The sequence below is a fragment of the Stenella coeruleoalba genome, assembly GCF_951394435.1.
Source record: "Stenella coeruleoalba genome assembly, chromosome: 13".
Taxonomy (NCBI): Eukaryota; Metazoa; Chordata; class Mammalia; order Artiodactyla; family Delphinidae; genus Stenella; species Stenella coeruleoalba.
In genome coordinates this window covers 2366996-2472505 of record NC_137159.1, presented here as the reverse complement: position 1 = coordinate 2472505, position 105510 = coordinate 2366996, and the positions used below count along the sequence as shown (strand labels likewise).

Sequence of the window (105510 nt, the reverse complement as noted above, 5' to 3'; positions counted from 1 at the left end):
TCTATAACACGGGCCACATAATCCCTGCCCCCCGACCCCCTCTATGACAGTGTCCACCTAATCTCTGCTCCCCTGATCCCCTCTATGACAGGGTCCACGTCCTCCTTGCCCCATTGACCCTCTCTGTGACAAGGTCCACCTGCACCCTGCCCCCCTGACCACATCTATGACAGGATCGACCTCCTCCCTGCCCCCATGACCCCTGTATGACAGGTTCACCTCCTCAATGCCCCCCGATCCGCTCCATGATTATCCGCTCCAGTCCAACTCCTCCCAGCCACCATGGCCCCCTCTATGACAGGGTCCAAATAATCCTTGCCCCCCTGACCCCTCTATGACACGGTCCACCTCCTCCCTGCACCCCAGACCCTCTCTATGACAGGTTACACCTCCTCCCTGCCCGCCCTCATCCCCTCTATAACACGGGCCACATAATCCCTGCCCCCCGACCCCCTCTATGACAGTGTCCACCTCCTCCCTACCTCCGTGACCCCCTCTATGACAGGGTACACCTCCTCCCTGGCCCTCTCAACCCCTCTATGATACGATACACATACTCCCTGCCCCACTGAACCCCTCTATGACAGAGTACACCTCCTCCCTGCTCCCCTGACCCAATATATGAAAGGGTCCACCTCCTCCCTGCCCACTTGAACCCCTCTATGAAAGGGTACACATAATCTCTGCCCACCTGACCCCCTCTAGACAGGGTCCACCACCTCCCTGCCCCACTGACCTGCTCTATGACAGGGTCCACCTCCTCCCTGCCCCCCTGACACCCGCTATGACAGGGACAACCTCCTCCCTGCCCCCCTGAACCCCTCTGACAGGGTCCACCTCCTCCCTGCCCTCCTAACCACCTCTATGACAGGATCCACCTTCTCCCTGCCACCCTGACCCCCCTCTATGACAAGGTCCACCTCCTCCCTGCCACCCTGATCCCCTCTATGACAGGGTACACCTCCTCCGTGCCCCCCGGACGCCATCTATGACAGGGTCCACCTCCTCCCTGCCCCCCTGACCCAATCTATGAAAGGGTCCACCTCCTCCCTGCCCACTTGAACCCCTCTATGATAGGGTGCACATAATCTCAGCCCCCCTGATGCCCTCTAAGACAGGGTCCATCACCTCCCTGCCCCACTGACCCCCTCTATGACAGGGTACACCTCCTCCGTGCCCCCCGGACGCCATCTATGACAGGGTCAACCTCCTCCCTGCCCTCCTGACCCAATCTATGAAAGGGTCCACCTCGTCCCTGCCCACTTGAACCCCTCTATGATAGGGTGCACATAATCTCTGCCCCCCTGACCCCCTCTAAGACAGGGTCCATCACCTCCCTGCCCCACTGACCCCCTGTATGACAGGGTTCACCTCCTCCCTGCCCACCTCATTCCCCCTATGACAGGGTCCACCTCCTCCCTGCCCTCCTAACCACGTCTATGACAGGGTCCACCTCCTCCCTGCCTCCCTGATCCCCTCTATGACAGGGTCCACCTCCTCCGTGTCCCCCAGACGCCCCCATGACAGCATCCACCTCCTACCTGCCACCCTGATTCTCTCTGTTAGAGGGTCCACCTAATCCATGCCCCCCTGACCCCCTCTATTATACGGTCCACCTGCTCCCTGAACCCCTCTGTGACAGGGTCCTCCTCCTCCCTGCCACCCTGACCCACTTTGTGAAAGGGTCCACGTCTTCCCTGCCCCCCTGACTCCCTCTATGATAGGGTCAGCCTCCTCCCTTCCACCCATGACCCTCTATGACAAAGTCCAACTAATCCCTGCCCCCCTGATCCCTTCTATGACAGGGTCCAACTCTTCCCTCTCCCCTGACCCCGTCCATGACACGGTCCACGTCCTCCCTGCTCCCCTGACCCTCTCTATGACAGGGCCCACGTAATCTCTGCACCCCGATCCCCTCTGTGACAGGGTTCACCTCCTCCCTGCCCTCCTAACCACATCTATGACAGGGTACACCTCCTCCCTGCCCCCCTGAACACCTCAATAACACGGTCCACATAATTCCTGCCCGCCTGAACCCGTCTATGACAGGATCCACTTCCTCCCCGCCCCCCTGACCCCCTCTATGACAGAGTCCACCTCCTCCCTGACCGCCTCTATGATAGGGTCCACCTCCTCCCTGCCCCCTGCCCCCCTCTATTACACAATCCACATATTCCCTGCCCCTCTGAACCCATCTATGACAGAGTCCACCTCCTCCCTGCCCCCATGAACCCCTATATAACATGGTCCACCTCCTCCCTGTCCCCCAGACTCCCTTTATGAAAGGGTCCACCTCTTCCCTGCTCCCCTTAACCCTTCTATGACAGTCCACATAATCCCTGCCCCCCTGAACCCCTCTATGAGAGGTTCCAGCTCCTCCCTGTCCCCTGAACCGCTCTGACATGGTACACCACCTCCCTGCCCCCCTGACCCCATCTATGACAGGGTCCACCTAATCTCTGCCACCCTGACCCCCTCTATGACAGGGTCCACCTCCTCCCTGCCCCACTGACACCCACTATGACAGGGTCCACCTCCTCCCTACCCCCGAGAGCCCCTCTATGACAGCGTCCACCTAATCTCTGCCACCCTAACCCCCTCTATGACTGGGTCCACCTCCTTCCTGCCCCCCCTGAACACTCTGACACGGTCCACTTCCTCCCTGCCCCCCTGACCCCCTCTATAACAGGGTCCACCTCCTCCCCGCTCACCTAACCCCCTCGATGACAGGGTCCACCTACTCGCTGCCCCCCGATCCCCTCTATGACAGGGTCCACCTCATCCCTGCCCCCCGATCCCCTCTATGACAGGGTCCACCTCATCCCTGTCCTCCTGACCCCACTATGACAGGGTCTACTTCCTCCCTGCCCCCCTAAACACCTCTATGACAAGATCCAATTCCTCCCTCGCCCCCTGATCCCCTCTATGACAGGGTCCACCTCCTCCCTGCCCCAAAAACGTGTCTATGACAGAGTCCACCTCCTCCCTGACCCCTCTATGACACGGTCCACATAATCCCTGAACCCCTCTATGACTGGGTCCGCCTCCTCCCTCCCCCCCCGACCCCCTCTATGACAGGGTCCACCTCCTCCCTGCCCCCCTGACACCCGCTATGATAGGGACAACCTCCTCCCTGCCCCCGTGACCCCCTTTATGACAGGGTCCACCTCCTCCCTGCCACCCTGATCCCCTCTATGACAGGGTCCACCTCCTCCGTGCCCCCCAGACACCATCTATGACAGCATCCACCTCCTCTCTACCACCCTGATTCCTTCTATGAGAGGGTCCACCTGCTCCCTGCCACCCGGAACCCCTCTAGGACAGGGTCCACCTCATTCCTGCTCCCCTGACCCCCTCTCTGACATGGTCCACTTCCTCCCTGCCCCGCTGAGCCCCTCTATGACAGGGTCCACCTCCTCCCTGCCCCCCTGAACCCCTCTATGACAGGGTTCACTACCTGTCTGTCCCCCTGACGCCCTCTATGACAGGGTCCACCTCCTACCTGCCCCCCTGAAGCCCTCTATGACAGAGTCCACCACCTCCCTGCCCCGCTAATCCCCTCTATGACAGGGTCCACCTAATCTCTGCCTCCCTGCCCCCCTGACACCCGCTATGACAGGGTCCACCTCCTCCGTGCCCCCCGGACGCCATCTATGACAGCATCCACCACCTCTCTGCCACCCTGATTCCTTCTATGAAAGGGTCCACCTGCTCCCTGCCCCCCTGAACCCCTCTGTGACAGGGTCCGCCTCCTCCCTGCTCCCTGACCCCGTCTCTGACATGGTCCACTTCCTCCGTGCCCCCCTGACCCCCTGTTTGACAGGGTCCACGTCCTCCCTGACCACCTGAACCCCTCTATGACATAGTCCACCTCCTCCCTGCCCCCCGTGACCCCTCTGACAGGGTCCACCTTCCTGCCTCCCCTGAACCCCTCTATTACAGGGTCTGCCTCCTCTCTGCCACCCTGACCCTCTCTGTGACAGGGTCCACCTCCTCCCTGCCCCCCTGACCGCCTCTATGACAGGGTCCACCTCCTCCCTGCTCCTCTGAACCCCTATATGACATGGTCCACCTCCTCCCTGCCCCCTAACTCCCTCTATGACAGGGTCCACCTCCTCCCTGCCCCCAAGAACGCCTCTGTGACAGGGTCCAGCTACTCCCGGCTCCCCTGAACCCCTCCATGACAGGGTCCACCTTATCTCTGCCTCCCTGCCCCCGTCTATGACAGGGTCCACCTCCTTCCTGCCCCCAAAAACGCGTCTATGACAGGGTCCAACTCCTCCCTGCCCCCTTGACCCACTCTAAGACAGGGTACACCTCCTCCCTGCCCCTCTGAACCCCTATATGACATGGTCCACCTCCTCCCTGCCCCCTAACTCCCTCTATGACAGCATCCACCTCCTCTCTGCCACTCTGATTCCCTCTATTAGAGGGTCCACCTAATCTCTGCCTCCCTGACCCCCTCTATGACAGGGTCCACCTCGTCCGTGCCCCCCAGACGGCCCCTATGACAGCATCCACCTCCTCTCTGCCACCCTGATTCCCTCTATTAGAGGGTCCACCTAATCCATGCCCCCCTGATCCTCTCTATGACAGGGTCGACCTCCTCCCTGTCCCCCTGAACCCCTCTATGAAACGGTCCACATAATCTCTGCCCCCCCTGCCCCCCTCTACGACAGGGTCCACCACCTCCCTGCCCCAATGACACCCTCTATGACGGAGTTCACCTCCTCCCTGCCCAACTGATTCCCCCTATGACAGGGTCTACCTCCTCCCTGCCCCCCTGAACCCGATTATGATAGGGTGTACCTCCTCCCTGTACCCCTGACCCCTCTATGACAGGGTCCACCTCATCCCTGCCCCCCTGAACCCCTCTATGACAGGGTCGACCTCCTCCCTGCCCCCCTGAACCCCTCTATGACTTGGTCCACCACATCCCTGCAACCTGACCCTCTCTATGGCCGAGTCCACCTAATCGCTGCACGCCGATCCCCTCTATGACAGGGTCCATGTCCTCCCTCCTCTCTTGAACCCCTCTATGACAGGGTCCACCTCCTCCCTCCCCCCCTGATTCCCTCTATAACAGGGTTCAACTCCTCCCTGCCACGCTGACGCTCTCTATGACAGGGTCCACCTTATCTCTGCCTACCTGACTCCCTCTATGACAGCGTCCACCTCCTCCCAGCCACCCTGATCCCCTGTATGACAGGGTCCACCTCTTCCCTGGCCCCCTGACCCCCTCTATGACAGGGTACACCTGCGCCCTGCCCCTGAACCCCTCAATGTTATGGTCCACATAATCCCTGCCCCCCTGTACCCCTCTATGACAGGATCCACTTCCTCCCTGCCCCCTGAACCCCTCTATGACAGGGTACACCTCCTCCCTTACCCCATCTATGACAGGGTTCACCTCCTGCATGCCCCCTGACCCCCTCTATGATACGATCCACATACTCCCTGCCCCTCTGAACCCCTCTGACTGGGTCCACCCCCTCCCTGCCCCCCTGAACCCCTCTATGACAGGGTACACCACCTGTCTGTCCCCCTGACGCCCTCTATGACAGGGTCCACCTCCTACCTGCCCCCCTGAAGCCCTCTATGACAGAGTCCACCACCTCCCTGCCCCGCTAATCCCCTCTATGACAGGGTCCACCTCATCCCTGCCCCCTGATCCCCTCTATGACAGGGTCCACCTCATCCCTGTCCTCCTGACCCCACTATGACAGGGTCTACTTCCTCCCTGCCCCCCTAAACACCTCTGACAAGATCCAATTTCTCCCTCGCCCCCTGATCCCCTCTATGACAGGGTTCACCTCCTCCCTGCCCCCAAGAACGTGTCTATGACAGAGTCCACCTCCTCCCTGACCCCTCTATGACACGGTCCACGTAATCCCTGAACCCCTCTATGACTGGGTCCACCTCCTCCCTCCCCCCCCCCGACCCCCTCTATGACAGGGTCCACCTCCTCCCTGCCCCCCTGACACCCGCTATGATAGGGACAACCTCCTCCCTGCCCCCGTGACCCCCTTTATGACAGGGTCCACCTCCTCCCTGCCACCCTGAACCCCTCTATGACAGGGTCCACCTCCTCCGTGCCCCCCAGACACCATCTATGACAGCATCCACCTCCTCTCTACCACCCTGATTCCTTCTATGAGAGGGTCCACCTAATCTCTGCCACCCGGAACCCCTCTATGACAGGGTCCACCTCCTCCCTGCCCCCCTGATCCCCTCTATGAGGGTCCACCTTATCTGTGCCTCCCTGCCCTTGTCTATGACAGGGTCCAACTCCTCCCTGACCCCTTGACCCACTCTAAGACAGGGTCCACCTAATCCCTGCCCCCAAGAACGCCTCTGTGACAGGGTCCGCCTCCTCCCTGCTCCCCGACCCCATCTCTGACATGGTCCACTTCCTCCCTGACCCTGACCCCCTGTTTGACAGGGTCCACGTCCTCCCTGACCACCTGAACCCCTCTATGACGCAGTCCACCTCCTCCCTGCCCCCCTGAATCCCTGTATGACAGGGTACTCTACCTCCCTGCCCCCATGACCCCCTCTATGACAGGGTCCACCTCCTTCCCCCCGATTCCCTCTATTAGAGGGTCCACCTAATCCATGCCCCCTTCACCCCCTCTATGACAGGGTCCACTACCTCCCTGCCACCCTGACCCCCAGTATGACAGGGTACACCTCCTCCCTGGCCCCCCTGACCCCCACTATGACAGGGTCCACCTCCTCCATGCGACCCTGACCCCCTCTATGTCAGGGTCCACCTCCTCCCAGCCCCCCGATCCCCTCCATGACAGGGTCCACCTCCCACCTGACCCCCTCTAAGACAGGGTCCACCTACTCCCTGCCCCCCTACCACCCCCCTTGACAGGGTTGCCTGCTCCCTGCCCCCCTGTCCCCCTCTATGACAGTGTCCACCTAATTCCTGCCTCCCGGAACTGCTCTATGACAGGGTCCACCTTTTCCCTGCCACCCTGACCCACTATATGACAGGGTCCACCTCCTCCCTGCCTCCCTGACACCCTTTATGTCAGGGTCCACCTAATCCCTGCCCCCCTGATCCACTCTATGACGGGGTCCTACTCCTCCCTGCCCCCCTGACCTCCTCTATGACATGGTCCACCTCCTCCCTGCCCCCCGAGCCCCATTATGACAGGGTCCACCTTCTCTGTCCCCTGACCCCCTCTGTGACAGGGTCCATCTCCTCCCTGCCACCCTGAATCCCTCTATCACAGAGTCTACCTAATCCATGTCCCCCTGACTCCCTCTGTGACAGGGCCCCCCTCTTCCCCCCCCCCCCGCCCCCCTGTCAGGACTCACTTCTCCTCCAGTGTTTGCCTCATGGGCCTGCAGTTTCAGGAACCTGTAGTGCGCCTGGAAATAGCAAACTACTGTTTTCTCCCGACACTGCACTGACGGCCAGGTGCCTTCTGTTAGGAGCTCCCCATGGCCAGGTGAATACATGTGCTCCCATTAGGTGGAATATTCTCCTAGCTTGGTCAGAGGCCCTGAGCCAAGTGCTTTCCCAATCACACCACCTGGTCCTCCAACCATCCCCTTTAAGTTGAGAAATACTGTCTTCCTCGACGGATCAGAATTACTTTCCAGGATTTGAAACCAACCATTTTCATATAAAGCTTCAATATGGGAATGAAATTCCCATTGGGAGAAAATGCTGACCAAGAGGTTCATTAATTTTTATTGGAGTGTATTTGCTTTGCAATATTGTTTTCTGATGTACAGCAAAGTGAGCCAGCTATACATATACATGTATCTCCTCTTTTTTGGATTTCCTTCCTATTTTGGTCACCACAGAGCACTGAGTTCCCTCAAGAACTTTAACTCTTAAATTGGGCATGGGCAGGTGGCATGGTCCAGACACTGCTCTCCTTCCTTCTCCTCTTTTTTTAAAAATTGAAGTCTAGGGGCTTCCCTGGTGGCACAGTGGTTGAGAGTCCGCCTGCCGATGCAGGGGACACGGGTTCGTGCCCCGGTCCGGGAAGATCCCACATGCCGCGGAGCGGCTGGGCCCGTGAGCCATGGCTGCTGAGCCTGCGCATCCGGAGCCTGTGCTCCGCGGCGGGAGAGGCCACGGCAGTGAGAGGCCCGCGTACCGCAAAAAAATATAGAAAAAAAAATAAGTTGAAGTCTAGTTGAGTTATAATGTGTTACTTTCAGGTGTACAGCAAAGTGATTCAGTTATACACATATATCTCTATCCTTTTTCAGATTCTTTTCCCTTATAGTTTATTGCAGAATGTTGAGTATAGCTCCCTGGGCTATACAGTAGGTCCTTGTTAGTTATGTATTTTAATATAGTAGTGTGTACCTGTTACCACTAATTTATCGCTCCCCATCCTTTCAACTTTTCGTAACCATAAATGTGTTTTCTGTGTCTGTGAGTCTGTTTGTTTTTGTAAATAAGTTCCTTTGTATCATGTTTTCAGATTCCACGTGTAAGTGATATCATGGTATTTGTCTTTCTCTGTCTGACTTCACTTAGTATGATCATCTCCAGGTCCATCCATGTTGCTGCAAATGGCATCATTTCACTCTTTTTTATGGATGAGTAGTATTCCATTGTATATATGTACCACATCCTCTTTATTCATTCATCTGATAGACGTTTAGGTTGTTTCCACGTCTTGGCTGTTGTAAACAGAGCTGCAGTGGACACTGAGGTGTGTGTATCTTTATGAATTAGAGTTTTTATCTTTTCCAGATTTATGCCCAGGAGTGGGATTGCTGGGTCACATGGTAGTTCTATTTTTAGTTTTCTGAGGAACCTCCATACTGTTCTCCATAGTGGCTGTACCAATTTACATTCCCACCAACAGTGCAAGAGGGTTCCCTTTTCTCCACACCCTCTCCAGCATTTATTGTCTGTAGACTTTTTTGTGTGTGTGTGATATGTGGGCCTCTAACTGTTGTGGCCTCTCCTGTTGCGGAGCATAAGCTCCGGACGAGCAGGCCCAGCGGCCATGGCTCACAGGCCCAGCCGCTCCGCGGCACGTGGGATCCTCCCGGACCGGGGCACGAACCCTTGTCCCCTGCATCGGCAGGCGGACTCTCAACCACTGCGCCACCAGGGAAGCCCCCTGTCTGTAGACTTTTTGATGATGGCCATTCTGACTGCTGTGGGGTGATACCTCATTGCAGTTTTGATTTGCGTTTCTCTAATGATGAGTGATGTTGAGCATTTTTTCATGTGCCTGTTGGATATCCTTTGGCTTCTTTGGAGAAATGTCTATTTAGAACTTCTGCCCATTTTTTAATTGGGTTGTTTATTATTATTTTTGCAATTGAGCTGTATGAGCTCTTGATTTATCAATATTTTGGAAATTAATCCGTTGTTGGTTACATCATTTGCAAATGATGATATTTGCAAATATTTCTCACATTCTGTAGGTTGTTTTTTTTTTGTTCATGGTTTCCTTTGCTGTGCAAAAGCTTTTAAGTTTAATTAGGTCCCATTTGTTTGTTTTTGTTTTCATTACTCTAGCAGGTGGATCCAAAAAGATACCCTGCTCTTTATGTCCTCTATAAAGTATTCAGTCTTACATTTAGGTCTTTAATCTATTTTGAGTTTATTTTTGTATATGCTGTTAGAGAATGTTGTAATTTCATTCGTTTACATGTAGCTGTCCAGTTTTCCCAGCACTATTTATTGAAGCAGCTGTCTTTTCTCCATTGTATGCTCTTGCCTCCTTTGTCATAGATTAGGTGACCATATGTGTGTGGGTTTATCTCTGGGCTTTCTATCCTGTTCCATTGATCTGTATTTCTGTTTTTGTGCCAGTACCATACTGTCTTGATTACTGTAGCTTGGTAGTATAGTCTGAAGTCAGGGAGCCTGATTCCTCCAGCTCCGTTTTTCTTAAGATTGCTTTGGCTATTCAGGGTCTTTTGTGTCTCCATACAAGCTAAACATTTTTTGTTCTAGTTCTGTGAAAAATGCCATTGGTAATTTGATAGAGACTGCACTGAATCTGTAGATTTCCTTGGACAGTATAGTCATTTTGACAATACTGACAATGTTGACTCTTCCAATCCAAGAACATAGTATATCTTTCCATCTGTTTATGTCGTCTTTGATTTCTTTCATCAGCATCTCACAGTTTTCGGAGTACAGGTCTATTTCCTCCTTAGGTAGGTTTATTCCTAGGTATTTCATTCACTTGGATGCCATGGTAAGTGGGATTGTTTCCTTAATTTCTCCTTCTGATCTTCTGTTTTAAGTGTATAGAAATGCAACAGATTTCTGTGTATTAATTTTGTATCTGCAACTTTACTGAATTCATTGATGAACTCTAGTAGTTTTCTGGTTGCATCTTTAGGATTTTCTATGTGTAGTATCATGTCATCTGCAAACAGTGACAGATTTACTTCTTTTCCAATTTGGATTCCCTTTCTTTCTTTTTCTTCTCTGATTGCCGTGGCTAGGACTTCCAAAACTATGTTGAGAAAAAGTGGTGAGAGTGGACGTTCTTGTCTTGTTCCTGATCTTAGAGGAAATGCTTTCAGCTTTTCACTGTTGACTGTGATGTTTGCTGTGGGTTTGTCATATATGGCCTTTATGATGTTGAGGTAGGTTCCCTCTAAGCCCACTTTCTGGAGCGTTGTTATCATCAATGGGTGTTGAAACTTGTCAAAAGCTTTTTCTGCATCTATTGAAATGATCATATGGTTTTTATTCTTCAGTTTGTTGTGGTGTATCATCCTGAGTTGTGGATAGTGAAAAATCCTGCAGCCTTGGGATAAATCCCACTTGATCATGATGTATGATCCTTTTAATGTGTTGTTGGATTCCGTTTGCTAGTATTTTGTTGAGTATTTCTGCATCTATGTTCATCAGTGATATTCATCTGTAATTTTCTCTTTTTGTGGTATCTTTGTCTGGTTTTGGTATCAGGGTGATGGTGGCGTCATAGAATGAGTTTGAGAGTGTTCCTTCATCTGCAATCTTTGGAAGAGTTTCTGAAGGATACATGTTAGCTCTTCTCTAAATGTCCGATAGAATTTGGCTGTGAAGCCATCTGGGCATGGACTTTTGTTTGGGGTTTTTTAATCAGTTTCAATTTCAGTACTTGTGATTGGTCTGTTCATATTTTCTATTTCTTCCTGATTCAGTCTTCAGAGATTGTACCTAAGAATTTGTCCATTTCTTCTAGGTTGTCCATTTTATTGGCACATAGTTGCCTGTAGTAGTCTCTTATGATCCTTTGTATTTCTGTGGTGTCCATTGTAACTTCTCCCTTTTCATGTCTAATTTTATTGATTTGAGCCCTCTCCCTCTTTTTCTTGATGAGCCTGGCTAAAGGTTTATCAATTTTATCTTCTCAAAGAACCAGCTTTTTAGTTTCATTCATCTTTTCTGTTGTTTTCTTAGTCTCTGTGTCATTTATTTCTAGTCCGATCTTTATGATTTCTTTCCTTCTACTAACGTTAGGTTTTGTTTGTTCTTCTTTCTCTAGGTGCTTTAGGTGTAAGGTTAGGTTGTTTAAGATTTTTCCTCTTTCCTGAGGTAAGGCTGTATTGCTATAAACTTCCCTCTTAGAACCGCGTTTGCTGTGTCTCAGGTTTTGGATCACTGTGTTTTCATTGTCATTTGTCTCCAGGTATTTCTTGATTTCCTCTTTGATTTCTGCAGTGATCCATTGGTAGTTTAGTAATATATTGTTTAGCCTCCATGTGTTTGTGTTCTTTAGTTTTTTTCTTGTAGTAGATTTCTAATGTCATAGCGTTGTGGTCGGAAAAGATGCTTGATATGATTTCAATTTTCTTAAATTTACTGAGGCTCGCTTTGTGGCCCAGCATGTGATCAATCCTGGAGAATGTTCTGTGCGCACTTGAGAAGAAAGTGTGTTCTGCTTTCAGATGGAAGTTCTGTAAACATCAGTTAAGTACATCTGGTCTAATGTGTCATTTAAGGCCTATGTTTCCTTATTTTCTGTCTGGATGATCTGCCCATTGATGAAAGGGGGTGTTAAAGTCCCCCACTGTCATTGTGTTACTGTCAGTTTCTCCTTTTATGGCTGTTGGCATTTGCCTTATATATTAAGGTGCTCCTGTGCTGTGTGCATATATATTGACAGTTGTTACGTCGTCGTCTTGGATTGATCCCTTGATCATTATGTAGTGTCCTTCCTTGTCTCTGGTAACATTCTTTGTTTTAAAGTCTATTTTATCTGATATGAGTATTGCTCCTCCACCTTTCTTTTGATTTCCATTTGCATGGAATGCCTTTTTCCATCCCCTCACTCTCAGTCTGTATGTGTCCCTAGATCTGAAGTGGGTCTCTTGTAGGCAGCATATATACGGTCTTGTTTTTGTATCCATTTAGCCAATCTATTTCTTTTGGTTGAAGCATTTAATCTGTTTACTTTTAAGGTGATAATCAATATATATGTTCTTAGTGCCATTTTGTTAATTGTTGTGGCTTTGTTTTTGGAGGTGTTTTTTCTTCCCTTCCTCTTTTGTTCTCTTGTGATTTGATGACAAACTTTAGTGCTGTGTTTGGATTTCTTTTTCTTTTTTTGAGTGTATCTATTATAGATTTTAGGTTTGCAGTTACCATGAGGTTTTGATATAGCGGTCTGTAGATAAACAGGGTTATTTTAAGTTGCTGGTCTTTCAATTTCAGCTGTATTTCCAGTATCCTGTATTTGTGGTCTCCTCTTGTCACGACTGCTAGTTTTGATATATTTGTGTGTGGATGATTTCCTACCTGTACTGTATGTTTGCCTTTACCAGTGAACTTTTCCATTCATAGTTTTCTTGTTTCTAGCTGTGTCCTTTTCTTTTATGCCTAGAGAACTTCCTTCAGCATTTGTTGCAAAGCTGGTCTGGTGGTCCTGAATTCTCTTAGCTTTGGCTTGTCTGTAAATCTTTCGATTTCTCTGTTTAATCTGAATGAGAGCCTTGCTGGTAGAGTATTCTTGGTTTAGGTTCTTCCCTTTCATCACTTTAAATGTATCATGCCACTCCTTTCTGGTATGCAGCGTTTCTGCTGAGAAATCAGCTGATAACTGATAATCTTATAGGAATTCCCTTGTATGTTACTTGTTGCTTTTACCTTGTTGCTTTTAATATTTTTACTTTTGTCTTTAATTTTTGTCAATTTGATGACTATGTGTCTCAACGTGTTTTCCTCCTTGGGCTTATCCTGCCTGGGACTCTCTGCGCTTCCTGGACTTGGATGACTGTTTCCTTTCCCATGTTAGAGAATTTTTCAGCTATTATCACTTCAAATATTTTCTCAGGTCCTCTCTCTCTTCTCCTGGGACCCCTAAATGCAAATGTTGGTACATTTAATGTTGTCCCAGAGGTGTCTTAAACTGTCCTCTTTTTCATTCTTTTTTCTTTATTCTGTTCTGCAGCACTGATTTCCACCATTCTGTCTTCCAGCTCACTTATCCATTCTTCTGCCTCAGTTATTTGCTATTGATTCCTTCTAGTGTATTTTTCATTTCAGTTATTGTACTGTTCGTCTGTTTTTTAGTTCTTCTAGGTCTTTGCCATACATTTCTTGTATCTTCTCCATCTGTGCCTCCAGTCTTTTTCCAAGATCTTGCATCATCTTTACTGTCATTTCTTTGACTTCTTTTTCAGGTAGATGGCCTGCTTCATCTAGTTGTTCTTCTGGGGTTTTAGCTTGTTCCTTCAGCTGGGACATATTTCTCTGCCATCTCATTTTGTCTAATTTTCTGTGATGGTGGTTTCTGTTCTGCAGGCTGTAGGGTTGTAGTTCTTGCTTCTGCTGTCTGCCCCATGGTGGAGGAGTTTGTCTAAGGCTTCTGCAGGCTTCCTGGTACCTCCATTTGTATTTAATGTATTATGTTAAGGCTTAAATGTGCCATTTTACTTTTTGTTTTCCGCTTGTCTTTTGTTCTATTTTTTCCTCCCTTCACGCAGTTTAAATTAGAGTTCTTTTGTTAGCGTTCTATTTGGGCATCTGTACAGACTTTTAGTGGATGCTCCAGGCACTGCAGTCTGCACACGCGTAACTTCTCAAAATCTACTGGTGACAAGTTTTACCAGTTTGGAAACGTTACTTTCTTTTACCCTCCCATATCTATAATATAGTTATTTTATTTCACTTATATGCATTGGAAACCATAAAACTTATATAATTTTTGCTTCAACCATCAAATATCATTTAGAAAACTTTGAGAGGAGAAAGAAAACCCATTATATTTACCCATATTTTTGCTCTTTCCTTGTTCGTTCTTCCTTTCTGATGTCCCAAGTTTCCATATTTTAGTGTTTCCTTTTTGTTTAGAGAATTTTACTTTAGCCATACTTCTAAGGTAGGTCTCCTGGTGAAAACTTTCAATTTTACTTCATATGAGAATGTCTTGATTTCCCCCCCCCCACCTTTTTTTTTTTTTTTGCGGTATGTGGGCCTCTCGCTGTTGTGGCCTCTCCCGTTGCGGAGCAGAGGCTCTGGACGCGCAGGCTCAGCGGCCATGGCTCACGGGCCCAGCTGCTTTGCAGCATGTGGGATCTTCCTGGACCGGGGCACGAACCCGTGTCCCCTGCATCAGCAGGTGGACCCTCAATCACTGTGCCACCAGGGAAGCCCTCCCCTCCATTTCTGAAGGGTATTCATGGGATATAGAATTCTGGATTGACAGTTCTTTCAGCCCATGAAAAATGTGCCACGTACTTCTGGGGCCCTGTTTCTGAGGAACTTGCTGCCATTCTGATTGTTTTGAACCTGGAGGTAATGTGTCATTTCCCTCTGGCTACTTTTGAGATTCTTTGCTTACGGCTTTAGTTTTGACTATTACGACTTGGTGTGGATTTCTTTGGTTTTATCTCATTTGGGGTTCACTCAGCATTTTGAATCGGAACCTTTATGCTGCTTTGCCAAATTCAGGAAACTGTCAGCCCTTTTCCTAGGAATATTTTTTTCAGCTCCCCCCTCTCGTTCCATGAGTATATTTTATGAAAACCGTGGGGAAGAAAGTCAAAGGAATGAATTTCAGAGGAACTCTAGATATTCCTATATTCTAGATATAGCAAGTAACGAGGTAGGAGAATTCTGGAGCCTGGGGCTTTGGGGCTCCCCCTACCCACACTGCACAGCTGAGCTCCACCAAACTCCCTCCATGCCTCGCTCTTTCCTCAGTGCCTGGATGTCACCGTTAGTGGTTCCCAAACAAGTTTCCGTTCACCCCCTCTCAGTAAATGGTGTCACTTAGTTCAGGCCCAAATAATGACAACTAACTATAAGAAGGCATCCTGAGTCCTCTCCTTCTCACACCATGCCCACTCTAGCATTGACCTTCAGTTCCAGAATCTTAGCACAACAAATAAAATAAAACCACAGCTTCCTTGGTCTGACCCCAGAAATTGATTGATTGGAAAAACATGTCCAATTAAAAAAATAGATATCCCTAGGAGATTTGGAAGGACAGACAGGCAAGCCTAGTTTGCCCTGGTTCGTATGGAAACGAGCACAGCGCCCCTGCTCGATGCTTTCATCCCCTTGGTGTCCTTGCAGCATTTGTCGCTACGCCCTGGGGCCAACTGACTGGGAAGTGTGTAGCCTTAACTTCCTGCGTGCTCTTCCGTTTGTTATAAAAGCAATTTAAAAACCCCACCGGGGGCTCCCCTGGTGGCGCAGCGGTTGAGGGTCCGCCTGCCGATGCAGGGGACACGGGTTCGTGCCCCGGTCCGGGCCCGTGAGCCGTGGTTGCTGAGCCTGCACGTCCGGAGCCTGTGCTCCATAACGGGAGAGGCCCGCGTACCGCAAAAAAACCCCCAAAACCCTACCAGTAAGCCCTACCACTAAACCTTGAAAGAATTCTTAGTGAAAATGAAAGCTCTCAGTTTCTACTCCACAGGTCACTAATGACACTTCCTTTTCTCCATCTGCTCCGAGCTTCCAGGGAAGGACACACAATGATTCTACCCTGGGTGAGACCTGAAAATCTCTCCCCACTGCAGTGAACACCGTTTGCACAGATTCAGCCCCAGCAGCACAGAAATGTTTCCACTATCCACTCATCAAGTTACATATATACCAACCTCGACAGTTAACAGACATTTCTTTAAAATTCTCTAATATTTTTCTTAGCCATCCGATGATGTACCATGCAAAGCAGAAAGCCAACCTTTAAAACTGAGAGTTTCAATATTTTATTAAAATAGCATATTTAACCACTGTTAACCAAGAATATGTTAGCTTCCCACCCCCACCAGGTGCAGCACAACACAGTAGTGATTGATTTCAAATATCCTGCATTGTGATAACCAACAGAAACATTTCAAAGTCAAGTCTGCAACTAAAAACTAGACCTTGGAAAAATCCTGAATTAGAAGAAACATAAAGCCCTCAAACAGAATTTTATCTGCCCGAGAATTAATGCGGTGCGCCCCCCACCTACCTGACAACACTGCTGGGCTGCTTTTTCTCCTCTGTGCATAGTGTAACGTCTCGTTTATTAGTACCCACTTTATAAATAAATCGGCATTTAATCACCCCATTTAATGTTCCTTTTCAGCTTCACAAAGAAACCAGTAAATAAAACTGTCGATGACAGTCACGACATAGGCTCTCACGGCAAGGTAAAAAATTTGAAAATACGCAGAGATGCATCAATGCTATTTTACATAAAAAGATTTAAAAAGTGCAAGGCAAAATCTGCAGTTCTTTTAGGGGAGTTTTTAGGCACATCCATTTCTTAAAGCAAGCTTCAGAGTGAATTCCAGTTTGTTCTTCATGATACCTGTTTAAGTCTTTCTTTAAAAAAAAGAAAAATACATCTCAAGTGTGAAACAGGGCATCTCCCGTCCCGAAAGGCGAGGTTTTCAGGTATGGCGCGTCCGTCCTTTTTTTATTCTTGCGGGCTTTGGTTTGGGGATGTACTGATTATTCGCCTGGTACTCGAGTTCTTTCCGGAAGTAGTGAATTGCTTTGTTTAACCCTTCCTCCAGCGGGACCTATTTAAAGAGAGAGCGAGAATGAGGGGCGCGGCCGGGTCCCCCGAAGCTGCCTGTGCTGTGCACCCTGACAGGCTGCACTTGAAGGAGCTGCAGCCCCAGAGACCCACACTTTCTCCTGCAGGTTGGGACTCTGTTCCAGTTTGAATCAGTCACAAAAGGCACCCTTAAAATAATGCCCACACGCGCCCTTCCTCTCAGAGGAGGAAGATGCGTGGAAGCATCCGTATCCAATCCACATGCCTGATTCTCTGGGTGACACTTACTCTCTGTACTTTCACCCCTGGGGACCCTCATAATTTAGAGCTGCCCTGCAGCAAACAGGAAACGGAAACCGAATCAGCTGCCCATGTCCTCTCTGCGGACATGACCTCTAGACTGAGACCTGTAGGAAAGGAATGCACCAGCCACGCCCAGCCTCGGGGCGGGGGGAGGAGGAACTGTCTGCCTGGGGGACAGGCAGCCCGAGCCTGGCGAGGCCACCCCACCTAGCCTGATGGACTCCAAGGGCAACAGAAAGGAGGGGAGGCCCACCGTTACCCTTCAGCCTCTCACACTCCCACCCTGCTCCACCTGCGTAGGAACTGGGGTGGATGGGCTCGCCCACATCATGGGCATCGTGGCCGGCCCTGCACAGCCATGACACCCTGGCTGAGTGAACAGAGGCAAGGCAGGGCTACCTGGGGCCAAGCCATTCCCTGTTAACAGAGAACAAGGGCCACAGGCTACAAGCACCATGTGGCCCTGGAGAGAACACTGCTGGGGCCACCCCACGTGGCAGCACCCCCCGGGAACACAGTGCAGGGGTGGAGCCACCCCCCCCCACTTACCACTGGCTCCCACCCCAGCATCAGCTTTGCTTTCTTGATGTCTGGTTTCCTTTTCTGGGGGTCATCCTGGGCTTCAGAGAGAAACTGAATTTCACTCCCGCTGCCTGTGTTGTTGAAAAAAGGTGAGAATCAGGAACCACTGGGATGCGACTCTCCACATACATCGCAGGCAAGGCCCACCATCGCAGGTATACAGGTGCAGATGGAGTGCTGTGTCCTAAGTCACCTCACCCCCCCCAGGAATGTGCTGCTGGCCCACCAGCGCAGGTACACACGGAGGGCTTTGTCCCAAGTCATCTCGCCCCCTCCTACCCCCAGGACCGTGCTGCTGGCCCACCAGCGCAGGTACACAGGTGCAGATGGAGTGCTGTGTCCCAAGTCAGCTCCCCGCCCCCGGGGAATGTGCTGCTGGCCACACAGCACTTGGCAAGGGCAGGACACCAGCCTGCGCCACCCCAAGGGGAAGGAGAGGGCAGGCCCAACGCATGCCATCCCCCTCAGCAGCACAGCCGCGTGCCCACTGCCACTGGGGGGGCTGTGACCCTGATGCCCCGACGAGCCCCCCTCAGGTGTTCATGCCCTGCAGCCAGGCTCCCTTCAGCCCGTCTAACGGGCAGAGTGCCAGGGAGTGACCGTCGGCCAGCTCAGGCTGACACCTTACGAGGCCCTGCCACCTACGCCCTGCCAGAGCCACCCTGCTGGACAAACCTCAAGCAGAAGGACAGAAGCCCGGCTGCTCCAGCTTCCTAGGACCAACAGATCGAAGCCAGCCCAGTAACCACTGGCCAGGCCTGCAGAGGGAGCCCCCAGCCCTGGTCCCAGAATCTGGAGCGAATAAAACAGCTGCCGCCTGAAGCCAGGGGTCTGGGTCGATGTGCTACACAGCCATCCACCCAGGCTCCGCACAAGCTTCCCAACCTCCACGTGAGCACGAGCGCCTGAGGAGTCGCCAAACGCGGATTCTGACCCGGGAGACGCGGGCAGGGTGTGTGACTCTGCATTTCTAACAAGTGCCTGATGGGGATGAAGATGCTGTGGTTTTCATCTCAGCAGGACCATCCCCTGTCCTGGCCGACTGTCCGGGCTGGACAGGGGCAGGAAGGACAACTGCAGGGAATCCAGCCTGCTAGGTGCAGGGTCTAGACAGGCCCCCATCACACTCGCCTGGCCTAGCCAACCCCACTCCAGTCTGGTTGTGTCTGCACACTGATTTCTTGATCAAACCTGGGAAGCAGACACCCCCCCCCCCAACCCGAGCCCCAGGAACCTGACCGTGTGACCAAGGGCACAGCCCGTGGACACTGGCAGCCCACAGCTGGCTGAAGACGCAGACTTCTCAGGGCTTAAGAGCACGCCCTCTCGGGGGCCACGCCCAGTGTCCACACTGCCTGCAACACCCCGTGGCCAGGTTGGCCAGAACTGCACATGGGACCTAAAACTCGCCACCGGATTCCACCAGAATCACACAAGCCCCAGTGTCGCTCTCCCACTCCCTGAAATCCTGTGCTCGGCCCAGCTGGCATCCGGAACCAGACAGTGGTCACCTGGGCAGAACTGCCGGCCCCAATCACGTCTCGAGCACAGAGGTCGGACGTACCATTTCTGCTCCACACAGACCTTGTTACAAGGGTGAACAAAGCTGGGCCCCTCCCCGCACCCCTTCACCTTTCCGTCACTTAGAATCACAAAACGGTGAGGCCCTCCTGATCAAGTTCTGCTTTTCATCCAATTCGATTAGCGTGTCTTAATTACCCACCGTCCAGGCGGGGCGTTATTAACCGACAGGGTAAGCGCGGTCGGTCACACGTAGGAAGGCCTCTGTCCTACTTACCAACGAGGTTTTTAATTAGCTCAGCGAATTCCAGGATCGTATGTTCTTCCGGGTTCCCCTAAGGAAGAAAGGTCTCTGGTTAGAGGTGTAAACGCAACGGCGACTCCACGCCCTCCCGCGCCACATGCGCGCCGTCCCCGACGCCGGGGGGCGGGGGCAGGGTCAGCAGACGCCCGCCTGTGTAGCGGCGCATCAGGGCGCTGCGTCCCCTGGCCCAGGCACGGGACGGTTTCCAGACGCAAGGGTACTGTAGGCTCGGTGTCGCTCTACAGGAAAGCCTGGTTCTGCGAGCTCAACTCTCCCAGGACACTCTTGCCCCTGGGGGCGCCGTGCTCACCCCCTCGGTGATGAAGACGCGTGAGCCTGGACAGGAGTCCCAACAGACGCGAAACGCGCTCGCAGGGGGGCCCTGGGCAGCCGGTGCGAGAGACAGGATGTGGCTCTATGGCGGGCTTACTTTGGGCGCCCCTCCTCCTCTTCCTGCCATGGTACCTTCCAGCAGCCACAGCCCCTCCCCTCCCCGAGCCTGCTCGTCCCGTCCCGTGAGAGCGCACCATGAAGTCTGGCAACCGTATGTCCCACCACTCTTCATCCCCAAGCTCCTGGTTTCGTCTGAGACCAAAGGTAAAAGAGGCAGGAAGGGACCCTAGGCCTAATTATGAGCACCCCGGGGCTACCGGCAGACACGCCCCTGAAACAAGACAGGTTTCTACAGGAGTCAGACACTCCAGCACGGCCCTGTGCAAAGAGGCGAGAACGACGCGGCACTAAAGCGGGGAGTGGCTGCTTGGGGCGACCACTAAGACGCACACTTGGAAGGGCGAGAAGTGAAAACACAGGGTAAGGGCGGTGAAGGCTCAAGATGAAGTGAGGATTCACGAGACACGGCTTATGCTGTTTAACCCCCTGTTCCTTTGAAAATGCATGAAAACAGCGCTGGCTGGGTGCTTGCGGCCGCCGGGACCCATAAATTGGTCAAAGGTCCCACAGGGAGTGACCTCTCCTTTGCTGTTGGTAGGAACTCCCGCCCAACCCAGGAGAAATGAACGTTCCAGAGCGTGCTTCAGACTGCCGGTCATGAAGAAAAGTACAAGGAACGGTTTGCAAGTGAAGTGCTTTCAAGAAATTAGCAGGCACGCCCACACCTGTGAGCTTAGCCCCTCCTAGGGAGGGGAGGTGGCCGAGGAGACCGAGGTGGTGAGAGGGGAGGGGCTCCCCCACTGAGCGGGGCGGGGGGTGGGCTCGGGTCAGCTGCCATCGGCAGAAGTGGGCCGTCTAGAATGACGGGCAGTCTACACTGGACACCTCGCATTTTAAACGGGGTGGAATGAAACCATTCAGGAGACAGTGACCAAAAGGGTCCGAGGGCTCTAGCCCAACCTGATCCCTGGAAGAGCTGGAGAGGAGACTGGGGAAGTCCTGGGGAAGCTGTCACATCACAGGGGAATAGACCAGCTCTGGCGGGGGGGGGGGGGGGGCGGGTGCCCATGGAGAAGGCAGGACAGTGGGCGGGCACACACAGGATGAGGTTTTACCTCTAAACAGAAGGAAAAACGTTCTGCCAGGGAGAACCGGCCGAAGACAGGACAAACTGCTCTGCAGAGAAACACCTCCTCCAGCGCCAAGAGTGAGCGAGGCCGGATCAGAGATCAGGCCGGTTCTGCTCCCTCCCGGGAGTGTCTGCGCTGCAGGAAGTGCGGGAGGAAGCGGCACGAAGGGGGTCTGGGCGCTCGCAGACGTGACAGTGAGGGAAACTGGCTTAGCCACTCCATCTTCTACAGCCCCGGAAAGCAAGCCTTATCGAGCCCAACTGCACATTCAGTGATGGACAAAGGACACCCAGAACGTCACCTCCAGCCACTGAAGGCTTCACGCATTTCTAGACCTGGCCCTTCCGGTGGGTGGAGCGGGGTTAGTTTATCACGTGGCTCAGCCACGTGTCCCAGATCTTCTTTGTGGACTCGTTTTGCTCTATTCCGTGGATCTTCCTCTAGTGTTGGGCAAGCGACACACAGGCACGTGCCCTAAGCGTGCTGCCGGCGAATGAGCCAGGCAGGAAGCCGCCTGCTGGGGAGGGAGGGGGCAGAGGGAGGGACTCACCAGGTTGACGGGGCTGCTGACGTTGCTGTTCATGAGTGCCACGAGGCCGTTCACCAGGTCGCTGGAAGAGAGGGGAGGCTGCTCAGGTGCCCGCCGAGGCCCGCAGGTGCTGAGCATCGGACACAAGCCGGCCACCTCCCGGAAGGAAACCAAAACCCCCACGGGAGACTGGACGTCAAAATAAAACCCTGCACCTAGAGGGCGCAGAGGATGCTCCAGTGTTTGCAGATGGGATGATGTGGCGTCTGGGATCTGCCTTCTGTGGGAGGGTGGAGGCAGATGGCTGAGCAGGAGATAGGGCTGAGTTCCCTACTTTGTATATTTCTGAAGTCCTTCGGCAATTAAAAAATGAAAATAAAGTAGGCACACACCCCAAAAAAGATGGCGTTTATGCAAGTTTCTGAGGAAAGTCCATGTTTAACGGGAACGCAGGTAGTCGGCCCGTATGGAAAAGCAGATGGTTTTTTTAAAAATAAGGTCTCCTGCAATGGAAGAACTCCAGCATGTAAGTCTCCTACTGGCAACTCACAGAGAAAGCCAGGCAGCCCTGAGTGTTGAACCAGCTCCCTGGACCTCCGGCCCCTCACCTCCCCCCAGGAACCCCCGCACCCGGATGGGACGGGCGGCGGCGTCTGGGTGTTGCAGACGGATGGTGAGCGAGTGGGCCGTGAGGGTGACGGTCAAGAGGCAAATTTTCCGCTTACCAAGGTTTGGTTCTTATTTTCAGAAGCGTTAAAGGGTGGTTCTGTCAAAAAAAAGTGACTTCATAAAAATGACACCTGGCTGCTACGCGAGCGTTTTACTAAAAGTCATAAGTCACTTTCACCAGCTGTGTCTCACGAGGCTGTGAGGGTTCTTTCTGCTCCGGGGATGCAAATGCGGCCGCCGCCTGGAACCCTCTTCCCTCCTCCACCATAACCAGCAAGGAGCAGGTTACTGTGCCAAACTTCCAAAAGAAAACCTCAGGTTTTCCTTTCCTTTTCACTGAGAAACAATCTGGGGGTGGGGGTGGGGTTATTTAGCAAACAAATGATTTTCTGGGTTTCTGCTTACAACCAATGGGCATTTTATAGGAACACGCCTGAAGTCCGCTCTGCTCTCACGGATCAAGCACAGATGCAAAGAACCGCTGACTTGAGATGATTCCTCGCTTCTAGAAACTGGCAAAAATCCCTTCATCACTATAGCCGTTAACGACCACATCCCAACACATCCTCTGACAGCACACGTCTCTGCCTATTTGGAAAAGACGTTAAAATGTGCCATTCAGTAGCATCCACAAACATTTTTAATGGGGGGGGGTCCATATTAAGCTGGAAGGTGACGGACACTTATGTAATCATCCTGGGGGGGAGGGGCATGCATCTTTCATGCAAAAAAACTGGCAACTTTTAAGGCCAAAAGTGCACAGATCACATCCATTTAACCTGAAGCTCTTTAAAAGTGTCATTCTGACAAAGTGACTTTTTAAGACAACACAGCATGCCTCCGTGATGGGGTGAGGACGTAACCTGGCCACGAGAGCACCAAGCACGGTTATGCCAGGATGTCAGCACACACGCCACCCAGAGACCGCAACGGTCACCCAGAAACGGTGCAACGCTACCGCAGGGCAACCGTGGATTTTGGAAATGGGTAATTTAGTTCAGTAAGTACAGATCCGAACATTGTGCATTTTTAACTGTGAAGTAAAAGAGCCTCAGTTTCTACAAAATAGCTTGTTTAAAACAGCCCAGCGTTGGCAAGTTAACTCTCTGGGCCAAGCCTCGAACAATGGAGCGCGAAAGCCGGGAAAGCGCCTTCCCTGAGTCTGGTGACGTCGGGGAGCCTCAGCACGTCAGAGCCCACTACCTCGAGATGTGAGACCAGACGGCGCGGCCTCACGGAGAGAGGGTTTGCCCGAAGGGCCCCCAACACCACTTCTAGTGACTCCACTGAGGTCCCTTCCAGGCTGCACCCTGGCACCTGGGTGGGTGACGGGGCGCGTGGACCGTGCAGGCCGGCCAGCGAGGCACGTCCTGTCGGGGATGGAATGCAGCCCGCGCATCACTCGATGCTTAAAGGATTTTAATCACCAGCAAAAAGCAAGCACCTGAGAGGCTACTTTAAATGAATTCTGTATCTGATGCCTTTGAAATAGTAAGAACGGGTTGAAACTGATGCCCCTTTCACTGCACGGTCTCTGGAATACTCCACGAGGTGGTAAGGCTGGAGGAGGCTGGGGGCCTTGATGAGGCCATTGGAGGAGATTCAACGCGACTAAGACGTCAAGACCCCCCCCCCACACCTCGAGAAAGGGCGCACACGGGGGCCGGGTGAGGGCAGGCGGGGTGGACACATGTCACGATGAGAAGATGGTACCCGAGCGCAGGATCCCAGGAGCACGGTCCCCATACAGACACGGGCCGCAATTGCTTCCTTGCAGCGCACGGCTCCCGAGTGAAGCGCTCTGACATGAGAACAGGCCGGCTAGCTCCTGGCTGAATCCCTTCTTAGACTATTTGGGCAACAAAGTGGGCCAGTGACGTGACGGTCCCAGGCTTTTGCCCTGCTGGGCAAGATACTAACCGATGGGGAGAGAAAAACCACTGTTCATTTTAGGACACTTACTCAGCTTTCTTTTGGGCTAAATGTGAAAATCCACAAACACTTGCAGGAAAAAAAAAATCTACAGTGGTTGTGTTTAATTTTTTTTTTTCTTTTAAACCAGGCAAAAATTGGTGTGTTGCTCGGGCCGAGGTGGGGTGGGAGCCCCCCAAGACCTGCCACCACTTCGCCCGACAGCATCCCTGGGGTGGCCGCAGGCCCCAGGGACAGCATTTTCTGATGGACAGGCACTCCAGGGTATTTGTACTGAAAAGTGCAAGTATACGGTCCCAAAACACACAACTAGATTTTCCAATGATTCAGGACACCACAGACCTATGCAGAATTCACCACTGTGCCACGTGGGACGTATTCTGGTAGATGTAACTGCTCATATGATAACTCTTCTCTCAGAACCAAACCGCACTTTAAAACTTGCCACCAACCGAACTGGCCGACGACAGACTAGACTGAGGAGGGCTACCAAGAAATCAGTGAATGTGACCCTGTGAGACCGTTCAACCAAGATCTTAAAATACCTTTATCTACATTTAGTTCGGGCACAAAATTTGTCAGCATTAGGCCACCTGACCTTCTTAATGATGACAACCTTGTCCACCCCAGAAGGCACATCTAAAGGGTCTGATTTCGGCATCTGCAGGTGTGCTGCAAGCCTGAGGCCGTCACCTCACTGGCCTGAACTGGAGGCCCTGGGTGACCCTCGGGGCCGGCAGCTTGGCCGACAAGACACTAGGTGGCAGCAGGAGACCAGCACATCCGACCTCTATTGGCAGAGAACCGGGATGGGGGGCGCCCACGGGATGAGCAGAACTAACCGTCAACCCAGCTGCTTCACCGGAATGAAAACAGCAAAACGAACAAGTGACCCAGATGGGACTGGACGGCCCTCGCCCGCCTGGGGGTCTTACCTGACGTACTGGAAGGCCCTTGTCTGCGACCCGGATCCGTACACCTGCGGGGAGACCACACGGAGGGTCCCGGAACCGCGGACTGCACGGGAGCCTTCAACCACCAGGGGCGTAGCCGGACCTCAGCCCTGACAACCCCAGGGTCCGGCTGCGCCAGGCCCTCCACCAGGCCCGGGGCCTCGCCCAGGGGCACCCCGAGGCGCCTGTGGACAGAGACGCCCCCGGGCACAGTCATGGGCCAAGAGCACGGCGGGAGAGGCCTCTGCAGGCAGGCCCTGAGCCCGAGGCACCAGAGTGTCTGCAGCTCAGGGAGCAGGGTGACCTGGGCCCCGTGCAGGGTCACGGCTCCCGTGTGTTCCCTCCACGCACCGCCCCCTCCCTCCCTCCCTCCCTCCAAGGGCAGCGGGGACGTCTGACTTCAGGGCAGCCCCCCCACCACGCCCACCCGCCACCCACCGTGAGCGGCTCCCCCTGCAGCGCCTGCAGGATGAAGTTGCTGACCACCCGGCCGTCGTTCATGTGCATTCGGGGTCCGAAAGTGTTGAAGATCCTGGCCACGCGCACCTCCACGCCTTCCTGCAACACAGAAGAGGGTGAGCCCGGCGCCCCACAGGTACCTCTGCTCTTCCTTCCAGACACAGGTGCTTTTCCGTCCTGATGAGATGCTCTGTTCTCTGTAATCAAATCTGGAGGCTGCAAGTTACACCAAACTCACGTGAGCCCCGATTCCCACCACCTTGAGGCCCACAGCATGAAACGTGCTGCAGAAACCTGAGAGACAGTTAAACAGTGCAAGGGGTTAATGATGGGTGTACATTTTCCCCCAGTAAATAAATTCTACTTTCTTAACTAGGACCGTGCTATGCATCTCTTTCACATAATATTTTGTATAAATTTATCACTCAACAGAGATGTAAATGTTAGTGAATGTTTAATAGCTGATTTGAAGAAAAACAAGAGAGCACTTTGTCCTGGGAAAGGAGGGGCAGGTGAGGGTTCCGAAAAGGCTGCACTGTACCTACTACATTCCCCAGTCTGTTCTGCTGGAAAACTCATCCGTCAGTGAAAAACCAAAGGCAATCTGGCACCTGACACAGGCTACGTACAGCTAAACAGCCCGGGAAGACGCCAACGTACATTGTTCACAAAAACGGGCGTTCCAGACCTTCCCAGACTTGCCCTCTTGTACTTTTAATGTTTCTATTGTTATTACAATAAACATCTCTTACTTTTGTAATTGGGGAAAGCATATTTTCAAACATGTAGTCAAGGAAAGTATATTTTATTAAACCCCGAAAGCCTTCTGCAAACTATCTTGCTTAATTATCAATTTCACAGACTGCTTTGTCAGTGATAAAAAGTTAAATGTTTCCATCACACTCTGAATCAGTGGACTCTTACAGCAATCCATCACCCATCAGGCAACAGACGCGCATCTCCGGGTGCCAGAGGGCTGGTGGGGTGGGCTGTGAGCCCCAGGGCTCAGTGGCCAGGCCGTGCCGTCGGTCTCTCCTCACCGGGAGAGCGGGAGCGGGCGGGGCTCACGTACAAGTCAGCCTCAGCACAGGCCCGGTGATGACAGCTTAGCTGCTGCCGGGGTCCTGCTAGTCGGTACAGTTCTTTCCTGACTCTACGTACCGGAGCCGGGGCAGGCTGGGAACCTGAGGGACCCGTAGCTGATGGGGCTGATTTAGCACAGAATTTCTCCACTGTAAGTACGGCGAGTGGACGGCCATGGGCTGCGGCATCCCTAGGGCCCCAGCAGGCCTCCCAGTGGCTGGAGCTGCCAGCCGCCTCCGCCCCCAGCGGCCTCATCTAGGCCTCCACGTGTGCCAGCGTGCAGTGGCTGGCAGGTGTGGACCCAGCGCAGTTAGCTTTCAGAAACTGGAGCTGCCACATTTCTGCCAAGCCCCAGCAATGCACCATCAAGCCTTCCCAAGGGCATTCAGACTCCTAGGCCTACGATGTGAGCTGTAATTCCAGGTCCGGGCATAAACCAACCCTGCTCTCTACTGAACTGACCAGGGAGCATTTTAGCGACGGGGGGTGGGGCAGGGACGAGCAGAGATGCTGCTCTCACTAGAAAACAGCTCTCACTAGAAAACAGCTCCCAAGTGTCCGCCTGCATTTACTTGTCAAGATGAGAAAATCCAAAGTGGGTGAAGGTGGCTTTATTCCAAGAGAGGAAAAGCTCAGCACATTCACAGCGGTCAGGCCACGTGCCGGCAGGGCGCTTGGGGGGCTGTGCTTTGCTCCCTCCCCCGCCCCCAGGAACGCTGGGCTCTCCACACGTGAACTGCAGCACAGAGGGACCTGGCTGTGTGACCTGTCCGCCTGGGTCCGGGGCCTCAGGGGACGGGCAGCTCCTCCCGACTATCAGGTGCGCTGACGCGTGCTTCCCAGGAGCCCCAGCTCTCAAACTCGTTCACGCCCTCTCCGCTGTGCCAGGCCTGCCCTGAGGGAGGCGCCCAGGACACGTTCGCCTGCAGGGAGCAGGACACACAGGGCGGGGAGCCCCCAGAGACGGCAGGCCCCCAGGAGAAGGACATGCCATCCCTAAAGGAAGGGGGTCACGCAGCCCCGAAGGCTGAACCACACGATTCCCCCCGGCCTCTCATAAACATACCTTCGTGGGGTCCGCTCCCCGCCTGGGGATGAGACCGAGGCCATTACAACAGGCAGAGCTCAGCTGCTGAGTAAGATGCCCGAAGGTGCGGGAAGTGTCCGTTCACGCTGGGTGGCGGCAGAGGGAGGCCACACAGGTTTGGGGACGGGGGATGCCTGCCTGGTAACTGCCCTCAACGGTCCCGCCAGACCCTTAACATTCAGACCAGAGTGGTCACTAGGCCCAGGCCACGCCCAGGCTCAGCGCACGGCCAGCGGGGAGGGGGCACCAGAAACAGGCCTGCACTGGGGGTTCCAGGCCATGGGCTTGATCAGCCCCTTGGGGTGAACCCCGCTCACTGGACATTTGACGTCCTTCAGCCAGTTGCTGAACACTTTGTTAACTAAGGTATAATACGCATCCCAGGCATTTAATTTTAAGCATTCTGATGCCAGAAAATAAAACAAAACCACACCCTCAAGGCCCTGGACTAGACGGTTTCTGAGTTTCCTGTCTTTCTGCTCTGCGGTCTGTTTTTTTAGGAACGGCGGCCTGGTTCGCAGACCCAGCCCCGTGGGGGAGGCTCAGATGCAGGCGGGGCCGTGAGCTCCGAAGCACACAAGCGCCGCCCGCAGCCTTCTGGACAAGTCTGCACGTTTACAAAACCACCATGTCCAAGGGCACGGACCAGCCCAATGTAACTTCTTCTCTGACAAGTTCAAAGTGTTCCTGAAAGATGCGATGCCCTTTGATCCCGACTGCCAGCTCAATCCACCCCCTGGAAGAAGAGTCCAGGGAGCCCCTCTTTATGTAAGAAACGTGCCCTGCAATGTACCTGCGATAGATTTTCCTGGGAAATCAAATTCTATTTTGAATACATTTTAGGATATTTAATTCACTACAACAAACCCAGAAGAGAATCCTTTAAAATCTTTTATAAAATGTGTCTTCATCCCTGGATTTATCTTGTTTATATTCTCTATCCTTATATATTAGATTTATTCAGAGAAAGATATATCCACATACCATCTACGGTCTTTTCAATAAAATGATGATTTATACTTAAGAGGGGACATGCCTTTATATATTAAAAAAAATTAAATTAACTAAAAATACACCAAAGGCATTCTATTCCACCTGGTTCATCATTTTACTGGCCATTATTTTTTCATTTGCCTCCAGATAGCAAAAACTAACACCCAAAGTTTTGAAGCAGGAGAGCTGGAATACTGAATATCAGTTGCTTTGCTGTTTGAACTCCAAAGATGGTCTGATCTGCCCCAGACCGGGCTGTGCCCACAGGGGCCAGCCCAGCGTGGCAGGAGGGGCTCTGACTCACCCCTGCCGCAGCTAATATAAAATCCCAAGTGAAATAACTGCTCTATTTTTCCCTTCCGTTTATCTCTGAATGGGACCGTGGGTGGTAATATTTTTTCCTTCTTGCTTATCTGTGTTTTCTTATTTTCTATCCTGGCAAAGCAACCTGCAGTACGAGAATCCCGACACCCCTCAACTGTGTGGTGTCTGCCCTGTGGACAGAGAGAGAAGATGCCCATGGCTCCCTCCCCTCAGCACGGCTCGGACAAACGAGGGACAGCAAGCACAGGTACACTGTGTAGACCCAGCCGCAGTCACAGTCTCGGACCACAGCTCTCCCTGGAAGGGAGCACAGCACGTGTAACATGAATAACAAGGCATGCGAGCTTTGAAGCTCACGCTGGGCCTTCTTCAAGGCCACTCAGAACCAGGCGAGACCACAGGGACCTCCACCCAGGACCAGGCGCCCAGCCCTGCTGTCCTGCATCAGCCCACTGGCCTTGCAGCCACCAGAACCAGACAGGACACCGCCAGCCACAGGGCCAGAGGCATGGTCACTCCTGGACCTAAGGGCCAGCCAGCAGGAGTGCATGAGGGACTGTGGGGAGAGCAGGACCCACACCTGCCTCCAAGGCCACAGGGGCAGGCCTTCCACGGTGCATTTCCAGATGCCCGACGGCACTGCTCACCTGGGCAGACGGGATTCGTGGGGCAGGTGTGCTGAGCAGAACCCACAGATTACACAGTGCTGCTGGCCTAGACCCGAGCTTCTCAAAAGGTGCTGAGCCTGTATCCGAAAGCAACCCTCGGACGTGACACTGTGACAGGGAGCAGTCTGTGCACTGTCCCCCGTGAGAAGCCCACTGTCACCCTAACCACCAGGTGACTTTTGCACACAGGTGACATCATCTGCTGGGGTCCCTGGCGGGAAGCCCAGGCAGACGGCCCCCGCAGCAGAGGCCTTCTGCAGCAGGCGACACCCTCCCGACGGCCACAGCCGGCCAGCCGCACACAGGGCTCCTAGAGGATACATTATGGGGAGCACCATCTATGCGTGCCTCTCCCAGACCTGTGTGAGCAGAAATGCCAACGCTGACATTCCCCAGGTGTGGAGGGAGCTGTGATCCTGCGCTCACGAGCTGGACGGCACTTACGGATCCCGGGTCAGCACATACGCAGTGGAACCCACACCCTGGGTCCTGGCATCCAGTCAGTGCTCAATAAATGTTGGCCACGCTGTTACTAAACACCATAGTTATCATGAGCTCATACCTTAGGTAATATGAATACTTACAACATTATTAAGTTATACTGCTCATCACTTAGTAAGAACTGAAAGTTCAATAAAAAATGTCCTACTTGCCCGCCAGCTTTAACTACACAAAAACTCACTAAGAAATACACCCACAGACTGAGAGCAGACAGCCGAGAACCCTACTGATTTCTGTCCCCTCACACACTCGAGTTAGTTTTCTTAGGCACCAACATACACAGAGGCTGTTCTGTGTACCTGGGAGACCATCTCATTCAACTTTTAGGTCAAGATATTCCCGGCTCCAAAATGATATAGTTTGTCTTTTCTAGAACTGATTAAAATAAATGGATACTACAAGCCAACTGCCCAAAGTGGCTTAGAAAACAACCAGTTCTGCTCCTGGCCGAGAGCTAAGGCAGAGAAACCTAAACACCAATACCTACCTCAGCACAGGGTTATTCTGTGGTCGTCATACTGGTATTTCATTAAAAACGTAAGAGAAAAAAGTCTCTGCCAGCTGCCCTCCAAAAAACAAACAAGGCGCTCAGTGCCCCCAGCCCAGCCATGAGCTCTCAGCACTGGGTGCCCAGGCAGGGTCCCCCATCACACAGAACCCGTGGCCAGCTGACCTCCGAGCTGGCCGGCAGGAGGAACCCTCGGCCTGAGAGGGCTGCTCCAGGATATGGACGCTTGCTCGTCTCTGAGTCCCAGAGTGTGGCCACCACGCCTCTGTCAGCAGCCTGTCGTGGAACCACCCCCGTCCACGGTTATTCATTTACACATCCCTCCAAGGGCGTGTCTGTGAGGGTCCCAGAGCCGGTCAAGCACAGTGGATGGCCTGGCTGGGCCCCATCTGGACGTCTGACTGGCCCCTGCACAGCCCTCAGGCAGGCAGGACAGGGCCCTGTGACCGATGGGTCACGTCTCCGGAGCAGACAGTGGGGAGCTCTCAGCTGTCGGCTCCACCTGCCCCAGCGTGGGGGTGAGCGAATCTGTAACCTGGAGAGATCCACAGGCAGGCGCCAAACGGGGGCAACGCCCACCCCCGGGCAGGGCCGGTCACGGCGCTTCATTCCAGCACAGGCCTGTCTACACCGCCAGCCCCGCAGCGGGTTGCATACCTGCTTCATGTAGGCATAGCACATGGTCTCGGCGACGCGCTTGCCTTCGTCGTAGCAGGCTCGGGGTCCTATGGGATTCACGTGGCCCCAGTAATCCTCGGTTTGAGGGTGGACTTCAGGGTCTGCGGGGGGCGGGGTGGGGGGAAACAAGAAGGAAGTGCTGTCAGAGTCTCCCTTTGTTCACGTTCATACACTTTACGAACAGTGGATACTGATGGTGCAAAAGGGAGCTTGTGAAAGACCAAGGTGAACATCTCACCTGGAGAGATACCTATCAGAGGAGCACCTTCAGCGCCCCTCGGTCCACCTCTAGTCTAGCAGGACACGCTATTCTGACCGCTCGTATCAGTGATGACAGTTTTTACAGGAAAAAAAATTAATTAAAAGAGCAAAGTCTCTCGATTTTAAGTCTCCCCCCTCCTGTAAACTGTTCTTAACTTTTAGATTACTATACAGACTAAATTAAACATCTATGTGAAAAGACATACGGTCCAATTTCACGTTTATAAAATATAGAATTTTATAAAGCATGGATTTATTGAAAACATTTTAAGAGCCTCTCTCTGGAACAGAATGGCTTTCACCTATGCTGTCACCAGAACCACCTGACAGCCTCAGTGACACACCTGAGGACCTGGTCGGCCCTGGTCCTCTAAGCAGGAGAATGCAATGCAAAGAGCTCTTTCCCCAGCACGCACTGTATACGTCCCAACGCCTGCTTTTTTGGTGTGTAAATCAGTCACACTTTAAGATGTACCAGAGGAATGGACTATCTAAAGACACCTAGTCACAGATTATTATTTTTAAAAATATTATCTTGACTTTTTTTTTGGCTGCGTTGGGTCTTCGTTGCTGTGCGTGGGCTTTCTCTAGTTGCGGCGAGCGGGGGCTACTCTTCCTTGCAGTGCACGGGCTTCTCATTGCAGTGGCTTCTCTTGTTGCAGAGCACGGGCTCTAGGCACACGGGCTTCAGTAGTTGTGGCACGTGAGCTCAGTAGTTGTGGCTCATGGGCTCTAGAGCACAGGCTCAGTAGTTGTGGCTCACGGGCTTAGTTGCTCTGCAGAGTGTGGGATCTTCCCGGACCAGGGCTGGAACCCCCGTCCCCTGCATTGGCAGGCAGATTCCTAACCACTGCACCACCAGGGAAGTTCCTAGTTGCAAATTCTTTTTTTTTTTTTTTTTTAACACAAGTGCATTTTTGGAATCAATTAATACCTGATTTATCCGGTACAGCAGGAATTTTACACAACTATGCTATAAAATGCATAAATCTTTGCCAAGAAACCTGGATAAGGTTCACCAGCCCCAAGTTACAATTCCTTTCTGCTTATGTCAGAGCTGAAGCTCGTGGGCATGACGGGACGTGAGCCGGGACAGGACAGGACCCAGACTTCTGCAGCTGCCGCTGTGCTTAAAGTTCCCTGAGAAGCAGAACAGCTCAGAGACAAATAGGCCCCGAGAGAAGAAAACCAGTGACGGGACTTCATGTGGATGTGCTGGTGACGCGAGACATCTTCAGGGATTTCTGCCAAGGGCTGGGCAAGCTGGACTCCCAGAGGGAGACCCTGAACGTGGCAAAGGACCAGAAAGAGAAGGGTGGGCACTCCGGGCGGACAAGCCCGAGGTTCACGACACACAAAACCACCTTGCTACGACAGAAGCGAGGGTGCAGAGGGACACCTCGTCTGGACCCTGTGTCCCCTGTTCAGCATCGGGGAGGCCGGCAGACCAGGCACGGAACCCACAGGAGGTGGGTGCCTGCAGACCGGGGCTGGCGGGGCCTCCGTGAGTTACCCCGACGTCACAAGCCCTGAAGACCGCGAGCTGCCGTCAGAGATGCAATGCTGAGTCGGGGGGGGGGGGGCGGGGGGAAAGACGTCAGGGGCCTGGATGGGTGCCGCCAGCGCTCTGAGGCGGCGACAAGGACGCAGCCCCGACAGCGTCGGCACCGATGCTGCTGGGACATGTGACAATGGGCCGCCCAGTGCCACTCGGGGACCCGCTGGGCCTCTGCAGAGGCTGGAAGCAGGGAGCAGGGGGACGGGGAATAAAGGTCCCCCTGCGTGCCCCACTCCCAGAGCCGAGGGGGAGCAGGTGGGAGGGGGTGGTGGGTGCTCTGCCTTCCCACGGGGGTGGCAAAGAGCAGAACTGCATCAGTAGAACTGCTGCCTCTATGGGTTTTTTCCAGCTGGTTCCCTTATTATTATTTTTTATTTTTATTTTTTAAAAGGCATCTCTTCCCACATTGCCTTCTCACTTCCTTTCCGCGACAGTAACGCAAGGAGAAAATCGCATCGCAGTAGCATCTGGCTTCTGCCGCGTCAACTAAGCATTTCTCCAGAACCCTGCGCCCAGCAGGCGGGGCTGAGCTGGAAGCCCCATGAGTGGACACGTGGTCCTCAGCCCTCTCCGGACGCTCACTTTCTCAAGGCCTGTGGAGGGCAAAGCAGGCGCCTGCGTTTTCTGGCTCCACCTACTTAAGACTCTTCCAGAACCCATCCTCCTACAGGTGAGGCAACCGGCACACGTCTCCCCAGCGAGCAGGCTCTGAAGCCGACCCCTGAGCTCCCGGCGGGGTTGGGGGACCCTGCTCTCACTGGAGCAAATGCTCCAGCTAAACTGGCAGAGTCCCCAAGGATCTGACTTCTGGGGCACCTGTGGAGCAGACACTTTTGTGGATTGGTAAGTGGCGGGTGCTCTCGGGCAAAGTGACACGACACCGTCCTCAGGGGGTGGTCCTTCAGCAGGAGAGAAAGGCTCGCCCCAGCCGGAGGAGGGAGCCCCTTGCTGCCATCTGCTGGAGAGCAAGAGCCAGCCGGGCCTTCCTGGAAATGGAGTCCAGACTCACTGGTCCCTTCTGCGCCCGAGATGGGATGCAACCGTCCAGGGCGCCGGAGCGACACCCACTCACCTCCGTACACCTCCGAGGTGGAGGCCAGGAGCAGACGGGCTCCGACTCGCTTTGCCAGCCCTGCAGAGAGACAGGACACCGTCACCTTCGGGGAACAGGGAAAACACGTGTGCACACACTCATTTCTGTAGCCACTTTAAGCATTTTTTAGCGTTAACTGTATCTGATCACCCGTGCACCTTCAGTTACCCACTCTTATTGCATCTACTTTGGAACCAAAATTAAAATAGTAAGGAAAGCACGAACGAACCTCCAGAAGCACAGTATTTAGCTGGACACTTGTAACTATAAGCAGGGCCAAATGCAGAGTCTGGGTTTATTCTAGGTCATGACTTGAGGAGTTTCATAAAGATTCCTTCGCCCGAACGTACCACCCAGTATTTCGTCAGGTAACTCCGCCCCACCCCCGCAGGGAGAAGGCAAGGCCCCTCGAACCTTAGCGCCCCCCTCACTGTCCCCCTCAATGGCCGGCCTCCTGCCCCCACTCCCCACACGCCCCAGGCATCTCCAACTGCCCCCGAGCCCATCTCCTGTCCGGGCACCTCCGCCCCGCACCCTCCCTCCCTCCTTTGAAGTCCAGCTTCCAGAGCATCTTTTCCAGAGCAACTGGCCACATCCTCGTCCTGCTCTGAACCGTTCCCGGGTTCACACCCCTCCATGCAGAACAGACTAGAGCATCGTCACCTGCAGTGCTCAGGTAAGTCCTCCAGATGCTCTCACAGTCCCAACACAGCAGGCCCTGCCCCAGGGAAACCCACTGCCTGCACTCAACCCCCTGCTTCCCAAACAACTCCCCCACGGAGCCTCTGTGCACAGACGCCACAGGGCCGGCCGTGCCACTCGCCGGGCACTGCTCAGGGCAGAGGGCCAACTCGGGCTGTCAGGTGCACCGGAGGGAGAGCTCAGGGCGCACGCCAGCTGTGGGCATCCCGGGGGTGTCGGGGGGCGAGACAGAAGGGTCCCAGCGTGAGTGCATAGGAGCATCTGGCGGGGAGCCCTGAGGATGCACAGCAAGAACAGAGAAGAGTGCTGGTGAAGGTGCAGACGCCACGACGAGCTCGAGGACAACGGCAAAGGGGCTGCAGCTGAAGTGGAATCTGCAGGCTCACGGCACTGCAGGCCCATCTCCCGTGTTCCCACCCCACAGGCGCCGGCCAGACGGACCCCGCCAGACCCACTGCTGCACAGAGACAGTGGGAGTCCCGAAGGATCCGGAGATCTTTTTTTTTTTTTTTAATTAAACTTCCAATGTGAGAAAAGCGTAGATTCAAATGCAGTTGTTACAAGTAATCCAGACAGATGCCCTTCGCCCGGTTTCCCAACGGTAACAATGCGTAAGAGCAGCACATCATCACAGCCAGGATACTGACAGGGATACAGTCACAGAACACCCCTCACCACGAGGCCCCCTCCTGCGGCGAGGCCGGTGTTTGCACTGAAACTGGACAAGGTTTCACCAAGACGCAGCCACGCTCAGGGCCGGCAGGGGGTGACGCCGCAGAGGGAGGGCCCCCCAGGCTCAGAGGACCCGCTCCAAGTGCGGAAGAGCTAGTGACACTGCACCCAGCTCAGAAAACCGAGTCCCACTGGGTCTCCTTCCAGCCTGGCCATTGTCCCCCTGCAGCCTTTGTCCACGTCGCCCCTGGAAGACCCTTCCCCACACCCCCTTCAGTCCTCCAGGCCGCCTTCACTCGTGCTTCCAGCCCCAGCCCGAGCCTCCACCCTGGAGCTCTAAGGGCACTTCAGGGCGCCTGCTCTGGGAACCTGTCCGTCCCCCATGGTCGCCAAGCCCCCGAGTGTAATCCTCATCTGAGCGCCCCCAGTGGACGGGACGGGTGGGAGGCAAGTCGTCTTTCTAAAGAACTCCGTGCACACGAGGCTGTTCCCGCACTGCGGCTGGCTCTGTGGAGGAGGGGCTGGGCGGCTGGAGAGGGGGGGCAGGCGCTTGCAGTGCCAAGAACGGGGCATCTCCACCAGGCGCACCTGTGAGCACAATCGGGCTCTGTCCGTCCGCAGGCCGCCGCCGCCTCTGAATCAGAGGAATCACCCTTCCCTTCCTGCACAGCCCGCTGCCCCGAGGGCTTAGTGTAAGAGACGGAGCTCGCATCCCACCGCCCTTCACGTCTGTCTCCCAGCTTCGCTCCAACTAAAACGCAGCGGAACCTGTCGTAAATGTTCCTTATTAAATCCACTTTTTACTTGATATTTAAACAAGTGGTTCCTCTCTTCCACTTTGCACTTAACCCAAACCCCTGGTTTTCTAAACCTGTGGGAACTGAAGCCCACGTGTACACGGCCCAGACTCTGGGCCTCAGGCCAGCTGTCTGTGGACTTGCACGTGCGGCACCTGGGACGGTGCTCACGCCCTCACCTCCCACTTCCAGGGCGAGTCCTGCGGTCAGTCCAGAGCCAAGAGCTCAGTCTCCACCACCCCATGAGGGGCGCTCTCCCCATCCCCCCGGGGGCAGCACCCGAACTGCGTGGGCTCAGTCCACCCGCCCCATCTCGGATCAGAGCCGCCGAGGCTCACATGCCACGAGTCCCGGGAAGCGCAGGAGGGGAGGGCGGCCGCTCGGGGCCAGGGGATGTCACTACCGCCCCCATGACAAGTTCCGATGGCAAAGCAAGTCACACCGAGGGCCCGGACGGAGACGGGGGGTGGGGGGCGCCGGCCGAAGACCAAGCTCAAACTGGAACACAACAGTCAGTGACCGACGCTGGACCGAGACACCCCGACAGCAGATGCAAGATGAGGGGGCCACAACTCACCCAGCATGTTGAGCGTCCCGATGGTGTTGGTCTTCAGCGTCTTGATGGGGTTGTACATGTAGCTGGGCGGCGAGGCTGGAGACGCCAGGTGGTAGATCTGGTCCACTGTGGGGGCAAAACCACAGCTGTTACGTCCACGGAAAACACTGACCGACTGAACTCCTAAGAATCAGACCGTGTAGTCACGTTTCCTTCTTCTTACAAACTAGTTTATGTGTACGATGGGAAGAACTTTAAACAAAAATAGAAAGTCTCATTAATCTGGAACAGAAACGTGCCGGCCCCTGACGTGGCCTGTTCTCCTCTAATCAGAAACGTGGCCTGTTCTCCTCTAATCAGAAACGGTCTGATTACCAAGCTGATTGCTTTCTGAGACGATCTGTCCCAGATAAAGCACTCAAATCAGAAGGCAGACTGATTCTTCAGACAGAGTTAAGCATGAATATTTAATAAACAACATTTAAAATTTATAAAACAAAGCTAACACGAAGTGCACAAAAGTCTGGGAGAAGAGGGCCTTTTGCTCTGTTTTTATTTGTCCTGCTATTATAAACAACAGACCCAGAGGTGACAGTCAGAGGGTGGTTTTTAAGGCCACGAATGGTGAAATGTTTGGATTCTGCACGACTCCCCTGGTGCACACGTAACCGCTCTAATGTCATCGCCTGCGACCCTCACTCCCCAGGGTCAGGCGACCCCTGCCCCACAGCAGAGGCCGGCACAGCCGTGTCCCCTGGGGGAGCCGTCCCTGCAGACACAGTGTCTGTGATGCCACCCACTGCGCTACAGTCAAGGAAAACCACCCCCGCTGAGGCCAGCCGGGGGACGGGGTCCGAGACACCACTGCCAGTGGGACCCTCCCTCCCACACGGCTCGGCCCCGACATGAGCGCCTGCAGGGACCCTGCCCCTCCACCCTTTGTCCCCTTGCCCCCGCATCCTCTTCCCAGCCAGGACCACTGCTGTCCTTTGAGGTCAGGGCACCTCAGGAGCCAGGTTTCAGAGATGATGGGTGGAACAGGCAAACTTGGAAAAAAAAAAAAAAAGTCCCCATGATGAATTCTGCAGAGACCAGCCCCCGACCAAACACTGCCCAACCTCCCCACATCACACACCCTTGGCCCCCTGAAAGTCTTCTGTCACCCCTGGGGTGGCGTGGGCATCACTGCAGTACCATCCAGGACCCGGGGCTGTTTCCCGACACATCCACCCCAGGGTGAGCAGCGGACGATGCTTTCTCATCCTCAGACTAGGAGAGGCTAGTATTCCAGGCAGGGGGCTTGGTCTCCACTCAACTCACCCCAACGATCACGGTCTTTCAAGCCTTAGGGTGTCTGGGGGACAGAGGACACGTGAGCCACCAGGACCTGGATGGTTCTGTGCACACGGCATCTTTGGGAAGGGGTTCTAGGTGAAGACAGACTCATGGTATAACCTGGTAACTACAGTTTTTCCTACACCAGGACCATACACCACAGGAGGCAAGAATACATGTACAAGGCTGCAGGTCCCGTCTTCTGGGTGTTTACTGACGTGGCTTCTTGCTTTGCTAAGAGCTTTCCAGCAAACTCCTGATGGGATTTTTATTTTTTTAAGTCTTTTTATTTTAAAAACAATACTCTGCAACATCATCTCCAACAAAATCTCAACAGCCTTTTTTTTGCAGAAACAGAAAAAAATTCATCCTAAAATTCATATGGAATCTCAAGAGTCTAAATAATCAAAACAATTTTGAAAAAAAAAGTTGGACTCCCATTTCCTGATTTCAAAACATAGTACAAAGCTACAGTAACAAAACAGTGTGTTACTGGCATCAAGACATAAAGACCAATGGAACAGAATAGACAGCCCACAAACAAACCCTTCTGTGTATGATCACACAATCTCTGACAAGGGTGCTGAACCCACTCAATGGAGAAAGGACAGTCTCTAGCAAATGATGTTAGGAAAACTAGATATCCACATGCAAAAGAATAAGACTGGACCCTTATCTTACACCACACACAAAAATCAACTCAAAATGGATTAAGTACCTAAGTATAAGACCTAAAGTAATAAAACTCCTAGAAGAAAACATAGTGGGAAAGCTGCATGACACTGAATTTGGCAAAGATTTCTTGGATGTGACACCAAAAGCAAAGGCAACAAACGCAAAAACAGACAAATGAGACTACATCAAACTTAACTTTTCTGCCAAGATCAAAGGGCACAATCAACAAAGCAAAAAGGCAACCTATAGAATGGGAGAAAATACTTGCAAATCACACATGTGATAAGCTAATATCCAGAATATATGAAGAACTCCTACAAATGAACAAAAAATAAATAACAAATTTAAAAATGGCAAAGCACTAAACATACAGTTCTCCAAAGATGATATACAAATGGCCAACAAGCGTATGAAAAAATGCTCAATGTCACTTATCAGAAACATGCAAATCAAAACCACAATGGGTATTACCTCACACCCATCAGATGACTACTTCAAAAAAACAAAACAGGAACAGAACGTAACAAACGTTGTTGTCAAGGATGTGGAGAAGTTGGAACGCTTGTACGCTGCCGGTGGGAATGTAAGTGCTGCAGCCACTGTGGAAGACAGTATGACATTTCCTCAAAATGTTAAAAATAGAATTAATATATGATAAGACATTTCGCTTCTGGGTATACAGCCAAAGGAATTAAAAAGCAGAGTCTCAAAGAGATATTTGCACACCCATGTTCACGACAGCATCATTCACGACAGCCAAGACATGGAAGCCGCCCAAGTGTTCACAGGCAGATGGACCAATAAACAACATGAGGTAAATCCAAACAGTGGAATATTATCGTCTTAAAGTGGAAGAAAATTCTGACACGTTACAAGACAGATGAACTTTAAGGACATTACTCCAAGTGAAATAAGCCGGTCACGAGACAAATGCTCTAGGACTCTATTAGGCACACGAGGTCCCTAGAGCCGTCAGGTTCACAGACAGCGAGTACCGACAGTTCGCCGGGGCTGGGGGACGGGCTTACTGTTTGGTGGGTACAGGGTTTCAGTTCTGCAGGATGAAAAAGTTCTGGGGCTCTAGTTCACAACAACGTACTTCACACTGCTGGTTAGTGCACTTAAACATGGTGACGAAGGTAAAAACAGAAAAAGAGGCTTAGGAGCGGTGAAAGCAAACGCAGAAAGGGGATCAGTGCCTTTACCAAAGCGGAGGTGGAGATGAGTAGTTCTGGTGTGTGCATTTGTTCCCCCACTTTCTACCCCCGACCCTGCCAGCCGGTAGAGGATTCTCCTCAGTCCTCACTCTGCAATCAAAGCCTCCCAGGGAAGCTTCTGAATGAAAGGTGCCCGGACCCCTGGCATCCTGCCGCAGACGCTCCAGGCGGGGAGACCCTGGACCTTTACTTACATGTGTATTATTTATGTATTTTGTAAAACCACGTTTTAAAACTACTGGGTTGATTTAAAAACGGAACCCATGCTGTTCAAAGAATAATCTTTTCAAGAAACTAAAAAAACACAAAACCTTTTAAAATGGTTTACAGTCTGTCCATATGGGAATTCATTGAAGGGGTTGATCTAATTAAGAGGAAAATTCTGTGACTGCTTTCTGACCCCCAGAAGTTTTTCGGAGCTGACACACAGATTTAAAAAAAACCAAACAAACAGAAGTTCTATGCAAATTGTAAATTAACAAGATAGTTCTCACAGAATCCCGTCAACCTCAGCTGACGACAGCTCTGTAGGTAAGGGGCTGGATCAGTTCCCGCCCACCTGCTAAAAGGCCCAGGGGCTGCAGGGCGTCCCAGCAGCCAGGGACACCTCGTCACTCCCCACCACTGCCGAGCAAGTGGGGCTGCGCTGGGCTCCAGATGGGCCTGCAGAGCGAGGGCCACGGCGTGGAGCCTGCCCAGCACCCCTCCCGGTTCACAGACCCCCGGCAGGGCTGCAGACGGCGTCAGTCAAGGCGTGTGGGCTGTGACCTCCTGGCACGAAGGATTCACCACTGGTTTCACACTTGAGGCGACAACACATACAGTGGGAAAAAATAGGAAACGGCATCAAAGACAGAGGAAGAAGGGCAACTTCAGAGAGCGCAGTTAAAACACGAGCAACCTCGCGTGCACCCTCACCCCCGCCAGTGCGATCCGGGTCAGGACCTCACGCGGTCGCCGCTCGCGGCCCGGACCTCGGGGTCCCAATCCCTCCTCCTGACTCAGCGAGGGCTCCACACGCGTCCTTCCTCACGCTTTATCCGCACACGGCCCCGCTCTCTGCAGGACGGCAGCCTAGAGCACGTGCAAATGTAGACTCCCGGGCAAACCCAGGAAACCTGCAACTGGAAACAGCCCCTGCACGGCAAGGCTGACGTGAGAGCAGTGCTCAGTGGGGTCGGCCAGTGTCGAGGGGGGCTGCACACTGGGGGCTTATTTCAGCCGAAGGCCGTTCCATCTGGTGTGTCGTGTTTTCCATCATTTGACAGCTTAGCCCAGCGGCTGTCCCCACCCACCGCAGCTGGAAGGACCAAGACACTCCCTGTAAGACCATTCCTTACATTGATTTAAGCAGCGCCTCTTTCCTACGAGGCTGTCCTGCCTACAACAGTAAGGACAGCAGCTCCAGTGCCCGTCCCAGGAGGACACAGCGCCAGTCCCTGACAGAGTCTTCTGGAAGGAATTACGACGAGGAGAGAGGGGCAACTTCAGAACAAGCGTAGACGATCAGCCACAAGAGGTGCTCGGAAACTACGAAGAAACTTAACAGAGCAGCAGGTGAGCCCTCCAGCCCAGGAGAAGAGCCCTCAGAGCCTGCCAGCTGCAAGCACGAACTGCACCAACAATGAGCGGGACGTTCAAGCATCCCAGCTGCGGGACGAAGGACGGCACGGCCGTTCGTGCTGGCCGTCGGCCGCCAAGTGACCCTCCGGAGGCCCTGTCCCAGTTACAAGGCTGAGTGCAGGAGCCACAGCTGGGAAGAGAGGAACCTCGAGAAATGAGCCTGAAAGAGCGCAAATTAATGAGACTAACCAGTAAAGCAAACACGTGTTCTCCGTTTTCACATAATTTCCTTAAATAGGTTCAAAGCAGCATCCTGGCAGGTCTCGGCGTGTAATTTTTATGTCGGGGAGAGGATGGGCCCAGGGTGGGGTGGCCGCAGCACGCTGGCCCCCGTGAATTCTGATACAGAAGGATCACCGGGATACAGAAAGCAGAAAATCAAGATTCAGAGCAATATAGAAAATGCTACTTTCTCTACCCACAGGGGAGAATTATGAGTACCTAGATGTGTTAACTGGGCCACATAAAGAGGCTACAGATGGGGCTTCCCTGGTGGCGCAGTGGCTGAGAGTCCGCCTGCCGATGCAGGGGACGTGGGTTCGTGCCCCGGTCCGGGAAGATCCCACATGCCGCGGAGCAGCTGGGCCCATGAGCCATGGCCGCTGAGCCTGCGCGTCCGGAGCCTGTGCTCCGCAACGGGAGAGGCCGCAACAGTGAGAGGCCCGCGTACCACAAAGAAAAAAAAAAAAACTGCAGATGAACAAAGAAATGCTAAGAGCAGTTTCCTGAAGGTGAGTTGGGACCTGGGAAGACTGGAGACGGAGGCAAGAGAAAGACCTTTCACGGAATATCTTTTTAATTAAAAAAAAATTGAACCATATAATTATACTGCCTATTAAGCATATGTTTAATCTAAAAAAGATCACATTTAAAGAAATGATTGGATGCTAGTGAGAACAGAGTATTTCTGGGTATTCCTCCTCTAAAATTCTCTTCTTTTTTTTGTTTTCCAAATTTTCTGTAGCATGCATGTATTACTTTTATCATCAGGAAACAATTGTCTTTTGAAATGAGAGAAAAAAATTAAGATTCTCTTCCATGTTATTCTTTTTCAAATACATAAACACGAAACCCAGTTCTTTCATTTAGTTCACAATATTTTTAAATTTCTGAGATTTCTTCTTTGACTTGTGTTATTTAGAAGTATGTTGTTTAATCTCCAAATACTTTGTGGTTTTCCATCTATCTTTCTGTTATTGATTTCTAGTTTAATTCCACTGTGATCTGAAAGTACATTTATATAATTTCTACTCAACTATTTTCCACTCTAGTAACAAACGTAAAAGGCTGTCAAGGTGTCCTTTCTGGGCCAGAATGTGGTCAGTCTTGGTAGGTGCTCCGTGTAGCTTGAGAAGAATGTGTTCTCTGTTGTTGGACGAACTAGTCTGTACACGTCCATCACATGCCGCTGATCAACGGTGTCGCGAGCATGTCCTCACTGATCTTCTGCCTGCGGGACCCGTCCATTCTGGCGGGCGTGTCGAAGTCCCCAGCTATGACGGTGGTTCATCCCCTCCTCCGTTCATTCCATCAGTTCTGAGCTCTGTGAAGCGCACACACAGGCAGGACCGTGACGTCCTCCTGGAGAACTGACCCTAGTCAGGATGCGCTGGCTTTACCGTGGTAGCTTGCCTCGCTCTGCGCTCTAGTTGGGTCTGAAGTGAAGACAGCTGTCTTCTGATCCGTGTCAGCACGCTTCACCTCTCTCCGTCCCTTCCATCTATCTGTATCTTTATATACAGTGTAGGTTTCCTGCAGAAAACAGTTGGGTCCTGTTGTTTTTTAACCTCTATGACGATCTGTTTTTCAACTGGTGTATTTAGAGCATTCATATTTAAAGTGATTATCAATAGACTTGGATTAATATCTACTATATTTCTAGCTATTTTCTACTCATTTCCTTGTTCTTGTCTTCCACTCTTCTGCCCTCTCTCATTTTATCTGAGCATTGCAGATGATTGCGTTTTCTCTCATCTTTTGGCATATCAATTATACCTTTCAAAAAATCCCTTTAGTGGTTTTCCTATAATTTACCATATACGACTGACCTACAGGCAATGAGGTGCCTCATATAACAGAGTATTCCCAACTCCTCCTCTATCTCTGGTGACACTACTGTCATTCTTTCATTTATAATGAGCAGTAATCACCCAAGAGCTGCTACTATTATTCTGAACTGTTACCTGTTAGATTAAGAAAAGTGGACATTTTAATTTTGCCATCACTTACTCCTCCTCTAAAATTCCTTCTTTCTTTACGCAGATCCGAGTTCCAGACCTGCATCACCTACCTTCTCTAAAGGACTTCTTGGAACACTTCCTGCAAAGCAGGTCTACAGGGGACAGATTCCTCAAAGTCTTTATTTCTCCTTCACACTCGAAGGATAAGTTCACAGGATGGTGAATTCTAGGTTGGCGGGTTTTTTCCTTCAATTACTTAAATATCTCCCTCCACTCTTCTCTGCACGGCTCCTGAAGGTAAGTCTGTGTGATCGCCATCCTTGTTCTTCTGTGGGTGAGGCGTGACCCGTAGCCGTCTCAGCTTCCTTCAAGGTTTTCTGTTCATCAGTAATTCTCTACAAGTTGAATGCATAGATTTTGGGGGCATATCCTGCCTAGTGTTCTCCAAGCTCCCTCGGCCTCTGGTGTAGTCCGTGTCACTAACTTTGGAAGATTCTCAGCCATCCTTACGTCACACGTTTCTCCCGTTCCCGCCTTTCTTCTCCTTTGGGAATCTCCCTGTGTGTGCGTTACACCTTCTGTAATCTGCCCCCACTTCTTGGATATCCTGCTCTAGATTTTTTTTTTTTTTTTTTTTTTTCGGTACACGGGCCTCTCGCTGTTGTGGCCTCTCCCGTTGCAGAGCACAGGCTCCGGACGCACAGGCTCAGCAGCCATGGCTCACGGGCCCAGCCGCTCTGCAGCATGTGGGATCTTCCCGGACCGGGGCACGAACCCGTGTCCCCTGCATCGGCAGGCGGACTCTCAACCACTGCGCCACCAGGGAAGCCCCCAGCTCTGGATTTTTATGTTTTCTCTTTGTTCTCGACTTTGGGAAGTTTTCACTGACACACCTTCAAGCTCCCTGTCCTTCTCCTCGGCTGAGACAAGCCCATCGAAGGCCCTCTTCATTTCTCGCACAATGCTTTCTATTTTGGGCATTTCCCTTTGATTCTGAGAGTTTCCACCTCTCAGCTTCCATTACCCACCTATCCCTGCAGTCTGCTTTTCCCACCAGCATTCTTTGCACGTTGACCATAGTTACTGAAACGGCCCTCGTGGTAACTCCAAGTCTCTGCCACGTCCGACCGGGTCTGATGTTTGCTCCGCCTCTGCAGACTGTGTTCGTGCCCTGGAACACGCCTGCAGTTCTTCGCTGAAAGGCACACATGCTGCACCAGGGGTGGGAGATAACGGGCCTCCGGCACGAGGTTCGAGCTCACTGGCTGGACGCAGGCTGCACTTGCTGCCCTGAAGCCCTCGGGGTCAGAGGCTGTACCTCCACCCCGTGCCCCTGCTTGGTGTCCCCAGCTGTCCCCGAGTTTCCCTAGAGACCCCTCCTTACCGGGGCCTGGGCCCATGCTTCCTCTGCTTCTTGTCACCCTCGGGGTCTCCACTGAAGGCCAGGGAGCCCCCTGGTCCCAGGCCCGCGTCTCCTCTTTGTCGGTCAGGCCCTGGGGGAAGTCCCCCTGACAGGCCTTTGGGGGAAAACAGGGTGCTCTGGGCAGATTTCAGGAAGGCTCGTTTCCCCTCCCCCTGCTGGAAAGCTGATCGTCACTGAGAACCTCGTGGGGCTCCTGGAGGTGAAGCTCACTACAGGGCCCCCAACCCCCAGAACCAGGGCCCGGACTCAAGGCCCATCCACGCTGTCCCTGCCCGCGGGCAGCTCCCACCCGCCCGCAGCTGCTTCCACCCCAGTCAGGGTTCTGTGTCCACCACCATCTCCAGCTCCCAGGTGGCCGTTTGCCCCGCGACCTCCGCCCCCTGCTGGGGCCGAGAAGGGCCGCGGGTCATCCGCTTGCTCATCCTCCCCGTTGTGAGGACGGGAGGGACTGTTCCGGGGTCCCGACAGGTCAGAACAGACACCTGAAGTCCATCCAGCCCCCCGTGAAAACGAAGACGGCTCCTCCCCACTACGCGGTGCTCCGTGCTCCCTTCTGCTCTGAGAGCCCAGTCACTGCCCGCTCTCCTGTGCTTCCCCGGGGCCCCCTCCCCAGACAGACGCCCGCCCGTGTCCACGGAGCCGTCCTGGGCCGCAGCTCAGCGATCACCACCGTCCCGATGGCCTGGCGTCCACCCCACAGACTACACACACCCTCTACCCGACCCCGGCTTCTCAGACACCTCCCAGTGTCCTGAATGGGTGGGTGGGAAGAATAGGTAAATTTACCCCTTCCAGAGCCAGTTCGCAGGATGGGTTCAACATCTGAAACTTAAACGCTGTGGTGGGCAAAATCCAGAGTTCTTTTAAAGCAACATGAAATCCGATTAACTTATCTCAATAATTACTTACGATTCCTTCCAAAGCAACGATTTTCTCCCCCAAACATCTAACCCAGACAACACAGAGGCCTCCGTCGTAAGCCCCGTGACAACAATGCTTCCTGTCTGATCGTTTCATAATTAATTACACGAGGGGGCCCCTGGGGTCACAGTGCCATCTCAGCCCCGACGTGAGTTACCGCGCCCACAGCTAATCTTCCACATCGACCACCACGTCCTGAGCCCAGACAACGGTCACTTTCCCATTGGAAATATGGAAAGAGAATAAACCATGATGGCTACACTTTGAAAATAACAAGAGGAGGAAGCGTGTGCTTAGCGAAGCTCTGCTGGGATGCTGCCAGGTCAGGTGACACCTCTGCTGCCATGTTAAAACCCACACCTGTCAGCCCGGGAAACAAACAGACCAACACAATCCCGCAAAACACTTGCCAAAGCAGAAAGACATTCCTGCTGTGCTGTAAATATCAGATCCACTAAGGCTGCTTCTATTAGGAAAAGGCACCCAGAGAGTAAACACCGGGTGTTTGTACTTTGTTACACGCTCTCACCACGCAAAGCAGGGGGGCGGGGAGTGAGTAATTCATGCCATCGAGCTAAGTTCAGCTGTGACTGGGACCTCAGTGGGTAGGACGGATCACCACCTTTGAAAAGCACAACTGTCCCCGAACCATGGCCCTTCCACGCGAGGGGCTCAGAGTCCGGCGGGCATTGTGGGACAGAGCGAGGAGGCCGGGACAGGCAGGAGCAATCTGGCACTTGGAAGAAGCCCGCGCACTACAGGGGGCGGGGGAGTGAGGGGCAGGGAGAGTGGTGTGTGCGTGTGCGCGCGCGCCCTCTACGTGGAGTCCAGCGCCAGAAGCGGCAGAAGCGGCCTAGAACAGCTGTGGCGTCAGAGCTCAAAGCACACAGCTGAGCTGCCTCTGCGGCTCAGTTTGGTCGTCTACCTAAAAGGCAAAAGCCAGGAGGGGCCGGCGGTTTACTAAACAGGCGCCAGAGGAGTTAACATCCTTACGATGAAGAACTGCTTGGATTTCCTCTGGGAATTAGCATGTTAGAAAATATGTACACCAAACCATGGGTTTTCTACCAAATTAACAAACTATTTTTGTTAGTAGTTTTTCAAGGTAGCGCTCAAGGCTACTAACAGACACCACCGAGCAACGAAGGAGACGTCTCAGTGATTAGCACAACTCATGTCTGGGCTCTCTACCAAGGACGTAAAGCTCGAAGATATTTATAATGAAGCACTGGAGCCTGTAAATACGGGGAAATTCACATAAGCTGCGGCGTAGGCACCAGAGCACGGCTCAGTCAGTACACGAGCTCTGCAAGGCTCCTTTCATGCGTGGGGAGGAGGCCCATGATGCGGGGCCGTGGGAAAAGCAGCGCCAGCCACCCCTGCAGTGTGTGTGCGGCCCCACCAGCCCCACCGCTGGGCAGCCGCCTGGCTCCAGGCTGCACGCGCCACGTGCAGGCGGGTGTAGCCTCCCACCTCAGGGCTGCAGCCAGAGCCAGTGAGGAGGCACGTGAGGTGCACGTCTTTTGGGGACCACCATGCAACCCACCACCGCCCCCCAAACCTGATTCCTTTAGGGTGGCAGAGTTACCGGAGGGCTCTGAACTCTGACACGGAGCGTTTCGGTATGAGCCCAGCATCCTCCATCAGCCAGCTGCCTGGAGGCTAGAAGTGACTCCCCCCAGCCGGCAGGCATCAGACTGTGAGGCCACCGGGACCGGGGGGCCCTGATCGAGCCCCCCCAACAGCCCTAGAGGCTCGAATGCGGGGCTGCCACGTGACAGCGAATCCAGACTCCCCCGTCCTGGCTGTTCTCCATCACAGGGGCCAGGGCGCCTGGGACGCAGTGAGACCATTTCCAAAACAAGACAGGGCCTCCGCATGGCCGAGGCAGCCGGCGTCCCGGGGCCGCCGCCCCGTCGAGCCTGCCCACCTGCCCGCCTGGCACCAACCGGCACGGGGCGGCCCTCGCTCACCTTCGATGTACAGAGGCTCCACCACGTCGTGGTTGATGAGCTCGAAGTTCTCGTGGCCGATCCAGTGCTCCACGTTCCTCTTCCTGCCCGTGAAGAAGTTGTCCACCACGGTCACCTCGTGCCCGTCCATCATGAGCTTGTCTGTGAGGTGGGAACCCACGAAGCCCGCGCCTCCGGTGACCTGCGTGCGGACAGCAGGGGAGGGTGCGGTGAGCACCCGTGCGAGCGAGGGGTCCCGGTGCGGCCTCCACTGAACACAGGAGGGGGAGGGAAGGGGGACCGGGAAGGTTTCAAAGCGCATCTCTTCTCACTCCAGAGCAGGGAGTCGAACCTTCCGGAACTTCTAAGCAGCCTGCAAATCTAAACTGCCGCCACTAGACAACACAGGAGAATAGTAGTCACGAGTTTCAAAATCTGACGTTATTAAAAGGTCCCTGTTTCACAGTGCATCATGGGATACTGAGCATCACCTACGTGGCTCTAATACTTTTAGAATCACTTTCTAAACAAATGATCAGCAACATGCATCTATCAGTGAACTACCAAAAACAAAGGATGTGATACTGAAGCTGGACTCAAAAACCTCATGAAGGGGAGGGAGGGAGACGCAAGAGGGAAGAGATAGAGGGATATATGTATAGCTGATTCACTTTGTTATAAAGCAGAAACTAACACACCATTGTAAAGCAATTATACTCCAATAAAGATGTTAAAAACTAAAAAGAAATTTTTTAAAAACTAAAATAAAATGGGGAAATGATGAGTAAAACAGAAAAAAAAACCTCCTGAAGAACTAGTATCTTCCAAATTGTTTATAAGAACAAATTAAGCCATAGACACTGTGTGCAGACCAAGGCCCCGAATGATTAAGTTCCACTCTTTGGTTTCCTAGTGTCGGCAACCCAGCCAAACAGAAGTAAGGCAGCTCGGGGGCGGGGGGGGGGGCCCACGAGGGGAAGATCACCACTCACGTGCTTCTAAAACTTAAACCCACCAAATGTGTAAAGGCAGTTATGACTGGAAAAAATTTAAACTAATAAAAAGACTTTATTCAAATTAAATAGTGTCAGTGGAGGGGTCTAGATCAAGCGTATTTTGTTTTTGGAGGATAGGAGCGAAAAGAAGAAACCCAGAAGACAGACGTGGGATGGGAAACCACATTCTCTGCCTTTCCTGCTCTCCCCTCCCCTCTGCCTTCTGCTCCTTCAAAATTCACATTCACGTCACCCTCCTGTTCCAAACAGAAAGAATTAACAGTAGAGAAAACACCCACTCCTTTTAACCTAAAGAAAAAGCACCTTAACATCTAGGTCTATGGTTTTAAAACATTTAATCTGCCGTAAAGTCCTCTGTTCACATAAAATCTGACATGTAATTCCCATGTTTATTGCAGGCAGGAGCAGAGCAGCCTGGGGGAGAAAAGGCAGATTGGGGGAGGGGGTGGGTAAGACCAGCCCAAGAAGAGTCATCCGTCCACCACCACCGAGAGATGTGTGAGCTCGGATGGAAACACAAATACAAACACTTAGAACATGCATGGCTGAGAAGCCCTGATGCCCGACGGTTTCCTATCAGCTGCGTCCATTCTTTATCGGGGCCTCATGTGCTAAACCCCTCTGCTTTAGGGATGCGAACTGACATCTGGGGGGGTGGAGTTTGGGGCCAAGATCCCCAGATCACCAGAATGACGCAATCAGCCCAGCCGTCCTCATTTCATATTCTCTCCGCCACCTGTCGACTCGTCTGGTGTGTGTTTTATCTTAGCGCTCTTACGCTTTACCTGTACACCTGAAGGATGATTTGAAAAAATAATTTTCTGGAAAAATAACTGGATTTCCAATCTGGCTCACCACTGGTGATTACCTCACGGGGCAAGATTGCATTTTATCTCACCTTTGTTTTATTGCGTTTTCCCAGTTTTTAAATCAGAAAAATTACATCTTTTTTTTCCTTACAAATTTTATTTTGTATGTCTCAAATTGTGGACGTTATATGAATATTTCTGCAAAAAAAATACATCTTTTCAGAAGAAATTTAACCCCTCTTAATGTAGCTCTATTATCTATATGCAAACGTTTCCTAAAATAAGACGTTCTGTAGCTTGCTAACTTTATCTCTGCACCTAAAATAACTGGTGAGGCCTGGAGCCAGCAGAAACGCAGGGCATTAAATCATACACGATGGCTGCCAACACTTCATGAGTCTCTGGTGACAAAATTGCTGGAAGCACCTTAGCCTTTCTTAAAATAGATTAAAAAAAATTTTTTTTCTTGAATAATTCCTTTCTATCTAAAATACTTAAGATTTATGTAACCTAGCTGGGTGGTTATAAAATGTTTCTCGGGCTTCCCTGGTGGCGCAGTGGTTAAGAACCTGCCTGCCTATGCAGGGGACACGGGTTCGAGCCCTGGTCTGGGAAGATCCCACATGCCGCAGAGCAACTGAGCCCGTGCACCACAACTACTGAGCCTGCGCTCTAGAGCCCGCGAGCCACAACTACTGAGCCCACGTGCCACAACTACTGAAGCCTGCGCGCCTAGAGCCCAAGCTCCGCAACAAGAGAAGCCACCACAATGAGAAGCCCGCGCACCACAATGAACAGTTGCCCCCGCTCGCCGCAACTAGACAAAGCCTGCACACAGCAATGAAGACCCAACGCAGCCAAAAATGAAAAGATAAGCAAATAAATTTTAAAAAATTAAAAAAATAAAACCAAAATAAAATAAAATGTTTCTCCTAATCAATTTCACCCCTTTAGGAAAGCATTTCAAAAAGAAACAAAACGGGCAGAAGCTTAGCACTCAGGCAGCCTCCTCAGGAAAATAACCGCTGAACGCAGGCCTTTGAGTAACAGGGAGCAGACGGTGGGAAGAGAACAGACCAGGCCGCGCACAGCTTTGCTTGGCTCTGCAGTCCGTGACCTCTGCCCCGTGTGCTGCTTGTTCTTGTCGGGGCCAACAGGCAGCTGGCGGGTCCAGCTCAGGGCAGCACACAATCTCATGCCGCCCCGTCCATCAGCAAAAAAAAAAAAGAAAAAAGGATGTCTTTCAGAACAAAACTCTTCTCTGTGCGAAGGCGTCAACAATTACTGAAGAGGCTTTAAGTTGCAGCAACCATATGCCAGCCTTGGGCCCCAAATGACTCGGGATGTGACTTAACCTATGAGGCGGCAGATGAGTCAGACACTGGGCTCGTGGACTGTGGTTATGCGTGAAGCGAAAAGAATTCGACAGTGCCCAGCATCACAGGAAAACCATCCCACGTGGAAATGACAAGAACTCTAGCAAGGCCGTGCAGGGTTTGTACATCTGCGCACAGCTTCAGATTTTCTGATCACTCTGACGTGTGGCCGCAGGGAGATTAGGAAAATCAGCTTTTCTTTTCACTGATGTATTTCTCAATTCATGCCTAAATACTTTGGGTGATGGAAATCACCCAAAAGATGGGTGTACAACTGGCTTTAGCGTCTACTCAGGGTGAGGCTTAGTAGCCACCCCAAAAGGCAAGAGACTTCCTGTAACTTCTAGAAGAAAAGGGAGATTTTGGGGGGGAAACAGTTTAACAGATTCACAAGTGTTATTCTGGTGTTTGGGACGCACGATCCTACACTGGACATGATGGCCAAGAACAGACACCTCTGGGTCCTAACCACTGATACGCCAAGGTCACAGATATACCAGGAGCGCCACAGACCTGGTGAAACGGGACAACCACAACAGGAGAAAATTAATTCAAAAGCCAATATTTAAGTGTCTGGATTTTGTCCTAAGGGCATACAGCAGATACGGAAACATGTATCCATGAAAATCTGCCAAAATTTAATAAGAACCGTGAGAGTCTGGACACGTGAGCCCCAGCTCACTCTGTCCTTCCACCCTCCACCCAGTGCAGAGCCGGTGAGAGTGTCAGGTGTGGCCAAAAATAGGGGCTCCCAGTGAAAGACGTAGCATCTCCCTAGGAAGGGCAGGGCCCCCGCATTCCACATTTCTCGTCCCCTTCGGCCTGGACTCCTGACCCCCGAGCCTGATGGTCGAGCGCTCCCTTCCCCCAACCAGCTCCCACCCCCGACTCGGAGCAGAAGCTCCGCCCCAGGCATGGAAGTCTGTAACTGATGAGGCGCTACTGATCTCCCTAAAGGAACTGACTTTACTTGGAAGAGACAGTGGGGAAATTCAAGCATAAGGGAGATCAGGGTGGCAAGCAGTCAGGAGGAGGCTGGCAGCTCTATGATAACAGCTGGTTTAGAAGACGGAACCGGGGAGAGACCCAAGAGCCTTCCCGGGTCAGAACAAACCTCCAAGACTGGGCTCAAATCTCCCTCTGCAAAGGGGCCAGAATTTAATTAGGTAAAAGGGAGGAGCAATTTATAATGCAAAGCCCTGACGAAGGACAGATCACCCCACCGGCCAGTTATCAGAGCCTACCACACAAGGCCGACAGCTCAACAGAGCGATCGGGGAAGGAGACCGTGACAAGGGCCCTGCTGGAGCCACCGCCCTCCAGGTGACCGTGTCCACTCCCGAGGCTGCAGCCTCTGAGCAGCGGCCACCAGGCCTTCGCACTCCAGGGGAAACAGACGTCACCAAAGTAGACCAGCCAGGCCACCGAACAAATAAATAAGCAAACCAAAATAAAACAGGCCTCGGGGAAGGGGGCAGTCAGGATCCAGAGCTGCTGCAATGAACTACCCAGAATGTCTAGTTTTCTACCAAAAATGTCGAGACGTGCAAAGCAACAGTTGCATGTGACTCACGCACAGGAAAGCAACCCGGCAACAAAACTGCCTGCGGGACCCAGGTGATGGATTCGACAGTCTCCAAAGCAGCCACCACAAATACACTCAAAGAGCTGGAGGAAACCAGACTAAGGAAGGAAGAGACAAAAAGAGAAGTTAGAAGACAGACAGATGGGAATTCTACGCTGACAAGCACAGAAACCAAAAAGAAACGTGGGCCAGAGAGATTCGACAATCTTCTGGATCTGGAGAAGCACAAATCGGCCAACTTGACGCTGGACCAAAGGGGCTCATGCTCCGTGAAGAACAGAGAGAAAGGGCTTCCCTGGTGGCACAGTGGTTGAGAGTCCGCCTGCCAATGCAGGGGACACGGGTTTGAGCCCTGGTCCGGGAAGATCCCACATGCTGTGGAGCAACTAAGCCCGTGAGCCACAACTACTGAGCCTGTGCGCCTAGAGCCTGCGAGCCACAACGAAGAGAAGCCACCACAGTGAGAAGCCCACACACTGCAATGAAGAGCAGTCCCCGCTCGCCACAGCTAGAGAAAGCCCGCATGCAGCAACGAAGACCCAACGCAGCCAAAACTAAATAAATAATTAAAAAAAAAAAAAAACAGAAAATGAGGAGAGTGAATAGAGCCTCTGGCAAACATGAGACGCCAATAACCACCCCAACATGTAACGGGAAAAAGGAAGAAAGAGGAACAGAGAAATGCTCAAGGAAATAATGGCTGAAACTCCCCAAACTGACGAAACACAGTAACCTACACTTCAAGAAGCTCCACTAACTCCACGTAGGAAAATGTAAACACAGGTAGACGCATGCAGACACGTCACACCAAAAATGATGAAAACCAGAGACAAAGATGAAGTCTGAAAGCAGGTGCACTGGGTTGAACACTGTCCTGCAAAATGTATGTCCTTCTGGGAACCTCAGAACGTGACCTTATTTGGAAGCGGGGCTACTGCAGGTGTAATTAGTTCAGGTGAGGTCAGAGTGGATCAGGGTGGACCGTGAGTCCAGCGTGAGACATGGGGAGAGGAGCGCTTGGTGATGGAGGCAAAGGCTGGGGTGATGCCCCACAAGGCAGGGCTTCAGGGACTACTGGCCGCAACAGAGTGCAGAGAAAGGCTGGGAACGACTCCAGACAGAGCACAGCCCTGCCGACAACTTGGATTTACACTTCCAGCGTCCAGAGCTGGGAGCTCCTGTTGTTCTGAGCTACGGGGTTGGTGGAATTATTACAGCAGCCGCAGGAAACCGAACAACAGGAAAAGAGAATGACCCCTGAAGCGCAGGGAACCCCAGTGTGACTCACAGCTGACGTTTCATAACAAATGATGAAGACAGTAGAGAGACACTACAGCCGAGAATCTTACAGACACCAAAGGTAACTTAGAGAGATAAAAAACAGAGAGGTAAGAAGTGAGAGAATTCATTGCTATCAGACCTGCCATACAAGAAATACTGAAGTCTTCAGGCACAAGGCAGACGATACTGGGGGGTGGGGGGAGAATAAAGTAATTGAGTAACTATAAAAGGCAATATCATTGCATTTTTTCCCCTTTTCCTCTTAACTGCTTTAAATTTAAAGACCAAACTACTTAGCACAACAATGTGGACACATTTAAAGCCAAAGAACTATACACTTAACAATGATTAATAAATTTTATGTTATATATATTTTACCACAACAAAAAAGAAAAAGCCACTTGAACAAAATAATATATATAATTATATTATTTATCCTTTTAAAATACAGAAATATATTTGGCAACAATAGTGCAAAGAAGGTAGGTGAGAGCTAAGTTGTTTGCAGTAAGGAAATGACACCAAAGTTAACTCAAACCCACAGGAACAAATGAAGGTTGATAAAAACGTTATAAAAAGGTTAATGTAACAAATTCCATAAATATATCCTTTCTCTGCTTTATTCACTCAGCTTATTTAAAAGATAAACTTGTATAAAGTAATAATCGTAACAGTGTGTTGGGTTTGTAACATGGATAGAAGTAATACACAGAACTAATGTGGGGGGCATTTCTACACCTCACTGGACCACGGTATAAACCTGGAGCAGAGTCATGAGTTAGGGCATATGTGGTGAGCACTAGAGCAACCAGGAACAAAACAAATTTTTGGAATACAGCTAAAAAAAAAAAACTAAAGGAATTCGAATGTTATACAAGAGAAGATTTACTTAATGCAAAAGAAAACAGTAATGGAGAACAGAGGAACAAAGATGTGAGGCAAACAGAAAACAATGAAGTGGCAGAAATAAAAATCAACTATGTCGAAAATAACATTAAATGTGAATGGATTAAACAATTACTCAAAAGGCAGAACACTAGAAAAAATAAGATCCAACCACACGCTGTCTAACGAGGACACTGTCGACTCGAAGATATAACGCGCTGAATGTGAAAATATAAAACACAGCATAGAAACAACAATAAGAAAGACGGAGTGGCTACAATGCTATCAGACAAACTTTAAAACAAAAAATGTTCACAGATAAAGAGGGGGCATTTTATAAGGATAAAAGGGTCGATCCATCAGGTGGATATAACAGTTACAAACATTTACGCACCTACAACAGAGACCCAAAATACATGAAGTGAAGTTGAAAGAATCAGAGGGGGAAACAGAATTCAACAACAAAAACGGCAAACATCAATACCTCATCCTCGATACTGGACAGAGCTATGCGGCAGATTAACAAGCGAATAAAGCACTTGAAAAGCACGATAAGCCACCTGGACCGAACAGACACCTACGGAGCACTCCACTCAGCAGCAGCATGGGACACAGTCCTTTTAGGAGCACATGAAGTATTCTCCAGGAGAGACTATGCCCTAGGCCATAAAACAAGCCTCAACAAATTTAAAAGGATCCAGATCGCACAAGGTATGTTCTCTGATACAAGGGAATGAAATTAGGTATCAGTAACAAAGATATCTGAGAAATTCACAAGTATGTAGGAATGAAATGACACACTCCCAAGTAACTAATGGATCAAAGAATAAATTATAAAGGAAATTAGAAAAGACTTTGAAATGAATGACAATGAAGAAACAGCATTCCCAAAACTTAGGACATGCAGCTAAAGCAGTGAAATTCCTGGAAAGATACAAACTACCAAAAGTAACTCAAGAAGAAACAGAAAACTGCATAGGTTTGTAACAAGAAATTGAATTAAGCCTAAGTGCAGATGGCTTCTCTGGTGAACTTCACCAAACATTTAAAGAAGACTTACAGTTGACCTTCAAACAACTCAGGGGTCAGGGGTGCCAAACAACCACACGGTGGGAAATCCAAGATAACTTTACAGTCAGTCCTCCACATCTGTGGTTCCACATCTGCAGATGCAACCAACCACAGATCGTGTAGTATGGACTGCAGTGTGTCTTTTTTTAAAATAAATTTATGTATTTATTTATTTTTCTTGGTTGCACTGGGTCTTTGTCACTGTGTGTTGGCTTTCTCTAGTTGTGGCGAGCAGGGGCTACTCTTCATTGCAGTGCACAGGCTTCTCATTGGGTGGCTTCTCTTGTTGTGGAGCACGGGCTCCAGGTGTGTGGGCTTCAGCAGCTGTGGCACGTGGGCTCAGCAGTTGTGTCTTGTGGCCTCTAGAGTGCAGGCTCAGTAGTTGCGGTGCACGGGCTTAGTTGCTCCATGGCATGTGGGATCTTCCCAGACCAGGGCTCGAACCCGTGTCCCCTGCATTGGCAGGTGGACTCTTAACCACTGCACCACCAGGAAAGTCCCTGTAGTGTGTCTTTACTGAAAAAAATCCACATATAAGTGCACTGGCACCGTTCAAACCCATGTTGTTCAAGGGTCAACTGTAATGCCAGATCTTCAAAGTCTTCCCAAAGAGTAGAAGAGGAAAAAACACTGCCCCACTTATCTTACGAGGCCATTATTACTCTGATACAAAAACCAGAAGACGACCTCATAAGAAAGGTAAATTCTAGACCAGTATCTCTTATAAACATAGGCATAAAAATCCTCAACAAAATATTAGCAAATCAAATCCAGCAATATACAAAAAAGGATTATACACGGTAATCAGCTAGGATTTATCACAGGTATGCAAGGTTGGTTGCAAAATGAACAAACTAGGAAGAGAAGGGAACTTCCTCAACCTGATGAAAGGCATCTCTGAAAACCCACAGTTAACACGCCCTTGATGGTGAAAGGCTGAAACCTTTCCCCTGAGATCAGGAACAAGACAAGGACGTCTGCTCCTCCCACTTTTCTTCAACACTGTATCAGAGGTTCCAGCCAAGACAATTAGGCAAGAAGGTGAAATACAAAGCATCCACATTGAAAAGGCAAAACCTAAACCACCTATAATTACAGACAACACGACCTGCATGAAAATCCTACGGAATCCACTGAAAACTATTAGACCCGACCAACAAGTTGAGCAGGTTGCAGGACATTAAGACAAAAATCAATTGTGTTTCTAATTACCAAGAGAATATGCAATATAAAAATGAAACTGGCAAAACTCGATTTATACTAGCATCAAAAAGGATAAGACACTTTAGAATAAATTTAACAAAGAAAAGTACAAAATTTGCATTCTGAAAACTACAAAAAAAAAGTTAAAAGAAACTACTGAAGACCTAAATAAATGGAAAGACACTCCATGTTCAAGAACCAGAAGACAATACTGTTAAGATGGCAATACTGCTGCCCAAACTGACCTACAGAGTCCATGTGTCTCTGTAAGAACCTCCGCTGGCTTCTTTGGAGAAACTGACGGGCTGGTCTTAACATTCACAAGGAACTGTAATGGGTCCAGAACAGTCAAAATGATCTTGAAGAACCAAGGTGGAGGACCCACAATTCCCAGTTTCAAAACTTACTGCAAAGCTACAGTAATCAAGGCAGTGTGGTCCTGGCACAAGGAGAGGCATATAGATCGACAGACAGAACTGAGAGTCCAGAAATAAACATTCACACTTATGGTCAGTTCATTTTTGACAAGGGTGGCAAGACAATTCAACAGGCCACGATTAGTCTTGTCAGCCAACAGTGCTGGACCACTAGGCAGCCGCATGCAAAAGGACGGGAGACCCTTATCCAAATCCACGTATAAAAATGAACACAAAATGGATCAGAGACCTAAATGTAAGATACTAAAGCTGTAAAAGTCTTAGAAAAAAACATGGCAAATCTTTGTGACCCTGGATTAGGCTATGACTTCTTCCTCTTTTTTTTTTAAATAAATTTATTTTTGGCTGTTTTGGGTCTTCATTGCTGCCTGCGGGCTTTCTCTAGTTGTGGCGAGTGGGGGCTACTCTGTTGCGGTGCACGGGCTTCTCATTGCGGTGCCTTCTCTTGTTGTAGAGCACGGGCTCTAGGTGCGTGGGCTTCAGGAGCGGTAGCACGCGGGCTCAGTAGTTATGGCTCACGAACTCTAGAGCACAGGCTCAGTAGTTGTGGTGCACGGGCTTCTCGTTGCGGTGGCTTCTCTTGTTGCGGAGCACGGGCTCTAGGTGCGCGGGCTTCAGTAGCTGTGGCGCACAGGCTTAGTTGCTCCGCGGCATGTGGGTTCTTCCCGGACCAGGGCTCAAACCCATGTCCCCTGCATCGGCAGGTGGATTCTTAACCACTGCACCACCAGGGGAGACCCTAGGCTATGACTTCTTAAATGTGACACCAAAGCACAAGGAACAAAAGAAAAAATAAGCTTCACTGATATTTAACTCTTCAAAGAATACCATCAAGAAAGCAAAAAGACAACCCACAGAATGGGAAAAAATACTTGCAAATCAAGTATCTGATAAGAAACTTAGATCTGGGATAAAGAACTCGATAATGAAAAGAAAAAGAACCCAACTTTAAAATGGGCTAAGTGTCTGAGTAGACATTTCTCCATGGAAGATACAGAAATGGCCAATAAGCCCATGAAAAGATGCTCAACATTGTCAGCCATCAGGAAACTCAAATCAGAACAACGAGCGCGCACTTCACACCTACGAGCAGGGCTACGCACAAAGACCTATCATGACAAGTGTTGACAAGGACGTAGAGAAATCGGACTCCTCACACACTGCTGCGTGTCATGGGATGTGAAACGGTGCAGCCAATGTGGGAAACAGTCTGGCAGTCCCTCCAAAGTTTAAAGAGCTGCCACATGGCTCACAGGATAAACGGACAATAAAGTGTGTCCTATCCATACAACGGAATATTACCTGGTAATGAAAAGATGTGAAGTACAGATAAGTGCTGCAACAGGAATAAATCTTACAAACATGCTAGCTGGTCACAAAAGGCCAAACAGTGCATTACTGCACCTGTATGAACACCCAGAATTGGCTCACGTCCACAGACAGAAAGTCAATTCCTGGTTGCCGAGGGGTGGAGGGGCTGCGGAAATGGGGAGTGACTGCTCACAGGCTCAGGGCTTCTTTGGGGACGAAACGTTCTGAAATCGATGATGGTTGCACAACCCTGTGAATGTACTAAAAACGACTGAATTGTACACTTTAGGGGGTGAGTTGCACAGTACATGAACTATATCTCAACAAAGCCGGCACTCTTACAAAATGCAAAGGGCCGATCTCCTTGGACACACTCTGCTGCACGGCCCGCACATGGGGTTCTTTCACCGGTGAATTTGTGTTCGCGTTTAACAAGCAGACACTAGCCGAGGAAGCCCCTAGTGTATTTATCAAGGTGGCGTGTGAACCAGCAAAGGGTTTAAAAACCACCGCTCCGGGAAGTCTCACATTTCCTCAGCAAGTTACACACAGGGTCACCATACGACCTGGTAATTCCTCTCCTAGGTGTACATATACCCAAAAGGAGAGGAAACCTATGTCCACAGAACCTTGTACCCACCCGTTATGTTCACAACAGCATTATTCACAATAACCTCAAAGGAGAAACAACCAACCCCAAACGCCCAGCAACTGATAACTGGATAACCGAAGTGTGGTACCACCACACAATGGAATATTATTCAGCTCTAAAAAGGAATGAGGTCCAGATTTGTCTACAGCACAGACGAACCTTGGAAACGTTGACGTTTAAGAGAAAGACCACACATTGTATCATTTGAAATGCCCCAAACAGGCAAATCCAGAGACGGAAAGTCGTTCTCGTGGTTGCCAGGAGCTGGGGGGCAGGGGGGTGGGATGGGAAATGACTGTTGATGGCTATGGGGTTTCTTTGGGTGATAAAATGTTCTGGCATTAGGATGTGGAGCTGGTGCAGGACTTTGTGAACGAACCATAAACCACTGTATACGCTGAACTGTATACACTGTACCGGTGACTTTTATGCGCTGTGAATCACACTTCCATTTAAAAAGCAAATTCCTCGATTACAAATATGAATCAGATGTGTAAACTTACCAAAATTCTTTTACGGTCCTTCTCTGATAAAAATTTTACAGGCGGGTATTTCTGGGTGAAGCTGTATAACATAAAGAGATTATAAAAGAAAGAGTCAAACATCTCATGTGAATACTTTCTCTACTTGCCACCAAAACAAATGCCGGATTTGAGAACTGTTACTATCTGCTCCCCTCTCTTCTCCGAAAGAGGGCTGCGGCAACCAAGCAAGCACTGGTTAACCCTGAGCTCATGATCAACCTGCTTCTTGTTTACGATCACACAGGTGTGACATGCGATGCTGTCCCTGGACAGGGAAAACGTCAGGGAGTACCAGCCACCGGCAGCCAGGGCCGAACACAAAACACGGGAGATGCCGTGCCCAGGCCTGGGAGGAAGATATCGGCTGTGTGGGGTCAGACCCAGCCCTGCCGACTGTACCCCCAGGAGGAAAAGAAGGTGTTAGGTAAGACTCTTCCCCTCTTCGGGCGGTTTCACAATTCCAGCCTCCCCTACCCAGCTGGGGGCCCTGGACAAAGCGACTGGGCATCAGCCCTTTCTGCCCACCATGGTCCGTCTGAACCTGTCTGGGGTCTCACCTTATCTTTCAATGCCTCTTGCCCCCATCAAGGTGCCACCAGTCCCCAACCCACACGGATGTTCCAGGACTGGGGCAGCATAAAAGACATATAAAGTTTCAAAAGAGAGTTGATAAATATAGACTTGAAATATCCACTCTTAAAGTGCTTCGGTCAGAAACAAAAGGGCTTTTTAAAAAATGTGGAGAAAGTAGCTCTGGAGTTATTATTTTAACTGCAGATGTGCTGGGCGGGGGCCCTGTCTCCATCCGCTCCACACCCGCAGCCAGGACGTGGAACGCATCTCCTCAGTGGCTGAGCTGAACGGCGCAGGACAGGTGCTCAGACAGAAGACCTTGAAGCAGGTGCTTCTCGTCTCCTGACGGAGTGAAGCTCGCTGACAACAGAGCTGGGCGGGTTGGCAGTGCACGTGATCCCCCCCGTAGGAGCTTCCAGACTCTCAAAAGGTCAAGTTCGCCATGCAGACGCCAAACACAGGCAGGCAGCTGGGAGACGCCCAGGGGATGGTGAGAATGCCAGCCTTCCCGTGTCAGTTCTGTGACCCCGTCCACACCCCTGGGGCAAGACCCCCAGGCGCTCTGGGCACCTCGGGTTTCCTGCTCCCTCGAGCCAGAGGGCTGCCCGCAAGCCGTCCTGGGACCCGGCCACCACAGCAAGCGCTTGATGAAGCGGGGCCGGGGAGGATGACAAAGCAAGCCCCAGCACTGGCCGAGGCAGCCCTCCCACCTGCCCGGTACACCCCGTTCTCCGAGGGCCCGACACCCCTGCTCCAGCCTCAGTCTGAGCTCCCAGCATCCACGGGCCCAGCTGACTCAGCTCCATCCCACTCTCCCCGCGCTGCCCACCAGCCGCTTCTCCTCCAGGCCGTCCTGACGCCTCCCTTCCCTCACCACCCACGGAGTGTTCATCCCCTCCAGGCTGAAGGGTTTTAGAGAGAGTCACAGGGAGGGGGGGCCAGGGCTGCACCCTGGGAATGAAGTGGGTGGAGGGAACACAGGACAAGACTTGTGCATCCAGGAAGAGGTGGCCAATTTGTCCACTGAAACTGATTTTCATCCAAGTGGTGAGCTTGGAACAGGGCCTGCATGAAAGCTTAACATGAAACCAGATATGCTATTTACACCAGGCAGGAAGAGCAAACTGTTTTCTTATAGGAAATATCCTTAAAAGAAATAAAACTGAAGCAGACAGAGCCGCCTGACACAGTCACTGGTGCAGGATGACTAAGAAAACTGCTCTCAGCAGCGTGTGCTAAGAAGCCCTTGATCTAAGAAACGCAACGCTGGCTGCCTTCGTGCCCCGTTTTTCTCTGACGTGTAACAACCAAGTTTCAGATTCCACGTGGGCGATCATGTTACTGAACGTTTAAAAACGCTCTCACGGCCCTCGTTCCTCGCTTTGAGGACTCAGGGCACAAAGCTCTAGGCGGGAGCCAGGGTCCTCCTGGGTGTGCACCCCCAGGCTGTGGTGACAGTCGGGTGACCGAGCTGGCCATGCGAGGGGGTGGTGGCTCAGCCCCGAGCCCCAAGCTGGGTGAACAGGGCAAGGGCGAGGTGTGGGCTTCTCTAAGGCCAGGGCCCCTTTAAAATCCTACCCAGGTGTCGTTCACCCATGTATTCGTGTGTTAGGCACCTTTTCTGGAGCACCTGTTCCAGGCCACGCCCTGCGCTGGGGACAGAGCAGCCATGGGGCAGGGTCGGGAGGCCGCCCACCTGAAGCCTGCATTTCTGAGTGAGAAGCGGCAGGAAGGCAGAACGAAGCGTGAATTCAGTAACGGACCTCCTTTCCTTACCCCCCAGATGGAGCCTACAGTCACTAGTTATCCCATTCCACACTCTAACCTTCCTCTTTGTTAGGAGAGCCTAGGTACTTTTACTTAGAATTTTAATTAGCATTATTACCTGCTATCTATTCAAAGAATGTTTAAAGATGTGGAGATGGAATGAAACAGCATGCAATCCAACTATTAGGAACTGGAGCGTGAGGTCAGGAGGACCGAAAGACCACAGAGTCACAACACTGTCAATCCACTGTACGTCAATAAAAAAAGAAAGAAAGAAAGAAAAGAAATCAAACTTGCCTGTACGTTAGAATGACTTGGGGAGATGTGCGAACTCCCAAAGCCCAGCCTGCATGCTAGGCCAATGAGAGCATCATTGCAGGGGTGGGGCCCAGGTGTCAGTACTCTAAAAACAAAACACGGCAGAGTCCACGACCCAGGCTGCTCGGACGGCACCGAGCCCTGTGCCTCCCTGTGTAAATTGGTGCCGACCTGTCAACTGTGTCCTTATCTCTTGGCGCCCCTCTGCCCCCAAGTGACGATCATGTATTTTCTCCCAGTGACATTCTCATGCTGCCGGGGTCAGGATGGCTCTGTGAACATTCCTATCACACAAAGTCAGGAGGAGTGAAACTAGACCGACCGAGCTCCTCCAACTTCCACAAGGTCACGTCCGCACCTGACCTTCTGACTCGCCCAGTAACCAGGGCCCAGCTGTCACCTGACTGGCTCGCCCACTGGAGGGACAGAACCCTTTCAGGCTGAGTCACGGCAAAGCAGCCCCGCGGGGCGGGCACTCACCCTCAGTGCCCAGCTTACTGGGAACTCTCACGGTTTCACAGGAATGAGTTACCAGAAAGCTATTTCAGATCACAGTCATACGTGTGCGTCTCTCCCGAGTTAAAAGGAACAACCACATCACAGAAGGATCAAAGGGAGTTTGTATAATTCTCATAATTCAAGAGATCCTGTGTGCAAAGCCACTGCCTTAGAAGAGTTACCTAAATGATTCACGTTCTTTTCGTATAAAGTTAATGCTATTCTCTAAAGAAAATAATCACTGGTGGGCAGATTTTTTCTTTCTTTTTCAGCCAAGGTAAAACTTGTGGTGGGTTACTTCTTACTGTAAACTATTTATTTTTTAAACAGCTTCAATTAACAGTCCTCAAATTACAACAGTCCTATCGAAGGCAGGATTTCTGGTTCCCATCCAATGAAATGTTACAGGCAGTGTCATTTCAGCACCGGATAGTGGCAAGAAAGATAAAAGCACAAATAACAGCCTTCTATTAGTGATGGAATCAGTTAAAAAAACAAGTAACAACGTTTGCTCCAGGTAAGAGTTAAACTTGATAGCTTGGTGACCGCACATAACCATCAGCTGAGGGCAAGAGGAGCGTGAACGAGCACAGTTAGTCTGATGAATTTTCTCCATCCTCCTTTCTCCTTGATCATTTAATGAAAGCACCGAGATCAAAAAAAATTGCTCTCCATTTCTACCTTCTTATTCTAGACTTGATAACGGGCTCACACAAGGCTAAGCACATCGTCCAAACACATCCCAGGGGGAAAAAACATATACAAACTTTAATGAATGAATGTCTTCCTTTTTCTTTTTTAAAGCTCTTAAGACCCAACTGTTACTCCAGACACTTGGGAGTTTTCTCCACACCCTCAAGGGAGAGGTCCCCGTGTCCGAGGCCAAGACACAGATGGAGCCCAGACAGAGCATGAGCAGGACCCAGGACCTTCCTCTGGAAACCGATTCAAGTAAGAGTGTCCACGACCTAATACCATTCTTCCCTCCCAGCCACTTCGCCTGGACTCAGTTCTGGAAGCTTCCCGATCGATGTATTGGCAGTATGGGGACAAAAGCAAACAAATGACTGAATGGGACGGATCACAGGCTCCCCACCCCTAACGTCCCATGGTGCTTCCAAGTGGCCCTGGGTTCCAGGCCCAACAAATGGCATTCCTACTTCGGAATCCTCTGAGATGGTCAGCAGGTGCTAGGAACCATCTGACCGCCTGCTGGAGCCAAAAGAGGGCACGAGTTTGCAGGAACTGAGAAATCCGCAGGGCTTGGGAAAGGAAGGTTTCAACACCCCTAGATCCTTCCTTCTACCAACATTCAGACTATTTGGGAATTTTACTGGCGGGGGGACCAATGACACTGATGTGGACATGTGTCTGCATCGTCACAGGTTGCAGAAATCAAACTGACAGAGGGCCTTAGAGGAAAGGCTTTCCCACAGGATCTGGGGTCGGGCTTCAGGAACACTCCTGAAAAAAATCAATTAACTTTGTGTCTCCACACAACTAGGGCACCTACCAGGCACCGCTGGGGGACCACGGACACCTAAGGGGGCGGGAGGAACCCCCAGCGACTGGCTTGTGGGATCTCAGTTCCCAGGCCAGAGGCTGGGCCCAAGCTCCTGGGGTGGGAGCTCCGAGTCCAAACCCCTGGACTAACAGAACCTCAGACCCCAGGAACATCAATCGGAACGAGGCCTGCCGGAGGATCTCATCTCAGCACCAAGACCCAGCTCTGTCCAACTGCCTGCAAACTCCAGTGCTGGACAGACACCTCAGGCCAAACAACCAGTAAGACAGGAATACAGCCCCACCCATCAAAAAAAAAAAAAGAAAAAATGAAGTGACAAAAAAATACGTCACAGACGAAGGAGCAAGGTAAAATCCTACAAGACCAAATAAATGAAGACAAAATAGGCAACCTACCTGAAAAAGAATTCAGAGTAATGATAGTAAAGATGATCCAAAATCTCAGAAACAGAATGAGGAAAATACAAGAAACATTTTACAAGGATCTAGAAGAACTAAAGAGCAAACAAACAGTGATGAACAACACAATAACTGAAATTAAAAATACTCTAGGGCTTCCCTGGTGGCGCAGTGGTTGAGAGTCTGCCTGCCGATGCAGGGGACGGGGGTTCACACCCCGATCTGGGAGGATCCCACATGCCACGGAGCAGCTGGGCCCGTGAGCCATGGCCACTGAGCCTACGCGTCCAGAGCCTGTGCTCCACAGCGGGAGGGGCCACAACAGTGAGAGGCCCGCATACCAGGAAAAAAAAAAATACTCTAGAAGAAATCAATAGCAGAATAACTGAGGCAGAAGAACGGATAAGTGAGCTGGAAGATAAAATAGTGGAAATGACTACCGTAGAGCAGAATAAAGACAAAAGAATGAAAAGAATTCAGGACAGTCTCAGAGACCTCTAGGACAATATTAAACGCACCAACATCCGAATTACAGGGGTCCCAGAAGAAGAAGAGAAAAGGAAAGGGTCTGAGAAAATATCTGAAGAGATTATAGTTGAAAACTTCCCTAACATGGGAAAGGAAATAGTCACCCAAGTCCAGGAAGGACAGAGAGTCCCACACAGGACAAACCCAAAGAGAAACACGCCAAGACACATAGTAATCAAACTATCAACAGTTAAACACAAAGCAAAAATATTAAAAGCAGCAAGGGAAAAGCAATAACATACAAGGGAATCTCCATAAGGTTAACAGCTGATCTTTCAGCAGAAACTCTGCAAGCCAAAAGGGAGGGGCAGGACATATTTAAAGTGATGAAAGGGAAAAACCTACAACCAAGGTTACTCTACCCAGCAAGGATGCCATTCAGAGTTTCAAGAGAAACTAAAACCTTTACAGACAAGGAAAAGTTAAGAGACTTCAGCACCACCAAACCAGCTTTACAACAAATGCTAAAGGAACTTCTCTACACAGGAAACAAAAGAGAAGTAAAAGACCTACAAAACCAAAACAATGAAGAAAATGGTAATAGGAACATACATATCAATAATTACCTTTAATGTAAATGGATTAAATGCTCCAACCAAAAGACACAGACTGGCTAAATGGATACAAAAATAAGACCCGTATATATGCTGTTTACAAGAGACCCACTTCAGACCTAGGGACACATACAGACTGAAAGTGAGGGGATGGAAAAAGATATTCCATGCAAATAGAAATCAAAAGAAAGCTGGAGTAGCAATACTCATATCAGACAAAATAGACTTTAAAATAAAGACTATTACAAGAGACAAAGAAGGACACTACATAATGTTCAAGGAATCAATCCAGGAAGATATAACAATTGTAAATATTTATGCACCCAACACAGAAGCACCTCAATACATGAGGCAAATGTTAACAGCCATAAAAGGGGAAATCAACACTAACACAATCATAGTAGGGGACTTTAACACCCCACTTTCACCAATGGACAGATCATCCAAAATGAAAATAAATAAGGAAATACAAGCTTCAATTAATTGATATTTATAGGACATTCCATCCAAAAACAACAGAATACACTTTCTTCTCAAGTGCTCATGAAACATTCCCCAGGACAGACCATATCTTGGGTCACAAATCAAGCCTTGGTAAATTTAAGAAAACTGAAATCGTATCAAGTATCTTTTCTGACCACAATGCTATGAGGCTAGATATCAATTACAGGAAAAAGAACTGTAAAAAATGCAAACACATGGAGGCTAAACATTACGCTACTAAATAACCAAGAAATCACTGAGGAGGAAATCAAAAAAATACCTAGAGACAAATGACAATGAAAACATGATGATGCAAAACCTATGGGATGCAGCAAAAGCAGTTCTAACAGGGAAGTTTATAGCAAACAATCCTACCACAAGAAATAAGAAAAATCTCAAATAAACAACCTAACCTTACACCTAAAGCAATTAAGAAAGAAAAACAAAAAAAACCCAAAAAAGTTAGCAGAAGGAAAGAAATCAAAGATCAGATCAGAAATAAATGAAAAAGAAATGAGGGAAATAGCAAAGATCAATAAAAACTAAAAGCTGGTTCTCTGAGAAGATAAACAAAATTGATAAACCATTAGCCAGACTCATCAAGAAAAAAAGGGAGAAAACTCAAATCAATAGAATTAGAAATGAAAAAGGAGAAGTAACAACTGACACTGCAGAAATACCAAGGATCATGAGAGATTACTACAAGCAACTATATGCTGATAAAATGGACAACCTGGAAGAAATGGACAAATTCTTAGAAAAACACAACCTCCTGAGACAGAACCAGGAAGAAATACAAAATACAAACAGACCAATCACAGCACTGAAACAGAAACTGTGATTAAAAATCTGCCAACAAACAAAAGTCCAGGACCAGATGGCTTCACAGGCAAATTCTATCAAACATTTAGAGAAAAGCTAACGCCTATCCTTCTCAAACTCTTCCAAAATATTGCAGAGGGAGGAACACTCCCAAACTCATTCTACGAGGCCACCATCACTCTGATACCCAAACCAGACAAAGATGTCAGAAAGAAAACTACAGGCCAATATCACTGATGAATATAGATGCAAAAATCCTCAACAAAATACTAGCAAACAGAATTTAACAGCACATTGAAAGGATCATACACCATGATCAAGTGGGGTTTATCCCAGGAATGCAAGGATTCTTTAATATACGCAAATCAATCAATGTGATACACCATATTAACAAATTGAAGAATAAAAACCATATGATCATCTCAACAGATGCAGAAAAAGCTTGACAAAATTCAACACTCATTTATGATAAAACTCTCCAGAAAGTGGGCATAGAGGGAACTTACCTCAACATAATAAAGGCCATATATGACAAACCCACAGCCAACATCATCCTCAATGGTGAAAAACTGAAACCATTTCCTCTAAGATCAGGAACAATGCAAGGCTGTCCACTCTCACCACTCTTATTCAACATAGTTTTGGAAGTTTTAGCCACAGCACTCAGAGAAGAAAAGGAAATAAAAGGAATACAAATCGGAAAAGAAGTAAAACTGTCACTGTTTGCAGATGACATCATACTATACACAGAGAATCCTAAAGATGCTACCAGAAAAGTACTAGAGCTAATCAATGAATTTGGTAAAGTAGCAGGATACAAAATTAATGCACAGAAATCTCTTGCATTCCTATACACTAATGATGAAAAATCTGGAAGAGAAATGAAGGAAGCACTCTTATTTACCACTGCAACAAAAAGAATAAAATATCTAGGAATAAACCTACCTAAGGAGACAAAAGATCTGTATGCAGAAAACTGTAAGACACTGATGAAAGAAATGAAAGATGATACAAACAGGTAGAGAGATCTACCATGTTCTTGGATTGGAAGAATCAACATTGTGAAAATGACTATACTACCCAAAGCAGTCTACAGATTCAATGCAATCCCTATCAAACTACCACTGGCATTTTTCACAGAACTAGAACAAAAAATTTCGCAATTTGTATGGAAACACAAAAGACCCCGAATAGCCAAAGCAATACTGAGAAAGAAAAATGGAGCTGGAGGAATCAGTCTCCCAGAATTCAGACTATACTACAGAGCTACAGTAATCAAGACAGTATGGTACTGGCACAAAAACAAATACAGCTCAATGGAACAGGACAGAAAGGCCAGAGATAAACTCATGCACATATGGTCACCTTATCTTTGATAAAGGAGGCAAGAGTATATAACAGAGAAAAGACAGACACTTCAACAAATGGTGCTGGGAAAACTGGACAGCTACATGCAAAAGAATGAAATTAGAACAATTCCTAACACCATACACAAAAGTAAACTCAAAATGGATTAAAGACCTAAATGTAAGGCCAGACACTATAAAACTCTTAGAGGAAAACATAGGCAGAACACTCTATGACATAAATAACAGCAAGATCTTTTTTGATCCACCTCCTAGAGTAATGTAAATAAAAACAACAATAAACAAATGGGACCTAATGAAACTTAAAAGCTTTTGCACAGGGGCTTCCCTGGTGGCGCAGTGATTGAGAGTCCGCCTGCCGATGCAGGGGACACGGGTTCGTGCCCCGGTCCGGGAAGATCCCACATGCCGCAGAGCGGCTAGGCCCGTGAGCCATGGCTGCTGAGCCTGTGTGTCCGGAGCCTGTGCTCTGCAACGGGAGAGGCCACGACAGTGAGAGGCCCGTGTACTGCAAAAAAAAAAAAAAAAAAAAAAAAACCCAATCCAAAAATGGGCAGAAGAGCTAAATAGACATTTCTCCAAAGAAGACATACAGATTGCCAACACACACATGAAAGGATGCTCAACATCACTAATCATTAGAGAAATGCAAATCAAAAGTACAGTGTGGTATCACCTCACACCTGTCAGAATGGCCATCATCAAAAAATCTACAAATAATAAATGCGGGAGAGAGTGTGGAGAAAAGGGAACCCTCCTGCACTGTTGATGAGAATGTAAATTGATACAGCCACTATAGAGAACAGTATGGAGGTTCCTTAAAAAACTAAAAATAGAACTACCATGTGACCCAGCAATCCCAATACTGAGCACATACCCTGAGAAAACCATCAAAGAGTCACATACCACAATGTTCACTGCAGCACTATTTACAGTAGCCAAGACATGCAAGCAACCTGTCCATCAACAGATGAATGGATAAAGAAGATGTGGCACGTATATACGATAGAATATTATTCAGCCATAAAAAGAAACGAAATTGAGTTATTTGTAGTGAGGTGGATGGACCTAGAGTCTGTCATACAGAGTGAAGTAAGTCAGAAAGAGAAAAACAAATACCGTACACTAACACATATATATGGAATCTAAAAAAAAAATGGTTCTGATGAATCTAGGGGCAGGACAGGAATAAAGGACAAAGGCAAGGGGAAGGGTAAGCTGGGACGAAGTGAGAGAGTGGCATGGACATATATATACTACCAAATGTGAAACAGATAGCTAGTGGGAAGCAGCCGCATAGCACAGGGAGGTCAGCTCAGTGCTTTGCGACCACCTAGAAGGGATGGGGATGGGGATGGTGGCAGGGAGACGCAAGAGGGAGGAGATATGGGGATATACGTATGCATGTAGCTAATTCACTCTGTTATACAGCAAAAACACAACATTGTAAAGCAATTATACTCCAATAAAGATGTTAAAAAAATCATTTAAATATTTTTTTTTTCTGGAGAGAGCCCATAGCTTTCATCAGAAATACTTTTTAATGAGCAAAGGAAAAAAAGATTTAAAAACACTGCATCTGAATTTTATAGTAAAAATTGACGTTCTCGTGGAAAAGTCCCTGTCTTGAAAGTGCCTTGTATCTTTGAAATTACAGAGTTAATTACTCAGGTGAGATGAACTGACATTAGATATTGACCTTCTAAGGTCAGTAAGATATAAGTATTTTCTTAGACAAAAGAAAAAGTACACATACCTTTTTTCCAAATCTCTGATTTTCTCTCTTAGTGGTTCAACGATCTAAAACGAAAATAACCAGTATCAGTTTTCAAGCAGAAACCCAGTCCTCCACCACGTTCACCCACTCTGATGTTCCAGAGGGACAGGACGTGATGTGAAACAGATTTTAATTCCTTCTACGATTCACCTCCAACTTGAGGTTAAGTAAGACCCCGTGACTCACAATCCTAGAATCGAGATACTGAACTGCGTGTTGGAATCTCTCGCTCCAGAGATGCCTAAGCCCTCAGGACATTCACCTTTTTCCTTCCCGACCTCACGGGCAAAGTCAAAGGGGGTTCAGGCTCGTGAAAACAGGTGGTCACCACCCCCACTTCTCTTCAGGTGAGAGAGAGGACGCCCGGGGGCTGCCCCCGGTGTGTCGCCTGCCATCAGCACAGCGCCCGCGTCGCAGGCCGTGCGTCCGCTGCATTCGCGGGCCAGGGCCGGGGCTGCACAGGACGGCCGGTATGTGGCTCCAAGTCACCGTGAGCAGCCCCCAGCGCTCCCGCAGCCCAGATTACAAGGGTCTGTCTGCACCGACGCTGGACTAAAACACGAGCAATTATTTTAACCAGAAGGTGTGACGTGGGCTAGAGTTGCCGGCTTTCAGTGAGGCAGGCCGCAGCCTCCCCTCCGCTCGTGCGCCCGCCCTGCTCTGTGTGTCCCCGGGTCCTCGCAAACGAGCCGGGCCGTGTTTCCTGTTGGCACCTGCTCAGGTCAGTGGAGGGTGGCCCCTGCCCCCATCCTGGTGAAGGTCCTCACTGCCGTTCCTCTAAGGAAGCCTGGAAAGGCTCCCCTGAAAAGTCACGTAAGAGCTTAAATCCATCTTGCCTGGAGGGCAGATCTAACACACTGCACCTTAACAAATGGACAAATGCCGACACAGGTGCGGCCACAGCCTAACAAAGTCCTTCTTAAATGAGGGAATGATTTCCTGCGAGACGGTTTCAGAATCACAGGACAGCATCAAGCGGCCACGATAAAGATACCAGCGCAAGCAAAGGGACTGAAGTGGACCAATGAGCAGGAAAAGGAGGGGCAAAGTCTGGAAAAGAGACTAACCTCTTCAATCCTGCTTTCAATCTTGAGTTCACCATTTTCCTGGATGGACCTGTTGAGTAGAAAACTACAAAACTGAGACCAGGAAGACTTTGTGACTCCCAGGTGTATTTCTGAACAAACCACCGCAACACAGGCCAAAGGGTGCACGTCGCCCCCTCCTCCCCAGGAACCCATCCCGAGCACCAACCCCCCAGGATGGCGGGGGAGGAGGGGGCTGGGGGTAGCCCCTCAGCGCCGTACCCCAGGCTCACCACCACCTGACGGGGCGCTTCTGTTAAACTAAGACCATCTCACTTTCACATTCCACCCAACACGGGATTGTAAATTAGAGGCAGGAAGCGTGTCTATAGGGAGTACAAGTTTCTCTGCTGGGCTTTCCTGGGATTTAATGCAAAATGGAGTTTTTCCAAGTGCAAAGACAGAGCTCCTTTAATGGGGCCTGAGCAGCCCTCCAGCCACACACAGGGGCCTCTGTCAGGAGACACACACCAGTCCCGGCGGGAGGAATTGGGTCAACACGGCCCCAGCCGCCCTGCAAAGCCCACTGGACGTGAAGAGCCCGGTGGGGGCAGAGCGACCCTCCCTGGCTGCCCGCAGCTGCGCTGACTTCCCAAGCCTGCTGCCGCCGCAGTGCGACTGCCGCTCTTTGACAGTCACACCAAGAAGTACAAAGTGGAGGGGGTTTTTCTTTAAATGTAAAACTGTACTCACGGCACCAAATCTGTTTTTACAATGAATGCTTATGACTTTCGCTGATTTTTTTTTTTTTTTTTTTTTTTTTTTAAGAATACTGACACAAGGATTTGATTTTTACAAGTGTCCCTCATGCTCTGCTGAGCAACACAAATAATGCTCACTCAGGCCAGAAGGTCCCCGGGCCCTCCCCACCCTGGGACGGACAGTGGGCTCAAGCATCCACTGGTCTGCTCCTGGGGGTGAGGGCAGCCTCGGTTTCCCTAAGAGGCTTTGGAAAGGTGCCCCTGAGTGCTTTGCTCAAGCCGCCCAGAAATGCCATTTACATTTCAGGAGCCTGAAAGCTCAGGTCCGCCCTCTTCTGTCTACAAGGCCAGGAAGGCCGGAGGCGGGCACCAAGGTGCCGCCACGGCTGCCTCGAGATTCACCGTCACATCCGAGCTGGACTCGGGTCAGCGTGATAACCAGCTGCGTCCTCCGGAACACCCCAGGACAGGAGACGCGCTGGACGTGTGAACACCAAGCTCAGTTCCGCTTTTACATCGTCCTCAATCAGCCCATGACGTCACGGTGTACATGCAACAATGAAATGTATCCTCTCAACCCAAACGTAACAGCCGAGTTATTAAAAACAATTACCTCATGTTAACCAAGTTGCCCCAAATAGCTGTAAGAGAAAGAGAAAGGAGCAGTCAATATTTAAGTTCACAACATTCAAGGACTCCAACTAATACAATATTAACTTTTAACCAATATCTTAAAGTTGCCTATGAAAACTATAGCTCACGAAGACAATAAAATGCACACTTTCAAAATAATAAGTCCTGGGACTTCCCTGGCGGTCCAGCGGTCAGGACTCCGTGCTTCCATTGCAGGGGGTGCAGGTTCGATCCCTGGTCGGGGCACTAAGACCCTGCATGCTGCACGGGGCAGCTGGTAATACATACATACGTACCTACATAAATAAAATAAGTGCGACTAAACATCAGCGAAAAGGTGGCCCTATACACCCCTGACGCTGGCATAACCTTCTGGGGCCTGCAGTGCCACGGTGCACGTGCTTTGATACGCAGTACGTCCCCAGCCTTTGAGGAAGAGCCGGTCACGGGAATCAAAGACCTGCAAGAATCAAAGAGATCCCAGGGCTCAGTGCAACCCCTCCCCTCCAACGTCGATGAGACCGAGACTCAGAGAAGTAGAGGATGGCCTGACCCTGTGGCCGTCCTCTCTCTCAGCCCTCACCCAGCTCCCCTACATCACAGCCTCGTCTGCTGGGCCACCTCCCTGACGGCAGACAGCTGAGTAACCGCGTCTAAACCAGTCCGGCTGCCGCAGTGGATTTCACCAGGGGTGACTTTACAGACACACTAGACCACGACACGCATGTGAAGTTACTGACCAGAGTGTACCTCACAGAGACGCCCACAGAGAACGGTGTCGCTAAGGCTCTGTCCACATGCCGACACGGCCCCACGTGAGCACTCCCCCAGGGATGCGCCCCTCCCGAGGCCAGGAGCACTCGGCTGCTGCCAGACGCTGGGGAAGGCAGGGAGCAAACACACACACACCCTGGAGTCCGGGGCCGGCAATCCTGGGGGCTTGGGAAGGCCCTGAGGTGAGGGGCGACACTAGGCATGTTCTCACTGCACCTGCTGATACCCAGCAGGGGGGCTGATAAACGTTCACGGCAGAGTTCTCAGTGTCCAAAATCATGCTCCTTGCAAGAGAGCCCCGTTGTGAACAAGGGGCATGATGAAACCATAGAAGCACAGCCCTCTTCCAATACAAGAGGAAACTATGATCGAAAAGATAATAAATAAGTAGAAAGTGGCAAGTAAGCAAGAAATGGGAGAAATTAAAATGGAGCTGTACTATATTCGTTACTCATTATAAAACAAAGAATGTTTATGCCTTTGGACCATGGGATCCTACTTTTGAGGATTATCCTCAGGAAATAAGTATACACACAAGAAAGCGGCCTTCACAAGTCACAGCCTTATTTATAATTAAGAGTAAACCAAAATACATTACAGTTGGGGAACTATTATATAAATTATGATATAGCCATTCACGTGATGAAATCATAAAGTCATTAAATATGACTGTAACAATTATCAAAAAAGATAAGCGATAACAGGTGTTGGTGAGGGTGCGGAGAAAAGGGAACCCTGGTTCACTCACTGTTGGTGGGAATGTAAACTGGTGCAGCCGCTACGGAAAACGGTGCAGAGGTTCCTCAAAAAATTAAAAACAGAACTACCACCCGATCCAGCAATTCCACTCCAGGCTATTTATCCAAAGGCAATGAGAACACTAATTCCGAAGGATACATGTACCTCTACGTCCACTGCGGCACTATTCACAACAGCCAGGATACAGACGTCAGGTGAGCGTCCACTGACGGATGAATGGGTAAAGAAGATACGGTGTATATACACAATGGAATATGATTCAGCCACGAAAAGACGGAGATCTTGCCATGTGCGGCAACGTTGCTGGATCCTCAAGGCATTACACCAAGTGAATGTCAGAGAAAAACAAATACCGTAGGATCTCACTTACATGTAGACTCTAAAAACAAACAACAAAAACCCAAGCTCACAGGTACAGAGAACAGATCAGCGGTTGCCAGACGTGGGAGGTGGGAGGTGAGGGATGGGTGGTGTGAAATGGGGTTAAAATAAGTCCTGGGGATGTCGTGTACAGCATGTGACTGTAGTTAACAACACTATCCTAAGTATTTGAAGGAAGCTGCTAAGACAGTGAGTCTTCCAGGATCTCATCACACACGCACACAAATCTGTAACTGTGGGGCTTCCCTGGTGGCGCAGTGGTTGAGAGTCCGCCTGCCGATGCAGGGGACACGGGTTCGTGACCCGGTCCGGGAAGATCCCACATGCCGCGAAGCGGCTGCGCCCGTGAGCCATGGCCGCTGAGCCTGCGCGTCCGGAGCCTGTGCTCCATAACCCGAGAGGCCGCAGCGGTGAGAGGCCCGCGTACCGCAAAAAAAAAAAAAAAAAAAAAAAAAATCTAACTGTGTGGTGATGGATGTTAAGTAAACTTATGGTGATCATTTCCCAACACACACACGCACATTGAATCATCACATGTACACCTGAAACTAATAAAACGTTATATAGCAATTACATCTCAATAAAAATATGGCAACGAAACCATGCTGCAACCTGATAATGCAGGTGTGACGGCCCCAGACGAGAAAATATATCTGCTACTAAAAATTACACAGAAAAAAAAAAGACTGTCTGAAGACGCCAAAATACTGAGTTCAAATGCTGACTATTTTTTCCTTGTATCTATGTGCTTACCTTGCTTTGTAAAAAGGAGGGAAAAGGTTCTTGAGCCCCTGCTAAGCTGCATGCCCCCTGTCCCCAGTCTCCATCTGGGTCACTGCTCACCTGGGATGCCAGGTGCCCGTGAACCAGGAGGTGCAGACCCTGCGACACTTGTCCTCACTGTGGACCTGAAATGAGTACCTTGTCTCATTCTGGCTTTAGGATTAGCTCCTCATCAAAACAGCCCGGAAGCGTCCCCCTCTCTCTGTGCCAGGGAACTAACTGCGCCTGAGATGACCCAGGCCCTAAGGTGCCTTCCGAGTGGTGACAGCCTTTTGACCGTCTTCCCAAATCATCCCGCGGTTATTAGTTTATTCCGTTTTCTCCTTCTCAACCTCTTCCTGAATCTCTTTAAAATGTCTATTTTGGAGACATTTCTCGGTCCTCCTGCAGTCACCTAGACCACCTGAGAGCAGGTAAGGCTGCCCTCCCCGTCCCGGGAAGTAGACACACAGGTCTCCCGAGTCATCCCCCCGGCCCCAGCAGGGCTCTGCTTCTTCGTCTCCCTCAGGAAGCGCGGGCGGCCCGGGATCTGCCGGGGAAGACGCGCACCTCAGGAGCTTCGCCGCCCTTTACAGACGGATAATGCGGACCGTGGGCAGGAAATGCCCCTTCGCGGCACCTGGACACGTGCCCTCCTCCCCAGCTGCTCTTCCCCGCCCACCCCAGGGCTTCGTGACCCACCCCCCCACCATCGGACCCCCTTGCAGCCCCTGCTCCCGCAGGACTCCGCACCTCCTCACCACTTCAGCTGCCTTTACAGGGTCTCCGGGCACCTCGCCGGGGCACTCCATTCTCGGGACAGCGCCCCCCCCCCCCCCGCAGGGTACGCTGTGGCCCCCCGTGTGGCCGTGGTGACCACGGCACACCTCTTTTTAACTGGCGGCTTAGGGCGGGTCTCCCTGCAAGAGCAGGAGTGTCCTTATTCACTCAAAACACCAAGCACGGGCAGGCCAGGCACCAAAACCAGCCAAACGGAGGTCAGGGAATGCTCTTCCTTTCTCACAAACATCACTTGCTTAGTCCTTTTTATCTTCAGAAGCAGAGCCGCCTTCTGGGCTCAGCAGGAGATGGATGCCCTGGGAGGAGAAGGGCAGCAGAGGTCCCTGGGGAGGGAAGACGAGGCTGCAGCTCAGGGTGGGCCTCGGGGGCTGTGTTCCTGACAAGCTCCCCCGAGGATTCTGCCCATGAACTGAAGGCGAGCACCACTGCTTCCCCTTAGGTAGCTGGGCCCTGGTTAGCAGGTGACCAGCATCACTCAGCGTGGTGAAGGCAGCAGGGTTTCAGCACCAGAGGAAGCAGGGGTGTGAGGGGCAGACGGGCAGGGGAGAAGCGAGCTGAAAGCAGAGGACAGGGCGTCAGGATGGGCCGGGAGGTCAGGGTGGGTGTGACACGGGTTTGTCACAGGCTAAGAGCTGGGGGGCGGCTGCGGGAGGGATAACGGCTGGGACAAACGCACTCTCGCCTCCCTCTCCATCCCACAGTGACGGGGAGAGGTGTCTAACGGGGGGCAGGAACAGACCCTGAACAAACCCGGCCTGGGTCTCAGGACAAGGACAAGGTGGCTCAGGGACTCGGTGGCGCTGGAATGACGCCAGGGCCCTTGCAGGGGCCTTCCGGGCTCACCATTTCCAAGCCCAAGGTCACGCTGTCACTCCCACGTCACAGCTGAAGACCAGAGCCAAGAGGAGCACCTGTGACTTGTCAGGTCACCCCACAGCCGTGTGACAGGGCCATGCGGGGGCCTCCTTCCCAGGCCTGCATAGCCCGTCTAGGGCCCGGGCTCATCCCCACTCCCACGGAGACAGGCGCCTTGTTTTCCCCAAACCGGCTGCTAAGCTCATTCCCCCCCAGACGCCCGTGGGACACATGATCAAACCCAAACTGAGCACGGAGACCTCGTGAAACCCTCAGGGCCACGCAGCCCACTGACCGAGAAAGATGCTCCACCTGCGCAGGTAAGAAACGCTTCATCCAGAGGCGGATTCACAATGGAAACCCGTACCGCCCAGGCTCCTGGGCTCATCCGAACCACGCACCGTCTGTGGAGAAAGTTCCAGGACGCTTCAGTGCGGGCGCCTTCCCCCGGCCGCCCCTGCTCCTCTCGGGTCCCGAGACAGGGCTCAGCAGAGGCCAGGCCCAGCCCGTCTGCTGCACTCCGCAGCGTCAGCGTGATGTTCAGAGAGCGAGACCCTCCCTGGTGCCACAGGTGACACATCCCATCAGAGGAGGGGTCCTGGCCCTCCCCACAGTCTGGGCAGCCGGTCAGAACCAGCGTGCATGTGGGCCTCGGTTGCTGGAAACACCGGATCCTGCAGCCCAGGGCCAGCCGGCAGGACCGCGACCACCCGAGGGCAGACAGGTCACCCACGGGGGCTCCAACAACCACGCCGGCCGAGCTGTCCTCAGGGGCAGACTTGCCAGCCGAGTCTCCGGGAAGGGGACCCTCCAGCCCCGCTGTGTGAGTCCCAACCGTCAGGCTAGACGCCACCAGAGAACAGACTCTGCTTTTCAAATTCCCACCCCACAGACCCATGAGGGTGGTGAAACAGCCGCTGCTCTGTGCAAGTCCTGAAGGGGTCGGTCACGCAGCGGAACAACCAGAACCAGAGCACAGGCAGGTGCTTTAATCTCCCATCGACCCAGGATCCGGGCAAAGCTCCTCCCGCCTGGGCAGAAAGGGTGGCTGAGGTCCCAGGGGCCCCCATCCCTGTCACGCAGGCTGCCTGCCTTGTGTGATCACAGCATCAAACGCGCCCAGGAAAGAGAAGCCCTGCTCACCTCCCACGAACCCTCACAACTCCGGCCCCCGAGGAACAGATATAGACCCTGCGGCGGCTCAACTGAAGGCCTTCAAAGCAGACAAGGACACGCATCCTAAACCGATCAGAGGGTTCAAATCACAAGATACTATTCTGTTTAAAATTCTCCAGATAAGGCAGGGGGCTGTCAGAGGAGGGAGCTTCCCCGCCTCCAGGTCTCCCTAAAACCATCAGGTGGCTAAGGGTCAGGCAGCATCACACACGAAGGGCAGCAGCCACGGAATGGGGAGCCCTCCTGCCCCCCCGACCCGAGGAGAGCTGGCCCGGAACCCTGCCCCGCCAGCCGGACCTGCGTTCATACCAGCGGTTACACAGAATGGAAGCTGCCCGGATGAGGCGGTCTGGGGAGCCCCGGCAGGCTGGCGACTGGCGTCCTTCCCAGGCCACGCGCAGAGGCCCTGCGCCAGCCCTGCTTCCCTCCCGAGACACCTCCTCCAGGACGGCCTCCGGGACGAGCCCCAGCACAAGCCCTCCAACTCCCCACCCCGCAGCCTCCAGAGTCCCAGCTGGCGGGTCCCCAAATGCGGCACAGAACACCTAAGTGACTCACACCTCCCCAGAGACTTTCCTAAGAAAGCTGCCCCAACATTTCCATGGGAAAAATCTTATGCCCCAAAGTGGTTAAAAACACAAGAACCTGTGGGCGTTGTAGGTAACATCAGTCCCTTTAGAAAGTCTTTACATGTAAAAAGATCACTTATTAACTGAGATGAGAGACTTAGTAGAATCCATTTCTGCTTGTTCACACTAGACACACGTTTAAAACTTCATGCAGGTGTATTTACGCATAAGACAGTCTGAGAAACACAAGGAAGGCCTTTCTAGGCTCTGGTATCACTGCAATTTCCACAGCCCGCAGGGAGAAAGTCTGAAATAAGTTCCCTAAGGTCTGCAGGGGAGCCGAAGTGTTAGGTCCGTCCAGGTCCGTCCAGGTAGGGCAGCACCACACTTGCAAAGTGCAGACTGACCCATGAGATCCCCAAGCCGGTCAGGCAGTTAGAGACCCCAAACTCAACTGTCATCTCGAGGACTCCCGCTGTTGGAGGAGCCCGGAGAGGGGACAGCGCCCAGCCCCCGGGACCCTCGAGGTAGACAGGGCAGAGGCTCATTCGGACCAGAGCTACACAGCGTTTCCCCGGAAGCCCGTCGGAAATGCAGATTCTCAGGCCCCGGCAGGGCTCCCCAATCAGAAACTCAGGGGGTGGGGAGCCACCGGGGTTTAACAAGTGCTCCGGCCGATCTCCCCGCAGGCTGAGAGCCCACCTCTGTTCCCCTCCCTGCTCAAGGCCTCCGAAGGCTCCGTGTTCTAAGACAACCGTTAAACAACTTCTTTACAAAACAGACTCTCAGACATACAAAATAAACTTAGTTACCAAAGGGGGAAGAGGGGAGGGATAAATTAGGAGTTTGGGATGAACATATACACGCTACTGTATACAAAATCGGTAACCAACAAGGACCTACCACATAGCACAGGGGACTATATTCGATATCTTGTAATAACCTACAATGGAAAAGAATCTGAAAAGGATATATGTATACGTATAACTGAATCACTTTGCTGTACACCTGAAACTAACACAATACTGTAAATCAACTGTACTTCAATATAAAATAAAAATTAAACTAAAAAACCAAACCGATGTCACAAGAGCCCTGCCGCCTCTCCCTCTGTGATGGGCACAGCTCTGGGCGCCCCTCCCCCCAGGTGGCTGGCAGACCCTCGTGCTCCTGCCCCAGCGAGTCCCTCGAGCCCACGGCCCCGGTCCGGCCCCCTCGTCAGGCTCCGGCCAGCGCAGGCCCCGCGTGGCTGCGCTTCCGTGTCTGCCCTCCCACGTGACACTCCTACCTTCTCTCCAGGTGACTCGTCCCCGTCCTGCCCCTGCTCCGGATTCCAAGTCTCCACATCACTCCCATCGCCCCCTCCGGTGATCGCGCCCCACGCGTATTACACGTACTGTATTATGTTCATCCCACACAGACAAAGGCAGGAAACGGAAGACGAGGAAGGGAGACGTGCATGCACACACGGAAGTTCCAGCGTGCGGGGTTCTGCGGGGTGCCCCCCTCAAAGCCAGTCCCACGGGACACCCCGCCCCCCAGGGCTCCGTCCCCGCAGCAGGGCTCCCCCCGCCCCACCAGGCTCACACCTGCCAGCCCACGCCCGGCAGGCAGGAGTCCAGGGAGGGTGCAGAGCTGCGAGCGACACCCAGCCACAGGCCCGGGGGGCAACACAGGCGGCGCTTAGCCCCGAGTCTGAACATCTGGGGCAGGTGGATCACATCCTGGCTCCTCAGCTGCACGGCTCTCCTCCAACAGCAGCTCCTCTCGCTGAAGGGTTCCCACCCGGGCAGATCTCCAGCCTTGCCTCCTGGCCCCGAGGGCCCCCAGTCCCTGCACCTGTCACCTCCGCCCTGGGCTCCGGGGTCCAACCCCGTGCACCTCTCCACCCGCTGACCCCCGGGCCTCCAGGGCGCCGCGCCCCTCACAGCCCAGGCCCCTCACCTCCCTCCAAACACCTGGACCACGTTCTTAAGAACCACATGGGGAAACGGAAAAATCGTCCTAAGATCTGTTTCCACCCCCAGAACACAGCTGACCCCAGGGTGCGGGGTTTCCACACCACCAACCAGCGCTCCGGCCCCCTAGACGCCAACGAGCTGCCCTGAGCGCAGACCCCGCAGGTGAGGGGCTCAGGCCCACAGGACGGCACACTTCACCACCACCAGGCCCGGGGCCACCTGTGCTTCTCACAACTGGCTGCAAGTCAGGGCTCCACGACCCCCTCCTTGGGTTTGATAATTTGCTAGAAAGACTCACAGGACTCAGAGAGACAGTCTCCTTGCGACAGCCGGTTTATCAGGAAGGACGCAGCTCAGGAGCAGACGAATGGATACTCTCAGAGGGACCAGAGCCTCCACGGCCTCTCCAGGCAGCACCCTCCCAGCTCCTCACCCACCGAGGAGCGCACCACACCTCACTGTTGACGACTTTTTACAAAGCTTCCGGAGGTGGCGGGGTGAGGCTGACAGTGACCTGCCCCGTTCCAAGCCAATCTAGGGCCCACCCTGAGTCACCCCCAAGCAAAAACTCAGGGTGATCAAAAGGGGCATCTTAGGAACAACAGAAGACACCCCTATGGCTCAGGAAACCCCAACGGTTTTAGGAGCTCTGCGCCAGGAACGGGGACCAGGACCACAGATATCTTCCTGGGAACCACTCGAGGCATGAGAAAACAGCTGCAGCTTACCTCACAGAGGACAATTAACACCCCCGATGTGTTAAGAGGTCTTAAAAATGAGGGGAAAGATGACCAAAAACTCAACAGAAAAATGGGCAAAAGCTGAACAGTTCTCGGAAAAAGATACATTAGCATCCTTTAACCCTTGGAAAGATGCTTGACGTCACTCCTAGGAAGAGGATGCACACTAAAGGAGACACCACTTCTGCCTGGTGAGCTGTCCACAAGCTCTGACGGGGGTGTTCTGGGGCATGGCTCGGGGGACCACACGCACAAGCTTACTCGCGGCAGCAGTGTTTCCAAGAGCAGAGTGTCTGAAACAAGGAAAACGCCTTGCTCAGGAGCCTGGCCACGGAGAATGCAGGGCACACACACAGGAGAGATACACAGAGCAAAGGTGAGCTCCGCACGCCGATACCAGAGCCTTCCAGGGAATACTGTGCAGGAAAGGAAAAGAGGGCGAACCGTCCATGTGATTCACTACCTTCTGGTAACGATGAGTAGCAGGTGTGTATATACACACAGCCTAATGCCTGGATTTGCAGAAAGAAACCAACGATGCATAAAATGGACTAATGACAGTGGGAAGAGGGTGGAGGCCAGGGATTGCAGCAAGACACGTCTGCACATAGCTTTTTATTCAGTTTGACTTCTGAACCATGGAAATGGCTTACACACTTTAACAATCAGAAAGAAAAGAGAAATCCTAAAATAAACGGAGCACAAACAGAAAAATAAACCTGACTTGTATCAGGCATAGAAAAACATGTTTCATGGAGCTTTTCAACACAATAACTGTACACCCTGAGTGAGACAGATTCTAAGGACAAAAAGAACTACAGAGAAATTCTGAATTTTCTTAAGCTTGTCGTTGGTACTGGAAACGAGGCAATGATTCTGAAACCGGCATGGCTGGCAGTAGAGAGCAAATGAGTTTTTCCTGATGTCAGAAACAATATTTTCATAGTGGGAGGGAGGAAATAGCAATATGGGAAGTGGGCAGGGGAGGAAGAACCCCGTTATGATTTAAACTGGGGGCCTCGGCATAAACTCACAACTGGAAAGAATTCGCACCTGTCCTGGCTCTGTCCACTGCGAACGCTGGAAGCAAGGACACCTCGGTGAGTGCTCAGACCCTGAGTTCTAACCCATACTCTCCACTGAGAGGAAGCAGGGCTCCTTGTAGAAATGGCTGATTCCAGGTTTGGGGCACAGAAAACACAAGATGAGCCTGGAGCATCTGGAGATCAAGGAAGTGCTCAAAGATAGAGCCTCTAGTCCATAGTGACTTTAAAAAAAAAAGAGGGGCATAAATTGATGGTGGTCCTCAAAATATGTTCACATCCTAATTCCGAGAACCTGGGAAACTGACCTTACTTGGAAAAAGGGTCTTAGCAGGTGTAATCAAGGATCTTGAGACCAAAAGACCACCTTAGATTATCCAGCTGAGCCCTCGAACCCGTGACCAGTGACCTTATAAGGACGGAGGGACCTGACAGACAGCAGGGAAGGGGCCACGGGACCAGCACCGGGAATGAAGCACCCGCAGCCTGAAGGCGCCTTGAGGGGACCACGGCGGCCCTGCCAACACCTCGACTTCTGACTCCAGCCCCCAGAATCGTGGGAGAATCAATTTCCCTTGTTTTAAAGCCGCCTAGTTCCTAGCAATTTATTACAGCAGCCCCCAGAAAGCGGAAGGAGGGAAGGAGGGAAGGAGGGAAGGAGGGAAGGAGGGAAGGAGGGAAGGAGGGAAGGAGGGAAGGAGGGAAGGAGGGAAGGAGGGAAGGAGGGAAGGAGGGAAGGAGGGAAGGAGGGAAGGAGGGAAGGAGGGAAGGAGGGAAGGAGGGAAGGAGGGAAGGAGGGAAGGAGGGAAGGGGCAGGCCTCGGTCCCTCTGTCCGCAAGAACGCCAGTTAATAAACAGAGGAGGATTTACAGGATTAGGAAGTTGCCGCTTTTGTGATCCCAACATAAAACCGATCCAGGCGAGGACTGGTAATGGATGCTGAGCGCGCTGGCTTGCAAGTCTCCGAGATCCCCTGGCTGGGTCCTGGGAACGTGGATCCCGGCAGTCAAGTGGCCGGCAGCCAGCCCCTCCCGGCATCAAACTCAGCACTGGTAGTGGACAAGCCTGATGTGATGCGAATCGACCAGCGTTACCATAAAAATATTTACCTGAATTTAATCCTGAGGAAACAATCAGGTAAGTCCAGAAGGTTGGACGTTTCTAAAGGACAACCAGCCTGTGCTTTTAAAAGGTAAATGTCATGAAAAAACAAGAGTTAGAGGCATAACAGCGATGTGTAAACCCTGACAGGATCCTAGATTAAAAAAAAAAGCAGAAAAGGCTATAAGGACATTTATGGTACCATGGGGGCGGGCGGAGGGAATTCAAATATGGACTGCATATCAGATGATACTACTTATTGTTAATTTTTAGACTATGATAATGGTGATCAGATTACATAGAAAATGCAGATCTTAGGAGACACGTGTTGAAGTATTTAAACACGAAGTATTACTATGTCTACAACTTTCAAATATTTCAACAAAGAAATATATGTAAAAATGAAAAGAATGAGCAAATGTGGGGGAAAGAAGAACTGGCATATGTAGGCCGAGGGTTATTTAGGTGCTTGCTGAATTATTTTTTCAATACGATAGAAATCAGGTGTGGAAATTCTTACAGTAGATGTCGAGGGTCAAAACAATTTCCAGGTTGCCCCTCCCGGCCACCAAGAAGGTAGGGGGAGATTCTAGGCTATTTCTGGGCCTGGGGGGACCCTGGGAACTTGCGGTAACAAGCGTAGTGACCCCTGGGCTCAGGGGAATCTGGAAGCACCACTTACACAAGTTCACCTGTTTTCCCCTTTTTTCCCCTCTTTTCCCCCAGGAGTCCACTGGCATCACCAGCACCTGTCTGCTTAGTGACTTAACGATCGCCAATTACGCAGGGCTAATCAGACCAAGGGGAAAACTGCTCACAGAACTCCCAGCTCAGAGAAGCTTGACGTCTGTTATCACACGTGCAGAGCTAACACATGTAAAACATGCTCGCATGTGGTTTTCAGGGGTGATTTAGCATCTTTTTGGTGGAATAACAGGGACAGGATAGGAAAGCACCACAAATACGGTGTCCTCCCAACAAAACCCAGGGCACACCCAAACCTAAGTGAGCGCTGTTACTGTCACAACTCGCGTTTTCCAGAGCTGAAGGAGTGCCTCTGAAACGTCAGAAAGCAAGCTTCACCTTTGTTCTGCTGTTTCGGGTATAAACCAAGGTGCACAGGGGGATGGGGACAAGCGCTTTCGGGAGGGGAAGAAGAATGAAGCAGGCAGAGGAACCAAGAGACGGGGAGCGGGGGCGAGTCGCGCGGAGGAGGCTGGAGAAGGGCCCTGCCCGCTGCACCCCGCCGGCTCCAGCCCCGCCCGGTCCGTCTCTGCAGAGGGGAGGGCAGAGGGTCTGGGGCACGGGGCCCCGTCAGCCGGGGGACGATCAGGGTACGACTCAGCCCCGCGGCCCTGCCCCGGGTCCCTGGGATGCCCGGGAGAGCCGGCACCGCCGCCCGGAGGATGCTGAACGCTCCACCAACCAGTGAGGCAGCTGAGGTCCATGGGGCAGCCCGGGGGGGGCCCCCACCTGCCCAGGATCGATCGTGCAAACAGAGCAGACGGCCCAGCGTCCCGGGAAAGCCTCCAAGGAGAAAGGAAGCCACCGGAGGAAGAGACTCTCCAGGGGAAGAAAAGTGAGCAAACAACCACCGTTCAGAGGAGACCCTGACACAAAGACCACACTCTAGTTTTTTAAATTCGGGGAGAAAGAGAACGCTCCTAAACAAAAAATGATAGCAAACATAAATGTTCTCACTAAAAGAGTTAGACGACAAAATTTCCAAAAAGTAGGACCAAAGTCTACAATGACAGAAGAGACGAAAGGAAGAGGAGCAGACCAGGCCACCGCACCCCCGCAGGGTACCGCTCCAAAGGACAGTTCGGAAGGTTCCCAGAACCGCAGAGCGAGGCTCCTGGGCGGCCAGGCTTGGAAGCACCCGGCACGTGCGCACACGTCACCAGCCGGGCGCGCATCCCTGGGCGGGCGGGTACGCAGGTGCCCCGACCCCCCTGCGGCACAGAGGCCTCACTCTGGGAGGGGCTCCACATGCCGAGCACAGCAGTCCTGAAGGAGGCCAGTTATCAACCGCACGTCCACAAATGCACACTCGGGGCACACCCGAGTGCGGAGGGGCCGAGCCGAGGTGTGCCGTGGAGGATGGCGCCAGGGGCAGGAAAAGGGCAGGGCCTGGGATCTCCCGGGAGAAACCAAGTCACAGAGAGACGGGAGCCGGCTTGAGCCTCGGCACCAGGACCCGGAAGGGATGGAGCCTCACCACCCACCTGTCAATTAAATGTGAAGACAAAGACACGGCCAACGCCTGCCAATGCTCCTCCCGTGACCTCCAGCTGAAATGAGGCGGTGGCCGTCGGGGGACAGGATCTCCAGGCCAACGGGGCTGAGGGGCTGAGGCCAGGGACACGAGGTCCGAAGGCCCCTCCTCAGGGAGCTCGAGAGGCTGCTCAGCGTCTTGGGGGAGAAAGACATGAGCGACAAAGCTTGCAGTCCAACAAGTATAGGGCCTGAGAGTGGAGTCATTAGCTCCGGGAAAAAAAAAGCGGAGTTCACAGGGCTCAGGTGAACAACATTTAGTCATGCGCGTAAACACTAAGTGCTCAGGTGAACAACATGTAGTCATGCGCGTAAACACTAAGTGCTGAGCTACTTAAAATCACACCGCACCTGCGTGGGTCGGTGGGGGAAAGGAGAATAAACAATCTTCCAAAGAAGAAAGCCACTAGGTAGTATCTAGAATTCTACGCACAAGAACAAACACCAAAATCCTCGCTCAAAGAAGTGAAGTGCTTGCCTCTGGGTAGAGGAAAACAGTGCCTGGGGACACCAACAAACCCGGCAAAGGCTATTTGACTTTTTAAACTCTAGCCTGTCAAAAACACTAAAGGTAATTCCAGCTGAGTCTCTGCCTAGGGATCTACCTAGCAGGTTGGCATGACTTTCAGACCTCTAGGCTCTTCTGAGGGGCTAACAGCACTGATCTAAGTGCTACAAGGGCTGAAATCCCCATTACCGAAAAGAAAACACATGCATGGAGAAGAACCTCAGTGCAGTGCAAGCTGGCCCACACTCAGCCCCTGGGCCTGAAGAATTATGTGCGAGCAAGGAGGCTGGGCCCGCACGGGCCCAAGAGCATTTCCAGAAGGCGCTGTGTGTCATCTGGGAGCAGGGGCGTTTTCTCAAACAAAAGGGAAAGATTATTAACAAGGAGAGCAGAGACTGGACGTCACAGGCATCATGGCTCACGGACACCTTCAACGTCCTCGGACGCCGTCAGTCGGGAGCCACAATGTCATGCTTTTCCCTGCGAAGTGCCCGGGACTTACCAACCCGGCTTGTTACCAGCACTGCCTCCACCCTAGTCTAAAACCTCACAGCTAAATTCCCCCGCGTCGGGAGCTGGCACGAGGCCTCCGCCAGGCCTGCCTGCTCCAACCCGCCTGCCAGGGCAGCCTCATAGCTGCTTCGTGTCCATACTCCAGCCACACCGCAGTTCTCCACATTCTGAGGACACGCCCTGCTCTTGGCTGCCACAGGACCTCTGCACATGCTGCTCCTGGGGAACCCACCCCCCCGCCGCCTGCCTAGTCACTCCTACACACACTTCACTTACCAGCACAAGCCCCTGTGCATTCCCTCCCTTCCTTCCTACCTGTTCGTAATTTAACCCTCATTTGGGTGAGCATCTAATTCGTGGCCAACTCAACTCACCTGCTTAGGCCACAGGTTCTAAAGTGGCGTCCCCGGACCACACCAACAGCATCTGAGGTGAAGCTATTAGAAATGCAAATGGCTGGGCCACACCCCAGACCTACTGAATGAGAAACTTGAGGGGGGAGGTGGCAACCTGTGTTCTGAAAACTCTCCAGGTGATTCTGACCCACAGAGGAGTCTGAGAAACACTGCTCAGGTGTTTTGCACTCCTTGGGGTCCCCTGGGACTAAGCAGAGACAAGCAGCAATAAGGGCTGGACAGGCAAAGGTACGGGCTCAGGAGAAATTCCTGGTCTACAGAACTGTGAATGACATCCCACAACCCCCTACCTTCAGAAGACCCAAAATCCACAGGGAGCTTCCTGCACACCTGGGTTCTCGCCCCAGCTCCCCGGCAAGCCGGGCTCTGGTCTTGGTCTCCATAGGTTTTCATCTGTGTGGTCATCAGTAAATCTGCCTGATTTCTCTTAGCCTTAACAGACTCACCTCTAGAATGGGAATAACGATAGTACCTATTTCCTAGGATTGTTGAAATAGTTACAGGAGACAATGAAACAGGCTCACGCACCTATGGGGAAGCTCGCAGCCAATTTAGATATAATTACTGTCCTAACCACAGTCAGACAACTTCAAGCAGTCTTTCCCCTGGGTTCTCGGCTGTCTCACTCAAGACTGACACACGCTTCAGACTAGCTCTTCCTCCTTCGAAGACTACTCCCAACTAACTGCCCCCAGCTGGGCTGCAGCAGACAGGCTGGGTCTCAATCACCCGCATCGTCCTGGAGCTCAACTGAAATCACTTTGCCGAGCCTCCCTCACCTCGGGAGTCAGATCTTGGTAACTCAACAGGTGAGCAGGTGTTTCGTTTCAGCGTGTATCACTCCCGTGGCTAGGATTCAAACGAGCTCACCTGGTCCAATTTTGGTACTTGGGGAAGTATTAATAACAGCAATGAAAATACATTCCCATCGAAATTTTTTTTTTAAAGGGACAGCTTCTGCCTCTAAGAAGCCACAGGGTCTACCCTCTGCCTGAAAAGTGCCCCTCCTGCCCTAGGTCCGGCAGCCGCGGTGAGTGATGACGGGAGAACCACACGAGAAGCGGCGCCGGGATCCCCAGCGCTGCGCCTCCGTGCTGGGCCGACCGGCACCCGCACCCTCCTTTCCTGGGCGAAGAGACCCCTGGGCATCCGAACACCTAGGCGCCAGGACCCCGGGCGCGGACACCTGGGCGGGGGCACCCCCGGGCGTCCAGAAACCTGGGCGCCAAGACCCCGGGCGCGGGGACCCCCGGGCGTCGGACCCCTGGGCTCGGCCGCGGGCCGGCGGGGTCCGGCGACACTGGGCTCCCCTGCAGCCAAACGCGGAGTAATTTTCCGAAGAGCAGGCAGCCGGCACGGGGTCTCTGCCGGGCGACAGCATTCGCACCCCCTAGTCCAGCCCGGCGACGCGGCACGCCCGGGAACCGCTGCCCGCAGCCCCGCGGGCGGCGGGGCAGCCGGGCCGAGGGTCCGCGCCTCCTGTCCGGCCGGCGGCCGCGCGCGCAGAGCGGGAGGGAGGGAGAGAGAGAGCAGGCCGCGGGCGGGAAGGAATAGCCGGCGCACTCACAGGCCACGTAGGCGAGCAGCGCGATGCCCAGCAGCAGCTTCATCCTCCTGCGGCTGACGGCAGACGCGAGGCGCAGGAGCGCCTGGCTCAGCATCCCGGGCCGCGCGCTGCGGCCGCTGGGCTACTTGAGCGGCTGAGGCGGGGGCGGCCCGAAGGCCCCGCCCCGCGCCCGCTTCCTGCCGGCGGGGCCCGCGCGCATGCGCCACGCCCGCCACGCCCCGCCCCGCAGGCGCAGTGCGGCGGCCCCGGCGGGCGGCGAGTGCGCGTGCGCGGTCCCAAGCGCTACTCGTGGGCCGCCGTGGGCGGCGTGCTTCAGACCCCAATCCGAGCGCTCGGGGCGGACTCGCGGATGGGCAGGTGTTTGGAGTTCTTTACCGCTTCCCTCTGAAAGCTGACTGTTCTCTCGGCTTCTGTAGCTGGAATAGTGGCAGCGACAACGATTAGTCCCCTAAACACCGATGAAGTCCAGACCCCGTGCCTTTTTCCTTCTGATCAGCTGGAACATCTTTCTTTTAAAATTAAGGAGTTTACATGCAGCTCAATATCAAAAAAACAACTCAATCCAAAAATGGGCAGAACACCTAAACAGACATTTCTCCAAAGAAGACGTGCAGATGGCCAACAAACACATGGAAGGATGCTCAACATCACTAATCATTAGAGAAATGCAAATCCAAACTACAGTGAGGTATCACCTCACACCGGTCAGAATGGCCATCAACAAAAAATCTACAAACAATAAATGCTGGAGAGGGTGTGGAGGAAAGGGAACCCTCTTGCACTGTGGGTGGGAATGTAAATTGATACAGCCACTATGGAGAGCAGTATGGAGGTTCCTTAAAAAACTAAAAGTAGAGCTACCATACCACCCAGCAATCCCACTACTGGGCATATACCCTGGGCATATCATATACCATAATTCAAAAAGAGTCATGTACCCCAACGTTCATTGCAGCTCTATTTACAATAGCCAGGACATGGAAGCGACCTAAGTGTCCACCGACAGATGAATGGATAAAGAAGATGTGGCCCGTATAAACAGTGGAATATTACTCAGCCACAAAAAGAAACGAAATTGAGTTATTTGTAGTGAGGTGGATGGACCTAGAGTCTGTCATACAGAGTGAAGTAAGTCAGAAAGAGAAAAACAAATACCGTATGCTAACACATATATATGGAATCTAAGAAAAAAGGTTCTGAAGAACCTAGGGACAGGACAGGAATAAAGATGCAGACGTAGAGTATGGACTTGAGGACACGGGGAGGGGGAAGGGTAAGCTGGGACGAAGTGAGCGAGTGGCATGGACATATATACACTACCAAACGTAAAATAGGTAGCTAGTGGGAAGCAGCCGCCCAGGAGAAACAGAGCGGCCGGCAGCGCCTCTCGCCTCTGGGAATGTCAGGTTCTTTTGCTAAACTTAATCGAATACCCTTCTTCAGCCTTGTTGTAAACCTCCAAGAAGAACAACACAACAAGCAATAAGGCAGTAATTGGTTACAGCTTTCGAACCACTCAGCACAAATGCTGTGACTTTGTGATTCTAATGCAACCTTCCCAATCCCAGGTCTGCCCATTAGCTGTGGAGCGTCATTGAGTCACAGGAAACTTGTTAAGCCCCTCCCTGAGGATGGTGCCCACACCTGGACCGGCCACCAGGCAGGACGCCCAGCCCTCCGCCCTCCCCAAACTCCAGCCCCACCCCAGCAGTATCCAAGGAGAATGCCAGGTGACACTACCTTTGGAGGCAGAGAGAGACCCCTGGGTAGACGGCCAGAGCACACCAGCCTGGGACAAATTGCTCTTTGTCTGGGAGTCTTAGTTTCCTCATCATTAACGTCTTGAGTTTGGGTTAAATCTATGATTTCTGCAAAGAAGTGTCTAGAGCAGGGAGTGTCCTGAGCTCCTCGGACCCTATGATTCCATGATTTTTATTTTTTAATTTAATTTATTTATTTTGTGGCCACACCACAAGGCCTGTGAGATCTTAGTTGCCCAACCAGGGATGGAACCTGGGCCCTAGGCAGTGAAACTAAGGAGTCCTAACCACTGGACTGCCAGGAGATTCCCCCATGATTTTGATTTTGGTTTTATTTATTTTTATTTAGGATGATCACTTTAATTTTTTATTTAATCCTGGAGTACAGTGGATTCACAAGGTTGTGTTAGCCTCAGGCATATGGCAAAGTGCTTTACTTGTACGTATTCATGTATCTATTCTTTTTCAGATTCTTTTCCCATATAGGTTATTACAGGGTATTGAGTATAGTTCCCTGTGCTGTACAGTAGGAATTTCATGATTTTTACATAAAAGGTGAGTAGCAGAGATGTGAGAAAAGATTTTGACACTTGCCCTAAGGCAAAATCTGACAGAAGCTCTACGTGGGTTCCAAGCATGTTGGGTTGTAGGTGAGATTTTGTTGGTAGGTAGGTATTAGTTCAAGCAGCCCAGAAAAATGAATGATCTACTTAAAAACGCTTAAAATGGTAAATTTCGTGTTATATTTTACCATAAAGAAAGAGGATCTCTCCTACTTTCCATCCTCGCTCTACAGTGATGTGGTCGGACTTCTTCAGCTTGTAACTACATAACAGAAATGTTAATCTTCTGATGTGGTATTCTCTCCTGCTTCACTGAATGTATGCTTACGGTAAAAAGCAATAAAGTCACTCGCCCGCATTTCCTAGAATTTTATATAAAATGATATCCTGTGGTATATTCCCTGCTTTGTCTGGCTGTATTTAGCCAAGTTCTTTTGAGATTAATCCGTGAGGCTACCTGGCAGGTCCTTGGCCGTGGAGGGGCGGGTGTGAGACATTTCGTGGCGGGCAGAAGGGAGTGATCAGAGAAAAGTTTTGGGGGCCACAGATATGTTCCTTATTTGGACTGTGGTGATGATTTCATGTGTCTATATCTCTCACATTGTCTTTAAATATATGCGGTTTATTGTATGTCAATTATACCTCAATAAAGCTGCTGAACATTGGGGGGGAGGTAATAAAGTAACACTAAAATGTCCACCGAAGTCTCTTCAAAGGCGTCCGTCAAAATCTCCCAAGGGAAAATTTTCTGAATTATTTTATCAAGAGGAGGTGGTCATTTATTTTTGATTTGTGGAAATGAAAGCAATGTTATAACTATAAAGAAACAAGGGCCTTGTATAACAGGCCATAAGACTGCAGCACCCCGTACACAGTTTGTGCGGGCTGCTTCTTAGAAGTTTGATTTAATTGGCTTCATGATGGTTATGAAGCTCCACAGAGTGTAAAGGTCTGTGTGCGTCTGATTAAACTGTGGTCCCTTTCATGGAGGTTCCCCCTGCCATCCTTACCACAGCATCTTTTTTTTTTGAAAATAAGAGACAGGCGTATTATTGTGACTTATGTCCCAAAATACAGTAAGTCACAAGTATGAAGCGTGACTACACGATGGCAGCGGTAACACCCAGGATTTTTATGATCTGCGTACTCCTGTGTCCTCTTCTGCTGAGGAGGGAGATGTGACCCAGCAGGTAAGCGTGTTTTATATAACAGAGACCTCGGCAGCCCCAGGCCAAGGACGGCCATAGCCACACTGCGGGCGTGGCGGGAAGGGCCTGATACTGTATTTAGGACTGGAGGTCAGATGACCCCAGGTACCCGTTCTGGCCTCACCACTGATGAGACGCTGGATGTATTACTTCGCCTCCTTGAACCTCCGTCTGTACGATGGGTTGAATAACACACGCACTTCAGGGTTGCTGTCAGGATTCGGGATAATATATGTAAAATAGAACAGCGCCTGTGATAGCTGTTACACCAATGAATAGGCCCTGGCAAAATGCATGCTTTTTCAAAACTTTTAGATTGATGCTAGATTGAGAGTAGTCATAACTAGCCATTAACATTATTGGTTGATTTCAATACATTCCTTCACATCTGGATTTGTTAACTCTTTGAACTTTTCTGATAACTGTCTCCCCATTTTTAGCATTTTCAGAGACAGGAATATCATACAGAAAATGTCACGTGAAGGCCTCTGCTGACAGCTGCCTTCACTAGTGAAGCTGCCTTCACTGATTTTAAAATGTGTTATGTCACTTTATAAGGACCATCACAAAAGTGCGGGTTGTGATGGAGTCGTGGGTGCCCCAGAAAAGTCAGTCGCGTGATGTAGGCTCTGGTCACCCCGTCAGGTTTAGGAAGCCCTCAGGGCGGTGTCACTAAAGACACCGTGCCTCTCTCAGCATTTGAAAGACAGAGGTTTTCACAGCATCTGAGGATGCTGACAATTGATGAACGCAGTTTATTGTTGGGAAAGTTGTGTTGCAAATGATGAAAATCAACCCAGTCTGTCCCCAAGAGAAGGATGCTGGAATGGTTCACAGAATCAAAGGGAGGACAGTAAAACTGGGGCCTCGCTAACTGTCTCTGATACGCACGCACACACACACACACACGTTCTAATTCTCTCTTGTGCTGAACAGAACTCCCCCTGAAGGTGGGTCATGTGGTCCCAGCAGTTCCAGGATTAAAGGACAGGCTCAACCAGCGGCAGCCTGCTGAGCTGCTTTTGTGTGGCCTACAAGTGGAGACCGGTTTCACATTTGAAGGGGTTAAAAAAAATCAATGCTCCCAATCCACAGGAAAGCAAGGGGCAGAAGACTTAGAACATGTAAAACAAAATGTCTCATCAATCAGAATTTCTGCACAAATATGCAATAGGCTGCCAGGTAAGTTTCCTAATAGCTCATTGGTTAGCTAAGCAAGGACAACTATTTACCAAGGATGAGTTAATTAAATCATATTTTATTGCAGCAGCTAAAGAAATGTGTCCAGAGAAAATAAACATATTCAAAGCTATTCACCTGTTGGTGAGAAATGATTCCTCACAGAGCTGGGGACGTTGGAGGTACCATCAGTAGCTAATTTGTCAAAAAGACAAATGATTTCAAGTGGTTTTCTTTTGCTCTTAAGGAATCAACACATGTTACTGGTATGGCTCAGCTGTCGTTTATTAGGAAAATCAATGGTGAGTTTGGGGTAAATGAAGAATTGGCTTCTGTGAATCGTCTGTGTGGAAGAGCCAGGGGTGAGAATATTTCCAAAGAAGTTGAGAAAACACTGACTCAGTAGAACCCAAATGGGAATCTGTTAAGATGTGTTACATCTGATGGTGGTGTAAACGTGTGGAGCAGAAAAACAGCTCAGTTGGACAAATTCAAAAAGCTTGTGAAAATGTAACGTGTTTAAAGCCTATGGTTACGCACTGTAGTATTCATTAGTAGGTACTTGGTGGAAAATTTTGGAACATGTGTGTGCTATTGAAGCAATGGTGTCAGCAGAGGACTTCAATCACTCTGTTGATCTTAAGCATGATCGGTTTCATGAATTTTTGTCTGAAATAGAAGCTAAACATCCTGAATGGCCCTACTAAACAGTAGTTCAGTGGCTTGGCAGTGGTGAAGTTCTACTGCAATGTTTTGAGCTCAGGGCTAAGACTGAATTTCTGAACAAAAAAACCTACACTTAATCCCTATTATTGAACATTGACTATCAGCAGAAAATTAACTTCTGCTGTAGACTTGATTGTGTTATTAATGAATTCATCCTAAAATTAGAAGGCAAAACAACACTTAATGACAAGCAAACCACGGTAAAGCCATTCCAGTAACCAGTAATGTTTAAATCACACGTACCATCAAGCTGTTTTGTACACTTCTCATGCTGTCAGAAGTTAAAATAAGAAATGAGAAATGAGATCTCTGTTCTCATGTGAATTTGCAGTTCATATATATATTTGAACTCAAATCACACTTTTAGCACTGTTTATCAGACCTCCCAGAGAGGATAGAGAGAAATGGGTGGAAGTAGTGCTTAAAGAAATCATGTCTCCCTGAAGCTCACCCCTCAGGAGTCACCTTATATTTAAGGCAGTACAAAGATTCATAAAATGGGATGCAATCCCAGTTTATTTTGAACACTATTTAAGCTTGAAAGGGCCTGAAAGTATCCTAGTTTGGGATGCTTATAGAGGTCACCTGAGGAATCATTTATTTAAAGAAAAAAGAAGAGACCCCCAGCAGACTGATATTAGCGTAAAGGCAAGACCTGCCCTTGCAGCTACTAAACGTGGCTGCACACAGGCTTTTTACAGATCAATTAAGAAAGGAATAGCGTAATTATTCAAATTACAGAGATCATGTACAGGATGAACGAAAAAACAAGCAACTAAGTTAATGATGAGAACGGATACTTGTGAAGGGGGCTGATTTTTCTGCTGGCAGTGTATATACCGTTCAGAAACTTCTAGATCTCAGTTGAGTCAAGAACCAAAAGTTATGGGCTCTGGGAAATTGTTTTAGAGGCTCAGAATTGACGCTGGTGGTGATAGAGACAGGTGTGTCGAATACCACATGAAGAGTTTGGATAGAACTGAAGAAATGAAAGGCTGGAAAAGTTGTTATCTCTAAAGTTATGTATTATTGAATGTGTTTTATAACATGTATTACAGCTAAATTAATAAGTTAACTATTACGAGTAGACATTTGATCAAATCTACATTTACATCCCTAAAAGTTTCTATACTCAAGTTGCCTACAGGATAAACAAAAGATACTGGGTAAATATGAAGAGAATTGAGCACAGGACCTGGTTCTTAGCCAGTGGCAATAAACGTTTCTTTGTTTTGAATAGAAATCTTGCATCCTCAGACCCACGTACACCCTGGTCTTTGAAGAAGAGAAGAAGAAACAGCAGCTCCTGCTTTTTCAGGTGGGCATTACAGTGGCTGCCCCCGGAGCCGTGGTCTTTGACCCTGTGAGCGATGCTTAGTTACTGTTGGCAGATCAGGAGTGGGGAATTGGGACTTGCAAAACCAGCGTGAAGCCAGGGGCCTGTGAGATGCGCCTCCGCCTGCACCGCAGACGTCCAGGGAAAGAACCGGAGGAAAAAACAAGAACACAAAGCAAAGAAGAGGGTTTTGGCCTCTTGATTTCTGCCTTCTCGTTCCCAGGGCCTGTTCCCTGCAGGGCCTTCCCTCCAAGCAGAGACCTGGCCTGGATCTGAGGTCAGGGGCACGAGGCCGGGGGCCTGGGGGAGCCCTGACCCTGTGTGCCCCTCTCCATCTGACCGCACAAGGACCAGACTGGCACTCATGGCCTTCCTCCAGTCTCTTCTCACCGTGGCCTTAACTGGTGCACAAGGGAGTGGACCATACTATCACCGTTTTACATTTGGAACTTGCTGAGGAGGCGACAACACTGTGAACATACTCAGGGGGTGCAGCCCCCCTCCCCCATGCCTACAAGTCCATTATTGAAGGAACACGGAGCTGTGGCTGGGACTGGGTTTCCTGGGAGTCAGCGTGGGCTGTGAAGCGGTCTGTTCACTCAAGACAACAGGGAGCACCAAACACCCTAGGGATTGGGCAGGGCTGAGAGCCCCAGAGCATAGCTGGGGCCACCCCACCAAGCCAGACAAGGATCCAGCGGATGGTCCCAGCCACAGGGGATAAGTGGGGAAGCTGGTGACAGGGCCAGGAGGGGCCAGAGAGGGCCAGAATGTGAGCGTGTGTCCGGGGATGTAGGATCGAGTTCTGGGGTGCTTGCCTCGTTCCCTGCTGGTGTCTGAGGTTGGCTTTCATGGGCAAGCAGGGTCCCTGGAGACTGTGGGCAGAGGCAGACAAAGGGGCCAAGGACCTTGAAGGTTATGGTAGATCTCAGCTTGTTACTGAGTCCAACCTCGTCCTGCTCACCACACAACAGGCTGATACGTCAAGAGACAAGCTATTGGGGCATTGAATGATGACTTTATTCAGAAAGCCAGCGGACTGAGAAGATGATGGACTAGCGTCCCGAAGAACCATCTTCTCTGAGTTAGAATTCAGGCTTCTTTTATATCAAAAGGGGAGGGGTGTAGCTGGCTGTTGCAGGCTTCTTGGTGTTGGAATCCTTTGTTCTTGAAGCTGTCCATGTAGGTCAGGTCACGATGTTCCTGTAAACCTCGAGCAGGACAAATGTTATTCTCTGTTCTGCAACTTTTTATCTCTCTATGAATGGAAAAGTGTTGTAGCTTTTTAAAGTCAGAGCCTTGAGAATGGGCTATGCTGTATATTTCAGGCTACAGGCAACGTTCTTAACTTGTAGCAAAAGCAATAGAATACAAAGGTTAAAGTAAAAGAAACAGATCCAACATGAGGTCAGATTTGTTCTTCCCTGTTACAATGTGACAGCTTTTCTGCTCGGCACCTCCCTGGTCCACCTGGCTGACTGCCCGGGAGCATCTGAACAGAGGGTTTCACTGGCAATCAGCTAAGACCAGGTTGAGAAGTAGATCACCCTGCTGCGACTAGTAATTTCTGAAGTGCTTAATTCCAGGCTTCTGTAGAACTTGAAGGATCTGCAAGGAGAAAATACAAGGACCTGTGCCTTGAGCTATTTTTGGTGAGCAGTGGAGGAGAGAGAGAAAGAAGCTGCCTTCCGTTACTCCTTAAGGCTCTCCCTCTGCATCCTTTTGCTTCACGGAAGCATAAATTGTGATTCGTATATCTGACCAGTAATGTCGTCTCTCTGCTAGGGCCACATTTCTGATGAGCAAGGTGATAAATTCCAGTTGTTAATGGGGGTGCCAGCTGGAGTGTGAATGCCCAGTGAATACTTACGGACCAACTGACTCCGGCGAAGTGGGTGATACAGGCAAATTACGTTTTCAATTCGTTATTTTGTGAAGTTTGCATTAGCCGTTGAAGAGGTTGATTTCTCTGGGGTGTGTTGAGTAATTAACTTCCCATCAGCGAAGAAAAAAGTAGCTGTCAGATGTACAACATGACGATTCACCAAGTCTGCTTTTGACAATGGTTATTATCAGGCAACTGAGAGGCAGATGCCTTGCCTTTTAAATAGGCCCCTTATCTACTATAAATCTGTTCATTATTAGAAGTCCAATTAATTTTTAATCACTCTAACTACACGGTTACATAGTGATACCAGATGATTTTAAGAGTGAAACCTCAAAAGCCTTGCAAAAAAAAAAAAAAAGTTAATAGCCCCGTCTTCGGTTCTTCCTTTCCCAGGAGGAGAAGCGAAACCTATTTGAAATGGAAAGATTTCTGTAGCTGTTTGGAAAAGATGTTGGAAAAGATGGTGCATTACCTAGCCACTTATTCAGTACCTAAACTGCAAATCAGTATCATATATCACCCTTTATTTGGGGGGTGGGGACAGCCTTGTAAACTATGCTTGGCCAAGTGGATTTGCATAATATCTGCCTCTCTTCTTTCCTTTAGCCAAATACCAATTATGTTTGGAGTGGGCTGCTGAAAACGTGCTTCAGGACGTCACTTCGGCTCACCTAGACACAATTTTGCATTTTAAATTAAAAACAATCTTTAAAAAAGAAAAGCTGTTGGGAAATTTACTGTGCACAGGGCAATACTTACAATACTTTCCTCAGGATACGTAGAAACAATACTGCCGTTTTCTTTAGTGATCGCCTCGGTGTTTTAAAGCAAGATAGAGCACTTTGATGAGCAGAGGTGGCACACCTGTTGGTGGACTGTTTAAAGTGGCGGAGGAATGGTCCCCACTTGCCCACGATCGTGCAGAAACTGGCATCAGAATCACCTTCCTGCTGCGTCCTACTTAATCAGTCCTGGTCACCGAGGGATGATGCAGAGAAAACAGCCTCCTCTCCAGGAAAACCTCAGCTCCTTGGACAGGCTGAGCTGGAAAAAGCACAAAACCTCAACAAGGGGAAATGAATTCATGGAAACCAGGCATTTGAGAGCCGGAGGGGGTCATCCTGAGTCATCCAAGAGAAGGGATTAACCTGGAAGGACCGATCGTAAAAGGATTCTTCAAGAGATGAGTTTTGAGTTGGAATTTTAAAAAAATTACAGGACATAGTATGACTGAAAGGACAGGGGGAAGGAGGAGGCACTTTACCTTTTTTTTTTTTTTGGCCGCGCAGCGTGGCTTGTGGGATCCCAGCCCCCCAACCAGGGATTAAACCCTGGCCCTCGATAGTGAAAGCATGGAGTCCTAAGCGCTGGATCGCCAGGGAATTCCCCAGAGGCACTTTCGAATGTGATACAAAGCTATGCAGAGCTGGAACGTACGCTGACTCTTCTTTCCCTAGGATCTCTGCTAAAAAAAATTGCAAATAATTTTAGACCTTTAAATCAAAACCTTTAAAAGAATTCCAGTCAGGAGTCATCCATCATCTCCCAGGAGGAACCGTTCGCATGCTCTGTCAGCTTCCCTCTCTGTTCTCCTACACAGATGCTGCAAGCACGGGCGTGTTCCATGATGCTGATGGCTTGTTCCTACCTGTTTGTATTTTGGGGGACACAGGGATACCTGGTCCCTAGTTTTGCTGTAAATGTTTTCTATGGGTTTCTCATTTTGATATCTAGTTGCTCTGTGGCTATGATCACCGTCCCTCTCCCACCCTCACCCCATTTAAGGAACTAGCTCACCACCCCCCTCAGGGGGCAAGTAAGGGCACCTGTTACTTGTTTTCTCTCCCTGGTGCTGCGGCTCCAGTCCCAGTAAAGCCTTGCCTGCGTTACTCATCTGGCCTCAATTTCTCTTGATTAAAGGGTCAAAGACCCAGGTTGGTAACACTTTGCTTTGTAGTGAGTGTTGAAATTGAGCAGCGTAAGTCCTCCTACTTTGTTCTTTTAAAAGATTATTTTGGCTATACTGGATCCATTGCCATTCCATAAGAATTTTAGAATCAGTTTATCAATTCTACAAGAAGTCAGCCAAGATTCTGACAGGACTTGCATTTAACCTGTAAATCAGTTTTAGGAATACTGCCGTCTTAACAAGTCTTTGGATCCAAGAACAGGGGATGTTTCCCCAATTATTTAGATAACGTTACTTAATTTGTTTCATAGTTTTTAGCATATACGTTTGTACTTCTTTTTAAAAATTTATTTCTAAGTATTCTTTCTGTTATTCTCTTTGATGCTATAGTAAATGAAAGGTTTTTTTTTTCAATTTCATTTTTGGATTGTCCTGAAAGTTTTTCAAAAATGCTTTTTGTTATTGCAAATTTCAAACGTGTGCAAAAGTTCATCAGAAGCTTCAGCAATAGAGGCCACAGCAGTGAGAGGCCCGCGTACCGCAAAAAAAAAAAAAAAAGGTTTTAAAAAAAAAAAAAGCTTCAGCAATGATCAAGTCATGGTTGATCTCCTTTCATTTTTATCCCACACACTCTTTCCACCCTTAATTTCAGAGCATATTCTAGACATGGTAGCGTTTCATTTATAAATATTTCAGACTGTATCTTTAAAAGGTAAAGATCTTTGAAAAATCACTACAATATTATTATAACACTTAAAATATTAACATTAATCTCTATATCATCATACATCTAAGCAGTTAATTCTCTCTTTTTCTCTCTAAGAGCACCTTCATCCTTATATATGTATTTTTTTCTGTTTCACTACATAATTAACTGAAAACTGCTTAAGGAAAAGTATTGTGTGATTAAATGTCTGTTGAAAGAATGCTTCACAGAGTTTTCGTTCACTTTTGAAATTTGCTTAGAATTTACCAACCAACCCATCAATCAATGGACTCAGGAGTAAAAAGAGTGAAAGAAGACAACGACCTGAGGCCACATCTATTTTAACCCCACACATTTTGTTAGAAATTCCATCAGATTAACTGCCCAAAATATACAGGGAAACCACCAGGCTGTTTAGGGAGGGGGGGTGGCCTATATGATTTTAAATTAAAGAAATACTTTTCCCCCTAAGTTGTCCTATAAGATGATTTAGCCCAGGAGAAAATATAGCTGCATCTTGGTACAATTTCTATAGATTTGGATCATACATTACTTCTCAGGTCTTCTGAAGTCAAGCACTTTCATAAGTGACTTGTTTTTGTTTTGAGAATGAATCAGAATCGCGCATTACAAGGTTGTTTGTAAGTTTCCATTTCCTCCACTTTGTGCCTCATTCCTGCATCCTACACAATCAAATTATGTCTAGACAAAATATTAAATTATGTCTGACTCGGCTTCCTTTGGCCTGAGTTCTGTCTAAGGTTTGAGTGCATTGTGGTGGCGAGATTACACGGAAGATTGTATAAACTCAACCCAGAGGTGTGGATCCCTTCTAAACATTTTCATGGGAGCGTCAAAACTGTAGTGATGATCTGAGGGTCCCGTTGGTGATGCCGCTGCTGAGATATTAACAGATCTTCCTGCAAACCTCCAATCTTACTAACGCTGGGAACATTTCTTGGCTACCAAGTATATATCATCTTTGAAGTATGAGAAAAGAACTGATTTCACCATTCCTCTGGGAGTCAAAATTTGGGGTGTTCTTATGTTTCTCTTGTATAGAAAACTCAGGAAGAATTTCGACCTGAGGTGAGGGGGCGACAGTTCACAGTGGGGAGAGGAGATTCTGCCTTCCTAGGGATGAGTCACATTATTCTTCATGAAGCGCCTACTGTGAACCCCCCGGGACTTGCGGAATACAGAAGAGGACAGAACTCAGCAATTCTGTGCTTTCTGTTCGTCTCTGTAATTATTTTTACTTGATTGCTCAGTTGTCCCTTGCAGCTCCTCGGCTTACTGGTTGTGCCGTAACTCGCGCTAGCCTCATGTTGTATTTACTGTGACAGTCTGTATGTCAAAACCCCAACGGTTTCTGCGAGAAAATCCCCAGTTGACAGGCGCGTACTTTCCTTTTCTTCCAGCTTTTCTGTGGCATAATTGACATCACATGTGGGTTCATCAACCGAGGGGCGGGAATTCGGAGCACTGCAGACTCCCTCTGGGGTCTCCCCACCTCAGCCAGGCGGCCCAGGACCCGGAAGGACAGTGGACAGGCCGCTCCCCCCACTGGTCCCCACCCCAGAGTGGGTTCCAGGCCCACCGGGTAAAGGAGAGGAGGTCAGCAGAGGGCAGAGGCCGAGGAAGGAAGAAGGAATCAGAGCCGCTGGGCAGACGGGCTGGTGAGCTCTCTCGGCCCTTCCCTCTCAGTGGGGAGGGCTAAGCGCCCCAAATCCAACCCCACAAGCAGGGTCCCCTTGGTCCTTTCTGTCCCTGGGAGGCCCTCTCCCCGATGGTACGAGACTCTAAGAGGAAAGTGTGGACTTGGACACAGAAGGCCTGGGGTCCAATCCTGACCCACTGTTTGGAGCAGCCTGGCCTCGGGCAACGTACTGCACATCCCCGAGCTTCAGTGACAGCTCCACAAGGGGCTGCGGAGAAGATTACGGGGCCCAGTGCCCAGCGCCCTGGTGCAGGCCCAGGGGCTTCTCAGGACAGCAAAAAGCAGCAGGAGTCTCTGCCCGACGTCTAGACCCCCTGAGCTCTGTGGATCAGACACACAGACAACAATTTGTGACCCTCGGACTGCCTGGCACACAAGGGGACCCCCACGGTCGGTGCTGAAGGGACACAGCTGTCAAACCAGCCGCGAAGGCGATGTGACCAGCCAGCCGTGCGCCCGTGCTGGGACTCCAGCCGCTGCGGTCGCTCTGTGCCAGCACGGCTGGTGCATCGAGCCTCTGCCCCGGGCACGGCAGCTGCGGCTTCTGTTTGTACGAGGAGCACAGAGAACACGCTCACTGACAGTGTCGTGGACTGAATTGTGTCCCCCGTCACACTCAGATGTGGAAGCCCTAGCCCCCGGCACCTCAGAAGGTGACTGTATTTGGTTATAAGGCCTCTAAGGGGCGATTAAGTTAAAATGAGGTCATTAGTGACTACGGTTAACGATACTATATTTTATACCTGGAAGTTGCTAACAGAGTAGATTTTTCTTTTAAGGATTTACATTTTTTTTAATTTTTATTTTTTAAAATTAATGTATTAATTAATTAATTAATTTTGGGCCGCGTTGGGTCTTCGTTGCGGTGCGCGGGCTTCTCACTGAGGTGGCTTCTTTTGTCGCGGAGCACGGGCTCTAGGCATGTGGGCTTCAGTAGTTGTGGTTCACGGGCTCAGTAGTTGTGGCTCGTGGGCTCTAGAGCGCAGGCTCAGTAGCTGTGGCGCACGGGCTTAGTTGCTCCGCGGCATGTGCGATCTTCCCGGACCAGGGCTCGAACCCATGTCCCCTGCATTGGCAGGTGGATTCTCAACCACTGCGCCACCAGGGAAGCTCCATTTCTTGCTCTGGATCTGGCAACAGTAACACCCTAACCTGCTAATTCCATCTCCAAAGTCTGCAAAGTGTCCTAAACTGCCCAGTCACCGAATCACCCCGATCACGTCATGTGTTCAAATACAGGGAAGAGCTAAATACAATATTTTGTTCACTCTTCTCAAAATAGCAGCAGAATAAGCCCACTCCCCCAGATAAGTGCCTTTAATAATGCCTTAAAGAGACTACAGGATTAAACATTTAGCTGCTACTCTCTGGCCAACTCTTAAAACAAAACACACACACACTGTGCGGGATTTCATTTCCTCCCATTTCCCCACGCCTGACTCTATCCCACTGCAAGCATCAGGTGGGTGATGTCAGATGGATGAATAGTTCCAGGCAGTTATGGGGGCGGCAGCGATGAGTGAGGCTGGAGCTGGGCACAGTGGTTGAGCTCTTCCAAGAAAATCAGCATAAAATATAAGGCAGTGAGTTGCTCGGCAACCAGAGAAGATCACAGGAGCGTCTGACAGCTTTTCCTGCTCAGAAATTGTTGCGCAGCTGGGGCGACTGGCGCCGAGCCCCTCGGGGGTCTCCTGGGGTCATGCTTGCCTCCCACCCTGGTCTGGGGAGATTTTCCCAAGTTCAATGTGTGCAGCATTTCAGAACTGGTTCCAACAACTAGAGGGATTTAAGACAACCTGAAATCAGCAGAGTAAATCAGCATTCCTCATAAATGGAGTCGCTTAGCTAAGCCCCACGTCACCAAACTGAGACCTCATTACAGTTTCCACTCTCCCAGAAATGGAATCTTAACCCTGTGGGTCAGGAACCGCCTGACCAGCACTGGTCAGCTGCCTGGTAGACTCCTGCCGTCCTTCCCCTACAGGAAAGTGACCCTGTAATCACCAACCCTCTGTGTGCAGGGTCACTTCCTTGTCCCTGCTCCCTTCTGACGATGAAAGTCCTTCATCCGTCCGTCTCCTCGAGGCTCCTCTCTATCTGCAGATGGGACGCTGCCCAATTCATGAACCGTTGAATAAAGCCAATAAGATCATTAACACTTAGTTGAATTTTTAACACTCAGTATAGACAGACATGTAGACAGGTAGAGAGGATGGATGGATGGATGGAGGGAGAGATGATAGACCGATAGACAGACAGACAGGACGGACTGTACGTGTAAACCTTCAGATCACCATGGGCTGGGGAGGAGAAAGGAAGGGAGTGGAAGACATTAGAGAAGCATGAGGAGGAGGTGGGAAAACGACTGGGTGTGAAGCAGGTCCTGTGAACTGCTGAGCTGCCGTGGGATTTAGTAAAAACACTGAGGTCTACTTCAATCGTCAGACGTTACGTTTTACTCAACAACGTAGCTTTCTCTAGTTAACAGTAAATATCTCGATTCCACAAGACATACAGACTTGGAGGACCGATAGAATAAACATCCATCCTGAGATTATGAAACAAAACGGCACAAAGGCAGTGGGCTCTGGATCCCACCGCGTTGCGCTCCTCT

General features: G+C 50.7%; 1 protein-coding gene across 2 annotated transcripts; it reads right to left on the bottom strand.

The window, feature by feature from the left end:
* Positions 1–16145: 16145 nt before the first annotated feature.
* Positions 16146–90068, bottom strand: UXS1 (UDP-glucuronate decarboxylase 1). 2 transcript variants are annotated; one of them, XM_079940415.1, is made up of 15 exons: positions 89902–90068; positions 73679–73706; positions 72347–72410; positions 71259–71302; positions 60649–60709; positions 48541–48721; positions 37215–37319; positions 34446–34505; positions 31534–31655; positions 25692–25811; positions 25236–25279; positions 21721–21781; positions 19621–19678; positions 17790–17893; positions 16146–16959 (listed from the first exon to the last, which is right to left on the bottom strand). In XM_079940415.1, exons 1-15 carry the CDS (start codon positions 89993–89995, stop codon positions 16828–16830), a joined length of 1278 nt encoding a protein of 425 aa, XP_079796541.1. In that variant the 5' UTR covers positions 89996–90068; the 3' UTR covers positions 16146–16827. The 2 variants fall into 2 exon arrangements, with proteins under 2 accessions (XP_079796541.1, XP_079796542.1); XM_079940416.1 differs by having other exon boundaries at positions 72347–72395.
* Between the last annotated feature and the right edge of the window lie 15442 nt (positions 90069–105510).

Coding starts and splice junctions, on each gene's coding strand:
- UXS1 (XM_079940415.1), bottom strand. CDS start 89,995: ATGCTGAGCCAGGCGCTCCTGCGCCTCGCGTCTGCCGTCAGCCGCAGG. Junction 60,710..71,258: donor ATCAGAGATTTGGAAAAAAG/GTATGTGTACTT, acceptor TATGTTATACAG/CTTCACCCAGAAATACCCGC. Junction 25,280..25,691: donor TGCAGGGGGAGCCGCTCACG/GTGGGTGGCGGG, acceptor GTCTCCCCGCAG/GTGTACGGATCCGGGTCGCA.